This window comes from Pteropus medius, unplaced genomic scaffold, assembly GCF_902729225.1.
Source record: "Pteropus medius unplaced genomic scaffold, Ma_sr-lr_union100, whole genome shotgun sequence".
NCBI classification, from domain to species: Eukaryota; Metazoa; Chordata; class Mammalia; order Chiroptera; family Pteropodidae; genus Pteropus; species Pteropus medius.
In genome coordinates, this window is record NW_024340696.1 from 10,094,956 (window position 1) to 10,239,134 (window position 144,179).

A 144,179-nucleotide genomic window follows, 5' to 3' on the forward strand; every position below is an offset into this window, starting at 1 on the left:
AGCTCCCGGTAACCATCATTCTACTTTCTGCTGGACCCACCTACTTTGGGGCAGTTAAGAGAGAGAGAGAAACAAACCTCTAATTTATTTAGGCCGCCATGTTTGGGGGTAGACTGCTCAGAATCCTCTTCTTTAGGACTAAAACACTCATTTTCTCAATGGCTAAGATTTTTGGCAGATGACAGCCTTTGCCGAGCCTCTCTTCAGAAACTGCCCTTGGCTGAAGAGAGGTACCTCATCCAAAGTCTTCCCAGGGTCAGCCATTCCACATTCCAATGGATGGAGAGGTCAATGTAAGTACCAACCCCCTTACCCCAATTTGGGATAACTCTAAAGAATCATTCTAACTAACAAGCTTTCCTTGAGATACTGTGATTGCATCACAGTTCAAGTTTTCCTTCTGCCTAATTCTGCCTCCTTTACTCCTCCACGGGGTTAATCTCTTGACTACTCCTCAATAAACCCTCATTTGGTATTGTCCTTCTAGGTATAAAAGCTATCATAGTAGAGAAGGCCTTGCCTCTAAAACTACCAGTCAAGATGGTAAATGACAAACACTATCACATTCTGGGGATAATGACAGAGATTGTTGGCCTCATAAGGCCACTGTTATGAGACCTAAGGGTGCAGTTGTCATGGTCCCCACTATATCTCCATTTCTAAGAGCTGCCAAAATATCTTCCAAAGTGACCGTGCCATTTTTCATTCTCACAGGCAATATTGAAGAGTTCCAGCTTATCATGTGTTTTTGTTTTTTAGCTATTCTAATAGGTGTATAATTGTATCTCATTGTGGTTTTAAATTGCATTTCCTTAATAACTAATGATGTTGAGCATCTTTTCATACGCTTATTTTCTATCTGTATATCTTCTTTGGTAAAGTGTCTATTCAACTCTTTTGCCTTTTTTAAAAATCGAATTTTTTTTTTGTTACGTTTTAAAAGTTCTTTGTGTCTTTTGGATACAAGTTTGTTATCAGCTTTATGGTTTGCAAATATTTCCTCCAAATCTGTGACCTGTCTTGGTAGTTAGAATATGTGTCTTTTGCAGAGCAGAAGTTTTTAATTTTAATAAAATCCAACTTTATTTCTTTCATGGATCGTGCTTTTGGTATCTAAAAACTCATTGCCAAACCAAGGTCACCTAGAAAATAAGAATGTTTTCTTCTGGAACTTATACAGTTTTGTATTTTACATTTAGTTCTGTGGTCCATTTTGAGTTAATTTTTATGAAATGTGTAAGGTCCGTGTCTATATTCATTTTTTTTTTCTGCATATGGACAGCCAGTTGCCTCAGCACAATTTGTTGAAAAGACAATTCTTTCTCTATTGAACTGTTTTTGCTCCTTTGCCAATGATCAGTTGGCTATGTTTGTGTGGGCCTATTTCTTTGTTCTCTATTCTGTTCCATTGACCTATGTTTCACTGGGCCTCTTGTTAGTTAGCCAACCCTACAATTAACATTGTAGCTAATTTTAAATGTTTACAACATGGTTGAAACTTTTCTATAATCTGTATATCACAAATGAGGAAACTGAGGCACAGAATGATTGATAAGTTGTCCAAGTTTACACAGCAAGTGACAGAGCTGAGCTTCGAACCCATACAGCCTGCTTTCTAGAGCTCACACTCATAACTCATTGTGTAATATTGCCTCTCAATATCCAAGTTCAAGTCAGTGGCATAAGCCAAGCCTGAGACTTGGGTTTCCTGAATGCCATTTTAGTGCTCTTTTCACTTCTCTCTCGTCACTGCATTTCCCTAGTTCTGGGTAAAGTTTTTCTTATTCTCCTATTTAGGTAGTGTTCTCCATTTAATGTAGTGGTTAGGAGCTTAGGCTGTGATATCAGATAGGACTGGGTCTCTACCACTTAGTTGTGTGCCACTAAGGGTATTGCACTCTTTGAATTTTAATTTCTTTACATGTAAATAGGAGTAATAATACTACCTGTTTCATGAGATTGATATAAAGATTAAATGATATAACATTTAAAATGTGAGGTAAAACCTAACAAGCCTTAATAATGTTAACTGGCGTTATCATTATTTTTGCCTGGCTTCTGTATATCTCAGAAGTCTTCCTCTTTGCCTCACCTTATCCTTAGCTTTGGCTTCCTATTCAGAGTGAGGAACCCTGATTCTTGAGAGTTAATTCTAATCTGATTACTTAAGCTCAAAATATTGACTGGCAAATGGTAGGAAGAATACCGGGATTTCCTTGAATCTCTTAAATATTCAGCATGTATACACAGCAACTACAGACGTGACTACATAAAATGAAGGACTGTTCACTTGTACCTTAAGTATCGTTATTACTATGTTTTTGAAAAGACAGCTTTTCTTTGAAGGCAGTAGTTCCAAATACAAATACTTCATAACATCTCCTTTATTATCCTGCAATAAAATTCATTGATATAATAACCGATTCACACATATAATAATAATTAAAAAGAAAACTATGAAGGTCCTAACTTGAATATAAAAGACAAATGAAGGGAGAGTATTTTATAATAAAATTTGCATTTCAACATGTTGGTGTTCAGGCATAACTATCGTGAGACAATAAAGTAGTTGGATATTTGTGACTGTGTCTAGAATTGTACATGGAATAGCAAATGCAGACTGCTACAATTGTGTTGAAGTAGTGAGTTGATGTCATGAGAACTGTGGCTGTCAGGGATTTTTCCTTCTGAGGTGGTGAAAAATTCTTTGTAAAATTCCATATAAAACAAAATACAGCCTTCCCTCAGTTTACCTAAAAGGTGTGTTTCTAGAATATCCAATGTGTATTAGAATTTGTGTTTATGTGAAAAATGAAGGTAGGTTGTAGGCTCAAGTAATTATAAACAGGTTTTTCACTGATATGTCTGGAGAGACATCAAAAGTTGTGAGGGACTCAGGATAATTCTTTGGAGTGAATAGCATCTCTGGCAACCATCCATTAAATCCCTGCAGTTTTTCTAATCACGTGACATCTAAAAATGCTCCCACAGAAGCCAAAATGCCCCTAGAGAAATTCCACCTGCTTTGAGAACCACAGCTTTAAAGAAAATGTTATGTATGATTTTTATTATATCAGGGCAGGGGCACTTAAAACCTCCCAGAAATATTTTTTCAATATAATAATTATGTTATACCATCTATCATTATTTTACAAATTAAAAAACAGGCTTATTGAGATTAAGCCCCTTGTTTTAGGTCACAGAACCGTAAGTGTCATATTTGAACTGTACCAGCTCTTGGCCTTACCCAACCCTGTGCATTGGTTCTGCATTGCTTAAGGGCAATTTGGCAACATGTGCCAATAATATTCTCATGCTCTCTACTCAACAATTTATCCTAGTGAAATTATGAGATATATGTAAAAAGCTTTGTTGATGACAACATTATTTATAATGAGGAAACAGAAATAATCGAGTATGCAAAGTATGGTACTGGTTCAATTAATTATGGCATATCCACACAATCGGTTATTAAAGAATCATAAAATAATATCTTCAAAGAATATTTAATAACATGGAAAAATTCCATAATTGTGAAATAAGATAGTAACTACAAAACATTGCTGAGAGAAAATTTAAAAGACAGAAGTAAGTAGAAAAACATTCCATATTCCTGGATTTGAAGACGTAATATTGTTAAGATGTCAATACTACCAAAATTGATCTACAGATTTAACGCGATCTCTATCAAAATCTCAATGCCATTTTTCTTGCAGAAATAGAAAAGTCACTCCAAAATTTATATAGAATTTCAAGGGACTCCAAGCTAAAATAATCTTGAAAAAAGAAAAAAAAGTTGGAGGTCTCACATTTCTTGACTTCAAAATGTATTATGAAGCTACAGTAATCAAAACAGTGTGGTACTGGCATAAAGGCAGACATGTAGACCAATGAAATAGAATTAATTGAGAGCCCAGAAATAAACCCTATTATTTATGGTCAAATAATTTTCAACAAGGGTACTAACACCATTAAATGAGGAAAAGACAGTTTTTTCAACAGATGGCCTGGGAAAACTGGACATGCAAAAAAAAAAAAAATGAAGTTAGATCTATACCTTGCACCATATACAAAAATCAACCCCCAAAGAATCAAAGACCTGAATGAAGAGCTAAAACTATTAAACTTTTAGAAGAAAACATAAGTGAAAAGCTTCATAACATTGGATTTGACAATGATTTATTAAAACCAAAAGTACAGGCAATGAAAATAAAAATAGATAAATTGGATTACATCAAAATTAAAAACTTCTACGCATCAAAGGACACAGTCAACAAAGTATACTGTGTGTATGTGTGTGTGTATCTCCTACAACTCAACAAGAACCAGAAAACCAAATAACCCAATTAAAAAATGGGCAAAAGACCTGAATAGACATTTCTCCAAAGAAGATATGCAAATAGCCAGCAAGCACATGAACAGATGTGTAACATCACTAATAATTAAGAAAATGCAAATCAAAGCCCCAGTGAGCTAGCACCTTGCACTTACAGGCATGGGTATATACACAGAAGAATTGAAAGCAAGATCTTGAAGAAATATATGCACACTCATGTTCATAGCTGCATTATTTGCAACAGCCAAAAGGTGGAAGCAATCCTGGTGTCCACCATTGGAAGAATGAATAAAGAAAAAATGTTGTATATATATATGATAAAATATTATTCAGCTTTATAAAGGAAGGAAATTCTGATACACTGATGAAGTTTAAAGATATTATAAATGAAATACAACAGTCACATAAAGGACAAATACTGTACGATATCACTTATAGAGATACCCAGAGTAGCAAATTCATTGAATAAATGGAAAGTATGATGAGAAATGAGACATTTACACAGTATCCACAAAATACATTGGTATTCTAATGTCTTCAGACCTCCTGACTGAAGAGAAAGACAGAATTGTCTTCCTCGTCAAGGAAGTCTTTGTGGTCTGGAAAAGACTGATGTTCCAATGACTTACTGCTTTTTCTCTTATACTCCATTTCCATTTTTTAATAATTAATTGTGTTCAACAAGAACTTCAGAAGGAAACAGCGTGCAGACTAAATGACTGAGACCCCCGCAGGCCACACTCTAGACAGAAAAGATTAATGTCTGCGGCTCATGCTTGTTATATCTGTCCTTGCTTTACTTTTTCCCCCGGGGGACCTGAGCTGGAGTAGTTGTAGTAGTGTGCATAGTGGCTCTGAATTATGCCTTCTGGAAAATCCCCAGCTCTGCCAAATGGCAGCCATGTGGTTCAGTTTCTTCATTTATAGGTACTAAAATAACCAAATTATCTCTGCCCTCATGGAGCTTACATTTTAACAGAGGGATATAAGCAATATACAACAGTCTTAACGTATGTAGCATACTAAAAGGTGATTGCTACAGAAAAAATAGAGTAGGGTGGATCTGGTATATTGGGAGGGTAAGGGCAGGCTGTGGTATTGCAGGATGATTGGGGTAGTCATATTGAGAATGTGACATGTGAGCAAAGATTTGAAGGAAGTGAAAGAATGAGCCATGTGGACCTATCGGTGAAGAGTATTCCAAGCAGAGGAACAGCTGGGTCTTAAGGCAAAGGTAGTAAGTAGGGCAGGAGAATGACTGGTACTTGCATGAACATCAAGAATGTTAATGTGCTGTGGCTGGGTGAAGTGAGGGGAAAGAAGATTAGTAGACGATAAGGTCAGAAAGTGATAGGAGTATAGATGGTATTGAGAGCCTTCTTGGCCATTGTTAGGACGTTGGCTTTTATTTTGAGTGTGATGGGGAGACACTGGAGGGTTTTGAGCAGAGAAAAGGCATGGTCGGACAGGTTTTAAAAGGGTGCCTCTGAATGTTTCCCACTTTTGAGAATAGACTGGAGGAGGGGCAAGAGTGGAAGCAGCAAGGCAAGTTAGGTGCCTCCTGTCATCATCTGGAAATGACAAGTCAGTTTGAACCAGGTGCTAGCAGTGGAGTCGGTGAGAAGTGGTCAAACAAAGAACGTATTTTGAAGGTAAAATTGTCAGGATGTCCTGATAGACCGCATGTATAACTCCCAGGGTTTTGTTCTAAGCAATTGAAGGGATGGAGTTGCTATCGACAGACAGGTAAGACTGTGGATAGAGCAGGTTTGGGAAGGAATGTCAAGTTTCATTTTAGACATGTTAAGTTTGAGATGAGAGGTTCAAGAAGACATATCAACTAGGTCGTTGGCTATATGATTCTATAGTTTTACAGATCTTGACTAGGGATACAAACTGCATATAAAAGCCTTTAATTCAATGCCTGGAAAATGGTGAATGCTCAATAATGGTAGTTACAATGACGACGATGATAATTTTAATTACTTACCACGGAGGGCATTTTATTTAACCATCCTATCCCTTTAATTCAGCTAAAATAAAGATTGGTTTTCCACTACTTCTCCTTGATTTTTATGTATAGCACAAACAAAATAGTATAACAGCAGAGCAAAATTTAGAAAGAAATAAAAGCCTTGTAATTTCATCATCTAATCATATTGTTTTTATTTTTCCATGTGTTTCTCTTTTGTCTCATTTTGAACACGTAATTTAAAATAGTTGAATCATGGTGTATATATACATACATATCCTGGTTACTTCAAGTAACATTATCCCATAAACTGTTTCCCAAGGTGCTACATAAGTTTCCAGACTTATAATATTTAGTGGTTACAAAATAATCCATATTTACTTGTGCCTTTTGCTATTGTTACTCATTTACACTGTTTATTATGCTAGCACTCTTTTAAATAGGGCTGCAATCTCATGCATTTATGATTTTTTTCTTCTAGGTTACATTGCCAAGAGCAGAATCACTGGGTCAAAGGGTATGGACATTTAAAAAACTCTCCACATATAATGCCAAATTGTAAAAGGGTTGTACCAATTTACAGTGCCAAAGGTTGAATTTTTTCAAAAGAAAAAAGAAAACAGAATAAAATCAAACACATGAAATTAGAGTCATTTACAAAATAGATTTCCCAATTCCATTTTAATAAAACTCTACCTATTGATGTTTTTAGCTAGGCTACACAGCCTCAGCACAGTTTTCTAGCCTATCTGATCTCTATGGTGCACTTACATTTTACCCTGAGTTAGGACTTGCTTACTGCTAAATATGGTGAATGCTCTGATATACTCGTTATTTATATTGAAAATTGATTTTCAAAATTAAAAATTATAATTAAAGGGCTCATATTTTCCTCTTTATATTATTATATCTTTACTCTCTTATTTAGATGTTCTATTTTCAGATATGACTCCAGCCCTTTTAACGCACCAGGGGGATAATCAATGATTTAATTCGGCCCCACCCCCATTCTTAGATTAGCTATTCAAAGACATTTAAGAGGTAAAATTAACTGACCTTGGAGATTAACTGAATATCTAATCTCCCTCCTCTTTAAGGGTGAAGAGAGGCTGGTCTGAAGTTAAATACTGAAGTAAAAAACCAGACAAGCTGGTTCGGACTGGGTTGGTTATGCCTCAAGGTAAAACTACAAGAACAAGAGCAGTAAAAGCCAGAATATCAGGCTATAATACTGTAACTTAACAAACTACCTCAAAAACTCAGTGGTTAATTCCCCAATCATCACTCTTTCTCCTCCCTTCTCTTCTTTTTCTCTCCTCTTCCTAAAGCTATGAGGTAGGGCTGAGCAAGGTGGCACATGTGCCTGGCTGAGCTGGGAAGCCATGCTACAAGAACAGGGTCTGACCAAGGTGAGTGAAGAAGCCTGAGTAGGGTGAAAAAGATGATTGCTTGATGTGTGGCCTAGCTGGGGAGTCAAAGCCTGAACAGGGTAAGAGAGTTTCTGCATGGAGGAGGGGGTCAGTGGCAGAGATGGGGGATAAATTACATACAGGGGGTTTATAGAATAATGACAGTAAAAATAATGGGAGACTAGTTTGTTGCTGTTGGAAAGGAGAGGTACAAATATAGAAAGGAAGGAAACTAGAATAAATCCCCAGTTATTGGACTGGAGTTAGAAGTATCAATATGAACTCATGGTTTTTAATATATTACCTATTATATACATAATTGAATTATATTCTGTTTTTTATATATGTTATACATATAGAAATACAAATGATATTGAAATATATATCCATATACATATATATGTATATATGTTCTAGAATTAGATTAGATACTGGTAATTGTACCACTGAACTATATACTTTAAAAAGGTAAATTTTGTTATATGTTTTATGTCTCAATAAAATATGTTACAGATATATATGAGATAAATAAATATAGATGTAAATGTATATATATACATACACACATATATTCATGCATACATATATTACCCAGCTCTGTCCACTGAGAGAACCCAGGAGCAGTGATACCCAATAGCAATGAGCATACCTAGTGACCAGATGTTGATTTTTAAATACCATTCTCCATTAAAAAGAATCAGGGCTCCTTATAGAAATGGCTTTTTCTATGTCTAGCACAAGGAAAGTATAAGATGATCTCGGGATATCTTACTGTGTCTGAAAGTAAGGAAGTAGTCTAAGAATGCTGAGGATATGTCAAAGGAGTAGAGGCCAGCTTGAGGGGCTCCCGTTGGTGAAGTTTGGAGGGAATCGAGCATCAAAATGATGAACATTAACAGATTACAATCCATTGAATAAAATACAAAACCATAAGTCTATACTGATATAAATCATTGAATAAATTGAATGTTTGATGAGGAATGAGACATTTACATAGCATCCACAAAATACTTAATAATTATTTAGAGAAAAAGAGTAAATTTACGGTGGAGAAGCCTAACAGACACCATTTTAATCAAGCGATCAAGTTAACATGATTGGAAATGGGACAAATGGAAATCAGATGCCACTGGACAAGATGAGGTAGGAAGAAAACAGCATCATGTCTGTGATGTTCCTGCCGGAGGGGAGGAGGGAATCCACATCGAAATGTGGCTGGTGGGGAGTACTGAAGCCCGAGTGTGGTGAAGAAGGTGTCTCAACAGAGGGAGACCTGGTGCAAAGTGTTGGTAGCCAACTGAACACAGAGAGCATCTTATTTTGGGGAGTGGCCTGGTGTGGGGCATCAGAGCTCAATGAAGGTGCAGAGGATCAGCCTGAAGTGGGATGCTGGAGCCCAAGTGGGCTGAGGAGGTTGTCCATACAGGTCAAGCAGCTCAGTGTGGGGAGGCAGGGCTTGACTAGGTGAGGAGGGCTTCAGTATTTAGTAATGACCGAGCACAAGGTGTCAGAGCCCAAGCTGACATTTCCAAAGTGTCTTTGGAGAGGAGGCCTGGTGCCAGGTGTTGGAACCAAATAGGAGAAGCAAAAACCATGCCTAGGCATTTCATATTCAAAATGCAGAAAACCAAAGACAAAGAGAAAATCTTGAAAGAAGCCAGAATGTGGGGAAGGGGGGTAGCAGGGAAATCACCCTACCTACAGAAATACAGTGGACTTTTCATCAGAAACCATGTAAGAAAGAATAGAGTGGAGTGAAATATTTAAAGTGTTGAAATTAAAAAACAAAAACAACCATGAACTTAAGGAATATAATGAAAAATATAGTGATAATATTCAGTGAAATTATTCTTTAAAAGTAATGGATAAGTAGTCATGCCCCAGGCATATAACTTTTTAGTAAAAGGTTTATCTTTGCCTTAAGCAAGCAATGTTTCCTTATTCTGATGTTGAGTTGTGGTTATTTAGGATGTACTTGTTAGTAAAAAAAAACCACATTTGAGTTTTAGGGGCTGACAATGGTGCATTATGTTAGCTTCTTACCCTCTATTGATTTTGGGGAAAACTTGCAAGATTCCCATAAGTTTCCAATTGTTTAAAAGTACAATAACATGTGAAGAAAAAAACAAGTAAAAAAGTTCACATGCATATGTATAAATAGAGAAGGAACTGTAAAGATGCATATTAAAATATTAACTGTAGTTAATTTTGAGGAGGGAATTATGAACTAGAGTAGGAGTGAAGAGGGACCTTAAGATGTTACTCCATAAACTTCTGTATTGTTTGAAACTTAAAAAAAAAAGTCAAGTTGTACCTCTGAAGAAAAGGGACCTAATTCGAAATGGCTGACCTTTAAAGAGCTGCTAGTCATAAACAATACTTATGGCATTCTGAGGCACTCAGATTGCTAGTTTATTTTAAAGAATAATTTTATGTATTAGCTCCCACTGTAGAACTATATTGCTTCTGTCTGTGGAAAGAGTCAGTCAACCTCATCATAGCTAAGCTTAGCTACCAATTTTGTTTTTCTTTTGCATACTTTCTCTAACCTTTCTTTCATAGGTGTTTGGAAATTTTTAAGAACTTAACTGAACAGTACTTTCTTGTAAGTAAGTCCTCAGTTAACTTTGTCAATAGGTTCTGAGACTTTAAACAAAATGTTGCATAATGAAACCAATTTTTCTGTAGGCTAATTGATATAAATGATAGTTAAGTTCTCATGGCATCTTATTGACATTATAGTGAAGGTGAACAAAACTGCTATATTGTGTTTATATAACCAGAGGCATAAAGAAATCAGTAAATATTTAACAAACAAACAAACAAACAAAAGAGTACACTATTAAGAGAAGCTTATGTTGTAAATACTAATTTTAAATAAAAATCTGAACTCTTCTCATAAGTCCACAAGAGCAAAAATTGTTTGAAGGAAGGGTTTTACATTGAACTGTGCAATAATGGTAGAATAGAATTTAAGTTGCCCTCAGTTTTACTGAGTATACATTATAAATGTAAAGAAAGGGGGAAAAAAGGAAGGAAAGAAGAAGAGGGAATTTTAAAACCATGTTTTCTATGAAACCACGAAGTTGTGCAACTATTTTTGTGTTTTTTTGTTTTTGTTTTTGTTTTTGTTTTTTTTCTGGAAAAAGTGTTGAGGACTAAAAGGTAGTATATAGTCACAGTCACCTAAGTTCTTGAGAAACGTATTTAGTGGAATTTGTTCTCTGAAGTGTTTTAAAGTCAAATGCTATTTATATTTAAATTTTAGGTGACTCTCCATACTAGTTAGAATCACAGCTCTCTAAGCCATCGTAGACCTCATTTCTGGCCCCATTTTTTCACTGACCTGTAGTGACTGCCACACAAGGCTACATAACATTACACATTAATAAATACTGTAACCAATATATACATTTAAGGAAACTAGAACATGGGAGGCACCTCTGAAAAAGGAACTTGGGTTTTGGGAACCATTAAGTTTCTGCTTTTTTTTTTTTAAACACAAAATTAGGTTTGGGGATTTTTGTTTTTGTTTTTGTTTTTGCAATGCCTAAAGTGCCTAGCACGGCGCTTGGCTCACAAAAGACTCAGTAAGTATTTGTTGACTTTAGAAAAACTTACTCTGATATATGTCCTTAGAGACATATTTCCCGGTCCTGATTCCCTGAGGTTCGTATAAAAATAGAATGTGGCCGAAATGTGTTGCAGAAACAAACTCCTGGAAATATGCAACACTGGGTCATGCTTCTTTTTTACCCTTTCCACCAATAACCTCAGTATAACTACATACATGGAATTGCAATTTCACCTTATTTAAGTTTTCACTAACACTTGAAACAAAGATCTGATTAGGCATTTTGTTTGACAGTATTTGAGCATAAGAATTATTTCTCTCTCACTTAGTACTACTTTCTCATAAAAATATAGTTAAGAGAGTCCAGGATTTGACTTTTAACCTCTACTAATATTAATTTTCAAAAGACTTATTTAGGTATAGTTTTTTATGTTCTCTCTAATTACATTTTATTTAATAGTCACACATTGATTTAGAGAATTTTTTATTTGTATTCATTTTTCAAAGATCTGATTCTTTAAAGGTTTCTAGTTTGAGCAAACATAATTATCATTTAGAATAGAACTTTAGTTTTCTTTCAAAGCCACTGTTTATTTACTTTTCTTATATTTTTATAGGACTGTAGTTAAGAGACTGTACTCTGGCTTCTGACCGCCCTGTTTGAAGCCCTGGCTCACTACTTGCTTACTGTGTTGTAAATTCAACTCTGTGCCTCAGTTTCCTTATTGCTAAAAAGGGGATAGTTATAGATCCTTAGAAAGTGATTGTGAGGATCATATTATACAATGCTTAGCACAGTGTCTCTGACACAAAGTAAATCCTATGAAAATGTGCTCAACATTGTATTAAGCCTTGACTGAGGAGCAAAGAAAAATGGTTTCAGTTTCCAAAGAGTTTGAAATCTTAAACTGACTTGCAGTAGGGTAGTTAGGTACTAAGCTAAAATGAATGAATTCAGAGGTGGGAGAAATCTTTGCTGTTGAAGTCTGAGGAGGGAATTTTATTGGGGAGTAGAAACTGTACTGGGCTTTGAAGAATGACTGGTGACAATAACTTGGGATCTTTTATAAAATAGAAGCAACTTTGAACAAACATTTTTTTATCTGCGGATTTCTAGGGAGTCATTCATATAAAACTATTTTGATTATTTTGTTCATACAAAGTGTTTGTATTTATTTAAAATGCTTAATTTCTTTGTAAACGATAACACAATCTAATTAGAGAAGATCTAATTAAATGGTTAAGTACTTAACTACAGTTCTTCCAGATCTGAAGAACAAACTAATTTACTACCTACTAATGATTTCTGAGTGTGGATATGCCTTTCTTCATTCATCATTATGGAAAACAGGTATCTCTTATACACCTGAAGAAAGTATAATTGATCTGTTGGTACCAGGCTTCACATCAGAATTACAGATGTTCAAAATCAACGAAGGTGTTGTTAGAAAGTTCTGTTTAGTGTTCAGTAGGCAACGACATACTATGAACCTTCATAATCTGTTGTAATTTCACAGAGACAGAGGAACTCTAAGCTGAAAAAGACTTCTTACAACCATTCTAGCTGACTTCAACCTCTTTTGTGTGTTTAAATCAGGAAATTAAATGAGATTCTCTCAAGGATCTAAGTAATCCAGGAAGGCATTAATTCTTCCAGCCCCCGCCCTGGGGGACCATGTGATGCTGTTGTCTTCTCCATCAACAAATCATGTGTCCTCAATTTGATTCCTAGGATCGGGCCCACACAAGTTGAGAAACAGAGAAAGCATATTGCTACAACCTCTGTCAAAAAAGCTCCAGATTTTTAAAAACACATTTTGCCCTATTTAAGTTCCCTAGTGAGTTCATACAGCTTCCAGAACCATACCACATCCCAAGCTTTTCTGCCACTGTAGGCACTACTCACCCTTGTGACTCCTTCTTCCCTCTCCAAGTGGTGCTCCATGCTTCATACTTTCTGCTCATCAAAACTTACCTGTCCCTTGTCCTATTCCTTTAGCGTCTTGCTACACAACAGTTACCCAATTTAATAAAATAATTATAATAGGGAATCAACAATCGCTTCCCTTCGATATCTTGCTGGAAAAACTGTCCATTGCTAGGGGTATTCAAAACACTGAAAACCAAGAATACTTTGTTGTTCTTGGAAAATTCTTTTCCAAATTTTGACTCTGATAAGTTACTTTAGCCCCAATGAATCATGCGAGTAACAATCACTTTTAAAGCACCTATAATGAGGTGGGGAAAAGAACAACTTAGGCAAAATTTGGATCTTTTAAAATGTATTTTCAGCTTAGAAATTTATTGTTAATTTGTACAACATGTACTGACGGCAGAATGACTTCCTAAATTTGAACTCGAAGTCGACACAGAGAGAAGCAATCTGACACCTGTGTTGCAATCAGCCTATTTTCAACAGTCAGGAAAACAAACTCAAATAAAACTTATCTCTGAGTTTTTGGTAGGGTACCACTGAAAGGATGACATAACTTTTCCTTTCCTGTGCTTTTAAGCCCTGTGAGGCCATTTTCTGGGAGATGTGTACTTTAGTTGTAATAAACATGACAGGCAGATGGATCTCACGGTGATGCCTCAGTGTCAGAAAATTTGCAGTTTCTGATAAGAATTGGAAATTTCTATTTTAAGTGGAGGCTTGATAAGCAGTCCTGATAAATGTTTACTAAATTGGTATAATTACTGCTGATTTTCACATTCTGCTTTTGATTTGAATGTTAAATATTTGACAGTTTTAGAATATGGAATTCACAATCAACAAATAAAAAAGCCATCTTTGCAAATTTCTCCAACATTTTAGAAAACAGTAATAAATACTTTGAATTTACAGTAAGCACTTGTTTCAACAAATTGGGCTGTTGTCTCAAATGGGAAGAAGCTTTTTGCTAATTGGATATCTTAGCTGTATCGCTTTTATGATAAAAAATGGTATAATGTTTTAGGTATCTTTTGCCAAGAAAAGAGCTACAGAGTAATGATAAGATGGAATGGACTATTTGAGAAATGATTCTTCAAATTGCAAATGCTTACAGGTAAAATCCTTTTAATAAACCAAGTGGCAAAAAGGGAACAAATATGTCAGTGTGGTTATATAAGTTGTATTATCTGCAAGCGTCAAACAAGAAAATAAAGAGATGAGTGAAGATTATATGTTTGATATTTGTGAATTAAAATGTGTTATAAAGATAGTGAATATATTTTTAACATATATATGTTAGTTTCTGTCCCCTGAGAAGCAGACATCAAGACAGGTTAGAAGTGCAAGAGTGTTATTAAGGATAAGGCTTGTGAAAGATAAAAGGGAGAGAACAGGAGAAGTCAGTCTGTGATGAAGGTCTGACACCTGTAAGAAGGGGAAGGGAAGAACTGAGAATTGAATAGGAAGAGCTTTGGGTAATGATGCAGCTCCGAGAAAGTCTTGGCCCTTCCAACAGAGAGCTGCAATGCAAAGATTGCCAATACAGGAGTTCTGTGTTGGGCAGAAATGGCCAAGCCTTCAGCCAAAAGCCATCCATGCTCGGTCATTGGCCAAGAGCTGCCTGGGGAGAGTGTGCTCTGGGTTTGGAGGCGGTGACAAATCTTGACAGCACTGCAGCTGAAGACTATCAGCTGCTCAGACTTTTTAGCAAGTTCTCTCGTGAAAGGATCTCTGAGCAGTGTACCTCTATGGGGGACATAATATGCATTATATTAAACATGGTGAAGAAAATAGAATTCCATTTGAGTCAAGTTTCTTCTGTCAACTAATAAGACACCAATATTATTTTGCTAAATTTACAATTTTTCTTTGCCGAAAGATGTGACTTATAAGCCAACAGACTACTCTTTGATTCAGGTGACTTGCTTTGTGCTTTCTGATTCTGGTTCTGGTTTTCCATTTGCATTGGACAAAAATTATTTTGTAATGCATAGCATCAATTGTCATCTCATGATATGTTATTGTAGATTGATTCCATGATTGTAAATTTGGGATGTTTCTCATTTGACTTCTATAAGGTAGAACAATTATTAGGTGTTATTAATGATACCATTTTGAAACAAACTTTTTATCACAAATCTTTGTATTTCTGAATAAGCTTAATTAAAGAGAAACTTGAAGTTCCAAAGTATGCTGTTTTAAAAAAATACCTATTAGTCCTTGTAACTATGTATTTGTGTGATGAGCATTGTGATACTATACAACTAAAACAAAGCATAAAAATGAATTGGAGACAGAAACAGTTATAAGATAGATATTATACATAACTTCTGATTTCTATTTTTCACATTTATCAAAATGGCTTTATTGTTCCCCTTGATTCACTTACAAAAGTGAATATAAATGTTGATGAACTTATAAAACAAATGTATGTTGAAAACCAAATTTATTCTGCATAAAATATGACTTAAAATGGGTTTCACAATTTTAAAATTTAGAAATCCTCTCTTTTATATTACAGACTTAAGAGATACATTTTTCAGGATGGGACAAAAGGTAGAAGCTTTTTTAGGAATTAAAAGATATTGAAAAATAAAAGAGGAGAGCTCCATAAAGGTAAACTAGAAATTGATCAGTTTCTTGAAGATTTGCCTTGTCTCTCCAAGCCATCGGCTGCTGCCACACCCCATCTTTGTGATTCAGTGGGATTCTCACGTCAGTGGGAATCATAGCTGGCAGTCTCCTCTGCAGTCCTTAAGTCAATGCCACCAATCTTTTGGGAAATCAAAGGCATATCCTTCAGAGCAAGTGCTTTGAAAGATGGAGAATATACAGAAAAAGGAAATCATCGTTTTTCCTCTGGTTTCTACTTACTCAGGTCATTTCTTCGGGAGAACATAGTTATTAGTTCCTTATTTATTCTTTCAGAGGTATTTTATGTTTTTGCATATATGCATATATCCATAAATCTTTGTCTTCCACATTAATGGGAGCATGTTAATCATGTTCTAGATCTTGCTTTTTTTTTCACAATATAGTTTGGTGATTGTTCCATATTAATACATAGAAATCTGCTTAATATTTATTTTAATGGCTGCATAGTATTCCATTGTATTGATATACCATAATTTATCTAACTGGGTTCCTACTGACAAACATTTAGATGGTTTTTAATCTTTTGGTATTATAAACGGTGATGCAAATAATATATTTTTATATACATTATTTCACAAATATATGAGCATATCTGTAGGACAAATACCTTTGTCTTTTGTTTTTTTGGATCAAGTTGGTCTTTTTCTTAATTTGTCAGAGTTATATAAAGAAAGCTAACTTTTTATGTATGAGTACTTAATTTTTAAAAGTTTATGTTAAAAGTGGGTTGAAATCTTTCTACATTAGGTTTTAAATTTCTTATCATGAACGTTCATAGTATAAGGGAAAGAAGGTATTGTATAAATCTCAGGTAAGAATTCAGTTGAAGATTCTTTATCTAATGTATTTTCCTTTACAATAGAGTGAATTACTTATCTGTAAAGATGTATTTAAAATTTATGAAATAAAATAATCCTTTTATATTTGTCCACTATAGGCGTCGACTTCTTTTCTACTTGATACTTTGTCATTTTCAGTAATTTATCTTTTTCCTGAATGCCAACCTTAATAGCATGTTACATTAAGTACTTGAAAACTGAGAAACAAAGAGAAACATAAGCAAAGTTGGGCCTTTTGTAACATAATTCCTAAAGACAGATGGAAAGCTATAATACCACCCAGTATTTCAGAAACTAATAGAACTATTCTGTAAAATTTAATAAGAAGTTAAACTCTACTGAACAATATAGATACTTTTGTTGACATTACAGCAGTTGTGGTCTGCAAAACCTTAAAGCAAATTTTTGTTGTAGTGAATTAAATAATACTAAGGAATTAGTTTATTTTTGATCCTATGACTAGGATTAAAAAAATATTAAAACCATACTACACTCAATGTTTACAAATTAATTTCCTTTACTTTTCAAAATATTTTTTATGTTCACAAAAAAAAGAATAACAAAAATGTCATGTATTAAATGGTGCCATCTTTCTATGATGCCAGTTTTGGAGAACTCTTTAAAGTACACTAACGTTCAGAAAGATGTTTATGTACTTGCAAGGAACACAACCCCCCAGAGATTTTCTGAACTCTTCCCTGATTTGTTGGATTTTTATCCAATTTCCTGCATGTGCTCATGTGCTCACACTTAATTAGTCATAATTCTTCTTTAGAAAAGTCTTGTTTTAAAGAGAAGCACACAGTGATTTCTCTGGAACTTAAAAATACCTAGTCTAGGATTTCCTGAAGCTTGTCATCTGTTTCCTCATTTCAAAAGTTGAAATAGTGTTAGGCTGTATTTTAAAAATGTTGCATTTGTTTTGCAAATACAGGAAAAGCAACACTTCCTAATTTGCTTAGATTGGTGCTTACATAATTTGGAATTATGTCAACTCTAGATAAGTACTGTTGTAACAATGGGAATGAACAGGTCCTATTTGTGTACATAAATGTAGATGCCTCTGTGGTTTGAGTATGTGTAAGCAACATGATAGAGGATTTAATTTTTTTTGTCAAATTAGCTGTAGCTCATTCTTTTAAAAAATATTTTTATTAAAATATAACTAATATGAAATATTATATTAGTTTCAGGTATGCACTATAGTTATTCAACATTTATTTACCAAAAGAAGTGATCACCACGATAAGTCCAGCAACCATCTGACACTGTACAATGCTATTACAATTTTATTGACTATGTTTCCGATGCTGTATATTATTTCTCCATGACTGGAAATTCAAACCTCTTATTCTCCTTCACCTTTCCCCCCTTTTTAAATTTCTTTCAATTACAGTTGACATTTAATATTATTTTATATTAGTTCCAGGTATACAGCATAGTGGTTAGATATTTATATAACTTACTAGTCAGTAGGTACTGACTAGTCTAATACCTACCTAGCACTATGTGATAGAGGATTTTAGCAAAACAGTATGAAAGTCAGTTCATTCTTTAAACATTTGTGACCAACAGAGAGAGACTGAACTAAAATGAACATACCTGATTCTACTAAGTATGTTCTACATTTCCTCTTCTTTTAGCCATTGATTAACTTATTTCCCTTAAATGAAAAAGCGATGGTATTTTTCTATTCTTAAAATCTTTGAGTTAGGATACATTACTAAGTATATGTTTAATAAGAGCATGGTATTTCCTAACATGGTGTTTTAAAATGAGTCATACATTAGCATGGTCTTTTAGATACTTAATAGTTGCTTATCATTATGTCACAACGGTACTAAAAATAATTGTATAGATCTAGCTCAAAATTCTATTCTATGTGGGAACTTCCCTTATACTATCTATGATAAATGGGTAATCAATTTTGTTGTTGTTGTTGTTGTTAGGAGAATGTACGGAAAAACACCCAGAACTGTTTCTGGTACAACTAACTTTTTTGCTTAAAAACAGTCTTTAAATGAAGAAATTTTACCAGTGGATAATTATTAACATTACTTAAAGATACTATAAGGTTCTATTTTCCTGATTATTTATATATTTTACTGATTATGTGAGTAAAATCATTAAATCCAAACAAAACAAAGTTAATCCCACTTCTCAGTAATAGTTACTATTAACAATTATATAGATATATTTGAGTATATATAAACATTAATGTATTGTTTTTTATTTTACAGAAGTAAATCATATCTAATTTAACATTCTTAAACAATGTGTCTTAGATACCTTTCTCAGTAAATAAAAATAGATTTTTCTTATTCCTTTTAATCTTGCAATGTATTCCGTTATGTCTATCCTACAGTTGCTTATCCAAACTCTTTAGGACAAACATTTCTTTTTCACATTCTAACATTTCTAGAATCAGTATGCCGCTTATATTTTTTATAATCCATGACATTTTAGAATTACTGTCTGCCAGGCAGCATTTGTGACCTGGTTGTCATTGCCTACTTGTATTCATGAGTTTGATCATAATTGTTCAAATTATCATCGCATTAATTTTTTAAAAAAATTTTTATTAAAGTATAATTGACATACAATGTTATATTAGTTTAAGATGTACAATATAGTGATTCTACATTTATATACCTTACAATATTTTTCACTAAAACAAAAACTTATTGTTTATGCAGAATGGCACAGACAGAGCAGCAGGGCATAAATTTGATATTTCGTGAAGTGAAAATTTGTCATTCTGGAAATAACTAATTCTATATATTTTTGTTGCAAAGGAATGATCAAATCCCTTATGAGGGGAAGAAAGTAGGATACTCACAAATAATGAAGTTATGTTTTAATTTATTACCAAGACATATGCAGAGGATTGCCTATTATAAGCCAAGCAATGCAAGTGAGAGCTAGAGAACATGCCAAATTACTCAAAGTTGGTAAAATATATTTCGAAGCAGTGGGAGGTTGGCATGACCAATTCGTGGTTCTCACAGATCCATTCTTAAGCATTGTGTCATAGTTTAATTGGCAGATTTTCTTTCTTATTGGCCCATAACATGATGATTGTCTTACTATCAATGATGGCTAAGATTAGATAAACTAGAAGATCTACGATGAATAGTAGGTACCATGTTGAAGACTTTCTATAAACTTTCTACATTCATTTTTTAATTGAATTTTTAAAAATAGATTTTATTTTTTAGAACCATTTTAGAGTTACAGAAAAATTAAGAACGCAGTATGGAAAGTTCCCATATATCCTATATCCAGTTTCCCTTATTAATTAATCCTTTATATTAGTATGGTACATTTGTCACAATTAGTGAACCAGTATTAATATATCATTATTAACTAAAGTCCATGGTTTATTCAGATTTCCTTGGTTTTTACCTAAATGTCTTTCCCAGTTCCAGGATCCCATCTAGGATACCACAGTTCATTTACTTATCATGTCGTCTTAGGCTCTTCGTGGTTATGATAATTTCTTAGATGACCTTGAAAGTTCTGAGGAGTACTGGTTTATTTTGTAGGATGCACCTCTATTAGAAATGGTCTGCTGTTTTTCTCATGATTAGTCTGGGGTTATGGATTCGTGGGAGGAAAACCACAGAGGTAAACTGCCATTTTCATCATTATCATATCAAGGTTATGTAGTATCACATGGTTTATCACTGTTGATATTCACCTTGTTCACTTGGCTGAGAGAATGTTTTGTAATTTCTCTACTGTAAAGTTACTCTCCCCCCTACCCTCTACCTTGATTCTGCCCTCTTCGGAAGGAAGTTACTATGTGCAACCCATGCCTGAGCAGTGGGGACTTATTGTCCTCCTTGATGATCTCATATCTACATGTATTATCTTAAATTCTATGTCTCTTCCCTCCTATTTATCTATTTCCTCAATCACTTATCTATGTCCATATAGACTCGTGAGTATTTATTTTATACTTTAGGTTATAGTCCAATACTATTTTGTTGCTTAGAATGTTTCAGATTTGGCCATTGGGAGCTCTCATAGTTGGCTCATGTGTTTCTTGACATACTCTCATCAATATAGGTTTTGTTTGTTTGTTTTTAGCACTTTATTACTTCCTGGCATCTAATTGAATTCTCCCAACAATTCAATGAAGTAGGCATTCTTATCTCCTCATTTACAGATAAAAAAAATTGAGGTTTAATGAAATTAAGTAACTTGCTCAAAGTCACATGGGAAGCAGATGACAGGATTTGAATTTTGCTCTGTCTGAAGCTTTCAATAACTTTTAATATATTATGCCATTATTTAAAATATAACAAATTATATATCCTTTTAAGAAAAATAATTTTGTAATCATAATTTGATGGATTTGTGCATTTCTATCTTTATTTTGGACTAAGAGGGAAAAAATATATCTGCTTAGAGCCAAAAATACATAACTTTTAGAATCCCATGAGTCCATGGATGTCCACTCAAACTGCGAGTTCCAGTTATCTATGGCTCACAGCTGGCCCACCATCCTATAGGAGTTGCTTTGCTCTTCTGTGCCAAGGTTACTTACTGCAAGCCCTTGTAGTAGAGTATGCCAGGCTACAATTGTTGCCAATGTCTTAAAGGAAGACATTCCTTTCTTTCATTCAGCAAGGTTTTAGGAGTCTACTGCTCTGGTGTCGCTTACACTCTAATAGAAAGAGACAAATATAAATATGTAAGCCAATGAACAAGATATTTTTAGAAGGTGATAAATCCTAGCCAAAGGCCAGTGTGACCAGGATGCAGTAATTGAGGGGTACCTAGGGGATGAGGTCAGAGAGGCAGGCCTTGTGGCCCACAGAAGGAGCATGGTGTTTTTCCCATTTCAGTTGTTGGCTTTGGGTGGGTTCAGGCAGGGAAGCTACATGGTGTCCCTGGCTACTCACCGGCCTTACCTCATACCACTCTTTCCCTGGTTCCTCCTCCTTGGCTACACTGGCCTCTGGCTCTTCTTGGAATATGTCAAACTCCTTTCTGCCTTTCTTATTTAATCAGCCTGGAAAAAATATATATATGTGATTTCTCCATTTAATAATGATGTGGCTCCATCCTTCATATCATTCATGTTTCTGCTTAAAGCCATCTCCTTGTATAGCTTATCTAATAACGCTTCTTCTCCCCACCCCCCATCATGTTTCTTCATCAATCCCCAGGGATGCTCTATACCTTTCTTTTGCTTTATTTTTCCTTTAGAGTATTTATTGTTACCTGACTTTATTATTATTATTTTTTACTTGTTTATGTTCTGTCAGCCCCACTAGAATGTAAATGCCACATGAGGACATGGATTTTGTCTACACTGTACATCATTGTCTCCCTAGTGCCTAGGACATTGTCTAGGACATAGTGGGTGATTTTATTATCTATTTCATAGAACATATTATCCCAAACTTAGTGGCTTAAAACAACTTATTATCTCACAGTTTCAATGGATCAGGAATTCAGGAGGGGCTAGGCAGGGTGATTGTGGCTCAGGACCTTTAAAGTGTTGCAGTCATTGTTGGCCAGGGCTGCAGTCATCTGAAAGTTTAACTGAAGCTGGAGAGTCTGCTTCCAAGCTTTTTCATATGGCTGTTGGCCAGAGGCCTCAGTTTCTTCATTTCTCCTAAGGCTGCTCTCAACATAGCAGTTGGAAAATGATGAGAGAGATCAAAGTGGAAGCCACAATACCTTTTTATGACCTAGTGTCTGAAGTTGTACACTATCATTTCTGCTTTATTCTGTTTGTTAAAAACAAGTCACTCAGTTCAGCCCACACTCAAAGGAGGGGAACTGGGTTCCACCTCTTAAAGAGAATAGTATCCAAGAATTCGTCAGCATATTTTAAAAACTAGCACAATGATCAATTAATATTTGTTGAATGGAGAAATCCATAAGTTGGGTTATATCTTTGTACAATCTTTTTGGCTACTGTGTGGAAAATGAACTATAGGGGGCAAGAACAGAAGCAATGAGATTGATGATGATGATGATGATGATGATGATGGTGGTGGTGGTGGTGGTGGTGATAGCCAACATTTATTAATTTATTTTTCTGTGCCAGGAGCTGGTCCAAGTGCTTTATAGCCGTTAACTCATTAATCCTCAGAACAACCATATGAGGTATGTATCATTCTATTGTCTCCATTTTACAGATGAGGAAACCAAGGCATGGGAACTTTCAGGAGCAGCAATATAGGTAAAATATGATCTGATGCTACAGGTAACACCAGCTCTGACTGGGAAGATTGCAAATGCCTCTATGTTCTCTAATTTATGATCCAAACTCATAAAAAACCTGACCACAAGGTATTACGGGAATCTCCAAATTAGTTGAATACCACAGATTCACAAGAAAATAAACTAGTTAATATGTACTATGGATTCTAGGTTTTGCCCCAGTGATACTATAATAGTCCATGATTTATTTCTCTCTTTTTTCAATAATAGAAGTACATTGGTATTATGAGGATAAAACTGAGCAATTTTAAATTTTTATTTCAAATGTTTTTAGAGCAAGATGTATTTATAAACACAAGGACAGTCATGAGTGTGTTTATCCTTTTGTAGATTTTATAGAACAAATTTATTTGGTTTTCTAGATATTCGAATAAGTATATCTTCAGCCTCAGAACTTAGTATATAATTGTCAAGCAACTAAATTGTATTTTTTCCCCAAATCTAGATGGTTCATGTATAGTATATGATTTTCTATGATGTAAATTATGTAAGAACTACATTAATATACCCTTATTTTAGTTCATTATATAATTTATATTTTAAATAAAATAAACTATATATAAATAAATTAGATTTTCCTTTACACAGTTTTGAAATATTCCACTGCTTGTCATGTGAAAATGAACAAATTGTCTTCTTCATTTAAAATGAAATTCTGTAGTCTGATTGCAGAGCAAAAATGACCTTTACACTGTAATTTTCAGTATGTTGATTAAAAAAGAACGCTTGTTTAGGATTTGTTGCACATTTCATTTAGTTTTATTGCAATATGAACTAATTATATTCTATGTAGAGAAATATATCATTTCTATTTTTTGCTTTTACATTTGATTGATGTCTTAATGTCATAAGACCTTTAATAATTCTCCCTTTTTTTCCTTTTTTTTTTCTTTCTACAAATATGTTTTTCCCTACTAGAAAAGAAAAATGTGTGGCTGTATTAATCTCAGCAGCAATTTTAGGATAATATTTCTTCTATTATTTATTTCAAAGATGTGAGCAGGTGCTTCTGCTTATAAAACTATGAAGACTGAAAATACTCGAACAGGGTTCCATGTTTTAAGAAACAAACAAGATGCACCACAGCATTAATCTCATGTATATTTAATAACGTACTTTATCACTGTGCTACCTATAATTTAGACATATAGGTAGTGAGCAGGTGACATAAATAACTATACTTAACGTGTACTGAAGGCAATTCTGGCATTGTGGGGGGTCATTTGGGGATAGGGGAAATGTGAACTAGGTCTGAGCAGAAAATTCAGCTGATATTTGATAACTGACCTAGAGGAATCCATAGGGTTGGGATTTGAAATTTACTGGTTGGGGCATACCCTCAGGGTAGACTTTGGCATTTTGCATTTAGGACAAGACAGTTCTCTTCTTTCAGGAAAAATTGCCCCTTTCAAAGTAGAATAACAACTAAAAGGATAGTCCAGACATAAATTTAATGTAGTAAAAAGTAAGAAGAGAGGTTCAAGTTTGAGAGTGACTGATTCCTCCTCTCAGTATAAAAGGAGAAGAGAAAGGGAAGCAGAGAAGGGAAATCTTGAGGAAAGGCAAATGTTTCCTTTTGTAGCTCAAACCTTCCCCTTCTTTCTCTGTCTTCTGGGGCTGATCTCAAAGGGGGCGTAGACTGAGCAATGTGACCCTAAATATCTTCTCCATTTAGTTTGAAATTTTACTAATTCGACATGTTTAAACATTTAGATTCACCTAATTTACAATGAGGCTACCATATATTGGGTTTGCATCAACTATTTAATTCTCAGCTTCTTTGCAAGGTAGGCATTATATCGAATTCAAAGATGAGGAAAAAGACTTAGGGAGGTATGAAATATGCTCAAAGTCATACTGAGTTAATTGAGCAGTTTCTTGATTTCTTCCTTGTCCTGTCTCCTTTCACCACTTCCTGGGAGAGTCAAAGGACAGAAAATAAAAAAGAAAAGAAGCCTATGACGGTATTAACAGGGCTGCTGCACTAAGGCAGCATGAGTCACACTGTGGACATCACAGATTTCTATGTTTATTATGACATTTTTCAGACATATGGCCGAAAAATGTGTTGACTTAACAAAATTGATATATTAAGACAATATTCTGACAGATGGAAGCAAAGCATCACGAGAAGTGCTTTTTCTAATTCCAACAAAGACTTCGGGCTATTGCCCACTGAGGCTATTTTGAAACATAAAAATGTAAAGTATGTTTGAAAGAGCATGTTTTCATACGATTAAACTTGAATTTACTTGGGGAGTGGGTATTTTGATCAAAGAAAGAAGCAATTTTGAGGTTAAAGATCTCTGGATGTTAGGTGGGAATAGGAGTGTTACAGGGTCGGCACTTTTGGTAGTCAGAGCATAATCTGAAGCAGTTCTAAAGAGTGTCACTGAACAGAGGGAAATGCAATATAAGGGGCATCACAGGTAGTAATAAAACCAAGGAAGAAAGGAATTTTGATGTAAGAAAGGCCAAACCTGTAGAAAAGTTATATGAGTTGATTAGAGTTCATTTACTATTTATTTATTTTTTACATCTACAGCACCCAGTCTTCCTAGGTGGTCTCCCATCCAAGTACTAACCAGGGCCAACCCTACTTAGCTTCCGAGATCAGACAAGATCCGGCATGTTCAGGGTGGCATTGCTATAGACCTAGAATTCATTTGAACCAAACAGAAGACACACCTGGAAGCAAGATTACAACAGACTGGGAAAAATGCTTCCCAGAATGACAGTTTGCAGTTCCTTTTATACATTTGGAATTAAGGAGAGAACATAAGCAAGATTACAGGAAAGTGGGAGAAAGTAAGGCAGGAAAAATCTCAGATTGGATTACAGGACAGTTAACAAAATTATGTGCTCCCTTGGGGGTGGCATTTCAAAGGTGTGCGTGTCAACTTATATGGACAAAAACAATGGACAGGGTTGCTTAAGGTAAAGATAACCTTTACTAAGGAAGTTATAGGCCTGAGGTGTAACTACCCACCATTACCTGCCCAGTTGGGGATTTATGATCAGATCACCCTGGGAAGTAACTTTGGCTAGATTTATTATAGAGCCCCTTTTTGTCCACAGGAGAGTACCAATCCAAACTTCACAACTTTACCTAGACCCACTCTCTTTTCTGTTCTGAAAGTCATAAAAGCACAGCTGTCCTTAGGTCGTTCCCCTGCCTCATCTGCACTAGGACCCTGGGAGCAGTTCCCTATTTCCTGTCCTCTAGAAGAGTGGGATTGACACGTATACAGAGTAGGTTGCAATGTGATAAGAGTACAGAGAATTTTCCCTCAAATGCCTGAGATTTCATTAACCCAGAGGAAGCTATGTTAACAGGCAGGATTTTTGTTATAATTGTTTCATGGCTATGCATGACTGAACATCCCACTTTTGTTAGGTGAGTACAATTTCTCCTGGATAAGCCTTGCATAATTCCTCATACATTCCACTGTGACAGGTGAGCTCAGAGAGGAGGGATGGGTAATTTACTACCTAAAGGCAGGCAGTCAATATTAAATATAGAGGGACTGGGCTGTTTCCCTAACTCAAGTACAAAGAAAGGAAAGGAATTTGAGGATAAATTAGGGAGTTTCTATTTTGGGAATACAGTCATTTTGATGAATCAGGTGGGATGGCTGAGGCAAGAGGAGTAAACCAGTATGGTCTTGGGTAAAGAAAGAAACCTGTCTGAGCTTCTGTTCTCTCTTACTTGGATCTCTATTCCTTCATCCGTAAAAGGAGAAGGTGAGACCTGATGAGCTTGGATTGACTCTTCTCCATATACCATTTTAGAGGATTATAAAATTCTACTTTTCTTGTAGAGCTTAATATTTGTCATATCCATGATTTGACATTGAAAACTGCCAGGAAAACAATCCTCCATTTAAACTCTTCCCAAGGGGAATTATAGTCTCCTTTATGAATACGTTTAATAAAAAACATTTTCGAGAATGCATTTGAAAATCTTCGATTTAGAGGTAGATTCTTAAGGCCATACAATTTGGTCACAGATCCAGCTTCATCATTTACTGTGTAGCCTTGAACAAATTTCTTAATTTCTCTGTGCATCAATCCCCTCACCTCTAAAATAAGGATGGTAATAGTCATCCTTGAGTTATTAAATACAAACATTCAGAGCAGTGCCTGGCATACGCTAGGACCTAAATATCTGTGGGGTGCATGGTATCACTTAGGGATGGTATGTTCAATAAAAACTTTTGGAGGCATGAACATTTACCTTTGACTTTGAAAGAGGGGTGGGATTTCGATGAGGGAGGGCAATATTGATGACAGAAATGGCATGACCATGGGAATATAAAGGTTATCATTGGAGAAAGAGAAAAGCATACTTTAGTGGGTTAATAGGGTTTAAAAGGTTTTATGGAGTCCAACTGTAATGTGCCTTTACAACCAAACTAAGAAAGATAGATATTTTTAATAGGTGAAACAGTCTGAAGTTTTGTGAGCAGGGAAATGTCAAGATGGATAGTTTATTTGCCTGTTTTGCATTTCCTTAAACATTCTTTTTCTAATATAAAAACTATTCTAGTCTGTTCTATTGCATTATAAGTACATTTAACATCTGAGAATTAAAGTCCAGAAGCTCTGGAGGGCGAGAACAACATAAACAGTGAGGGTGCTGGCAGGCCTTTTCACTCCATTAGCCAATGCCTGTGGGCAATGGTTTCAATCAAACCTGAAAGAGCCTTGCATTTTGGCAAAACCTATGGAAATAATGTGGCAAGGATTTTAAGGATTCTTGAATCATGAAGACATTATTTGGGTGTCAGATAGGTGGGTCTTCAACTCCTTGAGGAAGAATTTAAAGATTTAACTGAGGGCTTTAGAAAAACTGTAACAAAGAGAGTGGTTACTAGATTCCATCTTAAGATGATGAATCTGGAAAAGCCGACAAGTTATAATCTCCATACATTTTCCGAAGTGCCCTAAGAGGTGAAACATGTGAAAAATCTACTTTATGACTACCTACAAGTAGCAGATCATTTATATATACATATTATTGTATAAGGTTATATACACAGAACAATGTACACTATACTTTATGGGCAATTTGGATAATTTTCAAGAATGAATTTTACTATATGACATTTTCACTTTCTGCTGAAATCACGAACTCTTAGATTAAGATAAAATTTGTGAATTTCCAGATTAAGATGAGATTATTTTTATCTGTATGAATTTATAGGGAACAATTTCTATTTTTAAAGGAAGAGAAGCAGATCTTTGGGCTGCAAAGAGTTACGTGAGTGGGCCTTTCAGTTATGCAAATATAGGTAAGAGTGAGACACTCCTGAACGTTTTTTCCATTCCAGTTGCCCCTCCCTGAGGCCCAGGTATACAAAGCTGATCTCCAGGGAGAAAGTAAATTATTTGCATAAGGAGGTCAAGACCTCCTGGGAGGAAAGAAACAGAAGCCCCCTGCTGAACCGCTCCTGCTGGTGATTTGTAGGTAGGCAGTTTTTTTTTTGGCTGACTAGGTCCTCCCCAACACCAGCACTCTTTGGCTGGAAAGGATACCTAGGAATTGAAGGAAAACAACAACAAACCTCCAACTTCCTTGAGGAAGGGGAGTGTGGTGTCAGACTCTGTGACAAAATTCTAGGGCCATTTCTCTATATTGACACCTATATGTGGTACAACAAGGAACAATGGCAGAATGAACACAAGGTAAGTGCCAGGAGGACTGATATCCTAGGGACAGAGTCATTTCGGGGTGTGAGGGTTGGGCAAAGACTCGAGAGGTCTTGGATTTCACATCTGGGTGATCTCCAGCAGTCTGAGTTTATGGAAGGTTTTAAAATGCTTACATAGAAAATTCAATCATTTTATAAATATTTATTGAGTTCTTTTGTCTGCTAGGCAGTGATCCAGGCTCTAGGGATAGAGCAGCTAACAGAACAGACAAAAATTTCTGACTTCAGGGAGCTTACCTTCTGGGGGGTAGAGGGTACAGGAAATCTATACCATAGTACCTTAGATGATGCTAAGCCTTAAGGATAAAAAATAAAAATGAACTTATAGGTGGTTATTGCTGAGGAAGTTGTCGCTGAGAAGGTAACATTTGAGTAAAGACCTGCAAAGGAGGAAGGTGGATACTTAGGGGGTGTTTCAGACAGAGAGGGTGTTCGGGGTACCTGAGGACCAAGAGTGTCTGGAGTCTGAGGAAAGGTGTGGAGTAAGGAGACAAAGAGTAGGAAGTGAGTTCTTTTTAGACTAGATCTGTATGGGGTTGCATAGGTCATTTTAACTCCATTGTAAGGCTTTTAGCTTTTACTCTGAATGAAATTGGAAGTTACTGAAAGGAAAAATTTTAAAATACAGAAAAGTGAAAGGAAAAGTAGATAGATAGTTCCCACACCCAAAGCCAAAGGTCCTTTGATCATATCGTGACCCTCCTTAAATCTTTTGATAGCTTTCTGTGCTGGTAGAATAAATTCCTAAATCCCAGTCTGTTCTTTGCATCTCTCTATACTCTCATCTGCTTTGATTTATCCTCTCACTCTGACTAAAAACTGTCTTCCAATTTCTCAAAATTTGTACTCTCTATTGCCTTTTTTCCCCCCTACATGGCTTTTGCATCTTGCATTTTAAAAAATAACGCTATATTTTTCCCTCAATTTTTTTTTTTTTTTACGAACTTCATAAAATGGCTAAATCAGGGGCTTTAAATTTTTTTCTGGATGTTGGTGTTCAGAATGGATTAAGAAGGAAAGAGACTGGAGGTAAAGAGATTAAGTTAGACAATAGGTACAAAGTGGAGTAAGACTTGAATTAATAGTGTTCATTTACTTATTTAGTAACATTTACTAAAGACAACTATACATCAACCCTCATGGAATTTATGGTGTAGTGAGTACCAATGTCAAGGATAAAAAGGAAAAAAATCCTCCCTTTTTCAGCTTCATAGATGTAGCAATGCCACAAAATAGGGGGAATGGAAGCCTTCCTTAGAGGCGATCTAGAAAAATGTTTGGCAAAAATTCTGAAAATTTGAAGTTTCAGTGGAATATTTTTCCGGTTTAACCAATTTTTCTATTATTGTAACTTTCTTCTTTGAGTAATATTTTTATCTATTTTTGGTTCTTTTAACTATTGCTTTAAAAACCATTCAGAGTAGCTAAATACTAAGTAAAAAGGAATGGCTAATATGCTGTTATCTCTCTGAGAGACACTCATTGTTTTTTCTATTTGGAAGACTTTCAACTGGTTATCCTCCCTAATTTGAAGAAAACACCTCATTCAAAAAAATATTTGCAACTGCCTCAGGGCATAGTATCCTTTTCTCTTTTTAAAAATCCTCCAAAATGCTATTCTCCCAGTTTGAAAAGCAGCAGAAAATAAATGTGTAGTATTAAATACGTAGCAATTTGCCACTCCCTTTGACCTGCCCCAGTTACTGCAATAAGAATGTCTGGGGATAAATACAAATGTGGCAGATTCAGTTTTCCTAGTGAAGTTTATGACCGTAGCAGAGACAGGGTATTTCCATTGCTCAGAGAAAGGTGTTGCGCTCTCCAAAAGTTAAACATTAACAAAAGAAAACAAAGTATTAAAAAAAATAACTCAGAATGATAGATACTTAGAAGGTCAGTTGTTTTCTAAGGAAAGGGGAGTGCAGACCAGGGCTTTCCTGTATAACCTTGGGTAGGTTATGTAAACTTCTTTGAAACACTGTCCTAGATCTTTGGACCAAAGATCTCTAAGGTTCTTTCATCTCTAAAATTCTATAGTTCCATGATTACGTTGTTTGACATAGGCCATTCTGTTGATTTCCTAGTCTCCAGGAGAGAGGTTAACTAATCCTTGCGAGTGGAATTGACTAATTTGGCGAATTATCAACGCAGAGGTGGGTGTACTTCACATTTACAAGATTTGGACATTAGAGATGTTTTTAGAAAATTTCCAAGAGAGCCTTTTCCCCGTTCTTTAACCTGGTTTTACAATTCTCTTGACTCTTTGGGATAGGCGAGCAGGAAGGATTTACGTTAGATTGGGTTTGTTTACGTCACTAAACATTTTCCCTCTCCTTATTTTTGGACCAAAAAAAAAAAAAAGCCAAGAAACAAATCCTAAAGGGATGGAAGGGGAAACTATGATTATGGGATCTCAAAAGGCCTGTAAAATCCTGCTTCCGCATTTTCATCCTTTCTTTGGGGGTTAGAATCTTTTTTTAAACATGTATTTTTGGCAGAGTGGACCTAGAGTGAGGCTCACAACAGCAGAGGGGGCGTTGACGGATGCTTCTTTTGCGAGAGGGCTGGCCTGAGGGATCTTCGGGTCGATCTACGCCCGCGCCAGGCGGGCTCCGAGCTCCAAGGGCGCGGCTGCGGGCGGGCGGGCCCGGGGAGGGGCTTCGTGAGGGCGCCGCGGCCCGAGCTGAGCGGGGCCGCCCGGGCTCGGCGCGCTGCGCGGTCGGGCGGGCGGTGGCGCTGCGGAGGCGGCGGCCGAGGCCCGCGAGCGCGGAGGAGGAGCCCGAGACTGGGGCGGCCGGCGGCAGCTGCCTCCGTGACGACTGCTGGCAGCGCGGCGACCCAAGAAGACCGAGCTGCGGGCCCGCCGTCGTCGCCGCGATCGGCTGCCTCCCTTCCCCTCCTCTCCCGGCGGGGGCCGCGGAATGGGCTCCAACCGCCGCGGGCCCCGCACCGCGCGCCGCCCGTAGGCCCCAGCAGTCGGAGGCCGGCCGGCCGGCCTCTCAGCCCTCCTCGCCGCAGCCAAGCCGTCCCCACCCCAGCTCCCCGGGAGGAAGATGAGGGAGACGGGCCCGGCGCTCAGCAGCCAGAGCAGCAGCAGCAGCGGTCGGGGGAGGGTGTCTCGCCGTTTCCTCTCAGCCGCCAGGACAAGATGGCAGCGGCCGCGGAGAGGGGCTGAGCCCGGGCTGGGTGGTGCCGCCTGCTGAAGCGCCTGGCTCCCCGTCCCCCGCACGGCCCCGCACCCCACCCCGGACATGCTCAGGGCTGCGGCCGCCCGAAGAGGGGAGAGCGCAGGCCTCTAGGAAGGTAAGGGAGCAGGGCCAGGGGCGCCCCCACCCCGGGGCGGGGCGACAGCTCCATTCGCGGGGCCTGCGGCCGGGGCCAGTTGGCTCCTCGGGATCCCCGCTTGGGCCGACCTCCCCGGGGCGGCCCGCACCCATCGCGCGTTCTGTACCCCCGTCTGCATCCCCCGCGCCCTCGAGCTCCGAGTGTCCGTCCTGGCCCCCGTCGGGCGACGGGTCCCGGCGTCGCCCCCGAGGCTGGGGCCGCTCCAGGCCCACCGCCGCCGGACGCGGGGCCGCGCGCGCGGGTGTTGCGCGCGGTGGCGCAGCCTCCGGGAAGCCGCGCTTGGGCCGGGCCGCTCCTAGCCGAGGTTGCGCAACGGCTCTTCCCGGCAACCGAAGTTTTGTTTAGTCCCACGGGGTGCCTCTTCCCTACCGCAGTCCTGGGCCGTCACTACGGAGATCTCTTGTCTTTCATTAAAGGGAACAAACACAAACACACGCACGCACGCAACTTGAGCGCCCCAGCCGATGGCTGCGTCCCTGGCTTTGTGGCCCAGTCACCAGCGTCGCCGAGCGGCGGGTTTGGAGGGTGTCAACTCTGGGGACGTGAGTGCGTGTGATTGTTGGGGAGGGGAAATATGATCCACGGCTCGGCGTCCCCTGCCGCGGCCGGAGGAAGGCGTGGCGGCCGCGCGGCGGGGCTGTTGCCGGCTTCTCTCATTACGGTGGCGGCCGCCCGCTTCCCTTCGCCACGCCGGGAGAACTCACGGAAGGACTTGGGATGAGAATGCCTGTTTTGCTGTCGGGAGGGTGAAGGCTGTTTTAAAATGGTATGTGGCTCTCAGCGAAGCCTATTCTTTTCCAGTCTGATTTCTGCTTGAGGAATCGCGCTAAAGGGTGTGTGTGTAAATTACCTTGGACCTGTTACAAAGTGGTCATAACATGTTCAGTCCTTGAACCGTGTTTTCACAACCTCTTGCTACCCTGATAGAATTTATTTTTCCACTTGTCATATTTTGTTGCTTCTAATTATAAAGAGCTCCTATTAGCAACAGTGAAGCTTTTCAGATTATCGTCGTTTACAGGACAATCTCATGGTTAATTCTGTTGTCAACTTTGATGTTTCTCTGGTAACGTTGCCGGAAAAGTAAGCTGGTAAACCAGTATGCGCTTGTGCTTATGTGTACCTTCTGGTTAGTAGTTTGGAGATAGGCTAAATTTTTTTTTTTTTTAATTTTTAGATACTTTCTTGTTATCTGTGGCTTTCGAAGTGGAAGTACTGTCCTTATATTTAAACCAATTTAGATTATTTCGAAGTTGTAATTGCTGGGCGCTTTAAAATTTTAAGGGGCTCCCTTTTTGATCAAATTTTTGATGAAAACTTTTGTGTGGTATCGGTAGGTTTTGTTTGTTCCCAGCTAAAACATTTTCATCCTGCATTCTCGTTTAATTTTTTCAGAAGCTGGGCAAGCCTCACCATATGTTTGATAAGTCTAGATTCTGCTTATGTTTGCAAGTGCAGTGCTAATTTTATACAATGAGCCATGATAAGGTTTTGATAAGTCATGATTAAACTTAGTATTTAAGTAAACAAAATGTGATTGGCCTTTTTAGAAAAATAATTTTTATAGTTTTATGTGTAATCTTATGCCTTCATGCCACTTAACAGTAATTGAAATGTAACCAACCAAATAAAGTTATTTACTTTTAAATAAACAAGGTATTTCTTGGTATATTTATGGATTCATAAAGTGGAGGGAACTCTTATTTATGAAATATAATGCTTAACCTGAGGTTTTTTTTTTAGTTTTTGAAATTTGTTTTTAATTTGTGTTAAGGTAGAGGTGTGTTGAAATATTTGAGATTTTGGATTTTTTTTTTTTTGTCGCTATGGGAAAATTGAATAACAATTTGTTCCTTAATCTTTTTTTACTACTCTAAGGAAAATATTTTCTAAAAAAAATTCTTAGATTAACACTGTTTTAAAAAGGTAAGACGAGCTTGAAATCTAGAACAGAACCAGCCATTAAATGTTTCAAATTTATATTTGGAGATTGCTGACTATAGTAGCTAAACATACATATTAGGCAAGCAGATCATAACATGGTGAGCCAGTCTTAGTTTATTGTCATAATACCTTTTCCATTGAACTAGTCATTATCTTGCTTGTAAACTAGTCATTGGCTTCTGGGCATGTAGTTTTAGAGTCACATAAAAGTGGATGGTTTTTATGAGATAATTCTTCTTGTAAACATGCTTGAAAAGAAGCTTCAGATCAAACTATTTTAATTTTTTGGATGCCCTGTCATGGGATACCATAAAATAAGGTGCAAATTACAGAGGTAGCTGGTATGGTAGGGCACATAAGTGTTTAATGCAAGGTATTGAAAGCCTTTTTTTCCCTCTTGCAACTTAAAATAGCAACAGCTGTCAAATCAACAACTGTCAAGGATTTTTTTTGTTGAGGTTTTGTTTTCAATATTTGATACATGAGCAATGAAGGCTTCTGTATATGGAAGGGAATAAAGGGGAAAAAAATTTCAGAATGCTGAAATACTGTTTCCCAGACCTGTTTCATATTCATGTTTGTTTGCACGTCATTTTCTGTTTGAATGTTAGAATGATTTATTCTGGTAACTTTCGAAGTTAACTTTATTTTGTTAGGTAAGAAGAGTTAACTTAATAATGCTATTCCCATTGCAGCAGTTCATCAAGGGTAATGATATGGTAGGTTAGAATTGCATTATTGGTGGTTAATTCAAAGGCATGAGAAATGTAGTTTCCATTGCAACTTAACATTTGAGTTTGGAGATGAAAGGATGTCATAGCAATATTTAGATTTAAGAGTGTTCTAAGGAACTTTGAAATTCTCTATATTTAAAATAATCCCGCTAGAGTTATTCTTAACTATTAGAGGACACAATAACTTGCTATGTGATTATATTGTTGCCGCCAAAAGAAATGTTCATGTAAGATTTCTGGGTTTGCAGCTGTTGTAGTTTTCTTAGTGTCTGAAGTTGAGACTTTGGCGTGGTATGTTTAAATTCAGTGTGGAAGTTATTTCTAGACAAGCTACTAGAACTTTGTTAAAATGGAGGAATCCATCATTGTGTTTTCTTGCTTTTTTAAAGTTGTCTCTTTTGCCCCACACAACTTGTTGAAAGCTTTGTCATAGGTAACCCTTTCTACATGATATAAATAAGTCTAAAGAAATTATTTTAAATGTCCTTACTTGTTCTGGATCCAGGTGCTTAAAAAGTATATTCTGTTTAGTACCGTTAAGCGCTTAACATAAGTTTAATAGGGGTACGTATGTGGAGTAGAAGATTTGAAACAATAATTTTTAGGATATCCGGAGCACTTATATGTGCCTGACTTAAGAAAATACGGGTCACTTCTCTTGGTTGGCTTGGTGGCATTAAGAGTGATTTGGGGGGAAATACCTTAATATTAGTGTGCAGCTTCTGTAGTTTTGTCATAGCTGTTGTTTTGGACCTCATCTTAGTCACTGTTAGGACCAAGCTAGAGTAGATATGGAGGATGTATGTTATACATTTTACCTAAATGTTTGTCACATTAGACCTTGACCTATTTAGCAGTTCAGCCTATTCTCAGTTGATACTTGGGCCATATGTCACTACACAAAGTCAACATATTGCCTTGATTCTGAGGCACACCACTGTTATGCTAGGGACCTAGAGCCTCTTGTGTGGAAATTAAAAGAATTGGATGAATATTGAAAATACTGTATTTTTAATTTCTAGGGTGGCGTTTGTAGTTTGAGACAGTTAAGTCATTAAAACTGATTTACTTTTTCTTTTATATTTAGTAGTTAATGTGAAATCAGTACTTTAGAAAGCTGTCTTTTTCCAACAGAAAGGTTTGAAATGAAACAAACCAAGGACAATATTTTTTTTCCCTTAAATGTATTTTGGTACTTTGACCCAAACAATGTCTCTAATATTTTTAAAAGTGAGAATTTTTTCTTCCTTCGATAGTGGGTCAAGTAAGGTAGAGGAAGCTGGGTCATAATGGGGGTGGGGAGAGATTGGTTTAATTAAACTTGGGAGGCTTAGAAAACTGTTTTGACTTAAATGTTGCAGGTTGTTAGAGACCAGAACCAAAGTTCACTTAGTTATAAAGTCAATTAAATATTGTGCTAGCTTGGGGAACAGATTAAGAATATGCTGTGATGCCTGCTAAATGATCAGGGTTTTTTTTTCTTATTTTTTCTTTTAATTTAATCTTTTTTTTTTTTAAATGATCAGTCTCGTGAAATATCTATTTATCGTCATTGACCAGTTTTTAAAAGTCCTCTCCTCCCTTGTTTCCCTTCCTCTTTGTGTTTTTTTTTCAATCTAAAGGACTTTTTTTCTTGATGTAGAATTTACGGAAGATAAACTTTCTATCCAATTAAAATAAATCTTATGTTATAGGCCTAACTTGAAATCAGAAGTGTGAAAAGCATAGCACATATTATTGCCATTAAAATGAGTTTGGTTTATAGGAATAATTTTTTTGTTTGTTTTTGGAGATCCTTAATAAAACTAAGGTGAACATAATAAGTCAATCTAGGTTTTTAAAATTGAATTAAATTGAATTAAAACCCGGACTTTTCGGATATTGATCACATAGTCCATTTTTACCTTCTGATATAAACATCTCCTTTTAAAGAGTAGATTTACTTATACACTTACAGTTGCATTTTCTGTGCTGCTTTGTCATTTTTTTAAACAAAAAGATTACACCTAAGAGAAGTAGAGACTTAGAGAAGAATAATAAAGGGAAATGTAGTACTTCATTCCTTTGAGCTGTACTTTTTTCTTTAGGTAAGGATCTAAATTGTGAAAGACCCGATCCTTTAAGTCTTGGGTTACATTGAAAAAGAATTGACAGAGTGGTCGGATAAATTCTTTATTTTGCTTAATTGTTAATGCTGAAGCGCCTTTTCTAATTGGGAAAAAAATTATTTAGATTTGATAGGTATTGAAATAATCAGACGAACAGAATATGAGTCACTCCCACCCTCTTTAAAATTTTGTAGCCATTTATTTTAAATTTTATTTGATTACCTATAGCTTACCAAGAAAATTGTCTTTAAGATTTGATAGAAAATATGAAACTTGGCTATATTTGACTAGCCAATTATTCCAGCTTAGAAGTTTTTAAGAAAGTATTTGATTTACTAAAAACCATTTATATTAAGTTCAAATTCTTCTACTTCCCCTTACTTAGTTGCAGATTATTCATAAAGTACTTTACAGTTGTAAAAAAATAAAGTAGTAACAATTGCAGAAAATAATTGACTTAGAAAATGTTTCCTAACCTATAAAGCAGTTATTTAAAGGCTAAAAACTTCATTTGCATGTATTTTGACTGTGTTATCTGTTTAATAATACAAGAGTCCTGTGGGTTTGGTAAACTATACGACTTTAGATATAATGCTACAGTCTTAAATAGTTAATAAGTTAGATAAAGTGATAACATATTGAAAATTGAACCTGACTTTCTAGAGATACATTTTGTAACATATAATTTAAACTAATACTTCCGAGGGGTTAAATATGTAATTTATTACAACTTCTATTGAGATCATGTAGGTAGGGTATGGTGACAAAGTCACAATGAAAATTACAGGTTATATGCTTATATAACCTATATCTATGATGCTATGCTACTTTACATTCTCAAAACAAAATCATGATTTTGGGGAACTTATAATCGGTTTCAGTGGAGACAATACAAACATCTGTAGCATATTAGTTGTAGTTTTGTATTTTTTAGTCAGATAAGAATAGTATCGGCTTAAAAATAATAGATTTTTAATCTATTTAGCATTTAAAAATTTTTTTGTAGCTGGATCACAGACTGACTAAGTAAATGAAAAAATGTTATAACAGGTAAAACAATGATAAAATATTTATATGAAAACTTTTATCTAATACATATTTGAGTGTCCACCAAGTGCAAAGTTCTGTGCTGTTAATGAAGAGAACCAGACATGGTCTCTGCTTTGAGCAAGTAGTAGGTGAAATTAACTAAGCACTGTAAATGTTCTTTTATATTTGTGTATGTATTTCTGAGTCGGAAAACACTCCTTGAGAAAAAGAATGATTTAAATATAGCACATTCACATTTCTTGAGACTGTTCATTTCATTTTGTCAAATATGACATATTTAAATGATATTAAAACTATCAGAAACAGTTCAGTTTCTTAAGTTGTGTGTTAACATTCCCTGCTCTTTTGAAGCCCCCCAAAATCATTTAAAAATATGAATTACAATTCTATGAATTTTATTTTGGTGATAAGCCTTTCTATCAAGTTTAATAGTCTAATGGCCTTATAAAGACATATGTCGTATGTTTATTTAAATCAAGGAGAAGGTGATATTTCTTATATGTAGTTAATTCAGTTCTCATGGTTTTTCTTTTGGATATGCACAATACTTACATTGAGAAAATCTAAATAGGTTTGCCTTTTTAAACTATATTATTACTTTTCTTCCAAATTTGGGATGCAGAGCTCTCCAAACCCAATTCCTTGAATTTTTTTTTTTTTAATTATATTTGATTGCAGCACCTGGTATTCCCAGTTGGTCTTCCATCCAAGTACTAACCAGGCCTGACCCTTTTTAGCTTTCAAGATCAGATGGGATTGGGCTTATTCAGGGTGGCATGGCCATAGACTCCAAAACTAATTCCTATGCCAACTTGTGGAAAGAAAATAGAAAGGGAAAAAATTGGGTATAGACAGAATTCAATTTTAAGGTACTTTTAAGAATATTGAAATTGCTAGCTGTAACTTATTTGAAACCACTATACAGAAGGGATGTTGTATAGCATCTTTATTGAATAGCATGACAGGTCCCTGACCAAGAAGCACTTGTGAATGTGCCATGTATACATTTGACTTCTCAAAACCTACTCTACCCCTCACCTGTTTTACTTCTAGCAGATGAGTCTGTTTCCTACGTAGAGGTCAGTGAGCATGAACTTCCTTCAGATTTCCAATTCTCTACCTTTTAATATAACTTCTACCAGTACATACTGTTTTCACTGCTCTCAAGGAAAGAAACATCTCCTTCTCTCCAGAATTATTCCCCTGTTCTCTGTTGTGGATTTCATCTTGGAGTGTATATTTTAGTATCTTGAGCCTGTCCAATAACTTTGAGTTCCCTTTTTCTCATGGCCCTTTTTTCCTCCAGCTTTTTAAAATGGTCAAGTATCTGAGATCTTAAGGGACCATCTTTTATTGTGCCTCCTCAAGTCTATGGATCTATCTTTCCTTTTATATTTCTTCCAAACTTTTTTATTTATTTTTTTAATTTTTTTAAGCAGTGTAGATTTTTATTCTGGATCAGTATTCAGCAGAAAGAGTTCACTTATATTGGTGAAGAGACTAAAGTGTAGTCTCGGTTTCCATATGTAGTCTTCCAAACTTAAGTGTGTATTGTAGCCTCTATTTGAATTTCTATTCAGTTCTTAGCCCTTGGCAATATTACTCTGTCCAAGCCACTCTAATGAAATTACTCCTGAGTTCTCCAGTAGTTTTCTTTTATTCAGAGCTTATGTATTTCTCTAGATGATTGCGTCCATAGTATACCCTACTCAATTCTGAGCTTTAGTCCATCTTTTGGACTGTCTATTGATCTCATTATTTTTCCCCCCACAGGTAGCTCAAACTGAATTGATTATCTTATTTCCAAATTTATTCCTTTTTCTGTATTTCCTCTTTGGTATCCTCACTCATTTTTTTTTTTTTTAATTTATTATTTATGCCTACGGCACCTGGGCTTCCTAGGTGGTCTCCAGTCCAAGTACTAACCAGGACTGACCCTGCTTAGCTTCTGAGATCAGTCAGGATCGGGCTCGTTCAGGGTGGCATGGGGCCGTAGACCATGGACCGTGGCTCCACTGGGGCGCGAACCCAGGACCTTCTGTGTGTAAAGCAGATGTGCTAATCACTACACTAGGGAACCAGGTCCTTATCACTCATTTCTATTGCTGTTTGTGTGTGAAACTTTAAATCTTAAAGTATGTTTTATGGAATGTACATTTTAAAAAACAGCTTAGTAAGTTTGACTCCTGCAAGGTTTCTGTGAATAGAATTTTAAGTGTTAACATTGTTATATAACTATTAGCAGATTCATTGTGTAATATGTAATCATTTTATATCTATTTTATATGTTCTATTTAGCTTCTTATGCAAATGCCTGAAAAATGGCATGAGGTCAGTTTTGGCCCACAAGAAGTTTTTAGCTATTATCTGACAATAAATTTCTCATCAGTAAACTGTAATTACTTTGTGGCCATTTTTAGTCAAATGATTTAGTGTACTTTTCTTTATTTGATAGGATCAATAGTTAGCTTTAATTTTGAACTTAAGATGTGTTAGCATTTACTTACTTATGCAGCTTCAAACTGAATTATACTTTCTTAACCACTTTTTAATTTTTTTATTTGTTGATGGCATTTAAAAAAATCTTCAGTCAGATAAAGATAAGTTTTCTTATTATAGTCTGATACAGATAATTTTGTAGTATCACATATGACAGGGTGGCTTTTTACACTAATGTAAATTTTTTTTTTAGTGTTTCAATGAGGCTTGTAGAAGAAAGAAATATATTTATGTAACCCTTGCAAAGTCCACATAAGTCTGCAGTTTTAGTTCACAACTTATTACCAGCAGCCCAACAATGTGTCACTTTAAAAGTTAATGATTAGAGGGAGTCAGAGTCAAACAGAAGCAGTTCTAATAGACTTCTGAGGGTTTGGTGACCTTTCTTTGAGAGTACTCTTGAGAAGTTGCTTGTTTTCTTTCCTCTTTAGGTCTTTATGAATTACATTGCTTTTTAGTTTTTTTCTGGCTTTCTTAAAGATAACTTCTAAATCTCTGCCCTGTCCCCTTCCTCAAATGTACTACGAGAATAAGAAAGAGATCTTTTTTCCTTAATATATTCTCTTCTGTTCCTTATTGTTTTTGACTTGCAACCATGTTTTCCTGAAGCAGGATTTCCTGAAGCTGTGGTGAAAGATCATCTTCAGTTCACAAGATATCTATGACAATTAAGATTTGAAGCTTAAAAAAGTAGAGTTTCTACATTAGAAAGGTTTATGAAGACACTTCACTAAATTCCTAAAATAGAGCATTTCTATAAAATGCCATATCTGGCAACTAAAATGTGAGTAGAGAAAGAACATAATTGTAGGGGAAAAAAACCCCTTTGAATTCAGCAGTATCAGGACCATATAGGATCTTAATAGAATTTGGAAAGAACAAGTAGTTGACTTTTTGGTCCAGTTTATGTTTTCAGGCCCTGAAATGTCTTTCGTAAAGATTTTTCAAAGCTAAAAGTACTGTAATCAATCTTATGCAACTGTAAATGTTTGGCTTCTCATCTCATATGAATGCAGAGCCGTTATTGGTATGAGTGTAGTGTTGGGGGGTAGCTATATTTTCACTTCACTGGTTTTTCAGACTTTGAATTCTTGTCATATACATTACTCTGGAGTGATAGTTCTCATTCAGTTATGAATGTTGAATGTTGTACTGTTGGAAATACAAAATGAGAATCTTGAAGTTGTTTAGGATAGCCTATAATTTTGAAAAGTTTTGTAGAACTTGACCTTTGATTCTATAAATGTTCATTTAGAACTAAATCGTTATCTCACAAAAATCTTATTTGTGTCAGAATATTATTCTTTTATATTGTTTTGTCAAAATGGACATTTGAGCAAGTTATTCTAGGATTGGACTTCCTCTGCTGATTTGTTTCACTTAGGTTAGTAGGTATTCTGGTAAGGATCATTTGACGTTTGCCTTCTTTGTCTTTAATATTTCACATTTATCTTTAATTGTTAGTTACATGATTTCATTAACCAATGTCACCATAAAAATAAATTAATTAGAAAAAGTTAGATGGATTTTTAAAATAAGAAATAAAAATTTCATGGTTTTTTGCAGGGACAGATTTTCAGTAAAGTAGAAAGTAAATCATTTGGCTATAAGGAAGAGAGTGCTTCAGATGAACTTTTTATTTTTAGTCAGCTTTTGTTGTCAGTATTTGTATTTCTGAGTTTTGATTTTATATAGCTTTAAAAAAAAATCTAGAGAATTATATGCTTTAGTAAGAATAGTCCTTAAGTACTGTCTTTAATTAACTCTTCTTTAGCCTTTTAAAAATAAAGATTTGCATTGGCAGGGTGATTTCTAGCAGCTTTGAAATGTCCAACAGGTCATTTTCTGTTCCAAAAGTTAGAATGTTTTGCTAAGTCAGATGAAGCTTGTTATTTAACATGCTGATTTGTGTTACAGTCAACACATTCCTTAGATGCTTTGTTCACAATACAGCTGGAAAATACCCAAGACTTTAGTGTTTTCAAATAAATGTTTTGTAGGCACCTCAGACCCAGGTTTATTTTATGAAGTTTTACAATATGTGGTGGTTCATTTATGTGAAAATGTTTCTTATGTGAAATGTTTTAGTATAAATAATTTCCTGGATAGAATACTGGTAAAACAACCTGTTAATGATACAAGTATTTAAAATATTGAGATTTAAATGGACAGAGAAGAGTTAAACTCATTTACTATTCACACTAAAGTTATTTTATAGTGTGTCCTATTTTTTAGTTCTAAGAAGACCTGTTATTTTTTCTTTTGTACAAATAAAAGTTTGACTAGAGTCTACTTTTTATTGTCTGAATATTGCTAGTTATGTAGTTCCATTTTCTAATTCCTTTTGTAGAGTCTTATAGACTAGTACTGGGGTTCTCTGTCTTTTCAAGAATGAAAAGGCCTTTTTTTGTCAGATTTATCGGACTACATAGTGAAATTCTACTTTTAGTCTCTACTGACTGAAGAAATTACATAATGACTAAAAGCTCTATAAAACTATTGTGAATTAAGTAATACTTTTAAATGAAAAGATTTTCTATCACTGCTTATGAGTACTTTGTTATCAATGCTGGCAGATGATCTCAGGGACTTATTGTATGCCTGATTATTCTAGATTTTAGGTAATCTGGGCCATGCCTAAGATATTTAACAGTCCATTCCCAAATGTGTGACCCTTGAAGAGCAACCTTGCACAAGAAAAACATTGTTTTTTATGCCTGTCACTCATGTTTCTGTTTAACTTGTCACTCACAAAAATTCAGACCCACAGAAAAGACAAAAACAGTACAAAGTATTCCTCTCTTTTACCTAGATTCTTCAGATGTTAACATTTTACTCTATTTGTGTTTGCCTTTTTTCTCTATCACTTTTTCTGAACTTTTTGAGAGTAAGGTGCAGATATATGTCCCTTTACCCCTAATTTTTTTCCTAAAAGTATTCGTCTTTTTAGTTTTCTGTAATCTGAAGTTTCTTAGTCTTTGTGTTGTTTCCTTATGTTGACATTTTGATGAATACTACCAAGTTTTTTTTTTGTTTTGTAGAATGGCCTTCAATTTGGATTTGTTTTCTTGTGCTTTAGAAATATCACAATAAAGTGTATTCATATCAGGAGGCACATTATATTGATATTTCTCATTACTAGTGATTTTTAATGTTGATCATTTGGTTAAGGTAGCATCTGCTGGTTTCCTCCTTTTGATTAATATGTATCTTGTGGGGAGGTACTTTGAAGTTGTGTTAATGTCAAGAACTATGAAAGATCTTGCAAGCTAACAAATTAGCCATGGATGCTGGCAGAATATAGGAGACTCTTGGGTCAGAAATAAAGGACTTTCTCATAGTGATAGCAGTAGTCAATGTGGTTCCCTAACTTAGTTCCCACAGGATGGTGTGAACAGGGCCAGGTGACTCCTGCACAAAAGGAGTTATATTACAAGAGAGGAACCCAGGCTTAGGAAACTCGAATCTTTTATAAGGGGCAGTAAGCCTGCCTGATGTTTGTCCAAGAGGGAATCATTATCTTTATAGTACTGCATATTAAACAACCTGCCCTTTGCTCAGGAGGAAGACACTATTTCTACCTTCCAAGGCTGTTCAATATACAGATATCCTTGAATAGGGACTCCAGAACAAAGGCAGTTAGTGTCCCTGCTTTCAAGACATGGAGAAACATGAGAGACACATGGTGAATTATCTCCCAACAATAATAACCTGTTACTCACCTTTCACTTACTAGATTTTGTATCTATTCATAATTTTCGTTTAAATCAGCAATTATGATTATTGCCAAATGGTGAATTTTAAATCCCATCATTCCTTTATATTAATGGATTTTTTTCTCTTTCCTAACTTATTCTCTAGGTCCCTCACTTCTGCTCTCTGGGATAACTTCCTAAGTAAACTTCCTGAATACAGGCTTTTCTTTAAGATTCCACATTCAAGGGAACTCAGGCTGAGTCACAAGGCACCTCAAACTCAGTATGTCTAAAATTAAGTTCAGTATTTCCTCTAAATTCTCATTCTATGTTTTAAAAATATTTTCCATTATCATTTAATGGTCAGTTTTTCAGGCCAGAAACATGGTTGTGTCAATTCCTTCCTTTACTCCTCACCAAGTTCTGTGGTTCTTAATTCTAGCTACCTATTGGTAATCCAGTACTTTTGACTTCATTCCCTTAGTATGCCTATGCTTATGGCTCTGATCAGGTATTATCTGGATTATTACAGTAATCTTTCAGCTGTTTCTGTTATTATTCTTTTCCAGTTTATCCTTTATGTATTTGCCTGAATAATCTTTTAAAAATACAAATATGATTATTGATTTTTCTATTTAAAACCCATAATGGGCACGCTATCACCTAGATAACTCCTTAACATGGAAGACAAGGTTCTTCATAATTTGTTCTTTGTTTTTAAGATTGTCTTCTCAAGGATCATGTTTTCCTTTAGTTGCCCCCTCCACTAGCAAGTTATGTTCCAGTATGGAGATTGGCAAGCTTTCTTAAAGAGCTACATGGTAAATATTTTTAGGCCTTGCAAGCCACATGTGGTCTGTGTTGCATACTTTTCTTTTTTTGGTAAACAGCCCATTAATAATATAAAAACCATTCTTAGCTCTTGGACCATACCAAAATAGTCTGGGTCAGATTTGGCCAACCATACATAATTTGTGGGCCCCTGTTCTAGCCAAATAAAACTAGTATGTCATATTTTTCATTAGTCTCTGCCCTATATATGCTATTGGTTTGTACTGCATGGACTGTCGTCTTCTACATCGTAGACTTCTTCCCATCCTTCTAAATTTAGCTCATAGATTAACTTACTACTGAATTCTTTTGTGTTCCTTCATGGCATATGTTAATCATCCCTTTTCTTTGCTACCTTCATGCCTCCTATATCCTATGTTACTGTTCTCATTAATAGTGTAGTTATATATATGTACACACACACACGTTAGCCTCTTGCTAGGAGACTCATTAATGAAAAAACATGTTTTATTGATAAATCTTCCTTCTCTTAAATGTCTTTACTTGATTTGAATTAAAAAAAAATTTTAAAAATCGAAAGAAAAGTGGAATGAAATAGGGTATAGTTGATTGAATATGATAATAATATATATCTTCAACGGTTTTCCTAAATTTTAAAAATACAATTAATTAAAGAGGTTGTTCCATTGTTTGGTAGATTTTTTTCCCCTATTCATTTAAAAAATAATATCAATTTAGGCTATGAAAGTAGAGAGAGTAATAGAATCAGTTCCTGTGCAACTGCCATCCTAGGTGCAAAATAAGTTCATATAACTGAAGTCTTTCCTTTTTCCTTTCTTCCCAGCATTTTTATCATTTCCACGCATGTTTTTATACTTTTACTACATACCGAATATATCTAAAGCACAGTATAGGGTTGTCTGCTGTTAACTTTATAATAAATGATACATGCTCTTCTGCAACTTGTTTTTCATTCTACATTGGTGTTTTGAGATTTATCCATGTTGATATATGTAATATCAATTTATTTATTTTGCTGCACATTATTAATTCTAACATGTACAGTTTTTCCCACATTTTAACATCTTGAAATTGTGATATATCTTAAAATCAGTAATGTCTTATCCTTATAATTGGTGTTTTCTTTTTTTTTTTGTGGTACCCATATATATGATGATTGTGGTATAAACTACACTTGTGTGTTGCATGAAAAAGCTGCACTTTATCCATTCCTTTTCTAAAAATTAGGTTATTTCAAAATTTTGTTAGAACATACAGTGTAGCAGTGAACATTATTTTACCTGTTTTATTTTTTTGTACTTAAGTATAAGCGTTTCTCTAGACAGGATATGTAACTTGGAGAAGAATTGCTATATTATTTCCATTTTCAGCTTCTTCACAAAGGTGATTGTGGTTTTTACACTAGTATGTAAGAGTCTTTGTTGCCTTATTCCTCTTCAACATTAGGTATTATAGTTTTTGTCAGTCTGATGGGTATAAAATGGCATTTTACTGTAGTTTTAATTACTATTTTTCTTATTTCTAGTGAGGTTGAGAATTTTTAAAAATGTCTTTTGATCTCTTATTTCCTTTTCTGTAAATTGGCTGTTTATATATCTTTTACCCATTTTTCTACTGAGTTTGCCAAGCAATATGATTTCTATAAATCTTTTGTCAGTTATATGTTTTGCCAATATCTTCTCCATATCTATGGCTTATCTTTATTTCTGGTATCACTTGATAAATGAACAAAAGTTTAAATTTTAATAAAGTCAAACTTTCCAATTGTTTTATAGTTTGTGCTATTTGTATCTTATCAAAAGAAAATCTTTATTTCAGAGATTTATGATTTATTAAAAATGTAACATTAATTTTAAGCTGAAAGAGATTAAAAATATAAATCTTCTTTGTAGGCCGACTAGGGTATGCTTTGTGTAGTGAGACATGTATAGACTGTTCTTTATTTTTTTTAAATCTTCTTTGGAATGGAAAGGTGGGAATATCTGTATTAGGTGAAGATTTTTTCCTCTTGTATTTATTCTGTCAAAGGAAATTCCAGCACTTTAGTTGGAGAATAATTAGAGCATGTGGGAATGAAACCCTTTAAATGTAATGAGGGACAAATAAAGCATTGTAAACTTATGATAAATTCACAGATGGTCATTATATGAAAGAAATTTGGAAAATCGCTAACTGGAGACAGGTTTTTTTTTTTTTTTTTCTTTTCCTAAGATCTCCTTCTTTTGGGATGGGGTAGGGTGAGGTGGGTAACCATACCATAGTGAAGCAGATACAAAATACAAAGATCTCTTCAGCTTATACAAAACATAAAGGAGTTATAAACTGCTTTGTCTTTGTAGTTTGTACATGTTAAAGAAAACATACAGGAGTGATTAAATCTTAGGTAAACTAACTTGATTATTTAAAAAAATAGTACACCAAAATTTGAATTTACAAATGAAAATAATTTATAATAGGCTTAATATAGTTATTAGTAATTCTTTCATTTCTTTCACAAAATATGATCTATTTTTTTGACATTGTCAGGAAAAAAACCTGATAGGTTCACTTGTGTTTTGTTGTTACAAATTAAAGTTTCGGTACTAATGAGGGAACCTAAACTTTGTTTTCTTTTTTCTCAAGTGATGATTGAATTTTCAAACTTCAAACTTTTAACTCTTTGAGAACTAGGCCAGCCATCTTTTGTCAGTGGTAAGTACGGTTAAAGATAGAATTAAAATAATATTAAATATTATTTGATAATATTCACAGTGGATATGCTGTAATACATTTAAAAAGTAATATAACTTTTATAGATTTCTAACTCATTTGTCATTTAAAGAATAAGTTGAAAATTAGGTCAATTAGTAGAAACTTATACTGTAGCCCAAATAATACAGCTTTTGGCTAAAGGTTTTCACTGGTGGTATGACCATAATTATTTCAGAGGCTGTTATTTGATTTTTGGAAAGTAACAAACAGCAAAATATTGACATAATTAAAATACGTATGAAATAATCTGAAGTAAAATGGTCAGAATGGCGTTACAATAACAAATACGCAGTTGTGTAATTCATGGCTTTAATCAGTCACTATATAATTAAAATAGTGATGTGATAATTGTTTTTAACATTCTTCTCTGTATTTAATACCTTTATCTTTCAGTTTTAAAGCTCTGAAGAAAAAATGTCTTTTTTTTCTTCAGAGCTTTAAAATGTTGACAGATTTTCAGTTGAAAAAGAAATGAAGTTCTGATATTGATGGTATCCACTTAACAAATATAAAAATGATTCTGAATGAAACTTTTTTGATTTCTTAATATTCTTTATGCCTGAAGATATTCATGTGCATGGAAATATTTTCAAAATGGAAAAAATATGCTTTCCTTTCTAAATATACCCAGGAAAGCAAAATCTTAAACTCTTTGGATAGACCAAACCGGAATAATCTATTTACATGAAACTAGATTATAGACAATATTGGTACTTTGAAGATTTCATTATATCTCTTTTAATCTCTTTGATCGCTAGTTAGGCCTTGTGAAACCAAGACGTAGTCATTTGTACGTTTGTAGAGTTGTAGTAAGAAAGACTGATGTTTTTCTTATAAAAAATAACTTTGAAAACATGTGAAGCCATAGGATAGCTTGAGGCTTTTTCATTTCACCCTGCTAGACTTTGTGAGGAATGCAAAAGTAGTTTAAGAACAGCATAATTTCTCTGGTTCACTAGCTAGGTGAACTAGTATGCTCTAATTCTCAAAAAGGTATCCTGCAGTGTTGAAAGTCATTGTAGTGATGGGGAAACTCTTCTTGGAATGATTAAGTTAATTATTCATTTTACACGTAAAAAAGCTTTGAAGACCACCTTTCCTAACATTTTTCTCTGAAAAAGTACTGCTCTTGAATACTACCTCCCTTGAAGTGCTTCACTTCTTCCAAGTTCATCATACCTGAGATTTATCAGGAAAAAGATCGACAGCCACCATAGTCAGATTTAGAATTCTGGATTCTTTTGCTGCTAAGCATATTTCAAAATACCTTTTGTGTTACATAAGAGAAGTCTTCCTTTTGAATCTATTTTACTAGAAAGACAGGAACTAGAATTTAGCAAAGAGTATCCCGCATTTGTCTGGTAATCAGAGATAATCAGAAAGTTAGTAGATCAGAGGAAGAGATGAACAATGTTTTGAGGACAGAAAGTGAAGTTCTGTGTTGATATGGGCAGATAAGATCTTGAGATTTAATTTAGACCAGAGAGGAAAAGACAGGGCTCTGGGAGATGACTGGATCTAGGTAAAGACCAGAATAGGATGGGGACCTGGTAGTAGATCAAGGAGCACACGTGGTGTGCAGTGTGGGGAGGGGCGGGTAGTGGTGGTGGTGGTGGTGGTTGGGATGATGGTGATGGTGGTGGTGGTTTCTGTTTTTCAGTCTGCTCACTGATTTTTACAGTGTTTTTTAATCCTTTTATCCTTGGTGCTGATCATAGCATGCTGAAGGAAATTATAGTCTCTAATGTATATTTGTGTAAATTGACTAAAAACATATCATTCCAGTAGTGAACTTAGTACTACTCTAACTGTGGAGAACATGAGATACCATTACTTTTTTTTCACATAGGATGATCCTCTAGCTCTGTTAGCTTTGAAGCTGTCAAATTAAAGATGCATTGGTACATTTTATGTGATAAAGCAATCTTATCTGTATTATTCATTTCCTGTTCCATTCTGTCTCCCTTTAAAAAGTAGTAATAAGTTCAGTTTTGAAAGTGAACTATACTTGTGTCTACTTATTTTAGTATATCCTGGAAGCAGAATGGATAGGTTCAGAAAAGAAATTTGAATGTAGGGTCTTTAAATAGAATCAGACAGAGGTTTACTTTGCCATAATGTAGCTAATTGCTTATTTCCAGTTAAGTGAAAATGTTCCCTAAGGCAGGGGTCACCAACCCCCGGGCCACAGACCAGTACTGGGTACCGGTCAGTGGCCTCTTAGGAACCAGGTTGCAAAGCAGGAGGTGAGCGGCTGGCCGGCAAGCAAAGCATCATCTGTATTTGCAGCTGCTCTCCAGCACTGGCATCACCGCCTCAGCTCCACCTCAGATCATCAGGCATTAGATTCTCATAGGAGCACCAGTCCCTGGTGCCAAAAAGGTTGGAGACCACTGCCCTAAGATACTTTTATTGAGGTGATGTTTTTTGTTTATTGTGTTGCTAGGTTTTTTTTTGTTTTGTTTTGTTTTTTAATTGTGGAGTATTGGCTACAGATTTAATGCTCTGGTCTTTTATCTCTGTTCATTATGAGGTATTGTTTAGTGCCCTGAGCTCCTTCTTAGAAGAAAAGAAAAATCTTTCTTTAAAGGCTTTTCTTTTATTTGTTATTTTTCATGTATTTCTTCTTGTAGATCTTTAGAAATCTTTAGTACTGATCACATTTTCATATTTGTGTCTTAATTTAAAACTTGATGTTTTTATTAATTTAATAATTTCTATACTTGTCATCGATGGCCTGAAAGAACTGGGGATTATTCAGTAATCATTTGGGAATGCCCAGCTAATACATGGATTTTTGTAAGAGCTTAGTCTTAAGTGTAATGTTTAATATTCATTAGTAATTCACTGAAAAAAATAAAGTTTTCTTATTATAGCACTGATGACATGAAGCTGTAGTTAATACAGCCAGTATTGATGAAGAAAGAATTAGTTTTAAAATGGAGATTTGAAAACCACAATGAGAGATAGCTTCATACCCATTAGGATGCCTATTAAAAAAAAAAGAGAGAGAAAGAAATGGTACAGCTGCTATGTAAAACAATATGGTGGTTCCTCAAATTAGACATAGAAGTACCATATAATCTGTAGTTCCACTTCTGGGTATATAAACAAAAGAATTGAAAGCAAGGTCTTAGAGATATTTGTACATCCATGTTCACAGCAGCATTATTTATAATAATCAAAAGCATTATTTATAATTATTTATAATAAGCAACCCAAGTGTCTTTAGGTGGCTGAATAGATAAACAAAATATGGGATATACATATAATGGAATATTACTTAGCCTTAAAAAGGAAGGAAATTCTGATACATGCTACAATGTGGATAAACCTTGAAGACATGCTAAGTGAAATAAGCCATTCACAAAAGGACAAATACTGTATGATTTCATGTATATGATGAGGTACATAGAGTAGTCAAATTCATAGAATCCGAGTGTAGCATGGTAGTTACCAGGGCTTAAGGGGAGGGAGCAAATGGACAGTTCTTTAATGGGTACAGAATTTTAGTTTTGGAAGAGGAAACATGTTATGGCAATGGATGATGGTATGGTAGTTGCACAGCAGTGTTAATGTACTAAATGGTACTAAATGTACTGTACACTCAAAAATGGTAAATTTTATGTATATTTTACTATAATTAAAAAAATGAAAACAGAATAGACAAGTAAAGGAAGAAAGTTGAATAAAGAGAATACAAGACATTATTAACTTATTAAATCTATTAGTGATGTCACAGTACATTTGAAAGAACCTGATTATAAACAGTCTATGTATAAGTTTGGCAGAAAATGGTCCAGAATTGATTCATATTGACTAATGTACATAAAGTAGTAAAGTATTTCTATCTCTGCTTCTTTCTCCCCTTTTCAGAAGACCTGATAATATATATATAATAAAAAAATATTTTATTATGGTTAGTGGTCAGACCCATGCTTGTGGGTGTCAGTATTGGTTACATTGCTGTTTCAGTAATTGAAAGAGGATGTGAAGAATTTGGATAGAGTTCACATGGGTCTTAAAGTTTTTTAGAGGAATAGAAAAATAAAGCCCATTAATCAAAGTTAAAGTACCTGGGATTATTACGCTTGCGGAATGGAAGCTTAATGGTTGCTTTAAAAGGAGTCTTCACCATCCTCTAATTGACATTTTGTATGTAGCCCCAGCTCACAAAGGGGTAATATTTCATAACTTCATTTCTTAGTTGATAAGAACAAATGACAAAATCATTAATAATATAGCAGCAGAGGTATAACATAGGCATAGTATACATTGCAATGAAAAATAATAGAAAATAGTATTGTACTGAATCATTGTTTCAGACTCCATGGACTTCAGAAGCTCCTGGAAATACTGTATTCTAAAATCTATAAATATCAAATATAAGATACTCTTATCAGGTCATGAGTTTACCTGATAGATGGTGGGAGAAGGGAAGGGCTTAATACTTGATGTGGCAGGGAATCACAGTGGTCAAGTTAATTAGTAATTTAGAGTTCTTTTTTTGTGGTTTGTTATAACAATTATCTCCAGCACCATTCCTTTACCCCCTTCTTAATGTGCTTATGTGTATTATGTGACATTCCTATCTGTGTTTTTTTCTAAAGTCACCTTTGAGATTGGTCCCACAGAGCGCAGTAGTTGAGAATTGGGTGGTGTGGGATAATTACTTTTTCTAAGTCTCCTTTAGTTTAGCCTTGGCCCTTGGTTTAATTGTTTGCCTCATAGCTGGTGTGCTGGGAAAGGAAAGGTAGGAACAACAGGATTCTGAAATTGCAGTAGTTTCTTTAATATCTCTAGGGAAGTTGACCTGGATCTCAGCTGCTGTCCACATAACACCTTGATTTAACATGGCATGGATTGGCCTAGAGTAGTATGCATTCTGTTCCCTAAGACTTCACCCTGATTTTTCAGACTTGAAGGCCTTGAATTGGTTAGAACTTGAATTTTCTCAGGGCTTATGTACAGACTAGAATCTAACAGCCTTGGGAGCTTGTACATGTACAGATGTCTGGACCTCACCACAGAATCTTTCTGGGTGGAGTTTTAAGTATATAATTTAACTTTTTATTAAGGAAAAATATAAACATATTAAAAAGTAGACAGGATGGTATAATTAACACCTTTTTATCCACCATCAGGTGCCTATAATGAACAGTTTATGGCCAATCTCATTTAATCCATGTCCCCTTCCACTTTCTCTTCTATTGATTTGAAGCATATCCCAGATATTATTTTATCTCTAAATACAAAGTGTATATATGTTTATAGGTTCCCCAGATGATTCAAGAACTTTCAAACAGGTAGTATATATACATAGTAAAAATTAAAGTGGTAAAAAGGATGTACAGTGGATAGCATATCTTTCTCATTGCCCCCATTATTCTTGTTACTCTCCTCTAAGGCAAAGAAACCTACAATTTCTTTATGTATGTATAGATATTCAATGTATATGCAAATATATACATATATAAATCTCTGTTTTTAAACACGTGGTAATATCTATTGTAAAGTACACATTTTTCTGATTCTTGCTTTTTTCAGATAACAATATTATCTTGGGACTCAGACCATAATAGGGTAAACAGTCTTTTTATTTTTTTTTTAAAGAGTATAGTTGGCATGTTTATCAAGATATATCTAACCAGTGCCTTTGGATGGATGTTTAGGTTATTTCCAATATATGTTGTTTTATATAGTGCTGCATGAATAGCCTTGCATTATATCTGAATTGCATGATTATATGTCAGAGGGCATATCCATTTGCAATTTTGTTAGATACTGCCTAATTGCTTGCTCACTATCTATGTGTGTGATGCAGGCTCACCAGTTCTATTTTAAAAATGGTTTTCAAGTCTCTCCTATTTATGCTGATGCTTTTGTTTAGATTCCCAAGTATATTTATAATAGCTGTTTTAGAAATTCATAGCTATAAGTTTCATCATTTGTCTTTCTGAGTCTATTTCGATGGGTGTGTGTCCTGGAAGTGACTTTATGCAACACTCAAAATAGTTGAAATACTAACTAACCAAAGTAGAGTTATTGAAAATGCTTATCTTCGCAAAGGGAAAAAATTTTGATAGAATTTAATTATTTTTACAAATTATGGATTTGACTCTTAAAAGTTTTTGTTATGAGATTTAAAATTATAAATTTTTTTGTAGTTAATATATCCTTTTTCTCTTTCTTGTGCAGGTATGGCCTCACAAGTCTTGGTCTACCCACCATATGTTTATCAAACTCAGTCAAGTGCCTTTTGTAGTGTGAAGAAACTCAAAGTAGAGCCAAGCAGTTGTATATTCCAGGAAAGAAACTATCCACGGACCTATGTGAATGGTAGAAACGTTGGAAATTCTCATCTTCTCACGAAGGGTAGTGCTTTTCAGACAAAGGTGGCATTTAACAGACCTCGAGGACACAACTTTTCGTTGCAGACAAGTGCTGTTGTTTTAAAAAACACTGCGGGTGCTACAAAGGTCATAGCAACTCAGGCTCAGCAAGTTCAAGTGGAGGCACCTCAGATTGGAGCGTGGCGACACAGATTACATTTCCTAGGAGGCCCCCAGCGATGCGGATTGAAGCGCAAGAGTGAAGAGTTGGATAATCATAGCAGCGCAATGCAGATTGTCGATGAATTGTCCATACTTCCTGCAATGTTGCAAACCAACATGGGAAATCCAGTGACAGTTGTGACAACTACCACAGGAACAAAACAGAATTGTACCACTGGAGAAGGTGACTATCAGTTAGTACAACATGAAGTCTTATGCTCCATGAAAAATACTTATGAAGTCCTTGATTTTCTTGGTCGAGGCACTTTTGGCCAAGTTGTCAAATGCTGGAAAAGAGGGACAAATGAAATTGTAGCAATCAAAATTTTGAAGAATCACCCTTCTTATGCACGTCAAGGTCAAATAGAAGTGAGCATATTAGCAAGACTCAGTACTGAAAATGCTGATGAATATAACTTTGTACGAGCTTATGAGTGCTTTCAGCACCGTAACCATACTTGTTTAGTCTTTGAGATGCTGGAACAAAACTTGTATGACTTTCTGAAACAAAATAAATTCAGTCCCCTGCCACTAAAAGTAATTCGACCTATTCTTCAACAAGTGGCCACTGCACTGAAGAAATTGAAAAGTCTTGGTTTAATTCATGCTGACCTCAAACCAGAGAATATTATGTTGGTGGATCCTGTTCGGCAGCCTTACAGGGTTAAAGTAATAGACTTTGGGTCGGCCAGTCATGTATCAAAGACTGTTTGTTCAACATATCTACAATCTCGGTACTACAGGTAGGTGACACTGTTTGGTTATTTAATAAATGTTGAATTTTTGGTAACTGAAATCTGTGTGTGCATGTGATGAAAAAAGACTACTTCGGATAAATAAAGAAATCAAGGCAAGATCAGTTTAGGTTTGAGGTTTTAAAAAGATTTTTTAAATTTAGGCATAATATCTGCCCAAGCAGAATAGTAATGTCTACTGTAAAGTTCCATGCCAAAGATATTTGGTTATTTTTATTCTTTGAAGATTTGAAGGAATGATTGGTGATTAATGGTGGTCAAGTAGAATTCCCAATATGTTGGGAAAAGGATTTATAGTACTTTTTGTATATATCTTTGGGCATTTCAGCACTTAAGAGAAATAGTTTATTAAAGTCATCAGGTATAACTGAACATTTAGAAAAGTTATAAGAATTCAAAAAGTTTTTTTGATTAATGAGTTTAAGATTCAGACACACTTCCATGGCTGCCACGAATGTTCAGGACACCTTTTTATGAAAAGTTTTATTATGTTCTTTCTACCTATATGCTTTAAGTAATGCTATTTCAGGTTTGCGCTATGAGGGGAATTTAAAGAAGAAAACAATTTCCATGTAAATATTGATAAAGTGCTACAATATCATGTTTAATATAATGCTAGCCTCAAGTACAGAAGAGTCTTAAGGGCTAGCTTACAATTACCAAGTTTCAGAATATCTTCTTGAGTATGCAAATGATTTGAATTTGTAGTTTTATAATTTTGAGAAATTGTTTTCATTTCAGCCTGAACAAATTTATTGTCTTGGTATAATCTAGAACCCCACGAGTCCCAACACAGTGGGCATGTATAGGATCTGCCAATATTGGCCACAGATAAGTTAGTAAGTAGATGATCTCATGCAGTTTATTCTTAGAAATTGTTAGAACATGAGGATTATAAATTTAGGCCTGACAAAGGGTAGTTACTTTTGGGTATTGCATCTGCGTTTGCACTATACCTCTCACCCTGATTAGCTTCTTGCAAATATATGCAGTAGTACCCAGGACTTGATAAAGGAAAAATTTATTAGCTATTACAAAAATCAACTCCAGGAGTGGGTCCAAGATGGCAGTGTAGGTGGACTTAGCTCACCCTCTTCACAAGGATACATCAATTGTACACCTATATTTAGAGCAAATCTTCCTGAGAGTCACCTGTGAGCCAATTGACCGCAGTCTGAATAGGTTCTGTGTTATTAACTCCTTAGAACATGCAAGAGCGGGTGGCCACATAGAGAAGGTCGAGGAACCATGAGAACTATGTGGGAGCTGAGGGAAGAACCCAGGACCAGAGGAACAGTGAACACCATTGTTTCATTTCCCCTGAACTTGGCTACTGGGCAGAGCTTTATCCAGGTTCTCTGGCTGACCTGCAGGGTGCCATAGCACGTCCCCAGCCACCCCAACTGGAGTTAGACCCAGCAGAAATGGGAGTGCCACAGCATGCATACAAGGGCTCGTTCTCTCAGAGATTGATCCAGCAGGTGCAGCAGGCTGCTGCTTTGCACTTCCCCTAGACAGGGCACACAAGGGGCTCCCCTGCCTGAAGAGACTATGGAGCCAACAAACACTGCAGTACTCACCTACAGAGCTACCCTGTCCAGAGAAATTGCAGAGATAGTGGGGTGCTACTGTGTGCTCATGTGGGGCTCCCTCCTAGAAAGAGTGGAGAGCTAACAAAATGCTGCAGTATCTGCATGCAGGACTGCCCAGATCAGAGAAAGTGCAGAGATAGAAAAACTGCAGTACTCACAGGCCGAGCTGCCCCTAGTGGAGTGAGTGTGTTGCTGCTGTGCGAGCACTCAGTGTGGGAGCTCCTTCCCCACCTGGGGAGAGTTCAGAACTACTAGAGTAAGGTGTGGGTGCATGTAAGGCTGCCCCACCTAGAGGAAGTGTGGAGCTATGCAGGCATGCAGAGCAGCTCCACCCAGACCCTACTCTGAATACAGACAATTAAAACAACAGGGCACATAGGCAGGATTGACTCATGTGGAATGAGAGGAGTGCTGCTGATTTTGGGAGTTGCTGCACCACTGGGGGAGGGGCTGAAATAGCAAAGTACAGTTTTGTGCCTACCGCCCCACCCAGGGAAAGTGTGGAGCTAGGAGTGCTTTGTGCCTACCGCCCCACCCAGGGAAAGTGTGGAGCTAGGAGTGCTTTGAGATGTGGGCAGACAGAATGGCCTCTCCCAGGTAATTTAAGCAACAGAGCACTTGGGCAGGGCTGCCTGCGGAGTGAGAGGGGCGAAAGGGAGCAGAACTAGCAAAGTGCTAAGGTGCATGCACGAAGGCTTTCCCCAACAGGAGAGGGGGCAGATCTGGTGGGACCTTCGGATCCACACTTGCAAAGGAACTCTGCCTAGACCCAGCTCAGATCACAGACAGTTAATATAATAAGGAATGCCAAGAGCAACCCCATTTACATCAGGCAGCTCTGGCCAGATTAGAAGGACAAGGAAGCAAACACACACCAGGCTATCCACCCAAAACCCACCCCCTCAGTCCCAGGTGACACACCAGGCACCACATGCACCTGCCCCGACTACAGTCAGCCTAACAAAACTATTCAATGCATGTTGTACTCAGAAGTCACTCTTCAAATACTGGGAAAGATAACTACTCTCTATCCAACTCATACAAAAAACAAACAAACAAAAAAACACAAAGCAAAACTAAATGGAGAAAAAGAAGAATATGCCTCGAATAAAGGAACAAGGAAAAACTCCAGAGAAAAACCCTAATGAAATGGATATCCTTCAGTCATAAGGATACATTACAAACTTGAGAATAAAGCAGAACTCAGAACACTTCAACAAAGAGAAAATATAAAAAAGAAACACATGAAAAATACAGTCACTTAAATGGAAAATACATTAGAAGGAATTAGCAGATTAGTTAATACAGAAGAACAGATTAATGACCTAAAGGACAAAATAGTGGAAATCTCCCAATTGGAACAGTAAAACAGAAAAAGAATTTCAAAAAATGAGGATAGTCTCTTTTAAGAGATCTCTAGGATAACATCAAGTGCTCTACTATTCACAATATAGTAGATTCCAGAAGGAGGAGAGGAAAAGGAGCAGAAAGAATATTTGAAGAAGTGATATCTGAAAATTTTCCTAATCTAGGGAAGGAAACAGACATCCAGGTCCAGGAAGCACAGAGTTCGAAACAGGATGAACCCAAAGAGACCCATACCAAGAGATATCTAATTAAAATGGCAGAAGTTAAGGATAAAGAATCAATCTTCAAGGCGGCAAGAATGGAGAAACAAGTCAAATACAAGGGAAACCCTGTGAGGCTATCAGCTGATTTCTCAGAAGCAACTTTACAGGCCAGAAGGGAGGGCAGGAGATATTCAAAAGTGCTCGAAGAAAGGAATCTTCAACCTAGAATGCTTTATCCAGCAAGGTTATCATTTATATTTGAAGGAGAAATAAAGTTGCCCAGACAAGCAAAAACTAAAGGAGTTAATCACCACTAAACTGGCCTTAAGGAAATGTTGATGTGTCTTTATGCAGAAATGAAAAGACCTTAACCAAAAATAAGAAAATACAGGAAAAGGAAAAAAAGTTTCATTGGTAAAGGCGAATATACAGTAATCACAGTGAATCAACCACTTAAAAAAATAGGAAGATTAAAAGACAATAGTAGCAAAATTAACTATACTTACAATAAGTAATCAGGAGATACACAAAACAAAAAGATACAAAACATGACATCAAGAGCAGAATAGAGTAGAAAATGAAAATGTTCTCTTAGAATGCAGAATGCAATTGAACTTGAATGGTTATCTGCTTAAAATAGTCTGCTATAGATATTGATGGATATATATGAACCTCATGGTAATCATAAAACAAAACCATACAAAAAATACAAAATGAAGAGAAAGGAATCCAATCAAAACCAAAGAAATCAAAAGAAAGAGATCGAGGGAAGAAGAAAAACAGCAAAGGACGACAAAAACAACCAAAAAAACCAATTAACAAAATGCCAGTAAGCCCGTCAATAATGACCTATCATTAATAACCCTAAATGTAAATGGACTAAATGCTTCAATCCAAAGACATAAGGTGGCAGAATGGATAGAAAACCAAACAACAAGCAAAGAAACCCCATGACCCATCAATGTTACTTATAAGAGACTCACTTCAGATTAAAGACATATACAGACTCAAAGTGAAGGGATAGAGAAAGATATCTGTGCAGATTGAAATGAAATGTGGGATAGCAATACTCATTCTAGATGAAATAGACTTCAAAACAAAGAATGTGAAAAGAGACAATGACGTTACATAATTTAAAAGAGTTCAACCCAAGAAGTGGATATAACAATTGTAAATATCTACATATCCAGCATAGGAGCACCCAAGTATATAAAGCAAATGTTAATGGACAGGCAGAAATTAACTGTAACACTATACTAGTAGGGGACTTTAATAATCCACTTCAGTGGATAGATCTAGACAACATTAATAAGGAAATAATGCCCTTAAATACCACATTAGACCTGTTTGACTTGATAGACAGACTGCAGGTTACACATTTTCCTCAAGTACACATGGAACATTCCCCAGGACAGATCACATACTAGACCACAAAACAAGCCTCAATAAACTTGAGAAGATTGAAATTACATCAAACATTTTCTGTTCACAGTGGCATGAAATTAGACATAAGCTGCAGGAAAACCCTGGTTGGGGGCGGGGAAGGGGGGACGGTGGAACAGATACATGGAGATTAAAAAACATGCTTCTAAACAACCAGTGGAACAAAGAAGAAACCAAACAGGAAATCAAAAACTACCTTGAGACAAATGAAAATGAAACACAACTTTACAAAATCTTTGGGATGCAGCAAAAGCTGTTACAATAGGAAAGTTTATAGTTATACAGGCCTACCTCAAGAAGCAGGAAAAGTCACAAACTAAATTTACAACCAAAGAAATTAGAAAAAGGAACAAACAGCCCAGAGTAAGTAGAAGGAAGGAAATAATAAAGATGAAAGCAGAAATAAATGAAATAGAAAAACAATAGAAAAGATTAACGAAACTTAAGAGCTGGGTCTTTGAAAGGGTAAATAAAATCGACAAGCCTCTAGCATGACTCATCAAACATAAGAGAGAACAGAAGTAAATAGAAGTAAAAGAGGAGAGTTGACAGTCAACACCAGATAAATACAAAAGATCATTAAAGAATACTGTGAACAATTATATGCCAACATATTCACCAATCTAGAAGAAATGGATAAATTTTTGGAAAAATACAACCTTCCAAAACTAAACCATTAAGAAATGGAGAATCTTAACAGACCAATTACTAACAATGAATTTGAAGCAGTTATTTAAAAAAAAAAACTGTCAAAAAACAAAAGCCCAGGACCAGATGGCTTCATAGGCGAATTCTGCCAAACCTTTAGAGAATTAAGAGCTATCCTTCTCAAACTATTCCAAAAAAGTGCAGAGGAAGGAACATTTCCAAACTCATTCTGTGAGGCTAGCATTACCCTGATACCAATACCAGATAAATACAGTACACAGAATTACAGGCCAGTATCCCTGATGAACATAGATGCCAAAATTCTTAATGCTAGCAAACTGAATTCACCAGTACATTAAAAGGGTTATTCACCATGATAAAGTGGGATTTGTGAGAGGGATTCAAGTGGTTCAGCATCCATAAAACAGTCTGATGCATCACATTAACAAATTCAAGGACAGAAATTATAGTTATCTCAATACAGACAGAAAAAGCTTTTGACAAAATTCAGCATCCATTTATAATAAAACTCAACAAAGTGGATATAGAAGGAACTCACATCACCTTGATATATGCTGTATATGACAAGCCCACAGCTAACATTATACGTAATGGTGAAAATCTGAAAGCTTTTCCTCCAAAATCAGGAACAAGACAAGGATGCCCACTCTTACCATTATTATTCAACATAGTACTTAAAGATATAGCCACAGTAGTCAGACAAGAAAAAGGAAGAAAAGGCATCCAGATAGGAAAGAAGTAAAACTGTCACTATTTCTAGATGTATATAGAAAACCCTAAAGAATCCCCCAGAAAAATTAATTAATAAAAGAATTCAGTAAAGTAGCAGGATACAAAATTAATATACAGAAATTTGTCACATTCCTATACACTAATAACAATCAGAAGAAGAAATGAAGAAAACAATCCGTTTACAATTGAATTAAAAAGAATGAAATACCTATGAATAAACTTAACCAAGAGTGTGAAAAACCTGTACTCGGAAAACTATAAGACATCGAAGAAAGAAATTGAAGAGGACAAATAAATGGAAGAACATACCATGTTCATGGACTAGAAGGCTTAATATTGTTGAGAGGACCATACTACCCAAAACAATGAACCGATTTCTGTAAAAACCAAGGTCATTCTCAGAACTAGAACAAATAATTCTGAAATTTATGTGGAACCATAAAAGACCCTGAATAACCAGAGCAATCCTGAGAAAGAACAGATTGGAGGCATCACACTCTCTGATCTCAAAATATACTACAAAGCTATAATAATCAAAACAGTATGACACTGGCACAAAAATGGACACATGGATAAATGGAACAGAATAGAGATGCCAGGAATAAACCTTCGCTTCAACTAAGTAATGACAAAGGAGGTAAAAATATACACCGAAGTGATGACAGTCTTGTCAACAAGTGATGTTAGGAAAACTAGACAGATAACATGCATAAAAAATGAAATTGGACTACCCTCTTACACCGTATGCCAAAATAAACTCAAAATGGATTAATGACTTTAAGGCTTGAAATCATAAAACTAGAATAAAACATAGGAATCAAACTATTTGATATCAGTCTATCTTTTTGTATGTTCCCTTGAGCAGGGGAAACAAAAGCAAAAATAAATAAATGGACCTACATCAAACTAAAAAGCTTCTGCACAACAAAGGAAACCTTCAACAAAACAAAAAGGCAATTCTCCAAATGAGAGAATGTATTCACAAATGATATATTTAATAAGGGATTAATGTTTAAAATGTATAAGAAACTCATAAAATTCAATAACAAAAAGATAATCTGATCCAAAAGTGGACAGAGGACATGAAAAGACAGTTCCCCAAAGAAGACATACAGATGACCAACAAAAATATGAAAAGATGCTCAACATCACTAATCATCAGGGAAATGCAAATCAAAACCACAATGAGATAACACCTCACACCAATCAGAATGACCATTATAAAAGTCAACAAGTAACACATGTTGGCAAGGATGTGGAGAAAAGGGAACCCTTATGCACTGTTGAATTACAAAGTGGTGCAGCCCACATGGAAAACAGTATGGAGATTGCTTCAAAAAACTAAAAATAGACCATACTATCCAGCAATTCCACTTCTGAGTACCCAAAGAAAATTAAAACACTAATTTGAAAAGATCTATCCACCTCTATGTTCCCTGCAGCATTATTTACAATAGTCAAGATATGAATGCAACCTAAGTGTCATCGATAGATGAATAGATAATATATATACTATGGAATATTCAGTCATAAAAAAGAATACCCTGCCATTTGCAACATAGATGGATCTAGAAGTTATTATGCTAAGTGAAAGACGTCAGGCAGAGAAATATAAATATGTGAGATAAAAAAAAGAAACAGAACAAAACCAGATTTGTAGAAACAGATCAAAGGTATGATTACCAGAAAGATGGAGGTTGGGGGATGGGTGAAAAGAGGAAGGGGAATATAGTCAATAAATTGTGATAAGTTTACATGGAGACAGATAATTACTAGAATTAGGTGAACACATTGTAAGTTATAAAAATGTTAAATCACTATATGGCACACCTGAAACTATTATAAGATTGTATGCTGACTATATATAAGTAAAAAAATAAAAATAAAAAATCAACTCCAAACACATGCCCTCCCATTACTAGATCATCAGAAGAATCCCACATGTCACTTGATGATTTTTAAGTTTATTAAAATATGTATTAGAAATTACAAATATAGTCTGATTTACCTTTTAGTATATTCCTGATTATATGGTTTTTAGTATTAGAGTGGTAGATACTATTTTAAAAATCTTTTAGGTGGTTTAAAAGTTATAGTTATGGCAGGGTAGTAAGTCTTATTTACTATCTCATAGTTAGATTTACTTGATCCTCTATGCCCCTGACAAACTTTCCCCTTCATTTTAATGGAATATAAGATTAGTTTCAATTATTATTTTTTTTTGAAAACATTATCTTAAACTCTTATTTAACAGCGTGAGAAGAATAGTGTTTTTTGTTCCTTCTCTTCGTACTCTGTTTTAAGAGCTTTTAGTAGTCAGCTAGCATATTATATAAACCCCCAGGCTCCAGCTGCTTGGGCTCTATATTTAGTTCACTTGTTAGTAAATGACTTCATTTTATTTGGGTCCTGTATTATTCTGCATACCAGATTTAGTCCATGTGATACCTAGATTCCTTTTATTTATTTAAAATATTTTAGATGAAAGTAAACAAAATTTTATTTAGTTTTTATACTTGACATTATCTGTTTATTAAATGTTTCAGGAGAGTAAAGGCAATCCTTTAAAAAGCAATCTAACATGCTAAATATTTTTAGATATTGGTTTCTAGCTTTAGACCTTTGCACAAATATTAGCCTCTGTTGAGAATGCAAAAGCTATGAATAATTGCTACGTACAATTAGTAGTTTTTAATTAGTTTTGATATAAAAAATTTTAAGTAAATAACCTTTACCTGAATTTCAGAAGCTATACAATTGCTACGCTAAATTATAGGTTCTGTGAGTAGAATTAGAAAAAATGAGGTTCTGATTTGTAAACAAAGACTAGTGCTAACATTTTGGTTGATGCTGCTTGATGTAAGTTGATAAAATAAAAAATGGACTACGTCAATTAGATTCAAGAGTTGGAAGAATTAGTAAATATTAAGGTAGATAGGTGAAAATGTAGTGTAGCCCTTAATCAGGCACTGTTTTCATGCGTAGTATAGTTTTGCATGAAAATAACAGGTAACTATTACTTTTCAATATTTTTTGCAGTTTATATTTGAAAGTATTTCAAATCTGCTTAGTTTATGACTGAGGTTACTTATAAATCTGGGTAATAAACAAAAGTGTCTTATACTTGATCTACTCTGTTAAAAATATGTTTTATTTAAAAAATGAAAGCAGGAAGTGGAAACAACACAAATTAAATATTTTTTTGAGCTAATCACAGTAGGAACACACATACCTTAGATTCCAAGATAAACAATTTGTGTTTAAACACAGATTCATGTGTTACCTTATTTCTTTGAACCGTGCAACAGAGAAATGTAGTAGGGATATCTTAAAATAGGCATAGGACAGTGGCCAGAAATTGTTGACTACTATAGATGGTGAGGCTGTCTAGCTCTTGTGGTGATACAAGCCAGAAGTACATGCTAAGGGCATTGATTTGCTCAAGGTCAGCATGTTCTAAATTCAGCTGCTTGAGTATGGTTTCTGTCAAGAACACGTAGGGCTCTTGAATGCATTAAAGATTTTAGCAGCAAAAGGTGCTGTATTTATGAGGTGTGGTTGCAACATTCAGGTCATGAATATCTTTTTCTTTCTTTTTTTAAAAATAGAATTTTAGCCTGTGGTTCTGAGTCATTTCAGAACATAGAGACAAGATAGTGGGCTATAAAGTAACCTGTATAGCAGTTGTAGTCTTTGCTACTGTACTGAGTAATTTAGCATTAATTGTGTTCAAGTAAAAAATGCTTTCTGTTCTGCATGTAATAGTGGATAGAAAGGCATGTAATGGACAACAATTAATTTAGGCTTATCAGTTTTTGTTTAGGGCATCCCTACCCCATCAGCCTTTCATAAGACATGAAGTTTCATTAAGACAGAATTAATTCCTATAATAGAATAAAGATACAAAGAATGATTCCAAAAATAATAACTTTTATATAGGGTACTTTATAATAATAGAAGACCATGCATGTATACTGCATCATTTTTTTAAAGTGATATTACATATATTTCCTAGTTTGTTTCTCATGTCTCATCTCTGAGTTAGGTAAGAGAATTTATGGAATTCCTATTTCATAAATAGAAAACTGAGATGTACGTGTCAGGTCCAAATTCACACTCCCAATTTTTATTGAGCCCTTTCTGTGTGCTGGCGCTTTGCTAGGTGCTATGGATACAGAGGTGATCAAAACATGATTTCATCATTTAATGGAGGAGAAAAATAGTTCACCTCAAGAAATGCTAGGGTGTAAAAATGTGTGCAGGGTACTATGAGAACCCAAATGAGGACATTTAGCCTAATCTGAGGGTTCAGAGAATATTTCTGGGGAGAGATGACCCCTGAATTAGCTTCCAGAGTAGTCTTAAAGAGTGTTCTCTCTCACTAACCCACCTTTACCTAGGAAAAGCTCAGTATTGGGCTGAAATTACTGGCCATTTCTTCTCTATCATAACATAATTGGGAATCTATTAGATAAACACGAGGTTGTCAACTGTATTTAATTTTAACAGAAGTTTTAACTGAAGGTTCTGAAAGTTTATAATTATGTGGTTTTCATTGCCATACATTGTGGCTACAGACAATAGATCATATATATCAGGCTTTCCAATAAAAATTTTGGCAGCGCACTTAAAGTTTTTTTTAAAACAGCTTTATTGAGATATGATTCACATATCATGAAATTCCCATTTAAAGTATGCAATTCAGTAGCTTTTAGTATATTCACAGCTGTATGTCATCACCACAATCAATTTTAGAACATTTTCTTTACCCCCAAAAGAACCCCCCCTCCTACTCCTGCACCCTTTAGCATCTTTCCCCAATCTCCCCTCACCCTCAGTCCTAGGCAACCAAAAAATCTATGTAGTTTTGCATATTCTGAACACTTCATAGAAACATTCATACAACATGTGTTCTTTTTTGACTGGCTTTTTTCACCTTGCATGTTTTCAGGGTTCATTCATGTTGTAGAATGTATCAGTACTTCATTTCTTTTTGTTGCCAAATAATGTTCCCTTATAGATGTACTACATTTTATGTATCCATCCATCAGTTGATGGAGGCCTCTTAAAATTGTATCAGTGAAAAAGAATAGAAAACTACAGTACAATCCATGATTAAGTCTTTTATTCAAAATATTTAGTGCCTATAAATATTGTGCTAGGTGCTAGTTATGTACTGAGGAGCAGTAATATAGACCCTATCAATCTAATGGGTAGAAAGCCAAAAAGTAAAGTACTGATTGAAAAGAACAGGGAGAGAGAATAACAGGATAGACTTATAATATTTTTTTTACATTTTACTTTGAAATAATTTTAGACATAAAAAAGTTGTAAAAGTAGTGTGAATTTCTGTATACGTTTCACTTAGATTCTCCAAATGTTTCAAATTTAAACATTTTATCACCCTAGTTTTATCACTTACTTTTTCTCTATGTGTACACACACACACACAGTTTTGTTCTTAACAATATTTGGGAATAAGTTTCAGATGCGAAGCCCCTTTACCTCTAATACTTCAGTGTATATTTCCTAAACATAAGGATGTTCTCTTGCATAACCCTTGTGCAGTGATCTGTATCATCAGTTAACATCAGTTCAATGTTATTGATTTGGTGAACTGCTTGAACTATTCAAAATACTATTTGAGTTGATGAAATTAAAATCAGTTCATTAGTAGCAGCCTATTTACTGACTTCATTCAGATTTTGTCAGTTGTCTCACTAATGACCTTTTTTTCTGACCCAGAATTCAATCCAAGATTACACATTGCATTATTTGCCATGTATATCTCTTAAGTGTCCTCCAAATGGGAGTAGTTCCTTAGTTTTTTCTTTGCTTTTAATGACCCTGACACTTTTGAAGAGTACTGGCCAGTTATTTTGTAGAATGTTCTTAAGTTTGGGTTTGCCTGATATTTTAGGGTATTTTTTTGGAATAACTTCATAGAAGGGATGTCATATCCTCATATATTGGGAGGCACATGATGTTAATTTGTCCCATTACTGATATTGTTAACTTTGATCACTTGGTTGAGGTGGAGACTGCCAGATATTTGCACTGTAAGGTTTTTTTTCCTTTGTAATTAATAAATATTTTATGGAGAGATATTTTGAGACTATTATATACTGTTCTCTTATTTTCAACTACCAGTTTAAGCATACATTCATGAATATAGCCTTAAAACAATTATAAATATGGGTTTGCAAAATGGTGATTTTCCAATTTCATCATTCTTCTACAAAGAAGAGCTTTCATTATTTTCTTTGTTCATTTGTTTGTTTCTGTACGGACTCATGGATTCATATTCAGTGGGTTATAATCTGTTACTTGTCATTATTTGTTTTACTGCAAAGATGTCTTAAACTATCCAGCAAGAGCCTTTTTAAAGCTTGCCCATGGGTCCTTTTGACTTGGCCTCATCTATCCTCTAGTGCTTGCGTTGTGGCTTCACAAGGTGTTCTAGGCTTACTTTGTACTTTTCCTACCATATCCCTGGAATCGGCCATTTCTCTAAGGATTTCTGGCTCCTTTCATTGGAGAATAGTATTTAGAAAACAAGATCTGGATGCTAGTGCCAGATGTGCTCATTAGTACTAGAGTGTTGCTGCTTTTAGGCCCTTTGTGTGGCAGTTATATATATATGTGTGTGTGTGTGTGTATATATATATATATATATATAGAGAGAGAGAGAGAGAGAGAGATTTTGTATCTTATCTGTTTATATAGTAAAACCATCAATTCATATTGGCTTGTCCAGTTCTGACACCTAAGTGTTCATTCTATCCTTTTTCTTTATTTATAATCCCATTTCTGATCCTGAGAAACTTGGCTCTCATTATCCACAATATGTTACTTATTTGGTCATTTCTAGGATACATTTAAAGTAGTTTTGGAATCACTAACCCATACTATTGCTAATTTACCAGCCAGAGTACATCATTTATACTTTGTTTAGTCTTTAGCCTTAGACTTGAAGCATGCAGTCAAAATACTGTGTATCAGAGCTACTTAGGTTAGTTCTTCCCCAAGCTGCCTCTTCTCCACCTTCAGTATAATTATGTTTATTTGAAATATAATTAAGTTCATTTCTTCCTATTCCATTTTGGGTCCCCCATGTCCTTGTTTTTTTTGTTTGTTTGTTTGACAATGTGAAACATTAATATGTGCCTAATAATCAGAACTATACCAAAAGATTATCTCAGAAGTGTCACATCTCTTTACCCCTATCCACTCCACCTCATCCTTACCTAACCTATTGTTGTAACCATTATCATTAGTTTCTGGTTTATTCTTTATGTGTATGCCTTTGTGTTTGATGAGGGGTGCAAATGAGTAGATAAATGTCTATTTTTTTCAATTTCTCTTCTTCCAGGAAAGATAACATACTATACATACCCATTTGCACTTGGCTGTTTTCCCTTCACAGTGTTTCTTGGAAATCACTTCATGTCAGTTCATAGAGCTCTTTCTCATTCTAACTTACTGCTGACTAGTACTTCATTGTGTGGATTACCATCATTTGGTCAGCCACTTACCTAATTATTGACGTAGTGTTTACTATTTACAAACAATTGCAAAGAATAACTTTGTGCATACGTGTTTTTGCATTGTTGGAGTTGTATTTTCAAGGTAAATTTCCATAAGTGGATTTAGTGAAAAGGTAAATGAATATGTAGTTTTGTTAAATATTGTTAAATCCCTCTTAGTAAGGATGTTACCAGTTTCATTCCCACCTGTGGCCTATTTCTCTATAGCCTTGCCAACAGGATATGTTATCATTCTTTAAAAATTTTGCCAATCAAATGGTATATCCATGTAGTTTTAATTTGCATGAGTCTTATTATGAGTGAAATTAAACATCTCATATTTAAGGGTCATTTTAAAATTGTATGTGTGTGTGAATTACCTGTTCATGTCCTATGCCAATTTTTCTATCAAGGGTTTTGTCCTTCATCCCTCAATTTTTACGATTTCTCTATATGGAAGGGATATATTAACCCTTTATTTTGTGATATATGTGGTAAATTTATTCATTTTGTCCGTCATCTTTTGACTTTTTTATGGTGTTTTTTGCCTTGTAAATTGTGTGTGTGTGTGTGTGTGTGTGGAGGGGTTAATTTTATCTTTTATAGCCTTTGGATTTTAAATCATAGTTAGAATGCCTTTCCCTATACAGAGTTAAAAGAGGCATTTATCCAGTTTTCTTCTAGCTCTTATTGAATTATATTTTTAAATTTAGATCTCTAATCCATTTTCAGTTTATTCTTGTAATTGGTGGTAAGATGTGTATCTAATGTTTTTTTCCAAATAGCTCATCAGTTATAGGGACCTACTTTAGATTGAGCGTCCAGGAAATAGCTATAAGGACACGATATATCATGGGTGAAATGAGAGCCCTAGGCAAAGAAGAGCATGTGTGAAGTCTCAGATTGGAAAGAGCTTGGTAATAAAGAATCTGAAAGCCTGCAAATGAAACATAGGCCTCATGAGCGGATAAAGTAGAGGTGTGGTTTTTGGTATCACTCTGGCTGCTACATGGAGGGAGAAAAATGAAAGTAGGAGTAGGAAAACCATTAGGAAGGAAGCATTAAGGTAATCCACAGAGGTGTGGACAGTAGAAAGATGGATTTGAGATACATTTTGGTATTAATGTTGGTACTTTGCTTTTTACTGGGATTAAGGACTTTTTTTTCTGAAGGGAGAGATGCTTTATTATGTTTGATGATATTCATTGACTTAAATTGTGTGTGAATTTAGACAAACACCTGACTTCCACAGCCTCAGTTTTCTTATTTGTTAAGTAGGAATATTATTATGATTCAGTCTATCTATATATCTGTCTGCTTTTAAATATGTATTTAATACTGTGTGTTAAAGCTCTGCATTAAAAAAAAACAAACTTGGAAAACTCCCTGCTAGTTGTATTTTAGACATGACTGAATCAGAGGAAGTGAAATATGGCCTTTTAATTTTTTAAAGCTAAATCACAACATGTTATTTTTAAAGTTAAATTATGTTAGGCTGATTTGTTTTATAATTCCCCCAAATCAGTGGCTGGCGTTTAGCCTGTAGAAATGACCACTTTTTATTATCATGTATTAAGATAAATATTTAAATAAAAATAGGATCACAAAAGACATTCTGTTTTGCAGTTTGCTTTTGATTAACTTGGCATCTGTAGACTTTCAGTATAAGTTTCTGTAGATGAATCTTATTCTGTGAAATGATTTAAATAGAAGTTTCATGCGTGAACTCCATTTATAATTAACTGTAAATTGAACAGATCAACTGTAAAGAGACATTTATATGGTTATAGAGAAAAGTGGATGTCAGATGATATTAGGGAATTATATTTTTATGCATGATAATACCATTGTGGTTATATGTTGAAGCATTTATAAATGAAATTATGTATCTGATATTTTTCCTACTACCAGCATTATGGTAATTTTAGAAAATTTTTTTCTTGTTGATGCAACTGATAATTTTTGGAGCTGGGTGATTGGTTGATGGTTGTTTAGCTGTGTTTATTTAATGTCTTCTATGATAAAAAGTAAATGGAAGAGTCTTATGAGACAAATCAACCAATTGAAATACATGGCCCTCATTTTTTGGACCCTGATTAGAATAAAGAAAATGTAAAAACAAACAAAAAATTGTAGGACAAATGGGGAAATGGTGGATGCTAATTGGATATTGCATGATATTAAGAACTCATCATTAAAAATTTTTAAGTGTGGGGAAAAAAGTAAATGAATATAATTAAGTCTTAAATCTTTTAAATGCCAACAATAGTTATCATAGTTCTTAATGTTTAAAAAACTGAAAAATCCATGGAATATGCTGATAGTTTCATAGACTGTGCTTTTATCAAAAGCAGGGTTTGGGAGAGGATATAAACTTCAAAGTGTAAGATTCAAAATGCTTGTTTAATTAGACTTGAAATGTGATCTTTTATGTCTTTAGTGTATAAGTTTTCATGAAGCCTTTTGATATTAATATATTTAGTTACAATGGTGACTAACTTCCTTCAGGTTCATGATTGAGTAAATTAAATCATTTAAATATTTTCAGGTCAAGGTGACTAGTTAAAATGCTTTCCAGATTTTAATGAACCCCTCTTTTTGTTCTTTGCTTTTTACTTAGACAATCTTATTTCTAGTAGGTGAAAATAGACATCTTGATTATTGATGGGAATTAAAAAAATAACCTTTTACATTTGTTTTAAAAATCACTTCATTAAATTATAAATTTAGACAATGTTAATATTTGTAAAGGAATATTAAACATTTTATCTTTCTAAAAACTGCTGTATAGTATTAGAGCATTTTAATATTTAGTTTACACCTTACATATTTCACTTTGAAAGCATTTTGTCTATATTGCTACCTTTACATTAGAAAAACAAATCGAACTAATTTGTAAACTGTACTAGCATCTTGAGCTAACAATTTGGTGGCCAAAATTATTTTTAATATGGAAATTTTCTTCATTTTTTAATTGTGAAAAAACAATGTTTACCATCTTAATGATTTTTAAGTGTGCAGTAGTGTTAAATATGGTCACATTGTTATGCAACTAGAACGTTTTCCTCTTGCAAATCTGAAATTCTATACTCATTAAACAACTTCCTTTTTCTTCCTCTCTCCAGCCCCCTGTTAACCACCAATGTTTTCTGTTTCTATGAATTTGACTATTTTAAATACCACAAGTAGAATCATACAGGACTTGTGTTTTTGTGACTGGCATATTTCACTTAGCATAATGTCCTCAAGGTTCATTTATGTTGTAGCATGTTACAGGATTTCCTTTTTTTTTTTTTTTAAGGTTGAATATATTCCATTGTATGTATATCCCTTCTCTTGGTGGATATTTGGGTTGTTTCCACCTTTTGACTCTTGTGAATAGTGGTCCTATCAACCTGAGTGTATTGAAAAAATATCTCTTCAAGATCCTGCTTTCATTCTTTGGATATATACCCAGAACTAGGACTGCTAGATCACGTGGTAGTTCTTTGTTGGAAGAAACGTCTGTACTCTTTTTCATAGATGTTGCACCATTTTACAGTTCCACCAGCAGTACATCAGGATTCCAGTTTTTCCCCTATCTTCTCCAGCACGTGTTATTTTATTTTTGATAGTAGCCATCTTGAGTGTGAGGTGGTATCTCATCATTGTTTTTGATTTTCATTTCTCTAATTAGTGATGTTGAGCACCTTTTCATATGCTCGTTGGCCATTTGATATCATCTTTGGAGAAATATTCAAGTTCTTGCCCATTTTTTATTTTTTATTTTTTTATTATTATTATTTTTTTAGGTGAGGCAACCCTTGGTTGACCTCACAGATTGCAAGGACCTTGTCAGCTTACAATCCCTTAATTTTTTTTATTTTTTAAATTTTTTTACACCTACAGCACCTGGTCTTCTTAGGTGGTCTCCCATCCAAGTACTAACCAGGTCTGACCCTGCTTAGCTTCTGAGATTAGAGGAGATTGGACTTGTTCAGGGTGACATGGCCGTATACGCTCATTTTTAAAATTGTGTTATTTGATTTTTTTGTTATGAGTTGTAGAAGTTCTTTATACATTTGGATATTAACTCTTTATCAGATATATGATTTGTAAATATTTTTTTCCCATTCTGTAGGTTGCCTTTTCACTCTGTCGATTATGTCCTTTGGTACACAAAACGTTTTAAGTTTGATGTTGTTCAGTCTGTCTGTTTTTGCTTTTGTTGCTTGTGCTTTTGTTGCTTGTGGTTTGCCAAATCCAATGTTGTTTTTGTTGCTTGTTTGCATTGCCAAATCCAATGTCTTGAAGCTTTCCCCCTGTGTTTTCTTCTAAAAGCTTTATAGTTTTAGGTCTTGATGTTAGCTCTTTAATCCATTTTGATTTAATTTTGGTACGTGGTGTAATATAAGGATCCAACTTTATTCTTTTTTGCATGTGGATATCTGGTCTTTTCAACACTGTTTGTTGAAGAGACTGTCCTTTTCTCCATTGAGTAGTCTTCATACCCTGTTGAAGATCATTTGACCATAGACTTGAGGGTTTATTTCCGGGCTCAGTATTCTATTCTTTTGATCTACTTGCCTGTCTTTATACCAGTACTACATTATATTACTATAGCTGATATATATCTCATCACCATGTGACCAAATCTTATGGTTTTCACCTCTGAAATATCCTTATGTGTAAATTTTGCCATACTTTTCACTCTGCCCTGTCCTGGACTTATGCATTAGATTAGTAATTCATTTTTTAACCCGTAGTCTCTGCCCTTTCCTCTTCTGCATTGTTAGAGATGTGTTACAGGTTGGTTTAAGAGAGCACAGTGTACGTACACGTACATACTGGGAGATTTTTACTACTTTGCTCTTTCTTACCCTTCAGTTCCTAATATGAATGTACTTATCAGCAACTATTACAAACTAATGACTTTTTGGAAACTCAATTGCGGTGGCATCAGGGTTACGGCATGCTTTTAGCCTTGAATTGGAAAAAGCTGACAAAGTTAATCAGGAAAGGAATTAGAATACTTTAAATATGTGAGTAGAATGTTGTGCTTATGAAGCATTTGGTAACTTCAGCAGGTTTTATAGTACATCCTCTGATAGCGTGAGCCCTATGTCTCTTCTTACAGCCAAGAGTGTCTGAATGTCCACTCTCTCTGTAGTGGGGAGCTTCAGATATTGTAGGGAACAAATAAAATGTTCCCTGGTGTTGTAATTTTTTTTTTTTTTTTACTTTCCTCAAGGCTAGACTAGTCACCAGTGGTCCCTAAAGAGGAGATATTTGTAATAAGGATAGTGTGATGTAGAAACTCTCAAATAATTCTGAGAGTTGGAAACACGTGCACATTTAGTCTAACTTTATAGAAGAGGCAGCTGAGGTCTAGTATACTTAAATGAGAATTGGCATATTAACATTTATAAATAACTTAATTTTTACATGTATGTCACATGGTCGTATTTGATTGTAGTAATAGCAAAGTAATAATAAAATTATCCTTTGCATCTGAAGATATAGCTTCTTCTTCATAAACGGTAAAATGTAATTGTAGAAATTGGCAATGAATAACTATAAAAGTCACCTGAAAACAAGATTTCATTTTTAAACAAAATACTTCTAGAAGTATTTAGAAGGAATAAACTCATTGAGAGAATTTATATCTGAGTAATATGGCGGTGAAGCTTTGTAACATGACAGAAGTATGTATTTGAATCTTTTAAAGATTTTGTTTGCTCTAATTTGCTCATTAACATAAAACTCCAGGGAGAATGTCATTGAATTAGTAACAAGATTCTAAACACTATAGTATTTTGAATATGATAGTATTCCTTTTCAGTGTTTGTAAAAACAACTTTATACTTTTCATTGGTTTATATGGGCATTAATTACAAAGTATTTTCAAAGAATTTAAGCATAAAAACAAATGAAACAATATGCTTATGTCAGCTGGTGCTAAATAATGCCAAATAACAAACTAAATTACCGCATTTATTAACAGGTTCATAGTTCCAGTTCTACCACTTATTGTGTCACTTAGAGCAAGTTGTTTAACCTTTCTGAACCTTAGTTTACTCATCTGTAAAATAGTGATGACAATACCTACCTCAGAGGTTCTTGAAGTGAAAGTTAAACTCCATGATGCATGTAAAGCACTTAATGCAGTCTTGGGACATTGTATATACTTTATGAGTAGAAGCTATATATACACTCATATGTGTGTGTGTGTATATAAAAGAGCGGTATGGTTTAAATGAAAATTATACAGTGGTAACAGGATAACAGGAGTCTCCCATAATTGTTCCCTGGTGTACTGCATTGGGTATATGGGCCACTGTTACTCTCCAGATCAGAACCTTTGAAAGCTTACAAAAAGTAGTTGAATATGTGTTGATAAAGGTTAATGCAGCCATTTTGCAGGGATATACTATTTTATTGAACTATAAGATAATAAATATAATTGCACAGATTTTAAGTTTACAGCTTGATAAATTACAATATAAGCTTACGCTTATAATCTCTACCCAAGTCAAGTTTATTGGCTATTTGAATGTTCTATTTTGTAAAGTTTATGCCTAATTTTTTTTTTTTATCTATTTGCTTGGCTATCTTATTGTTCATTGGTGGTTTTTAAAGTGTATATTTTCAGTATGAAAACTTTTGGAGAAATATCTTCTTCCCTTCTCAGGCTTGCTTTTTCACTCTCTTAAAGCTGACTTAGGTGAATGCATGGGCTAATTTAATATGTGGTCTTATTTTAATATTCAATATTTAATATTTTATTTTTCAAAAATTTCCTTTGGTTAACATGATTTATGTCCTATTAAGAAATCTTTACCTATTCTGTTGTCATTAAGATATTTTCCATGTTTTCTTTGTTTCTTGTTTTCTTTAAAAGCTTTATTGTTTTACCTTTCACAATTAGATCTGCCATCATCAGAAACTGATTTTTGTGTGTAGTATGAGATAGAGATTAAGGTATATTTTCCCACACGTAGATATCCCTTAACTGAGCCCCATTTCTTATTCCACTGCATTGTCATAAACCAGGTGACCTTATAAGTGTGGATCTGTAGTTGGACTCTTTCATTAGCTTGTCTAGTTTTTCATCAATATTACCATAATTTATAGTATAAGTCCTTCTGCTTGTTATTTAAAGGACTATTCCTGGTCCTTTGCACTTCTAGATCAATTTTAGAATGTTTCAGTTCTGGGAAAACAACTTTTTTTCTTGTTTTTCTGGCTTTATTAAGATATTGGTATATAATATTGTGTAAGTTTAAGGTGTAAAACATGATGATTATTTAAATTAAAATTATCGAGGTGACATTGGTTAATAAAATCAAATAGGTTTTAAGTGTACAATTTAATAACATGACAGAAGTATGTATTTAATATGTCATATGTGTATTGTATTGTGTGTTTACCACCCAAAGTTAAATTTTCTTCTGTCACCAAATATTTGCCCCCCCCACCCCCCAAAAAAACCTTTGAAGTGTATTGTACTGTTGGTATACTTTGGGAGTTATTTTCTTTTAATACTTTAAGGATATTATTCTATTATATTGTGTCTTCTGTTGTTTCTATAGAATACTGGCTTCTTTGATATTAAGGTGTCCTTTTTCTTCTGACAGCATTTAGAGTATTTTCTTTGTGATTGGTTTAAGCAGTTTGACTCTGATTTGTCTAGGGTGTATGTGTGTGTTTGTGTGTTTGTGTTGTGCTTGGCCTATGTTTGAATTCCATCCCCCTCAATATTTTACTGTGAAACTTTTCAAACTTACAAATAACTTGAAAGGATTGTACAGTGAATGTACATATACCCACAATTAACAATTAACTGTTGCTCCATTGACGTTATCATAGATATCTTCTGTATCCATTTATCACCCTGTCTTTATTTTATGAGGCAATTCAAAGTAAGTTGTAGATCTCAGTACACTGTACCATGAAACACTTAAGCATGTTTTTCATAAAATAGTTCAGTATTTATGGTTCTTTTTTTAGAAGTAAATTTTACATATAGTGAAATGCAAATTCAGTGAGTTTTGACAAATGCCATACATCTGTGTAAGCCAAAGTCCTATCAAGACATAACGTCATTATCACCTTAGAAAATTCCCTCATTTCCCTTCTCACTCAGTCCCCTTCTCTCCCTCTCACTCCTTCCATATGTAACTACTGATCTGAGTTTTTCACAACAAATTATATTTTTTTCTGTTCTAGAACTTCATATAAATGGAAGGATACAACATGTACTCTTTTGTCTGTTTATTTCTCTCAACATAATGATTTTGTGACTTACTGATATTTTGTTTGTATCAATAGATCTCTTTTATTCTTTATTGAATAATTTTTCTGTACAAGATTTCCAGGCTCATCTTATACCTCCCTGCCTCAGCCCTGGAATCAGCCATTTTTCCAAGGAGCCTTAGTGGGGAAAGGATTTGTTGTTTTAAAAAGTATATTCCAGTTTTCTGGTGAAATTTTCTATCATTTCATCCATTTTCTTGAAATTTTTTTATCATTATTTTAAAGTCTCTGTTATAATTTCAACCCAGATAGCTGGGTTGCTTCTATTGATTTTTTTTCTTCCCAAGTTTCTTTGCATTTGATTATTTCCTGTTAAGCTGGTAACTATTTTTGTTTGCTTATTTTCTTATTTCTTTAGCACTGGGCCTTGGGTATGAAAATTTTTAGAGCTGTGCTGGTCAATATGGCAGCTTTAATCAGGGCTGTTTAGGTTTAAATTTAAATTACTTAAAATTAAATGAAGTTAAAAATTCATTTCCTCAGTTGCATTGACTACATCTGAAGTACATAATAGATGTGTGTGACTAGTACAAATAGAGAATAGTTCATCATCACATAAAGTTCTGTTGGACATTGCTCTACAAGGAACTCTGGATAATCATGTCTGCCTCCAGAGGTAATTTTTTTTTTTCTGGAAGCCAGGTAGAGTAAGTAGATCATGTTATTCCAAGTGAACCTGGTCTATTTCACTCTGCCCTTTGTTCCTATGGTGTAACTCTTTGTGGTTTTAGTTGAAAAGCCTGGAGTGTCTGCCAAGGCTCGTCTTCCTTGGCAGGCTCTGAATTCCAGTTTTTGTTTTCCCGGCCCAGTAGGACAGCTGCAGGCTCTTGTCCATCTCATTCTGTTCAGCTTGTATGGCTTGCTGTCAATTGGTGATTATCTCTAGGAAATGTAAGGATCACTTTCACAATAATTTTTCTCTTTGCCCTGGGATTTTGTTCTCTCAAGTCCTAGGTGTCTTGTCTGCTCTCTAATGACTTCACACAGTTTTTTTTTTAACAGACTTTATTTCATATAAGTTTTAGGTTCACAGCACAATTGAGCAGAAACCACAGAATTTTCATATCCCTTCTGCTTCTACACACATAAAATCTACCCCACTATTGACATCCTACACCACAGTGGTAAATTTGTTATAATTAATGAACATACATTGACTTCATCATTATCACCCATAGGCCATACACACAGCTCTCTGTGTGTGTGTGTGTGTGTGTGTGTGTGTGTGTGTGTGTGTGTGTGTGTGTGTGTGTGTGTTTTATCCAGCCTTTATAGTTCTCACTGGAGATATTAGCCTGATACCAGCTAGTTTGTATCCTTCTATTTTCTTTGATTAGGCAGAATATAATCCAATATATTTGAAAGCTTCTCAGTGATTCCTGGCAATTCTTTAGACAGTTATTTTTTGGGATTAATGGTTCTGGTAGAAATTATGCAGGGTTAGGTATGGGAGGGGAAATGTATGTGTGATTGTTTCCTATGTTCATATTTTTTTAAATTCCATTGGTCTAGATATAGAAGGTGCTTAATGTAGTTGGCCATTTTGTAGGTTATCAGATATCTGAGAATTTCATTTAAAATGTATATATTTAAAATGGAATATTTTGGGAGCAGTATGTCTAATTGGATATTTTGTGTTCATTGAATACATCTTTAAGGAGTGACTTAGTTTGTAAAATACTCTGCCAGGGGCTGTATGAAGTATAAAGCCAAGTGAGAGGCAGCTCCTGATTTGAAGGACCTTAGGTTCTTCTTAATAGAGAAAAGGTACATACATAAATATTAACAGGACTGTTTGTAGAAGGCACATTTTCTTACAAGGTTTATAGGTTTAACTTAAGTTTTTGTTTCGGCATCACCATTTATTGACCCTTCAACTTTGGGGAAATCACTCATTCAATTTCAGATGCTTTTTGGGAAAAGGGAGAGATAAATTGTGTCAAGCTCTTGTTTTATTGTAACAATAATCTGAGAAGGCAAGTATAACCCTCATTTGCATATGAATGAATTGAGGTGGCAGTGAGGGACAGTCTATAAAATAGATCTGGTCTGCGTTTTTAAAATATAACAATCTCATGAAAACAACAAAAATGCTGAAGAGCTATTCCAGATAAAGGAAACTAAAGAGACATGGGTCTGGGATTTATTTATTTTGTATAAAATTCTTGTTTGTTATAAAGGAAGGTATTATTGGGACAATTGGAAAATATCTGAATAATAGTATTAATATTAATTTCCTGATTAAAAAAATACACTGTAGCTTTGTAAGTACACATTGAATGAACTAGGAGTAAAAGTATACAGTGTCTGTAACTTAACTCTCAAATGATTCAGAAAAATTATATTTTGTGTGTACATCAAAGAGAGGATAATACAAATGTGATAAAATGCTAACATTTGGGGAATCTGGTTGAGGATATATAAGAATTCGTTGTATAATTTTTCTGTAAGTCTAAAAGTATGTCAGTATAAAAAGTTGTAGGGAAAAACAGTTTGAGAAAAACAGTGATATATTTGCTTAGCTGTTAAATGAGTATTTGCTATTAAGCAATGGTATGCTCCAGAGTGCCACCACGTTGTAAAAAAGAACACTCGATGAATCAATGTCTATCTTTTACTTGCTTGTTAATACATAGATATGTGGTCACATGATTAAATAATGCATTTGTAATAGTTCGTTAAATAGAAATGATTTATCTACACGGTGTTGAGGAGCTTGGACTCTCACTCATACTGCATAGGTTTGTTTACAAGCCCAACCACTAACAGAGATCTTGATAGGTTAACTTCTGGGCTTCAGTTTCTTCATCTCTAAAATAAGATAATACAGTACCTACTTCAGAGGATTTTGTTAGAATTTAATGAGATAATGAACAGAATATGACTTCTAATAAGAGCTCAATAAATATTTTTGTTATTTTAAAGTTGTAAAATTGAATCATTTATTGCAAGATAATTTTTGTTGTCTGACTTAGTTAAAACACACATTATAGATTATGAGCCTCTATTGGCATCTACTGATGATAACACATTATAATTTTAAATATATCTCATAGTCAAATAAATTTAAGAAATCCTGGACTGTTTTGTACTTTCCTCCTAGTCACCTGTAGAATAGGGATAACATGTATCTCGTACCTCATAGAATAAAATATATTTAAAAGAGTGGTAAAATATAAATGCAGTACAATTGTAAGATATTAACATAGTTCATGTATATGATCTATGGTAATCAGACATTGATTTTTCTACATCCATTAGTCTATAAACCAACATATAAAGGAGAGACACATTCAGCCGAAGTTACTGACATCTTTTTCCTTTATTTTCCACAGACACATTTCATATTACCTTACTAATTGAGCTCCTTGGCTTCTCTTGATATATGTTAGTAATAATTTTCTTACAGTTTTTTCTTTCATATCATGAGAAGTTTGAGTGATCTTGTTACTGTTCTTGTTAGATAAAACATGAAATAAATAGTGCTGTCTATAAATGAAATATATTTCTGACTATTACATATTGATTAGATATGCAGAGTATTGATGTGTATCTATCCATCTTTTGGGGGCATTGGGCTCTTAAGCTATATATTTGGCATATTGGTAATGCAAATGAAATCTTTGCTATCTACCATCCTCCACCTCTCAGGTTTAACATTCAATAGGTTTTGAAAATATTTATTGTCGTTTACTGCTGTTCTTTGTACTTGGTGCTTTGATCTGGATCATTGTCCTGCATAGTCAGAAGATTAAGTGGCCTTGCAATAAGGATATTTTTAATTGTGATATTTTTAGCCTCTGACTCAAGCTACATTTGAATGAGTTTCTATTCTAAGAGCCTGCACTTTGATTACATTTCAACATGTTATTGAATAATTGCAGTTACAGTCATAAAAACACAATCTGTGTGAATATCCAGTTATTCTTTAGTGATGTTATTGCCTACAACAATACATTCTTATCACATTAAAAACATCCATAACTTAGAAAAATATGACTAGAAGTGGTTGATTGTCTTTTTTGAAATCTATTTGCCTTTCCAGGAGTGTTGAGGTTTTGTTGGTTGTTTTAAAAAAGCACCATTCTGCAGGATATTGAAAAGAGTGCTGATTAAGCTGGAAATAAACTTGCTAGCATATTTTAATAGTCATCCTTCTGTTAAAGTTCCAGATGTTGAAATGTTTCTTTATGTTATAAATCTGAGTTGCGTTATCATTTGGAAGGATTCCTGGTGGTCTCTCCAGTGTAAGCTCCCGTATTGTTTGTAGAAGAGTCTCCAAGGTTTCACTTATAGACAGTAGTGGAGCCTGTAAGGGGAACTCCTCCAGTATTCCTTCCCTCCTGAGGCTGTATTCCCACATCAAAAATTACCGCTAGAAAGTTGTTTTTTATAATAAGAGGAAATAAAAAAGATTCACCTAATGCTGATTATGTAGTTTAATTAGATGATAATACTTAGAAGAAAACATGAAATTTCCATAAAATATAGATGACTGATGATTTTTTAACATTAATTTATTGCATTGTATGAGATGTTGCTTTAGGAACAGTTAAATATTGTGGCAATATGATTGCCGATAAAACTTGGGCGTGTATCCTTCCAAGATTTGCTGTTCTTGTGCAAGCACATGTTTATCGGTGCCTGCATTTTATAACCACTTCAGCTATTTGCTGTCTTTTGCTAAGTATAGGGTTATGATTTGTAAGAATTTATTGAGTGCATGACGTTGAATTGGTATTTATGAGTAATCACAGCTACCAGCTAGTAGATGGTTATATCTACTGTTGAGCTCATTTCCTAATTGTCTGTGTGAAAGGATGTGACATTCATCTTTAGGAACATGGTAACTGCCAAAATAAGAGCCTTATTTTAACTAAGAGGTATCCAGCAGATATTTGTGTATTTAATGTGAAAGATTACTTATGGTTAAGATGAGTAAATGCTTAAAGATCAAGAAAAGGGCTTAGTAAAATGTCAACTTGAGTTCTTTTACAATAAGTATGTTTATATTTCACATTTCCTGGGTAGTCTTAAAATGAAAGGTCTTATGTTTAAAGAGAAAACACATTGATAAGTATAGCATCTGAGTGGGAAAAATTCCAGTAAGCTAAAAATCTGATAGTTTTAGTAATCCTAGAAATTATTTATTTTAAGGTGTCGTAGTTAAAAGCGTGGATTCTGAAGCCATAAAACTTGGCTTTGAATCCCAGCTGCAGCTTGTACTAGCTGTGTGACTCTTAGGGAAGTTAGTTATTCTTGTGTCTGTGTCTTTATCTATTAAAAGGATTGATATGACTATTAGATGGGTTTATAAAGCATTTAACGGATTGCTTGGTTAATATTTGTGAAGCGTTTAGGGGATGTAACTCTTTGATGCTATTGCTGTTATTATATACATTTTAAAGTTGGTTTAAAAAACGACACCAAAATACTTTCTTCTTTTGATTGTTTTAGAAAGCTAAGGACCAGTTAATCAGAAAAAGCACATACAGTTTCTCATGTTATGGAACTATTAAAAAAAACAGATCAATTAGCATTCTCCGGTTCTATGGAAAATAAAACTAGAGCATAACTTTTGAATAGCCAAAAATGACTGGTTTCAATTTCTAGGTTTTCTGTTAGTTTGACTTTGTTTCTTTAATCGCAAGATTTTATAATTTGAGGTGATATGGTATAGAGAAAGGCTTTTGGAATTAGACAATTGAAATCTCAGTTCCATCACTTTCTGGGTACTTTGGGTAGTATATCAGCTATCTGTTGCTGTGTGACAACTCCAAAACTTAATTGCTTCAAAAATAATGATTATTTTTCATGATTCTGTGAGCTGGCTATACTTAACTGAGTTTTTCTGTTTTACTGGGAACATTTTGTTTACTAGCATTTTTTATCTTGGAGCAGAAGAACAATGCTGAAATTTGTTTTTAGAATATTTTCTTTAAATGAGATAATGCATTAAAAGTTATTTCCATGATGGCTGGCCCATTGTTAAAGCTCAGTAAATTGTGTTTGTTTTTATTATGTAGTCAGAACGTTTCAATTGTCCCAAATGTAAAGTGGCTAGCATGTAAAAAAGTCTCTTGGTTGATACCCATTTGGTTCATGTATTTGATTTAACAAAGATATTCTTATCATTAAGAATATCTTTAGGAACAGTTAAATATTGTGGCAATATGAATGAATTAACGGATGGATGGATGCTAGTATCTTCTGTTAGGAACAGTTAAATATTGTGGCAATATGAATGAATTAACGGATGGATGGATGCTAGTATCTTCTGAACAATTCACTGAAAAATGATGGTCGGGTGTACCTATTATGTGCCGGGCAGTATTCTCATTTAAAGCATTGAAAAATTTCTTATGGAATTTATATTCTAGTCAGGGAGGGAAGAAACACAATAACGAAACATATATATCAGTTGGTGACAAGTGCTGTAGAGAACAATAAAGCAGGGTAAAGGAGGAAAGGTAATTGTATGTGTTGGTGCAGGGGCTTACCCTTCTATTTAAAGTGGTCAGGGAAGGCCTTTCTCATATGATCTTTGAGCGGAAACACAAAGTAAGAGTGAGGGGGTCAAGTCCTGCAGTTCCCTCTGCCTGGAACCTTCTCCTAGATAAATGTAAAGGTTTTAAGGCAGGAATAGGGTTAGAAACAATAAGGAGGCCAGTATAACAAAGGTCTTTTGCAATTTACCCAAAGGGTATTGCACCCATAATCTCTGCTCCTTTATATTGGCGTGCCACTATATGAGCAAGAGGTTGTTATTTTCTTTTAGTGCCCTAAAGGTTTGAGAAAGGGGTAGCACAAGATTGCTTCACTCATAAGCCTGCTTCATTGAACAAAGTAGAAAATCAGTAGTTCCTTTAACACTAGTACCTTCTTTTCCCTTTTGAGAAAAGACAGACATTTTCTTTCTGTCCTGGCTAGTTCTCTCAGAGGCAGTACATACTTGTATTTGGTGTATAGTCTCTCTGCTCTGACCTTCAGCACTAGAGCCTATTCTTGCTCAGTAGCCTGGTAAGCTGACATGGCCTCTCTTGGTTAACTTCTCATTTTTCGTAATAGCCCCAAAGTGGAAACAACTCGAATGTCCATCACTTGATGAAAGGATAAGGAAAGGTGATGTATGCATACAATAGAATACTATTCAGCAAAGAAAGTAAAATGAAGTACTGATAACATGGTACAACACGATTGTGGCATGGGCATGCCGAGTGAAAGAAGCCAGTCACAGAAGACCACATATTATTGTATGATTCCATTTGTGTGAAATGTCCAGAGTAGGCAAATCTAAAGAGACAAAGTAGATTTGTGGTGACCTAGGGATGGAGGACTTGAGGATGAATGAGGAGTGACTGTTAATGTATATAGGGTTTCTTTTGGGGATGATAAAAATGTTCTGAAATTGATTTTGGTGATGGTTGCACAATTCCATGAATATACTAAAAACTTGAATTTTACTATTTAAATGGGTGAATTGAATGTGAATTATATCTAATAAAATCGTTATTTTAAAAAGTGTCTTTATCTCAGAAGACTGCCCTTATTTTAGTATTTTTGTTGAGTTTACTATTTACCTTTTCCAAGTTTGTGCTGCATTTCTCTGGCATCTTCTTACTGTTAAAAGTAAAGAGAAGCATGTAGCTATACATTTGCATAGGAGAATCCTCAAGAGAAGCCTGGATGGCTGCACCTTTCAGTCTTGTTGAGGGACAGTACCCGAGAGAACCATCAACTCTGTCATTTCAGAAATTATTCAGTGTCCTAGACCTGACCAGACCTAGGTTGTCACAGAAGGCTGAAGTATATCAGCATTATGCTGCTATTCATCTTGGCCCAACCTTATATTCTCTATGTGTAGGAAAACTAAGGAGCCATATGAAGATAAACATTTTCTTGGTGGCCATGACATCACCACATGAGCTTGTAGTTTCATAGCATTTGCAGTGATAAGCTAAAGCATCTGTCTCTATTATAAGAATATAGTTGTTTATAAAATTAGACATACTGTGTTCGTGAACTGAGATATCCCTTTTCCTAACAGGGCTGGGTTTCTTCTGTCAGTAAGTAAAATTTCAACTTAAAAAGTAAATGAAAATTAAATAAATCAAATAAAATGTTAATAGTCATCTTTTATGAGTGACAGTATTTCACTGTGTTCTTGTTTGAAGTATCTACTGCCAACATTCTCATCTCGTGTCTAGCAAAAGTCCCACAAACCCATTTTACTCTATTTTATATTAGGTTTCAAGGTTTTAAAGAAGTAGAAAGGATTTGGTCTTCATGCATGTTGATAAATTTGATTAAAAGCACGTGGCAGAAAGGGAGGGAGGGTGGGAGAGAATAAGGAGAGGGGAAAGGGGAGAGAGGAGAGAGAACAGGGGAGAGAAGAGAAAGATAGGATTTAAGGTACAGATTGCCTTTGTTAGCCTACAAATTTATGGCTTTAATACTTCTACTTGTGATACAGTGGTAAACAACAGGTTTAGTTATACCCTTCATTCAACAAACACATTTAATGTGTGCCTTGTCTGTCTACAAAAGTACAAATGATGTCTGTTCTTTACTATATCCTTAGCACTACCACATTTTAGATGCTCTGAAGGGAGTTAAGGTAGATTTAAAAAGAAGTGGAAGAACTTTCTTTAGGAGTAGAACAGAAGATCTATTTTAAGAGTGGTCCACAAATCAGAGTTCTTGCTATGATCATTTTTATACAAAAGTAGCCCAAGGGAAGAATTTGAGAGTCAGTTAAGATGTAACCAAAAAAACAAACTTTATTCATTACTGACAGATGGATATATTATTCTTTCACATGTAATTTAATTTTTAAAGTTTATTAACTCGAACATCTCTGGCAGTTTCATCTAGATTATAAGTACTTTAAGGTATTGCTTCCCAACCTTTTACATGTAATGATACACGTAGGAAATAATATTTTATGGCATACTAGGTAACCTGGAGAGAATTTTGGGCGTATTCGAATGGGACTTGGTGAAGAAATTTATTATATTTATATATTTATATAAATAAAATACAAAAGTTTTTGGTTAGATAGTTATGGCAGCCATGGAATCGTTCCACTCAGATTCCCCTTCAAGAGAACCTCCTTCAAGGAACACAGTTGACTGTGAGCTTCCAGCTGTTGCACCTTCAAATATGTCATTGCTCAAGCAGAGGCCACACTTCTGGGCTGCTCCCAGCCAATGAGCAAACAGTGTGTGTACTAGAGCTGGGCCATTCTTGCTTGATGGAGGAACTCCTCTAACAGATAATTTTTGCTCTGGGACTCTCTACCAACCCAACCAAGACTTTCTCATAGCAGCGCTATAGTTGGAGGTTCTTTCTACCCAATTCTACCTTTGCCTCTCTTTCGCAGGTATCAGAATTGCTCAAGGTCTGGGGGCTCCCTTCACCTACTCCTGCTTTCTCTCCCTGTATCCTTTACAGGCATTTCCCCCAAGAAATTTCTTGCATATTTAATCTTCTCACAGGATCTGAACTGACACAGTAATACAGAATGAATTTGTATAAAACTTCCAGTTGAAATTAATATTTTAAAATGAGAAATTTGAATTAACTTCGATGAATATAACTTTTGTATCTTAGGTTTTATGTTTGAAGTAGCTTTATTGCAGTTTGTCAAGATCTATAGTCAAGATTTTGAAAAGATATCTCCACCTTCCTGTTCCCATCAATTAGAAACTTGGCTCATTCATTAAATGGTAACAAATGGCCGAAGGAACTTATCACTCTTTGTCCAGTTGACAGAAACTCCTTTCTTATTGTTAACCAGATTTCAAATAATTTAAGTCTCTTTAAATTATATATTCTAAATACTATTATTGTTACTTTTCTTTCATTGCCAGATGTGATGTTAAAGTTTTCTAAATAGACAATTTCAAACCTCATGAACTTTTTATATTAAATATTTCAAAATGAAGTATTTATGCACATACCTGTAGCTCTATTAGTCTTAATAATTCTTTAGGATTCAGATACCACTAGTGAATTCCTTTTTACTCCATACTTTTGAAACGATCTTTTTGCTTTGAGTCTTTTTTTAATATAGGTTAATATATACCCTTTATAAAGTCTTGTGCCCATTTTTCTTTCTTTTTGCCTAGACTTCTGTTCTTCAAGACCTAACTTTACTCCGATGTTTTTCTTTGTGTGACCCAACCTGTGTTAGAACAATTTATTTGAGAAATGTTTACTGAGTGCATATTCTTTGCTAGGTTCCGCATATATAATAGTGAACAAAAATAAGATCTTTACTGTCTTTTTGTACCATATTGTGAATATATAAGATTGATAACTTAGTATAACTTATGTTTTTTCCTTTCTACAACACATTTTAGCATTTTATTATATTTGACTATAATTCAGACATGTACACAAACGTTTTGTCAAAAAGAATGAAAACCTTTTATACCTATGTTTTAAAGATCTTTTATGCCTCAAAGAAAGCATCTCCCTGTGACTCTTACTTGTTTTTAATAAATGCTGTGGATTAAGGGTTTACTAAATCTTAAGTATTAGTTATAGCAGAAATATACAAGAGTAGAATAGTCAGTTGCGGGGCAGATCCCAAATCTATGGCAGAAAACGTCTTATCTCTGAACTTATTCTGATCAGAAGCACTGTAGGGAGGAGATGGAATAGTCTTCCCATTGGTCTAACTACTTGAGTCTAGGGCTTTGGTTCCAATACATCTTTGTCCATGTATTGGATTCAACCCTGGAGCTTTAAAAAATACTGATGCCTAAGTCCCATCCCAAAGTTTCTTATTTAATTACTATGAGGTGCATCCAGGACTAAACATGATTGTAATATGCAGCCAAGATTGAGAACCACTGTCTTAGGAGTTAGTGACAGTCAGCAGTCTCAGTTAAAGAAATTAGCAGAAGGTTTATTTTGTGTAACTGTATGTAATGTATATGCTGAGAGAGCCTGGGAACAGTGCCATTCCAGTGGTGGTAACACAGACCCATAGCTCACTGAGGGTATTCGGATTGGTCAAGTCTGGGAAAATTAGAGAATCTAAATAATCATAGTAGTAGATTATAACCTCTTGAATAAAATAGGAATTCATTAATATGTACTCACATGGGAAATAAATGAATAAATTGAAAGTTTGATAAGGAAAGGATTATTTGTATAGTCTCAAATTGAAACCCCACAAAATAATTACAAAAGGAAAAGGAAGAACAAAATAATGGTGATATCTAGCAGATACCACATTAATCAAGTAATCAAAGTGAACATTTACAATAATGGAACAAATCCGAATATTTGACACCTGATAGCGTAAAATAAAATATCAGACAGACCCACACTGAGGGACATTCTACAAATAACTGATCTGCAGTATCTTAGTCAAGGTCATAGAAATCAAGGAAAGACTTGAGGAATTATTCCATATTGAAAAAGATTAAAAGAGATAAGACAATGAAATGTAATGCTTGATTCTAAATTGGATCCTTTTGCCAGAAAGGACATTATTAGTCTGAGGCTTAAATGTAGAGATGTATCATCATTCATTTCCTGGTTTTGATGATTGTATTGTGGTTATACAGGAAAATATTCTTGTTTGTAGAAGATAGAAAGTATACAGTTACTTAGCAAGTTATTCTCAGGTGGTTCAGGAGAATACTCATTGAACTGTTCTTACAACGCTAAGTTTGAGATTGTTTTAAAAATAGAAAAAATAAGTAGCTGGAACAGGAGACACAGGAAAAGAAAATGAGAAAGGTAATAGTCTCAAGGAGGTGGCAAGCCATGACTGCCAGACATGAAAGAATAAGCCCCAGAAAATATTTGACAAGTAAATGGCATGATCAGATCTGTGCTTTAAGAAATCTAACTGCATTATTGTGTAAAAAGAATCGAAGAGAAAAGGCCTAGAGTTAAGGTGGGTCAGTGCTATATTTGACATGCAAAGTGGATCACTTTTTAAACCACCCTTTATTTTAGGTAATAATCATGAATTAAATAAATAATGATAATGGGGAAAAAAGAAAATGTATACTCATGCACACACAAATCTGGTATAACTGATTGTATGACTTACTTTGGAATTACATAACTATATGTAGAACCTCTCAGAATATTAATCTTCTCACGGGATAGTCATGTGAAGTAGTGGCAATTTATCTAGGAATGATATCTTTCATGGAATTCATTTTCCAAATAAAGCTATTTAAGTACTAAAGTGCTTTTTAACTGTTTTGATATATCCTGTACTTTTCTGCCTTTTAAAGCAGGATGACATTGAATTTGGTCTTCTCTCTTTTGGATGACTAATGTCCCTAATAATTGGAATATTTATTATTGTGTTTTGGAATATTGTCTAGTTCTAGATCCACTTTTGTTTTGTTGTGATCATATCTCTCAATGTCTGGTTTTCAGTTCAGTTGATGTCATAGTGTATGTATTTAATAGTTTGCCAGTTCTCTTTCTGCTGTAGTCTCAAAACCGAGGCTATGCTTTTTCCTTTTTTTAATGTTATGTTACTAAAACTCTGAAGATTAAGTGTAGAGATTTTATCATAGTGATGTACTTACGACACCTTTTAAAGTTTAATTCAGCATTATGACTAGGTTTCAAAGAATTCTGAAAAGTGGAGTTACTGTAAATAGAAGGTAATGTCATTTTACTAACTTTTCTTAGAATGTCAGATGAAATCAGATAATTTTAAAGGAAAACCACTTTGATTTCTTATTTTTAAATTTCAGAGCTCCAGAGATTATATTGGGGTTGCCATTTTGTGAAGCCATAGATATGTGGTCATTGGGATGCGTGATTGCAGAATTATTCCTTGGATGGCCGCTCTACCCAGGAGCTTTGGAGTATGACCAGGTAACTGAACCGTCATGATAATCTAGTAGAATTAGTAGGTTGTAAGAAAGAATGCACTTAATCCAGTATCTAATACACGTGAAAATCTTTTTTAAATAAAATGACAAAACCTGAGATCCTGTGGATTTTCAATTCAAGATCTCAAAACTATTTGATTTTTAAAAATTTCTTTTATAATACTAATTTTCATAAACAAAGTTACAATCTGCAAGCCCCCAAAACTGTTTTTTAAAACAATTGGGATAATTTTTTTGTATCATTTTTATATAATAAACATATAAAGGGCTGGACTATGTCCAATTAAATAATAGTGCTTTGCTCAGTTGACAAACTTTGATGATGAATGAAATGTCATCTTCTCCCAAGGAATAAAAGGCATCATTTAAATACTGGTCTTAAACCAACAACCATTATTGGTCTTAAATATCTCAGTCACCTGAACCTTCTTTTGTATTTTTAGCTGTTTTTGAATGGTGCTAAAGTCTAGTTTAACATTATTTAAATGATTCTCAGTAGAATCCAGCAACTTACTTCATTAAACACTTTTCGTGATAATTTCCAGGTATGTTCATTAGCTTCTCTACGCTTTTAGACAATATTGCTTGCTATTTTCCCAATTTTTCTTGATTTTTATTTTATTCTATATTTTTTAATTTTTATAAGAGTTTATTTGAGCCAAACTGACCATACATGCTGGGGTGCAAATTCTCTAAATGCTCCCCTATTTTCTTGATTTTTAATATCAAGATTTATTTTTGGAGTAATCATTACCTTATTCACTACTATTTGAAAGAGTTTCATTACATCTCCCTTATTAGATATATATACTCATTTTAGTGGAAAATATTAGTAAAAATTAACAAAGTTGATACATTAATTTTATCTTTATAGTAAAAATTAACAAAGTTGGTACATTAATTTTATCTTTATAGTAAAAATTAATAAAGTTGATACATTAATTTTATCTTTCTGTAATTGGCTTGTAGTGGACAAATATAACTTTTATTCAAATGATATACTATTTAACTTTGGGGCATGAAAAAATAGAAAATAGAACATTTCAAACACACATGATGTAAATGTAACAATAAAATTTTGTGCCTTATTTTCAGGGCTGAGCTTTCTATATCAAAAGGGATATGAGAGGTAGCTAGTTTGATGACATAAATTTTGCTAAGATGACTCTAAAATTAATCATTTAATATTAATTATTAGATTAGCTATAAGTATTAACATCAGTTTCTTCTTCTAATGACTTTCTATTTATAAACCTCTTTTAGGCCTTGTTTCCTATTCTATACCTATTCCTCTGCATTCAGCATACCTCTTATAACAGACTGTTTCTGTAAAATTTTTCATACATACTGGTTTCCTTCAGCTTTTTATTCGACCACTAATTTTCATGCAAATGCTAAACTATTGCTAGTTTTGAAAGAGTTGGTGATCTAGTTGGAGAGTCCCATAATTCTTAGCTGCTGAAGTACTGAGGTGCCAGTCAAATGCTAGAAATATACCTTTGGCTTTGTGGACTAGTTTATGACATGCATACTACTCTGGAGCAGGACACCATCTGGTGGCAGTTTCAGGTTGATTTGTTATCATACTATGGATTTGGGCTTCACAATTCTAGTCTTGGACAATTGATGTTAGTACTGAAAAAGACCCTACTGATTATCTAGTTACTGCCCTTTCCAGTTTTATAAAGGATAAAACTGAGGCCCAGGAAAAGGAAATGACTATTAAAATTTTGTCACAATAGTAGTTTAAGACAAATACCCGACCAAATACTTAGTTTTTCTAAATTCTGTAATAGAATTTAAACTGTTAATCTGATTCAGATTAATAGTATTTTCAGACTGTATGTCACTTTAATTCTAGAATGGTACAGTAATTTAAAAAAGTTATGATCATTTAGTGTCACTAGTTGCACAGTTATCAATTCAGTGAATTGGTACTGTGCTTGAGTCCTTTCCTGTCTTAATTGTAGATATATTGTCCTATTAGTGTTTTCTATACTGGATTTTAACTTATACTTACCAGGGAAATATCAGAAACATTCTAGGGAGTTAAATAATAATTTTTATGGATAGATAGACAGTATTTAGTTGGTAAATATCAATTGTTCTTACAAAACGTTTGTTGGAGTTTAGATAGAATCTAAACTATCTAAAAGTCTGAATTTAAATTCAAATTTCATACTTGATAATTTCAAATTATATCTTTATAAAGTTCACTGTTTCAATTCCAGGGTGGTAGTGGGAATCTTTAAAGGATTCTGCTTTGTCAAATTGCAAAGAGACCCACTCAAGCTCGAGTAAGAGTCCTTTTATTTCTATGTGGACTATCAAAAAATCCAAGAATAGAGCTATAATATGATTAGATTCTGTGAAATCTAGAGTGGGAGGTACTTTGTATTCAAGGCAGCACTGGAGAAATTAATAGGCATTGGTGGATCACTGAGGTGTGGGATCATACGTGTGACTTCACTGCTCTTCAGTGCTTCTGTCTTCTCTGATTCTAACTTGCTACTCAGAATTTCTGTGCAGTCTTAACTTTGGTTAGGTTAACGTAGCCATCAAACTCCAGCTCTATCTTATCACTCTTTGGCTCATCCCCAAACGGTAATTGGTATTTCTTAGTTTACGTTTCTGGTAATATAAATCTGATTTGGTAAGATTATTTCCAGTTGAGTTCACAGGGCAAATTTATGAGTTAATTGCTTCTGAGTCAGGTTCCCACCCTTTACCCACTGGGCACAGGGGAGGGAAACAGTGTGTCCCTTCATATATTGGCAGTTGTTATACATGGAACAATTTTCCTTCAAAATATTGGGCAGGCATGACCAAAAATAAACCTATAAATTCATTTGATGCTTTTTTGTTGTTGTTGTTGTTGTTGTTTTTCCCCAGTGCCATACCAACTTGCCAGGTATATTAATTGCTGTTTTCTCTTTGCTCTTTTAGCACTTTATTTTCTTTCTCATAATGGTGCTTCCTAGCTTAATTGCAGAGTATGTGCTTAAATATTTATTCTACTGAATTATATGGTTTTTGAATACTGACACCATATTTTATTTATTTGTATATCTTTAGGATCTGACATATAATAAATGCTCTGTGCATGTTTGTTGAAATTGAATTGTTGAACACCTTTCCTACCATCTAAGAGACTCTGTAGCATCTAGGTTCTGAACTCTTAGTACTATTCTATTTTCTGTTTCCGTGAAACAAGGAACTCAGCCACTTTGGATGTGGGGTGAAGGGAAGACATCACACTTCACTTTAAATGAAATGAAACTAGTTTGTAAAGTCGAGATTTCAGTTATATGTCATGTAAAATTGGGTATAAACAAGGATAAACATAGAATCTATTGTCAGGAGGCTCACAGTCTAGTAGGGAAAACAGACATTAAAAAATAAGTGTAATTTAGTATTATTAATGTATTAAATGTATGTTCTAGGTGTGATGGTAACACAGAGGAAAGTGATCACTTCTTTTTGGGATGGTTAAGCATAGCTGTACAGAGGAGAAGTTCTTGAACTAAGTCTTGAAGAAGAAATAGTAAAAGTTTGTCACATGGATTTGGAGAAATGGGAGAGGATACACAGGGATATTGATGAGTAGGAGGAAAGAGAAACTAGCCTATGCAAAGTTTAGCATGGTGCTAGATGGGGCTTGAGTACAGGTGCATGTAAAGAGCAGGGAAGAGACAAAGCTGGAGGAGACTGTATGTCATGATTAGAGGTTTGGAATCGATCCTATAGGCAGTAATTTTATACAGGAGAGTAACAGATTTGCATTTTGCCAAATTCATTGTTAGTATTGTGGATAATGCATTGAGGGTGAGTAGATGGGGTCATTAGGGAAGTGAAATTGTATAACTCAGAATTGTATAACTCATGAAATTGTATAACTCAGAATTGAAGAAGACCTGGAAATAGAGGTGGAGAGGAGGGACAGTTATGAAAAATACTAATGAGGTAAAATTGGTAGGGGTTTGGATGTTGGAGGGAGGGTGATGAGTGAGAGGTGCTTGTTTGGCATAAATTTCAGGTTTCTGATTTAAGTGGTTGGTGTTGCTATTCATCAACGAGGAAAAGGCATGAGAATTAACAGAATTAAGGGAAAGTCAGTTTAGGATATGTTGTTCACTTTGAGATACATAAAGGCCAGCTGGGTGGAAAGTTTCAATAAGCAGCTGGATCTAGAGTTCCAGAGATGGAGATAAATATTTAGATACAGATGTAGAGATAAAACTATGGACACTTGGAGCTTGTAAAGGGAAAGAAGACAGATAAAACTCTGGAATACAATGACATGTAAAGAACAAATGGAGAAGGCAATTAAAGAGTGTCAAGAAGTAGGAAGAGAACCAGAAAGAAACAATGTTCGGAAGTGGAAGGAACAGAGTTTATAAGTGAAAAGATAGTAGCCAAAAATATCCATATAAAATATGGATTAACATTGGACTATTCAACGTGTCAGTTATTAACAGGCCATTACTTATCTTGGCACCATATCATGGGAGTGATAGTAAAATTCATACTGCAGTTTCTTGAGGTACGAATGGGAAGTAAAATATAGGCTATTTTAAGACATTTTGTTAATTTTTGTAAGAGTTTATTTGAGCCATACAGATAACATATGCTGGGGAACAAGATCTCAAGTCCTCACTTAAGACTCTTTAACTTAGAAGAGTTTTAAATAGTTAAGAGCAATTCTTCATTTTGAGGATAGAAGATAATAAATATTTTTGTAGATTGAGGGGAAAGATCTCAAAGAGGAAGAAATAAAAGATGCAGGAGATGGATTAACTGATAATGTAATACCCTTGAGGTTTAACAAAAAAAAACAAACCCTGTGTTCTTAAATACAATTTAGAGGAGTTAAGCCCCTCTTTATTCCCGATGCTGCCCAGTCATTAAGTTGGAGAACAGATATTTGAGGGCCTGCTATGTATCATGGGTGTATGTGTAAGTAAAGAAAACAATCTTTTCCTTTATGAAATTTACATTCTAATAATGGAGAATGGGATAAGAAAATAGAAAGTAAACATATAGAATATCAGTTGTCAAAAAGCATGGCAGAGAAAAATACTACAGAATAAGGAAGATAACGGGTACCAGAGTACCAAAGAGAAGAGAGCTTATTGCTATTTATTGGCAGGCTATGGAAGGCCTCACGAAAAAAGTGACATCTGAACTGAGAGCTGAAGGTAGTGAAAAATGAGCTATACAGATGCCTAGGCAAAGAGTGTTCCAAACAGAAGGATATGAAGTTTTCAGTGGCCCTGAGACTGGACCTTTTCAGTGTTCTGAGAGTGCTCATCTACACTCGTGTCTCTTCCTCTCGTGGCTCAACCATGCCAGTGACAGAGATGTATCCTCTTCAATGCTCCCACAGTAATCTACCAAGTCTTTATAAATTTAAGTCTCTCTTAAATCCACTCCTTCCTTTCTATTTCTACTAAGTCTCTCAGTTCAGTCACCCCCTCCCCGCCATCTCTCCTCTGGCCTTACCCACCCTCTCCTATTCTTAGATATTTTGTTAAAAATGTAATTGGTCAATTTCCTGCCTAGATTTCTCCATGGTTTCCCATTATTACTTCCTGGAGTAATATTCAAACTCCTTAACCAACTGATAAATCCTTTCGCTTTCTAGTTCAGTTTGATCTCTTGTTTTTCCCTTAGTTAACCTCATACTTTAGTCTTCGACTGTGTAGGTGTTTTCTTTTGATTTCCCATATTTACTCATAACCTCAACACAAATCATAATAAGATTTTCCCCACTTCTCAACGGCTAAAAAACTCATTTGTTCTTTAAGAACCAAGTTGAGTATCACATCCTCTGGAACTTTATGTGACAACATTATTTTAGGTATTTCTTCTCTGTCTTTCCATAAAGCATGCATTTATTATGGTACTTATAACACTGCATTATAATTGTTTACTTGTGTGTTCCCCACCAGACTGTGGATTTCTTGAGAGTGCAAATTATATCATTTAATTCTTGACCAAATATCTAGCATAGTCTTTGATGTATAATAGGCATTTAAATAATATCTGTTACATGAAAGAATAAACTCTTCTGTTTTGTAAATTATTTTTCAGATTCGATACATTTCTCAGACTCAAGGTTTACCAGGAGAACAGTTGTTAAATGTGGGTACAAAATCCACAAGATTTTTTTGCAGAGAAACAGATATTTCTCATTCTGGTTGGAGATTAAAGGTAATTCATTAAAAAAATATTTAGAAAAACATATTTCTAAGATGCCTCACGTATATTGGTTATACACTCCATGCTTAGTTTTATTTTATTGTATTTCTTCTTTTGAATTTTCATTTTTGACCCCGTCCCCCCCTCCCTTTTTTTTTTAATGAAGAAAGCCCTTTTACAATAACCTAGCTCACTCTCTAACCTGGGAACATAATTATCAACTCATCTTAAATGATTTTTAAAATTTTATATGTATAATTAGTTTTGTGTTGTGTGTTTGCGTCTCCTCTACCTAGTTCTTCAGCATTAACGTTGATAGGACAGGGACTGAATCTAATCACTTAGTAACCCAAGTACCTAATTTATTCCTGGATTTTTGGGGATCAATATATCATCAATGTTTAACTTTGTAATTAGTTATTTTGTTTAAGGAGGTTGTTATATATGGAATATTTTTTTTTTTACCTGAGCCAAGCTCTTCTAATTTTTTTTGTACTTTTAAAAATTACATTTAGATAACTATTCTTTCAAAACTACTGCTTGCCTTAGAATATTCAGTTATATTAGACTGCTTAAGTATTGAAAGAATAAAAATTTACAAATGGTGGGTAATAATATATATTTTTCCCCTCTTTGATATATTCACTAAGACACTAGAAGAGCATGAGGCAGAGACAGGAATGAAGTCTAAAGAAGCCAGAAAGTACATCTTCAACAATCTGGATGACATAGTGCATGTGAGTACCGCAGTCACATTTGTCAATCTTATATGCTTAAGGCGGTAGACGTGATTGGTAAGGATGCCAAAACATGTTAATCATTTTCTAAAAGAATATAGAATACTCGCTGTTTTTAAGCTTTTCAAACAAAATGATTTTAAGATTTCAACCTTTCAGGAACTAAATTGCATTTGTCTTTGAATATTTAATTTACACTATCCTGTTCTTTAGTCAAAAGCATTTTCCTTAAAAGGGAAAAATCCTAGCAAACAAATTTATTTTCCCTGTATCTCATTAAAGATGGGTATTTGTTCAATCCATCTCTAATGAGATGGGGAAAAAAATTTTTTTCTGCTTTGAATGCCATTTGATACTTTAAAACATTTTAAGGATTTGTTAAACTCAGTTCTTTCCCATTTCAAAATAATTGTAGTTCTCTGTTCTTTCCTTGTTGTATTTTTTTTAAATGTGAAACTTTAATATATGCTATGGCTTATTTTTATTTGATGATTTGAAATTTTGATTTTGCAGGTGAACACAGTGATGGATTTGGAAGGAAGTGATCTTTTGGCTGAGAAAGCTGATAGAAGAGAATTCGTTAGTCTGTTGAAGAAAATGTTGCTAATTGATGCAGATTTAAGAGTTACTCCAGCTGAGACTTTGAACCATCCTTTTGTTAATATGAAACATCTTCTAGATTTCCCTCATAGCAACCAGTATGTTACTTTAAAATCTTTTAAAATGATTCTGAAGAAATAATAATGCTAAGTCCGTAGAAATCAGTGTGTTAGAAAAAATGATTCAATTTCTTCATTATATATAAGTAACTGAGTTAAAAGAGGTTAAGCTAACTTGACCAAGTTCACATAGGTTAGTAAGTGGCGACGTAGAGCTAGAACGCAAATCTGAATTTCATTTCAGTGTTCTTTTTCCAAAATACTATACTGAAAATGACCAAGTGATTTTGTTTTTACATGACATTTCTTACCTTAATAACCAGACATATATATACTAAAAGGAAATGTTAACAGGCCGAAGGAAGTAAATGACTTTAAATAGCTTCTTTTAATATTTTAAAAAGAGTGAAGAAAGTATAGGGATGAACCAATATCCCTTATTGTGGATTACCCTTAAATTTGGTGTTTTTATAAAGTCCAACTGCTATCTTCTCCCCCTACCATCGCCTCTTAAAAATGCCTAATGGTTTCTATATATAAGTCCTTCGAAGATAATATGATAACTCCATACTTGGTACCATTAATTTTGAGATATGTAGATCTTGAAATTTTGGAAAATTTACTTAGAGTAGGAATAAAATTATAGTGTGCTAACCAAAAAATGCTTACTATTGCTTTGATGTCTTAAAATATTGCAGGTATAAGACACACTTTTACTCGCTTTAAAGTTCAATGTTTTCTTGTAGGATTTCCTGATAGAAACAGTATTGGAAATAAGCAGATTTAAGTGCAAGTCATAGAATCTTTTTCTTTTGGAAATAATTTTTAAGTTAATGTACATTAATTTTAAACTACTCTAAACATTTAAAATAATATTACAATCACCCCTCCCCCTTTCTTTTTTTTACAGCGTAAAGTCCTGTTTTCATATTATGGATATTTGTAAGTCCCACCCAAATTCATGTGACACAAATAATCACAATAAAACTTCACTTTTAAGACCAGTTGCTTCAAGCAGTACTGCTAATCTGACAGCAAATTTTACTAAAATTGGCACATTAAGAAGTCAGGTAAGAATTTATTAATTTATGCTCTTTTTTTTTTATGATTGCTCTCTTTGCTTTTGGAGTATACAGAAGTCTCATGTCAGCAATTAGAAGTTACAGTGCTGGTGAGGTCTTACTATTGCCATTCCGTTAAATCTCTTAATATTTCAGGGTAACAATTAGAACATACCCTTCCAAATTCTTTTTTTTCCTTTCATCTTTCCTTCTTTCAATATCCGTTACCTACCCTTCTTTGCCACACCTCTACAAAAAGTAAAGTTCAGTAAAATCAGTTTCTGGACCCATTTTCATCGTACAATTAAGATTTTAAGAAGTATGTTTGAATTCTATTTATAAAGCATGTGTGTAGCAATTAGACTGCTCTGTATAATGCCACCACGTACGTTGATCATTTCAGGCATTAACCACATCTGCTCATTCAGTTGTGCACCATGGGATTCCTCTGCAGGCTGGAACTGCTCATTTTGGTTGTGGTGATGCTTTTCAGCAGACACTGATTATCTGTCCCCCAGCTATTCAAGGTATTCTTTCATTTAAATTGCATTTTGAATTTAGGCATGCATGATTTTATAACAAGCTGAGCATCTTTTCATTAGTATAGTTTTTGTTACATTTGAATTTAATTTAAGCTGGTCGCTAGCCTTTAGACCAGTGATGTTCATTTCTTGACTTGAGCTCCATTGTGATCATCATTAACAAAATGGGTCATACTACAGTTATAGTTCCTGTAGAGTCCAGCACGATAAAATACCTTAGTAGAAATTAATGAGCTTGACAAGCTATGGATTGTCCTATACTGATATCACTGCTCCAGATGGTCAGGTTACTGCACAGCATTTGTGACTGAAAGTCACTGTTTAAGCATTTGTGATGAAAATCCTAACAAAGTACAATCCCACTTTTAAAATTACTGAATCAAAGAAATTCTGCCATTCTCATTGTCTTATTCTTATCACCAAACAGTTTTTTTTTTTTAAGGATTGATTTTGACTAAATTAGATTATGTCCCTTACTTAGATAAAAATAGCAGTTAAATCCTCAAGTGTGTGATAGGTGGCAGAGTACCTTTGAAGAGGCCATGAATTTTCAAGTGGGAATTTCTTAGTGGTTTTTAGAGGGCAATAGCAGCAGACTTTGCAACTGGAATAACCAGATTAAAACCCTACTTCTTAGGTCCTTTCCTATTATTTTGCCCTTGCTAGGCTTTAACATCTAGTTATTTTTTAAAAGCAAGAGGTTAATTACAAATGGGTTCCTAAATGACTCTTTGAAACGTGCTGGTAATACTGTATATATGGTGTAAGTGAAAGAAGTTGGTGCTAAGTCAGAACACTTGGGACATAGCCGTTTCTGCAGTTTGCTGTGTTATCCTAGACAGGTCTGTTAACCTGTTTCAGCCTTAGTCAAAGGAAGCAGACTGAATAGATATGGCCTTGGTCATTTCTAGATGTAATATTTCTGGATTCTGAAGATTATTTGAATTTTTTATTTGATTTAAGGGTTTGAGCAATTTTAAAAAGTTTTTATTTTAATGGCTCCCACAGTACCTAAGAAAGTACCAAGAATATGTTTGTTGACTTGATTAGCTAGTAATAAGAGATGTGGAAACATGTCAACTCTTTAGCCACTTTTGTTCTACCAGGGTAGCTTTCTTTTATCTTTATATATTGGGCTTTCATATAAAGTTTCATTGAGAGAAAGATTTGTGTTGTTAAAAATATAAAAAACAACTGTTTGGATGGTCAAGGTGAAATTTGTCCAATGGTGTTCTAAGTATCTGTGACATAACCCATGGCTGGTCTCTAATAATAAAAAATACCTGTATCATTATATTGTCGGCACTCTTAAAGATGCTGCTGTGTTTGTTTTCCTCAACTGTTTATTATAAAAATTTAAAACATATAGAAAAGTTCACAGAATAATATAATGCCTCGTACCCTAGATTCAACAAGTGTTAACATTTGCCATATTTTTGTGTGTGTGTGGTTTTATTTTATTTTTTATTTTTTTAATTTTTAATTTAATTTTATTTTTAACATTTTATTTTTTTATTTTTCCCTCTCTCCCTTCCCCGTTCCCTTCTGGTAACCATGAGACACATTTCTAAATAGGGTTAAGCATCATTCTTAAAATATTTAATGAAGTTAAACAAATCTTTTATCTTTTTATGTGACTTATAATTGATAAAAGGTTAGTAACCTTTCTGTATATATGTTAGCAACTAAATGAGTGGTTCATAATAGGGTAACAGGAAGAAAAGGAGATACTCTCAGGCTTATCAACTCATTAAATGTCAAAACCAGTACTTTTAAATTAGACTTAATAGTGAGACAAAGCAAAATATTTGTTAGTTTGCATTCCATTTCTTGGAGAATTTGCTGAAGACATGCTTTTTGGTGGGGAGGGTGAGGAGATGAGCTTTCAGAAATAATTACAAGTTCTTTGTGGAACTTAATCTGTATCTGGTCCTTTGGGCGGAGCTCAGAGGGTAGAGCACCCCAGCAGTAGGATGAACACCTCTGTGAAGAAAATAAGCATAACAAAATCAGCGTTCTCCTTAGGATTAGCACTTAAAATATATCTGTACAATAAAAATTGTAAAATTGTTTTTCAATGGGAAAACAATTACATTTTTCTCTTAAGGCTTATTAGAGACACCCAAGATCACTTTTATTTAAAGCTGATTATGTTAGATGATCTGCCAGCCTATATCGAAGTAACTGCTATAATAAACTGGAATTATGAAGGATTGAATTTATTTTAGTAACTGAGCTTTCTGATTTGGGGAATGTCCCTAAAATCTTATTTGTCAAAGCTCTAAGTTGGGATGATACTAATTTATTGTCTCAAAGCTTAATTTCATAAGACAATATTTACAAGATCCTTTTCCAACATGTGACACACATATTAACATTAACAGGATCAACATGACTGATAATCCTGCTTTCTAATTTTCCTAGCAGGTAGGCAAAATGAAACATGTTTGTGCTGGAGTTCCAGCAGCTCTCTACTAGGAATACTAGTAGATTAAGCCTCACTGACCAATGCTTAGTTGTATCATCATATTAGGCAGAAAAGTTTGTTTATTTTTTTGCTTTTCCTTTGGAGGTCGAAATGAATGTGCCATTCTGAATTTTCTTGATTCATGTAAACTATCATGGCCATTGAAGTGTGAAGTTGTGATACCTTCTCTCTTTGGTGCCAAAAGTGTGTGATCTTGTGACAATTTTAAAGAAGAGAATACTAAGCATAGCTAAAAGTTTGTATGAAAAGATGAACCTGCTAGAAGATGAGGATTTTGAGTTAGATTCACTTTGCCATATCTTTATCATAGTGGCAGAACTATTTGAAAAGAAAAATAAAGCTACAAGAGTGAACTTTAAAAGGAATGGGAAGTTTCAAGAAAAATAAATGATTCAACTTTGTAGTATACATTTTAAAACAGTAGAAAGAATAGCTTTAAAACATTTTTTAGAATGATGTACAACAAAGGAGACAGAAAGTACCTCACTTTCCTAATAAGATTGCTTTGTTAGTGTTATGAAATTTTTATGTAGGGGATGGTTTTATAATCCTAATCACAATTTTAGCAGTTCTTTAAATTCAAAAGAGTTTTATAAGTTAACTCAGGGAAATATTTTTTTTCTTTTATTTGATAACTATTCTTTTATATTTCACAGGTATTCCTGCAACGCATGGCAAACCCACTAGTTATTCAATAAGGGTAGATAATACAGTTCCACTTGTAACTCAGGCCCCAGCTGTTCAGCCCCTACAAATCCGACCAGGAGTTCTGTCCCAGGTTGGTAATAATTATTTTTGCATATGTGCTGTCCTCATTATACTCAGGTGGTGGGGGTGCGGGTGCTGATGCATTTATAGCATATCAGCCTTTTATATTGGGAAACAATGAAAATGACCTGGATGGGAATTTGATCTTTTGTAGATTACTGACTTTAACTTTTACAATTATTACATGATTGTTAGTTTAATGTATGTTTTTATTTTAAGATATAGTAATATTAATCACTTGTAACTTGTTTTTTTGTGTGTGTGTTTGTTTTTGGTGCAGCAGACGTGGTCTGGTAGAACACAGCAGGTGCTGGTACCTGCCTGGCAACAGGTAGCACCCATGGCTCCTGCTGCTACTACATTAACTTCTGAGAGTGTGGCTGGTTCACAAAGGCTTGGAGACTGGGGGTAAGTTAAAAACAAAAGTAACTTTTTGTGAATAGTTTGCAAAATAGATCTTGGTAAAGAAAGGGGTTCAATTTTTCTTAATTTTATCCTTAGGAAAATGATTTCACACAGCAATCATTATAGCTCAGTGATGCCGCAACCTCTTCTAACCAGTCAGATAACTTTATCGGCCCCGCAGCCAATCAGTGTGGGCATTGCACATGTTGTCTGGCCTCAGCCTGCTACTACCAAGAAAAATAAACTGTGTCAGAACAGGTTGGTATGGATATTTTAACTTTCCTCTGCATTTTGAGAATTAATCTTTAAGATAAATTTTGCATGTACACTAAAGGGTCACTCTGTTGTATTCAAAATGACCTCTTCGATAGCTTTGTCACAAACACTAAGCCGGCTCCCTTCTCAATTTCTCAGAGGTATTTTGGTAAAACTAATGGAATGGGAGCCAGGAAGAGAGGAAATAAATGCTTTCAGTTGGTAAGATTGTCTTTATTGCCCTTTTGATTTATTCTCTACTTTTAATTTTAGTAAATTTTAGACACATAAATATCACATTTACCCAAAAAATGACTATTTGAATGTATGTAAATGTAATCTACACTGATATTTCTAGAGATAGTATTATATATTTCACAAAACTTATGATCTGTATGTTAGTGTGTTATATACATGATCTTGAACCAAGTGAAGGTTCATATTGTTTATTTTAGCAAGATGTCTTAGAAATATGTATGTACATATTTTGATTGTTGAAATGATACATTATCTCTTTGATTGCAGGAGTAATGCATTGCAGAATACCAATATCCCACATTCAGCATTTATTTCTCCAAAGATAGTAAATGGAAAAGATGTTGAGGAAGTAAGTTGTATAGAAACACAGGACAATCATAACTCAGAAGGAGAGGCAAGAAATTGTTGTGAGACATCTATCAGGCAGGACTCTGATTCATCAGTTTCAGACAAACAGCGGCAAACCATCATCATTGCTGACTCCCCAAGTCCTGCAGTGAGTGTGATCACTATTAGCAGTGACACTGATGAAGAGGAGACATCACAGAGACATTCTCTTAGAGAGTGAGTACCAAAAGCAGTTTCATGTGTTTATGCTGCATTCTTAAATAATAATGTTGACACCCTCTGGTGTAGCCAAAAAAAAAAACAAAAACAACTTTCCGTGACTTATTCCTTGTCTGTCAAAGTCCTTTGGAGTAAACTTTCTGAATGGTATTTAACTATGATTATTATAGCATTTTTCTTGTGTTTATAAGTTTTAGATTTTCGTCCATGTAGGTCACACTTAATTGTTTCATACCCTTAAATAAATTAATTTGGGGCTATTTGGGGAGTATCTTCTCATTTTTGACCCATGTTTTTTCCTTCCCTCTCTTACTAGATGTAAAGGTAGTCTAGATTGTGAAGCTTGCCAGAGCACTTTGAACATCGATCGGATGTGTTCATTAAGCAGTCCTGACAGTACTCTGAGCACCAGCTCCTCAGAGCAGTCCAGCCCATCCCCTTGCAAGAGACCGAACAGGTAAAGGAATTTCAATAGCAGTGTATAATAAATAAATATTTAGTCCATTGAAAAGTGTATGATTTTTGTCGTTGTTTAATAAGTACCTGCCAGTTTACCACAGTGGCTTCTGTCTTGAACATAATTTTTTAACTAGATCACTTTTTATAAACTCAGGCTTTAAATAATAATTTTCTTTATTGTTATAGAACAGATCTAAATGAAATATTAAAGTTCTAATAAATCATTTTTAAAGAATTATTTGTTTTTGAAAGGGTAAAAAAGCCACATTCTCAACTTCAGCTTCACAGCCTACTATTGTGGCTGGAATTTGAACCAAAGGCTATATTTTAACCAAAATAAAAATTTGCATGGCAACCCCACTGTCCAGTAGAATATCTGCTAGATTTTTTTCCACACTGGTGATCGTTGCGTGATTTTTGTCCATGTTTAGCCTACCTTTTTGACAGGGGACATGCTTTGCCACTAGGTAATGAGCTGCTCCTATATAATATAACTTACATTAAGGATGACTTCTAGGCTTTATTAAGATACATTTATTTTAGCTTTTTTTTTTTTTTTTTTTTTAGTGGAAACAAAGCTTGAATAAATTTTAGGTCTTAATTTTATACATTTGTCTTCTCTTTTTCCTTAGGAAATATGGTATTGAATACCTATAACCAAAGCTCTGTGGGAGATAGAAAGAAATTTTAACACATCTTCTTAGAAATTGCTTACAATGTGTTTTGGAAGTTGATATTATACACACACATACATAAATAGTCACATACATATGGAAATACATATATATGTAAATGTATGTCTAAGATATAAATAAAAATATGTAACTAAAAATATACATATAAAAAGAGGTGCTTCAAATTATTAAGTATGAAATGAGTGATTAAAACACACAATAAGTGCTGTAGAAACCCCAAGGAGAGATGTCATCGGGGCCCAAGAGGGTCAGGAGGAGAAGAGGAGTAATGGGACTCTGGGTGGGCCTTCAGAGAAGTAGGGAAGACCTTTCAGAGAACTGGTTGGTTAAAAGGGCCCAAATTACCACTAAAGGGATGTGTCCAAACTTTACAGTTTAATCTGAAATATGAAATCACACATGTATATGTTTATACATTTCATTTAAATTACCCAAACGAGTGCTTCTTTTGTAATGCCTTGATGAAATTATCTGTAATTTATAAAGTGGTATTTTTATGAACTTCTACTAAGGATCAAGTGGGAAAGGAAAATTTAGTGCCAAAAGGATATTCCTAAACAGGACAATTAAGGGTAGCAGTTGTAGCAGTCTGAAGAGAGAATAAATGTGAGAATCTAGAAAATCTGAAAAAAGTGTTATTGGGCAAGGAAGAAGGCATAATTAGATATGAAATAACTGAATAAGACTGTCATCAATTCGCTGGAGCCTAGATATTATTTAACTTTAGATTTAATATTGAAAAATACAAGACTATTTTCTTATTGCAGTATGTCAGATGAAGAGCAGGAAAGTGGTTGTGATACCGTGGATGGCTCTCCAACATCAGACTCTTCGGGACGTGACAGTCCCTTTGCAGAGAACAGTTTTGTGGAGGACACTCACCAAAACACAGAACTGGTAACCTCTGCCAACACAGAAGCCAAACCAGCTGTCTGTACTGTTGTGGTGCCACCAATGGGACTAGAAAATGGATTAAATGCCGATGAGCATATGGCAAACACAGGTATACTGAGTCCTCCTTATTTCTCTGATTATCCCTTCAAAGGTCTTAATTTAGGAACATCAGAGATCAGCATTGCCTAAAGTCATCTCTGAATTTCCAACTCGATCCTGCCAAATCTATCTTCTTTTAAAGATTTCTATAAAAGAAATCTCTTTTTATATCATACAGTGCTTGGATACCATGAGATCTTTCTTTTCATTTAACTTTAAGGTTCTCAAATCACTGTTGTATAAAATACCTAAAGACTTTCCTAATTTTTATATGAGACGGAAAAAGCATCAACTATTTAATATTTTGTTCCTTGCCAGATTCTATATGCCAGCCATTAATAAAAGGACGATCTGCTCCTGGGAGATTAAACCAGCCTTCCACAGTGGGTAATCGTCAGCAAAAATTGACATCAGCATTCCAACAGCATTTGAATTTCAGTCAGGTACGTTTGTGAATTTATAAGAGTCTTTAGGGTTCAAATTCATCAGGTTTTCACTTGGGGGAAAATATTCTGAAACTGTATGCAATCTTAATAAATTTTATCCTTTTCCTTATCCCAAGTGACTAAAGAGTAATTGCCTAATAATAGGATAATTAAACACATTATCTGTAGAACTTGAGTTCTTCAGAAAAATTAAGCTCTTAGATTTTCTTAATTATATTTTTAGTGTTTGTTTTCTTAGATCCTTTAAATCAGAGTGCACATTAATGAATTGATGGCTACAGTTTTTATGTGTTAGTAGTGGTGCTAGTGAGAGACGCCTCATTGAGTACTTTCCATCTGTTCAGCATTGTGCTTGGCAGTTGTTTCACTTGGGGAAAGAAAAGGTCATGGGTATTGGAGTCACACCCGGTTTTGCCAATAATGTGCATATTATCTTGGCCAGGTCTCTTCAGCATATCTGGACCACAGTTGAGAATAATGGCTTGTAGCATGGGGTTATTTTGGAATTAAATAATGTATATATAAAATGTTAGGCTTGCATATGACAAGTGCTCCACAAATGGAAGCTAGTAGTAGTGGTGGGGTAGTTATACTGCTAGCAGTGGTAGTGGCAATGTTAATATTATAATAATATGTAGTAATATTCAAATGTTAATACTAATATATAAAATCATTTTTCTCTTTAAACTTAATACAATCTAAGATTTGAGAGATCTTTGAGTTATCAGTCAGAGTTTATTGTGATTTTCCTTTCTTCCTTTCTTTTTAACTTATAAAGAATATATTTAGTACTTTTTGCTTGCTTGCTTGTTTTGGATAGGTTCATCACTTCGGATCTGGGCATCAAGAGTGGAATGGAAACTTCGGACATCGAAGACAGCAAGCTTATATCCCTACTAGTGTTACCAGTAATCCTTTCACTCTTTCTCATGGAAGTCCCAGTCACACAGCTGTGCATGCCCATCTGGCTGGAAGTACACACCTCGGAGGACAGCCTACTCTACTTCCATACCCATCATCAGCTACCCTCAGTAGTGCTGCACCAGTGGCCCACCTCTTAGCTTCTCCATGTACCTCAAGACCTATGTTACAGCATCCAACTTATAATATCTCCCATCCCAGTGGCATAGTTCACCAGGTCCCAGTGGGCATAAATCCCCGGCTGTTACCATCCCCAACCATTCATCAGACTCAGTACAAACCAATCTTCCCACCACATTCTTATATTGCAGCATCACCTGCGTATACTGGATTTCCATTAAGTCCAACAAAACTCAGCCAGTATCCATATATGTGAAAACTCAAAAAGAGTATATTGAGGAAGCTCAATGATAGAAGCATTTGATTAAAAATAAAAACATGGTATTTAATAAATATTAGCCATGGCACAAGAAAATTATTTTTGAATCATGTAGACTTGGGTGCAATTTAAACAACTTTGAGCTTTAAAAAAAAAACTCACTTTTAATGTGTTTTGCACATTTGGTATAACGTCTTTGGTCATGTTATCTTCTTATGTAGTAACTCTAGACAGGTGACTTACGGGAGCAGAAGTCCAGTTTTGCTCCTGCTATTTTTTATAAAATTGCCTTCTAACTAGTGCAAGACACGTCCACATTTGGGAAGCCATTCTGTGTACAGACTTAGAGTAACAGATGCACATATGTCAGAATTACAGCATACAAGTGAATTGTATTATCTGTGTCTTAGTGTATAAATGTTGGGTCACTTACCTAAGAAATTGAGCTATTGTTCTTTACATTTGCATGTGTCTTTGCATGGGCAAAATGTTGCCTAGACTTTGCTCTTAAATGTTGTTCTTATAATCTCAGCTGCATTGTAAACCGTTCCCACACATAGTGCCTTAAATATTTGAGGTTGTTAATGTTATTACCTATATATAAATGTTGAGGACTGCAGCACTTAAAATTCAGACCTACTCTTTAGTTTTCTTTTGAGAGAGTAACGTTCATTTTTGGTTTTGTGTGGTATGATTTCAGGTCGTAGCTGTTTTTTCCTTACTAAGAGGGCAGCATGTTTGCTATAGCTGAATTCTGCTGTCAGATTTTTCAGAATGATCTAGCTTCAAGGAAAGCAAGCAGTTAGTAGTGCTTAAGAAAAATTGATTCAGTATCTAATGGATAGTTGATATCTGTCACAACACAGCATTTTATATACTGTTAAGTAAAACTGCAATACAATCTAAGTTTATTTTGGGAGTGTTTGCTGTATAATTGGATTTAATAAAATGTTTAGAGGTACAGTAGGCATGACTTTGAGTAGATAATGAAAGAAAATGCAAATTACTCATTGATTCATGATGTGGTTTCATCTTAGCTTGGGCAAACCATGCAGTATTTAATAAGTAGTAGCAGAAAATATTTACTATTGAAGCTTGAAAAGATGTGAGTTCTTTGTGTGCAATTTTTCATTTATGCATGTGAGAGTTTTTTTTTTTTTTTTTTTTAAGTATTTTTACATTGTAGTACTTGTTTCGCTTGTTGGCGGTATTTGCTTATTTAATACATTCCGTCAGGGACAGAAATTACATGCTTTTCTTCCTAGGAAGTGTGTCTTGGGTTTTTTTCTTTCTTATTCTTACTCTTTTTTATTTTTATTTTTTTGATGGTGATGGTGGTGGTGTTTAAATGAAGTTGCTTTTACAGCACCAAAGACTTAATCATCCATTTCCTATATAAAAGGTAGCTACTTTTTGCATAGACCTCAAGTATATTGTAGTGTAGAGGTGGACTTTAAGGAAAGGTATTAAACAGGCTGTGTTTTAGCTTATGGGCAAGTAATACATTGTATCATTTATCTTGAATGTATCATAGATAAGCTGCTATATAACGATTGCCACTTCAGATAGCTGTGAAATTAGGTGATTAACTAGTTGTTATTTAGCCTTCTAATTTCTGTATAAGTCTAATTACATGAAATAGAAGTTGGGGTTTTGATTTTTTACTTTGCTTTTCTGTTTGGAGTGTCATTGTAACTACTGTATTGTAAATGATGGAAAATAATTGCATATGTTATTTTGGGGTGTGTTAATTGCATCAGTATTTTATCTCTATTAATGTTTGTGCTCATCACTGCATATAAAAAACTTGGATGTATCAATGTAACTTAATTTTTTATTTTCATACTGGCATTGTAGACACTTGAGACAGCTGTATCTTGCAGGCTTGACTTAACTTTTTTTCCTTAAAAATCTGGAATATAATCTCACAGCATTTACTGGAATAAACAGTACAAAGCATTTGAGTGTAAAACTCGCCAAATGTTTTGGATTTATAGCATTTCTTTGATAAATGAATTGCATACCACTAGTACAGCTCTAGTACAGCATTGACAATAAGCTAATAATGGATAAACTTTTCTTTACTCCATTAATACAAGCAGTGTTTTATTTAATAATCATCAATGAAATAAATGTGCCTGAAGTTGATTTTAAAAATTACAGTATTAGATCATAAAATAAAAACCAGCAGTACATTTTTAGTCACACTGAAAATGAAGGACTTAATTTTCCCCACAAGTTTCAGTGTTTTTAGTAATCAATTCTATGCATTTTATATAAATAGAAATATATATATATTACACATAAAAAAGGAATAGCCTAAGATTAATTTAAAAGATTATTTACAGATGGCAAATTTATGGAGTCACTATTTAAGTAAACTTGCTGCCCTCCACAGCCTCCTAGTTTTATTTATATGGTTCAGCAGATTACTGGTATCTGCTCACTTCTTGGAAAAGAATCAATGCTGGCAGTGGATGTTTCAGAAACAAGTGCAAAGGACTGATTGATGTTTGTGCCACAACAGGTACAAAACTGGTGCAGTTTGCTTTTTGTTCAGGGCCATGTTTACTACTCTGAAATGTCCTATTTTCTGTATTTCAGCTCCAAGACTGAGATGCTGTTATTTAATGAACAGTAAATGGTAAACTTCGATGTTTTCTTAATATAATAGTCAGGTTTGATAAAGGCGTACCCCAGTTAAGTATGTTTCTCTTAACTGATTCTAATCATGGGCTTTTTATGTGTTAAAAATAAAAAATTTCGAAAAAGTCTAAAGCATATGGACAAAAGAATCCAGACTTATACCCTCTTTAAAGCCATTTTTACCAGTTTTTTTGGTTTTAATGCTTTCTTAAATAAAACACTGCATGAATTTCAAGTTGCATATTTGCATACTATTTTATTTTTTGTTTGCATACTATTTTAATTTGCAAATTATTTTTTATCAAAAATCTTGATATTTAGTTTTCTTTTTTTCAGGGTGTTTAACTATATGTTACTGTAGTAGTAAAACCTTTTCATTTTTAAAATCTCTACTACTAATTTTAAACTTGGTTTGTATTAAGTAAAAGTTAAATCATACACTGCAAGGTGTAGGAGGATTTGTTTTAACGAACTCAATGATAGGTTTGATTACTAAGTTTGAACTGTTAACTGTTTAACAATTTTAGACTTGTGGCTTTCTTTCTTCGGTTTGTTTTTGCTTTTACTTCTATGCTACACTAGTTTGCCATGTAGCAATTGCACTGTGCAATATTACAATAAGGACTGGGAAAATTTTTATGGATGTAATGTCTATTACGGTTTGCGATAGTATTTCTCTCTAGTTCTCAGTGATTTAAATGTGACCAAGCCTTCTGTACTTTGTCACAAAAAGCGGGTTTTCCAGGTGACTATTTTGGTGAGTGTCAAAATAAGAATTTATGGTGTATTACTGTCGATTCACTTTGAATTAAAATATATATATTGCAGCAAACAGCTTGTTGACTTTGTTTCCACACCTGTCCTGCTTACAGGATAGGGAAGGAAAAGGTTGGTAGCATTGAGTACCTAACTTACATCATCTCGTTTAATTCTCAAAACCATCTGTGAGATAGGTATCATTGTCTTCATTATATAAATGAGGAAATAGGCTCAAAATACCTAGGTAAGTTGCCCAAAGTTGCACTGCTAGTGAGGGGCGAATCTGGGATGTGAACCTGGCTATTTAACTGTAACCAATCTACTTTCCACCAGTTCTTTTAAACTGAAGTCAGAGGCAGTGTGCGAGACGGACTGCAACCGGATAACCGTGGCCCATTTCATTTGAATATTATTGTCTTGAATATTTTTGAGGTAAACATTTCTGTTCAGTATGCATGGATGAACAATAGAGAATTCACATGAATTTTTAAGAGATAAAACATGAGACTTCAAAAGAATGTGGTTGTAATAGGCCAATTTAGGTTATGCCCTCAAAAAACCACCTCGTACTTAAACGGTCTGACTTTACAGGAGCATCGATAGGAAAGTTTTGGGGGAGCACTCCAGAACACGCCAAGGAGAATATGTATTCTCAGGTTCTCTCAGTAAACTTTTAATTGAATTATAACATATACACTCTGTTATCTGGCTTCTTTCGTTTGACATTTTATTTGTAAGGTACATCCATGTTGTGTGTGGTTGTGGTTCATTTCTCTTCATTGTTTAATATTTCTTTGCATATATAATTATTTATCTGTTTTGTTGATAAACTTTTGAGTTGTTCCCACTTTTTGGCTATTATAAATATGAACATTTTTGTTCATATCTTGGTGAACACATATGCATTTCTTTGCAGTATATATGCAAGTATAGAATTATTGGGTCATAGGGTATATACTTGTCTCACATTATTAGATAACTACAAATAGGATTCCAAAGTGATGAAAGAATTTACACTCGCTAGCAGTGTATGAGAGTTCCAGTTACCCTACATTCTCATACATATATTTTGTGTTTTATTTTAGTTATTCTTGTTGGGTGTGTTTTTCAAAATATTGTAAACATTTTCATTTAGCCCAAAGCATTGATCCTACATACAAATGAAATGCATATTTTGCAATTTACTTGAAAGTCAAATGGCTTCATAAGAAAACTAAGAAGTATTCACCTATTTAAATGGACTTAGGAATATAAAATATTATTTTTTCTAAAGAGATGAAAGAAACCTTTGAGCAACACATATAAGCCATTCAGCTAATACCTAGCACAGTGCCTGGCACATAGTGGGCATGTCACAAGTCATTCAATGATATTTATGAAGCATCTATCATGTTCCAAGCACTATATGCTGGGCATAATGGACATAACAGAAGGTTCTTTTGCTTTTATGGATCTTTCCTTGTAGAAAGGAAAGATTTAAAGTCAGTTCAATTAGGATAAGTGGAATGAAAATAGAGGATACTGATTAAGTGACTGGAGAGGGCATGTCAGGGAATGGTGACATTTGAGTTGTGACAAAATGCTAGTCAGCTGCGTAAGGGAAAAGTATCTTTGCAGAGGGAGCAGCAAGTTCAAGGGTCCTAACTCAGGAAGGGGCTTTTAACGTGGGCAAACAGGAAAGTGGTCTGTGAGGCCACAGAAGCGTGTGAGTGGGGAGCAGGAGTGGGAGCTAGAAGGTATAATTCGAGGGGTGAGCATGCAGGCCTTTTGCCAAGAGAAGAATTCTGGATTTAATCCCATATATTATAGAAGCCAAGGGAGGATTTTCAAGAGGCAAACAACTGACCTGGCTATCACAGAAAGCAATCAGAGAGCCAGAGGGAAGCTGGAAGACAGGTAGGAGGTTGTTGAAAGTCGTCCAGGTGAGAGATGATGGATGCCAATTCTTTGTCAAGTCATTTATATTACAAATATTTTCTCCCAATTTGTGACTTGTCCTTTTATTTTCTTTACAGTATTTAAAAGAGTGAATTTTGAATTTTAATGGTCTAGTTTATCAGTATTTTCTTCTGTGGTTTGTGCTTTTGTGCCCTAAGAAATTTTTGCTTATCAGTTTCAAAGACTATTCTTTGCTAGTTTTATAGTTTTAGCTTTTATTAGGTCTGTGGTCCATTTCATGTTAATTTATATGTCCACTTTTATTTTTATGACATTTTATCTTATTGAGAACCTATACTTTCCCCTAATTAGAAGTATGATCATTTGAAATAGAAAAATAAGATGTTAATATTTCATATTTTTCCGTCATAAAAATAATGGTTACGATATATTAGAGAAATGCAGAACAACAGATTTTAAGAAACTCACAAAAATGTAAATGTTCAGGTAATTAGAATAATGTAAGCTATTTTAGATCCTAATATTTTCTACCTCAGTTTATAGCGTAAGCATTGCGCAAACTAGTACAAACTTCGGAAACATTTTGAATGCCAAAATGTGAAAGTTAGAGGTGATGTGCTTTATTCTAATCATTGCTTGTTTCCTTAGTGACTATGAAGAATTCAAATAACTCACTTTTTTCTTATCACATCAAATTTTTATACTTTGAATCAACTTTTTATTTTAAAGAATATAGGAAAAAGGTAGTACAACATATATATAATCTTCACCTAGATCACCAGTTAACATTTGCCACATTAACTTTACATTTACATGTAATTTTAAAAAGTGAACCATTTGTTGGATTATCGTGGCACTTGGTCCCTAAATACTTAAGCATATATCTGTAAGAATGACATCTGCAACTAACCACAAAACTTTGTAACACCTAGAGAAATGAAGAATTCTATAACATCTAATTTCCAGTTCATAGATTTTCCTGATTGTTTCAAGAATGTCTTATAGCCATTCTCCCCTCCCCCATCCTCTCTCCAGAAACCAATCAAGATTCACCCATAGCATTTAATTATGTGACTCTTTGACTACTTATTACCTGACATCATTTTTCTATAAAGAAGAATAAAGAAAGGCTTCTGGCTTTCTCCCAGTGCTCACTTGAGTGCATTCCATCCCTCTCATCCTCTGTCTCTCTCCTCTCTATGATGGATTTATGAATCTTGCTAATTCAATAAGTTAAAGTTACTAATTAACGACTCCCGAATCCTTTTGACATCACTACGTTAGTCTCTGAATGTTTCCTTGTTTTCTGGCCCAATAAGGTGTCTTTAGGCTCACCTTACGTTTTTCCTGTTTTGGATCTGGACTTGGCCATTTCTCCAAAAGCCCCAATTTCACAGGACCCAGTTTTAGTAATGTTTATGTCCAATACAAAAGTGATTCCTTTCTCTTTTGTAGTGCTGTCCAATTATGGTGTTATGGGTGTTGCTGACCAAGATTAATACCTACTCTGACTTTAGGTTTACTCCCTTATCCTCATTATTCAAGCTCATATCTGACTTCTCTTTTCTGCAGAGAGATGTCGTTTGCCCAGCAACTACTGCCCACGTCCTTTAACCATCTTGTGACTATTATTGATCTTGACTCCCTCTTAGCCTCACACATTGATTGCAGATGAACAGGGAGGAGGATGAGTGACTATTTAAGAGGGCATGCATGGAAGAAGAATTCATCTAATAAATGCTGTGTTTACTGCTGTTTCCCCACCGTTTAGCACTTGTGCCCAATGAATGTTGAATAAATGTGGACCCTAGGGTTTGAAGACATTTAGTAAATCTTGGAAATATTTTTAATAGATTTACTGTGATGATTAATGAACTGGGTGATGAGGTGAGAAGAAGACTATGCCACTGCATCACTATAGTCCCTGTTTCCTTTATCGCTTTCATCATATTTCTAGTAATTACCTATCTGCTTTTCCCACTAACTAAACTCTGAATTCAAAGACCATTTTTATCTTGTATACTCCATATCTTTGGCACTTACTGTGTGCCTGACTATAGGAGGCACTAAAGCATTTGTTAAATAAATGAAAAATGTTGGAATGGAATTTGGGGGGCCCAAATTTTATTATCTGCTTTGCTTCTAATTAGGCGATATGATTTTGAGCAAGTTTGGGCTTCAGTTTACTCCTTGGTAAATGAGAAAGCTTAGGGTTGCAAACTCAAAAGTAGCAAGCGCTGCAGAGACTGTGTCAGTACGTGAAGGAGATTGAGTGGACACTGTGGCAAAGTGAAGGGTCAAGCCCTGTCCCAAGGGAGCAGGAGATTCATGTGGGATGGCAGACCCAGTATGTACCAACTTACAGTTTTGTTTTGTTTTGAGAAAACAGAAATACGGATGTCAGAAAAATATTGGCAACTAATTAAAAGTTTAAAAATTTTTTGTTTTATATATGGTATAGTCAAGTCATCTGCAGGCCAGGGTTAGTTTGTGGGTGCACAGTTTGCTGGAATATTCTTTGAGTTTCCTTTCAGTTTTGACATCTGATAATTCCGTTCATTATAGCATTGCTATATTGTAGAATGGCCAGCAGAGGGAGAAAGAGTTCTCTAGTACTATTTTTTCTTTCAAATTCGGTCCCATAAGAACTTTAAAGAAAATAACAAAGTAGATATAGGGGCAGTGTAGGCTATGCCCCATAAACATTGGAAATATAATGGGAGAAGTTTCTAACTTTTGTAAATAGATTTTGAAAAAGCAAGAAAGTAAGTATTCCAAGCCTCTGAATCCTTAGAGTACTTGACTGGTTCGTTTCAAAGGAAGACATCCATTCATCCGTCCATTCTTCCTCTGCCGTGTAGACCTGCCATGTGGTCCAAAAGTGTGGATCATTTCCTCTCCTGCAAAGGAAACTTTGCTGTCTGATTAACAGACCAATCAATCACCAACAGTCTTTGAAAGAAGTGATGTGGTTGGTCCCTGATCATGAAGCACATTTATTATTTACATAGTGATTTATGGACTGAAGAGCAACAGTGAAGTTTGTACTTCATGTCATCACTCATGGTAAACACACTGTGGTAACCAAAATTTGAACCACGTTGTTGGTGGACTGGTGTTATTTAACTAAACTGTGGTAACTGAAATTTGTGCATATCAGAACCCTGTAAAGTGAGGGCTGCTTGTATTTATTACCTTTGTGTTTAACACAAATTTAATTGTAACTTTATGTAATTCAATTTTAAATAATCAGTGTGTTTAACAACTGGTTCACATAATTCCTGAAAATTTAATGATTGACTAATAAGCTGATACAAGCCAGATCAAGCAAATCATTACAAAACCCGATAAAGCATTTAGTACTTCCACTTTCCTCATTTATGTGAACAGCAGAGGAGCTGTGACTTGTTTAAGTTCACAGGGAAAATGGTGTACCCAGAACCGTCATTCCAAGGCTGATATCCTTTTACACTCTCTTGATAACTCGCATTCAAATAATCTCAAGGGTTACTATAAGCCAACAACCTCATTCTATATCTTGGTATCCTTTTAGAGAATGTATTAGAAAATTTGGTAGCTTTTAAAAATGCAACATTTATTTTAGCTCTTCCATTTCCTTCTTAGCCTGTTTCTATCATTAATATCCCTAAGAATCTATAAGTCACCTTTTGCTGGGTTATATTGCAGTAATAAATGTCCCATCCCACCCTCCCCAACCCCCGCCACATCTCAGTAGCTAAAACATTACAGCCTTATTTCTTGTTATTTGTTGGTCCCGGGTTGGTGGCAGCTCTGCTTCTGGCTACAGGCCATGTGTAGTCCATGGATTCTCTTCATTTTTGTATCTGGACTGAAGGAGTAATAAATATCGAACATGTCTCCTAATAGAGGAGGGAAAAGATGCAGAGTTGGTCCTTGCAATGATTCCTAAGGCTTATGAATGGAACTGGCACACTGTTACTACTATCACTTTCCATTAGACAAAAAAAGTCACATGGCCAAAACTAGTATCCATGGGGTAGGGAAAATAATCAGGACAGGAAGACATTGCAAGTCAGGCAGTGATGGGTGGGGAAGTATAATCTTACATAAGAGTGAAAGACTTTTGTTTTTCCTTGTGAGGAGACAGGAATAGCTTCTCAAAAACCACCAAAACTTAGGGGTTTGATTCTTTAAAAATTCATTTATTGAGATAAGATATAAGCCTTATGTTCAATGACAATGTCTCGTTACTCCATGTGGTCTATTAATCAGGATCAGCATCACTTAGGAACTTCTTAGAAATGCCGACTCTGAGATGACCTCAGACCTACTTAATTAGAACCTTCATTTTTAAAAGTTCTACAAATTCATGTACACATTAAAATCTGTGAAACTCAGACTAATGGACATCTCTACCTGAAAGCCCTTTCTAGTTCTTGTTTTCCTCCAAACCTCCTTTTTCTGTATTTCCAGATCTCGGATAATGGCATGTTCATTCACCCCAGTCCAAAAGCTGAACGTCGTCCCCAATTTCTCCTCTTATTATTAGTTACCCCTTTCAGATCCACATTAAAATTGTTCCTTTCTCTTCCTTGCTATCATCCCTGCACTGCCTAAGAACTTATCAAAACCGATGCTGTGAGCTGATTTCCTTGCTACCCCTCCACCCACCTCTCCCAACTCCAACCTTCTCCTTATTACTTGCCATGTGGTCTTATTAAAATTCACTTCTGATTAAGCTAGCAGCAGTGGACATGACAAGATGCCTGGGGCAAGAGAGAGTCTAAGTAAACATGCATCTAAGTGGAAGCAGAATTCTACCTATGAAGTTCAGTCTCAGCTCAAATCTTTAACCAGTTTCTCCAAAGCACCTTATGTAGAAATCAATTATGGAGTTACCATTGGATGCTAGATGGCTTGGCTTTAAAATCTTGACTATGTCCAAATCTTTGGGATAATGTCCAAATCTCTTAGGTAGATGTTAAATTCTCTATGATATGTCCCATGTCCGCATTACCAAGAGAATTTCTCATTGCTTTCCTCCTCATACTAAAAAGTCATATCAGCTACTTTGTCTTGTTGAAAGTATCTATTGATTTATAATTCCATACCTCAGTATGGTTCCAATGCTCTCCCTCTCTTGCCCCCATCTTGTCTGCTTATTATGTCCCAGCTCAAGTGTCACCTCTATCAGCCTTTCCTGACCCAGAAGAGACTTAATATCTCTTTCCTTATGTCATTTTAACTCATGGCATAAATAAATGTTTTATAATTTTATTTTTCCATTACTATATCTGGAGACCCTTGATGGCAATGGATTTTGTCTTACACATCCGTAGAGCCCCAGTAAGCACAGTGTTGGGCACATAATAGGTGTTTAGTAAAGGTTTATTGATGAAAGTAAGAGTAAAGATGAAAATCATGGCTTAAATCAGACATTGTGAAGAAATGCTAGGGAAAGATTAATATACAAAAAAAATGTCTACTGTCAGGCACATAACAGGTACTTAAGCAAGGAAGATGCTATTATTATTGTGCATAGTGCCTCTAAATGGGTGATGGTTTCATCTGGTCAGAAGATGCGTTTGATTGGACTAATAAAAGTGTTTTTGGTAAATGAAAAGGGGCATTGGTTGGTTGGGAGATTGGCATTTATTGTTAGTAGGCTAATACCCTTGAAAGAATATGCGTTGTTTATATTACACTTACAGAGCTTTCAAAATTGATAGAACTTTATAATGAAAATTTAAATATGAATATCCTTTCCTTTATGTGCTTAAGAAGACTATATACCATCCAAGATTTATTGAACACTTTGGCTTTATTGAGTTATAATTTACATAACATAAAATTCACTAGCTTTAAGTATACAATGCAATGAATTTTAGCATATTTACAAAGTTATGTATCCATCACCACAGTCTAACTTCAGAACATTTCTGTTACCCTAAAAAAAAACTGCCCACTTACAGTCAGTCACTCCCCATTTTCCCTCCCGCAGCCAAGGGCAACCACTAATGCTACTTTCTACCTCTTTGAGTTTGCCTTTTCTAGACATTTCATATAAATGGAATAATAATATTTGGCCTTTTATGACTGGCTTCTTTCATTTAGCATAATATTTTCAAGGTTCATCCATGTTGCCGCATGTTTCAGAACTCTTTTCCCTTTTATTGGTGAATAGTAAAATGTTGTAGCACATTTTGGTTATCCATCCATCAGTTGATGGGCATTTGGGTTTCACTTTTTGGCTAATGTGAATAATGCTGCTACCTATAAATAAGTATATGCAAATATATTGTTAGTATATATCTCTGGGTTTCTGAAAGAGGAATACTGAGGTTCTGAGATTTAAAAAGATGTTTCCTTAAGGTGATAGAGTTAGGACTGAAACTCAGGTTGTAAATCACTGAGATTTTAATGGCTAATCCTAGTTCCCACCCTGCGGGGCCTGAGAAAAGGGCTTAACAACAGCTAAGCTGGAACTTGAAGGCAAAGAGGTGTAGTAAAAATAAGCTAGTATGCTGCCAAAGCCTGGACCATATTTCCGATCCGCAATTAGATAAGCCCCAGAAGCAATAGAAATAGTAACAAGACAAATTAGCCCTTGGTGATTTAAAAAATCGCCTCCTCCCACTAGAGGATTTGGAGAATAATTGCCAGAACCTGGGGAACTGAAATGTCATCAGCAAAAGACAAGTTCAAACCAACAAACAATGAATAGCTAGGCTGCTATCCCAGCCACAGCAAAAACTGAGATCAGCCTCTCCCACTTGGACACTCAGGGCTGGTCCTAGTGGATGCTAGTGCCACCTTACTGGGCCTTGGAGTGAGTTTGGGAAACTTCTTTTAGGAAAATAGGTTGAGAGATGAAGGAAAGAGGAAACCAAGGTGACCCAGTATTCTGCAACAGCCTTTTGTTGGTCTCCTCTCTCTAGTCTCATCCCTCTTCTAGTCCATTCTATGAGGTAGCCAGCGTGATCTTCCCGAAATATACATTCGATGGCGCCACTCACCCTGCTTTGAAACTCTCCCATAGCTCCCTACTGCCCCCTGGCATTGTTAATTCAACTTTATCTCCTTGCCCTCCAGGGCAGTTAGTTCTATCTGCTGGGCGCTCACATGGCTTCATTAAGCATTCTTCTCAGAGTCCAGACAGTGAGATGCAGTAAATATTCCATCCTATGTAACACTGGAAAGTGTTTTCTGAAGGGCATGGAAAGCAAGGAAATCATGTTTAGTTTTATTTTAAATTTCCGCCTTTTATTTATTCATTCATTCATTTATCTATCTATCTATCTATCTATCTATTTATTTATTTATCGACTCTAAGATGTCTGAAATATATACCATGACACTTTAGGGGCCACCGCGGTTTATAAAGATACATTTTAATTCCTCCGCACGGCATACGGCCCTTGCTTGCCTCTCCAGCTCCTCTCTCAGCTACGTGTGCCCACAGCACCCGCCACCGTATCTCCAACAGCACTTGCCAGGCGTGGCATAATTGTGTGTTTACTCTCCTCCGTCACATGACTCTAAGTGCTGAGCTCAGTGAGGGTAGGAGCAGGGCCTTGTGCATTGTAGAAACCCCAGGACCTAGCACCGTTCCGAAACACAAAAGACCTTCAGTGTAGATTTGGACTTTGTAGAGCAAGAGGGGCGTTACAGGGATTAGGATTCTCTTGCTTATTGCAAAATGAATGAAAGAGAGGCCCAGGTATTTCCCCACTAAAGCAATGTCAGAAATTTCAGTTCAGGACCTAAAACTATTGCCCTGAGATTGATCTTTCCCTACTAAGCACTTTTGTGCTTTGCACGAAAGACACTTTTTTTTTTTTTTACTTTTACCAGCATTTATTTGATGCTGAATGTACTTCCAGTACACAAATTTTTGTTTCTTCAGTTTCTCCTGGGATATTTTTTTTCTTCTGTGCAACATCCTCTCCTGGTTTAGGAACAATCTGCTCTTGTTCAGTGAGGATCATCTCTGTGTGGCAGGGAGAGATTGCGACCGGGTTCATCCGCCCATGAGCTCTGTCAGTTCTGTGCTGCATGTTGGGAGTTTTGTTCACCCGGATGTGCTCAGTGACCAGAGAGTCTATATCTAAATCCTTAAGTCCACCGCTACTCTGTGCATTTTTAAGCATGTGCAGCATAGATTCAGCACTCTTTTTGGCCCCTGGTCCTGCATCTAGCCCCATTGTCTGGCCTGGGCACACCTACCAACATATTGCTTCTGTAAAGTGACATCCTTCAGATAGTTGGCGGCTTTTCGGATATGCATACCCTTGATGGTCTGGGAGTTTCACGCGTGCTCTTAAAGTGAACGTGAAGATTTGAACCTCCTGATTTGCATGATTTTGGGGGGTTTTCTGGACCAAGTGAATCGTGAACCATTTTCAGGTCACCTTATGGGAAGAGGCTGCTTATGGGAAGAAGTCACACTGACTTTTAAAGCTATACTCATAAATTCACACTTAAGGAAAGTCTCGAAACTATAGTTTTATTAGACTAATACTAACAAAAGTGTTTATGGTTTAAAAAGGTGGCAACTGTCACAATTTATAAGATTGATTGAGTGCTTACTGTATATCAAGTATACTTCTAAAAGCTTGACATGTATCATCCCAGTCCTTAAAACAACCCAGTGAGGTAGGTACTCTTATCATTTCGTGTTATAGATGAGAGATAGAGAGAACTGATTTTCCCAAAGTTATGTGGCCAGCAAATGGGAGAGCCTGAATTTAAATCTAAGTAATCAAGTTTCAGAGTCTGTGCACAGACTCATCAATCAGGGACTGAAATCTCATCAGGCTTCCTGCTCTGACAGAAAAATTTTTTGCAGTTGTTCCTATTGGATGAGAATAAGGCACAAACTCAGTCTCTCCACATCTGCCTCCAACTTAGGTCTCCTGCTTTGAAGCAGAATCTCCCCAAGTTCGTGCTGTGCCACTCTCATCAGGTACCTTACCCATCCTCGCAAAATGCTGCAAACTTCCATGCCTTTCTGCCTTGCCATTTGCTGTGCCTAGCAAACCAATGTCACCTTTCACCTCGCTTCCTTCTCCAGTCTGAAATAGCCGCCTCTCACTCACATTTCCATGATGATGGGCCATCTGCACATGCCTCTAATGAATACTCACCATGTTGTCACTCTTAGTTGCCACCGTATGTGTCTGCTCCCCTCACTTGACTGTGGGCTTCTTGAGGAAAGGGCTTGTGTCTGGGCTTGAGGCCAGTCTCATCCAGGAGAAAAATTAAATGAAATACCAGTTTAATGACCAAAATCACTGAAAAGCAATTTATATCGTGTCTAAGTCTGGCAAATAACATTGAAGGGAAGATTCCATTTGCCATACAGCGGAAACCTTTTAAAGATACTCGTTTGCTATGTCTCAGCTCCATGGTAGTTGCCCCGAAAATCTTTCTCCATTCTAAATGCTCATGGAGAACCCAGCGGTGGTGGAATCTCATCTTCCTTTCTTCGCAGCCCTTTCCCCTTCTGGATCTTTCTATCTCATAGGTCAGCAACGTTCTGTCCTTGCCATATGATTCCAGCTAGCCTCTCCAGTTTCTTGTTTTGGGCTCACCTCTCCATCCTATCGACAACACATGGTCTAAGTACAGGAAAGAATGGGTGCAGGGTGGAGTAGGGGGAGGTTATGACTATGAAAGGGTTTCTATTTCCTCTGATCACACCCACCTTGGTGTTGTCAGCTGCTAACTCAGAGCCTGGCACATGATTAGTGCTCCTGAGAGTGTCTTTTCTTTCCCTCTCCCTCCTCCTCCTTTTGAGGAAAAGCCCAAATATGTCCAAAGCCTTCCCTAAGTGGGTCCCAACGTTCTGTCTCCTTTTTACCTTTTACTTCTCCCTAACAGAGTTCAAGGCTTCAAACAAGCAGCCATAGGGCTCCAAGCATGCATTTTACCGTCTCCCTTCCCGGCTTTGCTCAGCGCTCTTCTCTCTCACAGCTCCCTGCTCCTCAAGTAAACTGCTCCAGACCTTGCCTTTCTTTCAGTTCCACTTTGCCTGGACAGCCTGCCACCATCATCCCCACCTCCCTTTCCCTGGGATCACCACTGGCTGCCAGGACCAGTCCTCTTGTCTTGTGATGTTGCCTGAATCATGGCCATGGGCCGACTTTCTCATCAGTGTCTCAAATTGACTTTTCAAGTTGTTTTATTACCCCATCTAGACTACAAGTTTCTTATAAACAGTAGAATTAATTCGATTGAACTGCAACTTTAAATAATAATAACTCCAACGAGGCACTACTATAGTTCAAGTTGTAGACATATCTGACTTCTGAAAAGTTATGTGAAAAATGTGTGTTAGATGAAATGTGGTGTTACTTCTACCCCACATTGCTGTGCCTTGAGCACACCAGGCAAGCTCTGCCTTTGGGTTTTGCCCTTGCCGTTCCCTTTATCTGGAATGCTCTTCCTGTGAGGCTTGTTCCTCACCTCCTTCCGGTCTTTGCTCAGATGTCACCTTCTTGGTGAGGCCTTCCTTTACCCTATTGAACATTGCAAAACCTCATCCATGATTTCTATTTTTTTACACTGATTTTTCTCCATAGAATTTATCATTAGCTGGCATATCTATTATCTGTTTATTGCCAGTGTTACTTCCACTAGAACGTCAGCTCTAGGAGGGCAGGGGTTTTGTTTATGGCTGTTGTCTTTAGTGTCTAGAACAGGGCCTGACACATAATAGGTAGTCAATGATATTGTTGAATAAGAGTTTAAGTTTCATCAGGTTGGATGTGTGTTTTTGCTTACCACTTATAACCCCAGTGCCCAGCATAGTAGTTGGCAAACTCAATATCCACTGAGGGATAGATGAAGCTCCCATGAACTAGATGACTTGCTTAATACCATCTAGCCTGGCAAGGGAAGAGTAAGGAAGCCATTTGGCTGACTCAGGGGTCTTTTGTCCCACTGGGTAGTGACTGCTTAATTCTTTTTGAGAGAGGGACTTTTATGGGAAGATATTCTTCTGGTTTCCCCAGTGCCTGATGCAGCGCTTTCCACATAGTGTGGTTGCAATAAATATTTACATAACGTTTTTTAATCTAGGGTGTTACCGTAAAATGCTGTAGCCCACAGCCGCTTCGTTTCTTCAGGGGCTAATTTGGGCGTGCCAGTGTCTGTCCGCTGGCCCTTCAGAGAAGTAAGGAACAAACAGCACAAAGTCCGCTCTGCCCATCTGCAAAGGGCTTTTTCAAGTCCAGGCTGAGGCGCTTTCTGGCCTCTTAAGCACGTTGACCATGACCATTTACACCCCTGCCCCAACCTTTTTGGGGCCCAACGACCTAGAGGACGATCTCCCCTCCTCTAGATGGGGGACTGGCAGGGAAATGGGGGGGAGGGACGCCCATCCCCCACTCCCTATCCGGACCTTCGCGGCGCGGGAACGACCGCGAGGGGTCCCTCTCCCCGGCCCGCGGCCAGCGGGGCGCGCGGGAGCGGGGGGCGCGCGGCGGCTCCGCGCGGGGATGCGCGCGCGCGCGCCTGCCTCGCCTCCCTCGCGGGCTCCGGTGGCTACGTGCTTTCTTTGTCAATGAGGCGCTGCTTTGAGCTGCAGTAGCACTCTCGGCCCGTGAGCCGGACCCGGAGCCGGAACCCGAGCCCACGCGAGCCAGCGGCGAGGAGAGCGGGGCGGGGAGGCCGGAGCCGGCGGTAGGAGGGAGGGTTCCGAGTGCGCCCCGAGGCCGCCAGCCTCGGCTCCTCGCAGCCTCGCCCCCTCAGTCTGCACGAGCGGCTCCGGGGAGGGGGCTCCGGGCGGCGCCCGTCGCACCCTCGCTGCCCCGGGCGCGCGGCGACAGCACCGTGGGAATCCCGGCCCGCTCCCGCCGCGGCTCCGTGCGGCCCCGGCCCCTGCGCGGGTGAAGCCGCGGCTCCCGGAGCCCGCCCCGGCACGGCAGGACGAGCGAGCAGGTCGCGCCGCCCCGCGCCCTCCGGCGCCCGGGCCATGGCCGGAGATGCCCGGTGAGGACCAGGGCGCCGAAGGTTGGGCTCCCCGGCGCGGTGCGGAGCGAGGCAGCGGCCTGGATGTGTGAAGCGTCCCCATGGCTCGGCAGGAGGCGAAGCCCCAGGGCCCGCGGGAAGCTGGGCTGGCGGCGCAGGGGCGCAGGGGCCGGCCCGGGACGCGCTGGCTCGGCGGGGCCGGCGGGGAAGCCGCGTGCTGCCCGGGCGTGAAGGGCTCCGGGCCCGCGCGGGACCCGCGGGCCGCCGCGTCCCAGGAAGCGCCGCCGCTGTTGCCGCCGCTGCTGCTGGGACTCCTGCTGCTGGCCGCCCTGCCTGGGCGCTGCCTGGCCGACCCGGGTAAGCACTTGGCGGCCGCCGTGCGCTCGCGGAGGTTTCTGGAGGAGCAGGGCCGCCCGTCGGGGCCGGCACCTGGCGGGGTGGCGGTGGAGGGAGAGGTCTTTGCATCGCCGGCGCTAGGATTTTCTCCGCCCTTTGCTGCTGCAACAGCAGGCGAACTGTTGGAAATCGGTCTCCCGGGAAGGCAGCACTGGGCGGGGAAGTAAAAAGGTGCTTTCGCATCTTCTTTCCGGACAAGTTGCAGATCTTTCCTAGTGGTCCCCGCAGGCACGCTTCGTTTAGATAAAGACATGATGTGTTTAGGACACCTTAAAAGGGATATGTTTTAGTAGGACACATTTCAGGGTGGGGACGTCCACTATGTTTTGGGCTCCCCGTTGGGTGTCTACTTTAGCTGCACGAAATGGCCTGAATTTTAGGCAGTTGACCACTGGGCTCCCTGTCTTCCCAAATAGCGTTTTCTCCTCTGTGTCGAGAAGAGACTCCTTTTTGGGGGAAAAGGGGACAGAGGTACCTAATTGCTTGCATCAAAGCGAATTGATCAATTGCTTGCATCTTGCAAAGGGATTCAAGCACTGATCAAGTATGTAAACCTGTTTGCAGGTGAGTTAAAAATAGTCATGCTTGGCTTTTACATTCTTTTACAAGAATCCTCAGGAAATATGTTTTGGTAATCCCTTGGACGATTTTGAGAAATCTGTTATAACTATTTGGGGGAGATTATTTTCCTAATGTGTTTCAAAACTTACACTGTGCAGTCAGCAATTGTCTTTGAAATAAGAATGATTACTATGGCACTTGTAAAGGGCAGGCTTTTGTATGTGATGAAATTCTGGGCTCTTGGTATATTTCATTTATCAAGGAATAAAACTCTTACTTCAGCTAATATGATCCTGTAGTTTTGCGTTTCATAGCAAGGACTAATGAGGACTACTTTTTTCCCAGTGTGCCCCTTTCCCCAAATTAGATTGAATTTCCTAATTATGAAGGCGCTCACACTGTTTTAAATAAGAGAGTTTCAGGTTAAAAATATTTCCTTTCCTCAGCAGCTTAATACAAAGCCCATTTTCCTTTAATTTACTTAAAGGGTCACTGATATGAGGTGTCTGTGTGTACAAGTGACTATCCAGGAATTTTCTATTGTGATTATAGTGGTTATAAAGTTTGGTAATATTTGGCCGTGTGCCTGAGACCCAAGAAAAGCCTCTGAAGAATTTTAACCCTTGGTTTTTATGCTTCTACCAGTTTTCCTTGATGAGTATTGGATATCATGATTAAAAAGGTAAGTCCTGAGTCAGACACATGTAAACACACCTTAGTATTTACTGGCTCAGAAAGACACTTTGAGTTTTTATTTATAATGAATCAGACCCTTGATCGTTTTGTAAACTGTTTATGAGACATTAAATTTTGGGTGTTGTTCATTTGAGTGCAGATACCAAAAACTGTCCAAGCATCTGTAATATGTGAAATTTGGATGTATGTAGTGTTCCTATTCAGCCCGATGTCAGATGATTTCCTCTCATTGGTTTTGAATTTCTGATGTCCCTTCCGGCCTCTGTGTATTGATCTTCTGAACCACTGTGACTTTACTTGGCTCTTCTTTCAGACTGACAGAGCCTGACTTAGGGGACTTCTGATCTATATCTTTCGGGTTTTGCCCAGGTATTCCTTTTCTTTTTTTCTCTTAGCATGATGATAATGGGGAATCACTAGGAAAGATACTTTGATTAAAATGGTGGTAAAAATTATTAAAGTTGATGTTGTTTCCCAGAGTCCTGTGTCTCCCCCTCTCATTGGTGTGACTTGTTGCTTCCTCTGTGCTTTTTGGGTGCTCTTTGTGCTGTAACCCTTGATGAACAATTTCTGGTGGTCCAGCTCACCTGTCGATCCAAAGTCTACCTCTGGACTCCATGGTTTCCTGTGTGTTTGCCGCTGATTCAGTTTTCATGACTTGTTTCTCTCTCAATGGAAGAGTTAATCACTGGGCTCCCTGTTTTGCCTCCTACCTGCTTTCATTTGTTCTCTGATTTCCACTTGAGGCAGCTTCACCACAGGATGGGTGAGTCCTGGACCTAATGCAGGGCGTCCCAAGGGGTTTGTGTGAGGGAGCAGTGTCAGGAGGGAGGCAGGAGAATGGATAATGCTTTTCTGGGACCTTTGGCTTTCAACAGACAACCTAGCTTTGAAATTTTCCTGAGAAGTGGCTGCAATTTGGTGCTGCCACTCACTGCAGAATGTGACGGATGCATGAAAAGCCAAACTCATGCTGTCAAGATCCTGCTACAGGTGCTAGCTGGCTCCAGTCTTGTCATTTGCATCATTGCCAGTACTTGTTTTCTAAGCAAGGCTTAAACGTTGGCCTTGGTTGAAAAATAGGTAAAAATGTATTTGTTTCTAAAAAATGCTGTAGCTGTTGTTCAGAACCTTCGTGTCCCGGAGCCCCTACAGTATGTTCCCAGCCCACCTGCACACCCTCCACCCCAGGTTCCTTTTCTTTAACATTCCTGAGGAATCGGGGTTCCTTCTCTTTCTCACATTAGAGAAAGCCTGCTGCCTTGAGTATCTTCCCTCAGACCTCCTCTCTTACCTTCCATCTCCACAAAAACCTTGCTTCCAGACAATAACTTCTGTTTTGGATGTGAGAGATTGGTGTGGGAAAGATGGTTCTTTATAGCAGCGAGCTCTGACACCCTCTAATTGTCTTCTGCCCTCTGGGGCTCCAGGCAGAATGGTAAATTTCCTGCTCTTCCTAACTACGGACCATCCATTCGGTTCACGTCAGGAAACATTTACAGTCTGCCCATAGGTACAGGTACAGAACTCATTCCTTTATGTGGCCTTGCCTTTCTGGGCCTCAGTTCTCTGATCTATAAAATGAGGATAATAATAGCTCCAATCTAATTGGATCGTTGTGAGGATTAAATGAGTTAATACATCTAAAGTGCTTGGTACATATTAACTGCATTCTCGGTACATAGTCAATAAATTCTAGTTGTTCTGTGAAATGGCAGAAATTGACTGAACATTTACTGTGTCCATTGCCATGCTGGGACAGGGATAGGGAGGTGAATGAGGGTAAGGCAGTTTGTAGAAGCCCCTCATGAAAATGGTGGTACTTGCCCTTGAACTCTGATATGTGCGATCAGAGCTAATAAAACGAGAGAACAGTTAATTCTCGAAGAGAGGGGGGTTTTCAAGGATGAGTAGGTGTTGGCCGAGTTGATGGTAACATTTCAGGCAGAAGAAAAAAAGTAAAAAGTTCTTTGTGGCCAGAGCACAGGATGCTAAAGGAAGGAGTACCCTGAACTCTCACTGTCCTGGGGCTCCCCCAGACCCTCCCCACAGAGTACTCTACCCTCTTGTCTCTCCCCTGAAGGGTCCTCTGCTTCTCCTCCTGAGTCATAAGGTCCTGATTTATCCTTGTTTCCCTCTTGCCTGTTACAATGCCCAGCATAGGGTAGGCGTTTATTAAATTTTCAGCCTTCTTTCACTCCTACTTCCTTAGTTAGGCTGACTCTGTTAGATGGTAGAATAATTATCTCATTCAAATAATCTACAGTAAATTGTGAATGACTGCTTTATGTGGGGAATATATTTGCATTTTGAAAGAAGGATTTGCTGATACTAGTGAATCTTTAACTTAGCACAATATATAGGGTAGATAATCTTGACCTAAGATGTCTTTCTTGCCTTTCTCCAACCTTGTACGCATCATCACCTTGTAGTCCCATTTGATACAGGTGCATAGTACATTTGTTCACTCATTCGTTCAATATATCTTGAGTGCCTCAGCTTTCTGATGTTATATAATAAATGAAAACAAGCCTCCATTACCATGGGACTTAGGAGCTAGCCCAGTGCTTTCCAAACTTTACTGTACATGTGAATCACTTGAAGATCCTGTTAACATGCAGATGCTGATTCAGTAGGTCTGGGAAAAGCTTGGGGTTCTGCATTTCTAACAAGCTGATGCTGATGCTGTTGGTTCATTGACCCCACTTTGAGTAGCAAGTGACAATAAATAAATGTAGGTTGGATGGTGATAATAAAATTATCTTACTTCAGTGGGTTCAAGAGAGAAAGGAAGAAGAGAAATCAGACAGTAAAAAATCAACTCTTGTAAAGTCTTTTCTATAAAGGAAAGAAGAGTAATAGGATAGGTGGGTCAAAAGAGGGTTAAGATGGGATATAATTACTTTATGTTTGTACTTTCTCATTTTTTTTTTAACATTAAAGATGTACATCAAGATTGTTTGATTTGGTGGGTTTTTTTTCCCCCAAATATAGACAATCCAATAAAATACATTTGGACTTTTTACCCTCAATATTAATTATTAATGTTTTAAGTTATTTGCAAGATGTCCCAACATCTTGCCCCTACTTCCTTCTTCATCCTACACAAGAAGTAAAGAAGAACGTTTTGGGAACAGGAACCAGTACTTTTAATATTGACATCAAACCGAAGTCAACATCCTCCTGTTCCTCGACAAGATCCTTCTTTAGGGAACTAGATATTTATTTATTGAATTGATGAGATGATTGAATTTGATGATTAACTGATGAGATTTTCTTTTAGAGGTGTTTACGCGCGATCTTGTCTTTAATTATTTAGATTATGATCTGAATATCTAGCAACGATCAGACGGGCTTTGAGTCATTTTATTGACTCCTCAACCCATATTAGGAGCGCGCGCGCGCGCGCGCGCCGATGTTTTGCGCGGAAGAAAACAAACAAACAACAACTCTACTCTTCTCTAGACAAAAATGAATAGTTGGAATGACCCTAAAACATTTTCGTTGCTTGACAACATATTACCAGGGATTTCTAAACACACAGAAGGACACATTATTCTAGATCACGGGATGGCTGCCTTGGTTGGCAACTGTCTTTGGGGACTCCGGGACCAAAGGATCAGTTAGCAATCTGGGTGTTGTAAATGTCAGTTACTGTAGCTGGTGGGAAAGTGGCAAAGGAGTCATATTTATTTGGCAGTGTTTATCAGGCACCTGGCACATGCCAACCAAACTCTTCCCTAGATACTGGATGTTTAGTGGAGAACAAGTCCACTGCATGAAGCAGCATGTAGCGCAGGACACGAAACCCTTACGCAGTGGGTAGAACGGCAGGGTGGTCCAGTACCTCTGTGAATTAGGTCAGGTGGAGGATGTGGCAAGACAGAAAGTACCTGCCTCGTCCAAAGAGGCAGTCACCACTCAGCTGCAGCCTGCGAGGGAGTGAAGCTCAGGGTACCAATAATACTGTAATAAGTATGTATGGTGCCAGGTGGGTACTAGACTTGTTGGGGGATCACTTCATAAATTATATAAATATCTAACCACTATTCCGTAGACCTGAAACTTACCTAAAATAATATCGAATGTCAACTGGAATTGAGAAAAAAAGAAAAGACGGGGGTCTTTATTTAAAATCTTGTTTTCAAATGTCACCAACCAATTCAGATTTTTGAAAGGTCACGCTTTACAGAGAGAACACACCCATGAACCACCAACTTTTTTCTTTTTTAAAGTGAAGTTTATCAAAGTGTAATTTACATACAGTGAAATTCACGCTTTTTAGGTGTACTGCATGATGAGTTTTGACAGAAGGGTAAGTCATGGATCTACTACCACAATCCAGATGTAGAACATTTCTGTCACCTCCTGCCCCTTTGCAATCATTCTGCTCGCCCACATACCCACTCCCTGACAAGCACCAGTCTATTCTCTGTCCCTATAATTTTGCCTTTAACCAAGGATCATATAAATGGAAGCATATAGTGTGTGACATTTTGTGTCCACCTTTTTTTGTTTAGCATAATGCTCTTGAGAATTATACATTTTATTGCACATATTTATCTCTAAGTTTGTCCTTTTTATTGCATTGTATTCATTACAACACAGTTTGCTTATTCATTCACTACCAGTTGATAGACATTTGAGTTGTTTTCAGTGTTAGCATAAAAGTCTTTGTGTGGGGTTGTTTTCATTGTTTTGGGTAAATACCAAGGAGTGGGAATGCTGAATCATATGTTAGGTATGTCTTTCACCTTTTAAAAACTACCAATTTTTTTTTCCAAGGTGACTGTACAATTTTGCATTCCCATTAGCAATATATGGGAGTCCTAGTTGCTCCTGTGTATCCCACTGGCACTTGGTTTTGTCAGTTCAAAAAATTGGTTTTAGGTATGCCAATAATTTTTAGTGATGTCTTGTAATTTTAATTTGCATTTCTTTAATTACTAATGATGTTATTGTTGCATCTTTTCATCTTCTTGTTTGCCATCTATAGCTCTACTTTGACATGTCTGTTAAAATCTTTTGCCCATTTAAAAAACTAGATGGTTTGTTTTCTTATTAGTGAGTTTTGATCTTTTAAAAATATATATATTCTGGATAAAGTCCTTTATCAGATATGCTTTTTTGCAGATATTTTTCTCCTAGTATGTGGCTTGTCTTTTAATTTTATTAACAGTGTTTTCCAAAGAATAGAAGTTTTAAATTTTAACTCTAGTTTATCAGCTTTTAAATATAAGGTTTGTGTTTTTTGCATCCTACAATAGATATATTCACCTATCCCAAGGTCACAAACATCTATGATTCCTTCTAGAAGTTTTATAGTTTTATTTTTACTTTTAGGCCTGTGGTCCCTTTAATGTTAGTTTTTGTATATGGTACAGGGTAAGAGTTGAGGTTAGTGTTGTTTGCATGTGGATGTTTAATTGTTCCAGCATAATTTATTGAAAAGACTATCCTTGCTCCATTGAAGTGGTACCAAATACGTGTGGGTTTATTTCTGGACTCATCTATTTCACTGATCTATACTTCTTTCCTTATGCCAGTGCAGCACTGTGCTGATATCTCTAGCTTAGTTTCTTATCCTTGGCACTGTTGACCTTTGGGGCTGGATAATTCTTTGTTGTTGCGGACTTTCCTGTGCATGGTAGGATGTTTAGCAGCATTTCTGGCCTCTGCCCAGTGGATGCTAGTAGCTACACCCCTCCCCAGTTGAGACAACCAAAATGTCTCTAGACCTTTCTAAAAGTCCCCTTGGGGATAAAATTGCCCCAGTTGAGTTCCACTGGTCTAGCTTTATAGTGAGTCTTGAAATCAGGTAGTGTGAATCCTTTTTTTTTTCTTTTTCAAAATCTTTTTGGATATTCTAGATGTTATGCTTTTCCATATAAATCTTAGTATCTTGTCAATCTCTATAAAAAAAACTTGCTGGAATTTTGTTTAGGATTTCATTGAATCTAGATCAATTGGAGAAGATTGATATCTTTACAATATTGAATTTTTTTGATCCATGAACATATCTTTCTCCATTTATTTAGGTATTATTTCCTTTCTTTCATCAATATTTTATAGTTTTTAGCATATGAATTTTATATACATGTATTTCATGTTTTTCGATGCTTTGGTAAATACTACTTTAAAATTTTCTTTGATAGTATAGAGAAATATGATTGTTAAAATATTAATCTTATTTCGTATGACTTCTAAACTCACTTTAATTCTAATAGCTTTTTGTAGAATCTTTGGGCTTTTTCTAAATAGAAAATCATGTTATCTATGAATAGACAGTTTTATTTCAAATCTGTATACTTTTTTTTTTCTTTTTCTTGCCTTATTGCACTGGCTGGAACTTCAAGTACATAGTTGAATAGGAATGGGGACAGTAGACATCCTTGCCTTGATATTAGTTTTTTGGAAAAATATTTAGTCTTTCGCTTTTAAGTATAATGTTAGCTATAGTTTTGTTTTTGTTTTTGTAGAGGCTCTTTATCAGTTTGAGGAAGTTCTCTTCTATATCTAGTTTGCTGTGACTTTTTATCATGAATAGGTACTGAAGTTTATCAAATGTTTTTTCTCTTGAAATAATCACAAGATTTTCCTTATTTTAGCCTGTAAAAAGACATTAGTTGATTTTAGAATGTTGAACCAACCTTGTATTCCTGGGATAAACTCCAGCTTAATCATGATGTATGTTCCAGCTGGGTCTGATTTTTTAAATCTTTTTGTTAGGAATTTTTAAAGTCTTATGTTTATGAAGGATATTGGTCTATAGCTTTGTTTTTCTGAACTGTTTTGTCAGGTTTTGGAATAATGGTAATGCTTGTCTAAAAAATAGTAGGGAAGTATTCTTCTGTTTCATGGAAGTGTTTGTATAGAATTAGTATTATTTCTCCCTTTAGGCCTATGGTCTTGCAGATGAGATCGAAGTTTGCTTAAGGGTTTCTTTAGCAAAAAAAGTATCAGGTACCTCTACATTTTCTCATTCTCAGGGCTTCCAGTGAATATTTCATAGACATTAGGACAGAGGTTTGGTTCAGGTCTAGGAGAATGGCCAGGGGAGAGGAAGTTGAGTTGAATGCATTCAGGCGACAGGTCACCCCACTTCACTTTTCAGTGTCTTAGTTTTCTCATCTGTGAATAAAATCCTCAAGATATTCCCTTCTTTTCCCACTCCCATGGTTGTGTGTTTATGAGCTCTAAGCAGGTGTTTTGATGGGTTAGACCAACTGCCTTTCTTACCTCTACCTACATTGATGGGTAAGTCCAGTCAAGGACTCTCACTGTGAAAAGGAAATAGTTTTTCCATATTTTGCTGTCATGGTTCCAACTGGAAGCCCAGATCAATAATGGCTTATCTTTAATCTTCATTGGCTTTTAAAAGATTGTAGAAGTAATATATACTGTATTAAAATCAAATAATACACGGTATATGCAGTAAAATGTAAAAGGCCCCGCTGACTCCATTGCTGTTTCCTAGAGTTGTGCCGTCAGGCAGGTATGATGGATCCTTCCAGATCTTTTTTCATACAAATATTTATAGCCATATCTTTACTAAATTTTCTTTTTTTTTTAAGAGGTAAAGGGTACAATATTTAGTACCTTGCTTTTTTCACTTAGCACTATATGGTAACCCTCTTTCCATGCTAAATAAATTCTGTCATAAGAGAATCTTAACTTCTCCCTGAAACACAGAAAAACCTTACCTTTAAAAGAAAACAGTTTTAATACCACCGATGGAATTCAAACCTATAGAGTTAAAATATATCCTTAGACCATTCCACCTCTTTGCTCTCCTTCTTGGCTTCCTTTCCTGGAAAATACTCCCACAGATGTTGAAGGAAGATCATGGACCCTTTTAAACACCAACTAGAATGGGGATAAATACTGTGTATAAACCAACTAATATAGATATAAATAAGGCCAAGTAGCTGCCTTAAGCATTTAGCCCAAGGTCATTGCTGCACCTGCCATCTGTCACTCAGGCGAGACTTTGCCTAATGCATCCTAACCACGAGAGGGAATTTGATTTCGATTTTGATTTATATATGTTAAATCTATTCTTAGCTTGAAATAAAATCTCCTGACGTCAGAAACACAAAATCGCTTTGGTATTTATGCAGTACCAGTAAATGGGAAAGTCTCGAATATTTCGAACTTTACTCTTTTGATACGAAATGTGGAATTAAGTGCCAGGACTCCCAGACCAACTGCTCTACCTCTGTTCCTGCTACTGAATGCTGCTCCTGTCACTTGTCTATTTCCCAAATGTCAAGAATGAACCAAGGAAGGCTGAAAACTGTGAAGTCTGAGAAGAAAATGTGTTGAAATTAATAGTGCAGCTTTTAAGTCCTTGTTGAAAAGAGCTGAGCAAAAATATCTCTAAACCTACAGACTTCAGTATCAAATAATGAGTCTTTGTTTGGAAAAGAATAAGAGAATCTGGATTATGAGCATTATTTTGAATATAATTAAATTGGATGGAAGTGTATTAAAAATCAGCACCATAGAGTTGTCTTTGGCAGTTTCCTGTTATCATCTTATTAATATTGGAAGTATCGTCCTACAGAAGCTAAACTTTTTTTTTTTTTTCCAGTGAGATGGAGAATTTCTTGTCTAGACCAGCAATAAAAATGACATTTTAAACAAGTGTTTTTTCATTGTTATGGCTAATGAAATATATTTACTTTTCCCTACAAGCATGCTTGTCCCGAGTTTGGTATTGCACTTCACAGTTGTTGAAGTTTTCACTCTCTTTTCTTATTTGAATCTCAATTCATTCCTAAGAGAGCATTGAGGAAATAATTTGCTAAAGGTCACACAGGAGTCTAGGAATTTTTACATTATTCTGTGATTCAGGGGACAGATTACCTAGCTACTCAACTAAAACTAGCTCAAGTATGGGGCCCCAGGTCACAGGGGAATCTCATGTGACATATTTATTATAGGAATGAAATATAACTGGGCCATGTGGACACTATAATTAATTGATAGAAATCATAGCTAATATTTCTGAGCATTTACTACTTGTGTCAGCTCATTTGATTTTTGCAACAACCCTATGAAGTGGGTTCTTTTATGACCCCCATGTTTCACATGAGGAAACTGAGGTACACAGTAGCTTAACAATAACTCATTCAGTGTCACGTGGTACAGGGTCAGAGGTGGAATTTGAACCCAGGCAGTTTGATTCCGCAGCCCTCAACCTGATTCAACAGTAAGAGGCTGGGGTTACTGGCTTTGCATCTCATGGACCTGGTGGCCTCTTGCCTCTCTCTTCCAGCAGGCTGGGTCCATCCTTCTACTTTTTTCTGCAGACTGGCTTTCTCTGCCTACCTGTAACTTCTTGGTTCCCCCATAAGTAAATGTTGCATGGGGCTTTTGCTTATTGTGGTGCTCACTGCAGCCAGAGTTGTTAAGACTTTTCAGTTTAAGTGTCCACCATCCAGTTCTATGTCTGTCCCAGTTCTCTATTTCCCAGAAAGGAAGATCAGGCTGCCATAGTCTGGCCAATGGTGTGAGGAGTCTTTTCCTCATCTGATCAGCAGAGACCCGAGGAGAAGGGGCATGTGATACAAAACGACTTTCTAGGCTGACCCTTCCTTCAGCCACGGCCTTAAGGAGAGGGCAGTTTTAAATGAGATGGTGTGGGTAGGGCAAGCTTCCCCAAATTTGTCTCCTCCCTCATAGCAGTGAAAAACAGTTTTATGTGCTGGTAAGCTGTCTCTATGAAAAAACACTAATGGCAAGAGGTCTGGTTTATAGTGTTGGCCAATTTCCATGGTATAAACACTGCCACCATGGCTGATTTCAAGCTACCATTGTGACAATAGAGCTGGAAAGAGATGTGTGCTGTTGGCTCTATCCTATGGACTAGATGCAAGGCAGCGGACACAGTAAGTGCAGGATGTCTTCAAGGAGTTTGAAGTTTAGGCTTAATAGGCCAACCAGCTAGGTTTATAATTATGTAAAAGGGAGCAAGATTTCAAGAGGGAGAGGGTAGAAGTTAGATTTGGGACACGCAGCCTAAAATGCTTGAGGTATGTTGTCCCACGTGTACCATCTACTAGGCACACAGAAATGCTTTCTAAAATAATGTAGTTTCTCTTGCCTGTGGGGTCTCACTTGTGACCTCATTTTCTTGGCGGGGGGGCTCTGTCTTCTTGTCTGGCTGAACGGTATAATTTTTCTTTGCTTCTAGATGTTAGTACCTCCTCCTCATTTGGTGTTGTCACTTATTCCACCTTATAGATCTAGAGATGTGAAGTCCACGTCGCGGCCTGTTCGACCTCTTTCACTTGAACACACACTATTAGTCTTGATTGGAGGCTTTTATTTATGATCACAAGGCCGCCCTCGGTTCATGTAATTATGCTAAAAGCCGAGACAGTCTCACGATTACCACCTCTGTCAGCTTGTCAGATCCCTTCACAGATCTCAAGGCCCATCTGGTTGGCGCTTTTCCCTTGCACATCTGGAAAGGGGACTGGGAGTCTTGGCTTCAGTGTATTACTCAATTCTGCCAACATTCCCCATTTTTCCGCCTGATGTGACTATGTCACTAACCCTGGCCAGCTTTCACGAAGGGTGGTGCTGGCCACTGGAGGGGGGAGTGTTGACAGTGTAGATCTCTCCTTAGAGATGGAGTTCCAACTGTCCTACTGATGAAAGGTCAGTGTCATTACCTATAAAAATAGCACAATTAATTTATTCTTTTAATTTCCCTGGGGATGTAGCAATAGAAAAATTTTACAAGATTCTTCTTTTTTGTTTCATTGGAGATTCGTCCTAGTTTGTGGATATGTTGACTTCCGAATAAGAGGACTAACATTTATGAAACAGCTACTGTTGTGTTTGTTATTGGATCGAGAGTTTTATGTAAGCCCCATGATAACACTGTGAGGTAGTTCTTGTCTATTTTGCTTGGAAGAAGGTAGGATGAGAGAACATTTATGAAACTGACTTGCCTAAGGGCACATAGCTTGTGAGTGGTGACGATGGGATTTGAAACCAGATTTGACTACAAAGTAAATATATTTCCATCTATATTGTGTAGGTCTCCCCCCCAATTATTAAATTTTCTAACATACAGAAAAGTTGACAGTACTATACAGTGAATAGCCATATACCTACCACCTAGATGATACAATGAACATTTTGTTATATTTGTTTTGTCATCTATGTGTTCCTCTGTCCATCCATCAATTCTTCTTATTTTTGTTGCATTCAGAGTAAGTTGCAGACATCATCAGTACACTTCACCCCTGAACTCTTCAGCATACAACCATTGATTAGAGCTCAATATTTGTTTATGGTTCTTTTTTTTTTTTTGAAGTAAATTTTTTACAGAGAAATACAGAAATTCTAAGTATATATTCTCAAGTTTTGACAAACGCATATACCTATGTAACCCAAATCCCTGTCAAGACTTAAAACATGACTATTGTGCCAGAAAGTAAGTTTCTTCTAGAGATTCTCTCCAGATATCCCTCTCCCTACTCACCCCCACCCCTCCCTACCCTCCAGGCATCACAGTTTGATTTTTTTTCACCATGGTTTAGTTTTTATACCATGAAGTCTTAAATAATTATGCTTGTTGTTTTAAAATAGACTTTTCATTATATATGTTAATTCAGACAATTTACTGAGCACCTGGTATGTGGCAGGCACTGTGCTGCGAGCAGGGCGTGTAGTGGCGAGGAATCACATTGACACCTGTGTGAGAGAGAAACATTAGTCAGCTCCTCATAGCAATAAGTATATCATTACCAATGAAGATTAGTGATGAAAGGGACACCTGGGGTGCTGAGAGGAGCTTGAGGAGGAGAATGGTCAGGAAAGGCTTTCATGAGGAAGTGACATTTGAGCCAACATCAGAAGAATGAATAGGAGATAACCAGGCTGGAATCTGGGGCAAAGGGAGAATTGTGAACTGTCCTCTGTGGTGGAAACGAGTGTGGTTTCTTCCAGAACTAGGGAGAAGTCATGTGCTTGGTGGTCAGGAATCAAGAGGAAGGTGAGTGATAGACTAGGCAGAAGAGGTAGCAGGGGCCAGGTCACACAGGAAACAGGCTGTGGTCCCTAGCCTTCATCCTAAGAACGATGGGAAGCCATTGCATGGTTTTAAGTCAAAGAGCGACCTTGACATTCAGTCATCCAACCATTTGAGTTGGAGGAAGAGAAGACATGGACTGTATGTTCTAGAATCATAGCTAAAATTAAATATTATTAGCATGAAGTTTCCAGATTTTAGGAGAACTCGTTTGCATTATGAATCCTATACAGATCTTCAGATTCCTTATGATTTTGCTACCTCACCTGTCTGCCTGCCTGGGCAATATAGTTACTAAATAAAGATCCTCTGTACCTCCAGCTCTTGCCTGCTCTTTCCTCACATTCTCTCTGCCTCCATTTTATTTCTCTTTTCGTCCTTAATTAACCCCACTTTCACCACCCTCTCCTCCCTGAAGGGGATCCTGCTAAAGTCATCAGTGAGAACTCGATTGCTTGATCTTGGGGTGGTTGTCTAATCTCCTTGCTGTCATTTTAGAAACCCTCCCACAATAGCCTCATCCAAACTCCTAGATTTAACAATCACCGATGTAAGGATGGTGCAAAAAACTCCTGCCTCTCTCCTGAAGATGGGACTCATATACTCAACTCCTTATTGGACATCTCTACCCATAGCTACTGACAACTCCACATTTCTCCCTCAAAGTTAACTCATCTTCACTGAGTCTTGTTCCCCATTCTGTATTTTCTTTTTCAGTGAGTGTGACCACCACCCATTTGTTGGAGACAGAAATGTAAGAATCATTTTAGATTGTTTTCTTTTTCTCCTTCCTTTCGTCTAGTTCACCACTAAATCTTGTTAATTGTATTTCTGAGCACTCTTACTATTTTGTCCCTTTTCTATCTCTGCTCCCTTATTCCAGACCCTCCCTCTTTCTGTTCTGTGTTCTTGTCAAAGCCACACCTTGTAATTGACCACCCTGCCTCTAGTCTTGGTCACCTTCTACCCAATCTCATCCTTTAGCCACAGATTTTTATAAAACATAAACCTACCCAAACCCTTCAGTGGCTTCCATAACTCAGTTTAGCAATCTGGGTTCTTTATGAATGAACCACCTCTACCTCACACCTGCCATCACAGCCATATTGGCAGTTCCTCAAAAGCCCCCTTACATTTTATTCTTTCTGCTTGGGAAGCCCTTCCTCACCCTGTCTACTTGCTTAGCATCTGTACTTTCTTCAAAGCTCAGTTCAAGTATTGTCTCCTTCCAGTAGCCTTTCTTGGCACCCACTCTGCCCGGCACTCCAGGAGTTGGGTGAGTTGGGTGCTGTCCTCTCTGTTTCTACCCTCTGTACTATCTGCAGTGGCCTAGTGCTCTGTTACCTCCATCAGACTGTGAACTTCTTAGAGCAGTGGTTCTCCAAAGGTTACCCCAGGTACACAAGGATCATGAAACTCTTCTGCAACATCTATGATCCATGTGTAAGAACTATTTTAATTATAACCGAGGACACATATTGTTACTCTGATGTCTTTTAGAAAAGAACTGAGCTAAGTGGCTAGTGAGACAACTTGCTCAGAGCAAGAGGGAAGAATATACTGTAAAGTCAAAGCAGCACTAGGGGACAACTGAGATACTGCTTCTTGAGCACAGTAGACAGTGGACAGTGCCATCAGGGCAGGAAGCAGTGCTACTTAAACTGCTAAAAGGTGGGATAATTGTGGAATCAGTTTAAGTTCTATGGAATGAAAGTGTGCAGACAACCCCTAAAGTTTGAGAGACCCTATCTTAAAGGCTAAGATCATATCTTGTTTGCTTTAGCACAGGGTCTTACAAATACATAATAGATATGAGACGATTGTGGTATGTATAAAGGAAGGGAGAGAATTTCTTGGTATGTTCTGACCATATTTATAAAATCCTGTCATTTTATAATGACAATGAATATTTATGCATAGCATAGCACTAGCGAATGGAGTTCAGGGATCACAACCCAGAGGAGTGACTTCTGCCCACAGATGTGTTTTCAAAAATTAGACACTTGTCAAACAAAAATGAAAATCATTTAAAAATCAGGAGCTTTTCCATAAAAATCAGAATTTTTGGGTTCTCTTGAAACAATCAAAAGATTGACCACATTGGTCCACTCCAGTCATGTATTGGCTGGGATGGGTTTACTGTGGTAACAATCCAACCCCCAATTCTGTAATGGCTCAAAGCAGTAAGATTTTATTGCTCACTTGCAGAAAGACCGAATGGGTATTCCTGATTGACAGTGGTGATTCAGGGACCCAGGAACCTTCTTTTGTAGTTATCCTATCTTTAGTCTGTGACTTCCAAGGCTGCTGTGCTTGTCTACATCCAGCAGTTGGGGAAAAAGAAAGGAGAACAGGTCTGAAAGGACAGTGCATCAGTCTGCCCACATTCCATGGATTAATGTGGTGCCATCACTTGACCACACCTACTTTTAGAGAGTCTGAGAAATGTGGAGTGGGCCTGAAAGCAGAGAGAACAGGCAGCTGGTATCTGATGCTTGGCCCTTTGAGGCATTTAAATTTGCAATCCATGGTTTAACAGCATCAGGTATTGGGGATAAGGAAACTTGAGTTCAGATCTCTGTACTGTCAGCTCCAGTCACCCAGGGACTTAATCTCTTTTGGTTACTGCTGTGTACTCCATGCTTGACACACGATGGGTGTCCAACAAGCCTTTTTGATTATATGAATAAATTCCCTTCTGCCCTGGGCAATGATAATAGCTACCATTTACTTAATGCTTATTATGTCATTAATTCTGCTAGTAGTTTGGGCGATGTCTCAGGAAAAATGTGCTAAGATTTGGACAGTGATGGGGGCCACGAGATTGAAGAAGGGTAAATGTAAAAAATGTTTTCTTTTTCTTTTTTCTCCCATTTTCAGTATTTTTCTGGAACTCCCTTCCATCTATATATTCATGCGAAAATTTAATACATTTTCTTATTGGATGACTGCTAGGGTAAAAAAAAAAAATAGTTGTTTTCAATCTCTAGAATTTTGGGAGACAACTGGTTGCCACTTAAAGTAAGATTTTCCTTCCTGTGTGTAACACATTCGATTATATTGCTCTCAGTTGTACTTCAAATGACTTGTAATTTGTTCTCTTTGATTGTCAGAAAAGTTAGTGTCACTTTTTAAAGTCATATGACATCTATCAGTACACAACGTACACAACATGGAAGGCAGTAGGTCTGATGGTTTTCCTACTGTTTGAGATTTTGTTTGTGGTATATTTGAAGCAATTTTTTTTTATTGTCGAGATTCTGATTTATTTGGGGGTAGATTTGAGGCTAACTGGAAGGAATTGATTGTACATTTTTCTTTCCCTATAGGAATACAAGTAAAATCTTTCATACCTTGTTATCCTTGACACAATATCTTTGCTAGTTGTTATGGGACCATACAGCCCAAAGACCTCACCTAGAGCAATTTAAGGTGTTAGCACAGCGTCTAGGCAACAGGAAGTGTAATACTTCTTCTGCATTTTTGCATGAAATACCCTATTCCATGACCATCAGGCCATGTAATTTGTTGAAAGGGGCTGCTCATGGGGCAGTAGCTTAGCTGCAAGTCCCTCTGTTTCTCCCAGACTTTACTTCAATTCTTCCATCTTTTGCCAGATGGAAGAATATACTAAAAATAGAGATGTATAAACACATAGCCAAAAGAAATAGATCATTAACATATTTACAGAAGTATTGTGAGAGGAAAGAATTAATGTGGGTTGTGCTGGTAGAATTTCTGATGAGTTGAGTTTATCTGAGGAAAGAATTCAAATGAGTGTTATAAGAAGTTTGACTCGAATGACTTCGAGTCCCAGTGGGTAACTCGGACAAAGCTGACAAAACCAAACGCAGGTAAGTGAGGGAGAGTGAAGGAGACTCAGTTAATCTCACTCATTCTCTTTGCTCTGTTTAAGTTTTCAGTAGAACTCACTTTCTTTTTCCTTTCTTTCTTTTAAAAGTTTCAAGTACTGTAATGAATTAATGTGTGTTTTAGGCCTTACCCCTTTTCCTAATTTTCACCATAATTTCTTTAAAAAGTAGAACATTTTTCTCCTACTTAAAAATATATCACAAGACAAATCAATAACAGTAAAGGAAACTTTTCAAAGGAGGAAAAATTACTCACAGGTTCCCCACATTAGTGCCTCAACCATACAGATTTTCATCCGGTGGGAACACTGAACTTCCAATTTGGTGGTTAGCTATTATATAGTAGTATCAGCGATGCCCTCATCCTCCCTATACCGGTGTTACTGGTCCAAACTACTTTTTACCAGTCTGTGGCAAAATAAGTAAAGAGACTAAAAGCGTAGAAACTATAGCAGTTAGACATTGTGGGACATCCAGGTGTGTGTGATTTTGTCCCGCAGAACAGGAATTAGACCAGTTTGAGTGTGATTGAACCCATACGGTGAGTCACAGATGGCATGAGCTGTAGAATCATGAATTGGTAGGTGATAGATTGAGGGATAATAACAAACAAACAAATATGCAAACAAACCAACCGCTAGTTCTTCGCCATGGATAGTGCCCTACAACTGCTGCTATTGTGTTATCATTTTTCCATTCATTAAGTTAGGAAAAAAACAAATCAATCTAATGCAACCATTTTTAGGATTGGCCTTCTCTTCATACTTTTTTTTGTGTACCTTTTACAAATATGATTGTAATCATAATCCATCATGGTTTCTGAATTTTTAGATTCAGGTTCGTAGTTGACATACTATGGGCAATGTTTGTAGATCATCTATAGTCTGAGTTAAAGATTTAGTAATCAGTTATACCTCCTAATTGTCTCTTCTTTTAGGAAATTTTCTGCTTCTTCAACTCCAGTTAGTGTTTATAATATCCTAAGATACTTTTTGAGGGGGGAAGTGAGGAAGAACTTTTCTTTTCTATTCTAAATTTTGTTGGTTTATTGTCATGAAGCCAACGAAGAACTGCTAGAAAATAATTAAAACATCTCAGGATTCTATTCTCATTAGGCCCAAGAATTACAGAAGATGCAGTTTTTATCCTCTGTTAGTATTTTCTGTTTAGGTGAGATAAAATTCTCACAAGTCACCAAGCTTACCTGGTGGCTGAGACTCCAGGTGGTGAGCTGGCCATCTGGTGAAATGGACATTACCTCCTACAAATAGGCATCTCCCATGGTGGAATGCCATCCAGAGGGCCATCGTTCCGAATCCCCCAGCTCTATCCACTGCCCCCTGGCCATCTGTTCTCTCCGACCCCAAGGTTTATTTTGGCTTTGCATGCTGACAGATGAGACCTCTTCTGAGTCACCTGTGCTCACCTTGGTCTAATTATTAAGCCTTGGAAATAGTTCCAGATCATACTCATTCAATTTTTGTGAATTCAGAATGACAAAGATAAAGAACGAAGGAGAACGTGGCCATGTTTTGGTCACAGGCTGTGGCACTCCTGTTCCTCTTTGTTATGGCTTACCTTGCCTGTGGGCTCAGCTTTCTGGTTGATAGCATCATAACGTCAGCTCTTGCTGCAAAGAGCTCACCTTGCTCATGCTGACAGGAGACTGACTTTTGATTCTTCGTGTTAGTTGCTTATCTCAAGCCATCATTAATAAGGATGTTTAATAATCTGTTCTGAATTTATAATAGAAAAATAATTTCTAATAGTTTGACATAATGTCATATATTTCAACAATAATTTTGACAGTCTTGCTTAGTGTTTGGCCTTTCAGGTACAGCACATCTTCAAGAGTCGGTGATACTTGCAAATATGTAGAA

General features: G+C 36.0%; 2 protein-coding genes and 2 pseudogenes across 10 annotated transcripts in view; 2 read left to right on the forward strand and 2 right to left on the reverse strand.

The window, feature by feature from the left end:
* Positions 1–25,497: 25,497 nt before the first annotated feature.
* LOC120609941 (uncharacterized) lies at positions 25,498–25,616 on the reverse strand (annotated as a pseudogene).
* A 5,855-nt stretch (positions 25,617–31,471) lies between these two features.
* HIPK3 (homeodomain interacting protein kinase 3) lies at positions 31,472–110,944 on the forward strand. Of its 6 annotated transcripts, none has more exons than XM_039866580.1 (17): positions 31,472–31,978; positions 53,813–54,911; positions 89,492–89,615; positions 95,726–95,845; positions 96,484–96,570; positions 97,084–97,268; positions 98,140–98,299; positions 98,694–98,817; positions 101,977–102,098; positions 102,372–102,496; positions 102,590–102,751; positions 102,908–102,970; positions 103,274–103,570; positions 103,890–104,030; positions 105,495–105,730; positions 106,039–106,163; positions 106,987–110,944. In XM_039866580.1, the coding sequence occupies exons 2-17, from the start codon at positions 53,815–53,817 to the stop codon at positions 107,461–107,463; spliced, it is 3,645 nt and encodes a 1,214-aa protein (XP_039722514.1). In that variant the 5' UTR covers positions 31,472–31,978; positions 53,813–53,814; the 3' UTR covers positions 107,464–110,944. The 6 variants fall into 6 exon arrangements, with proteins under 6 accessions (XP_039722514.1, XP_039722516.1, XP_039722512.1 ...); XM_039866578.1 differs by having other exon boundaries at positions 31,845–31,978; positions 102,369–102,496; XM_039866579.1 differs by lacking the exon at positions 31,472–31,978 and adding an exon at positions 47,486–47,554 and having other exon boundaries at positions 102,369–102,496.
* On the reverse strand, positions 38,526–38,644 carry LOC120610280 (uncharacterized; annotated as a pseudogene).
* A 13,318-nt stretch (positions 110,945–124,262) lies between the features above and the next one.
* Positions 124,263–144,179, forward strand: part of KIAA1549L (KIAA1549 like) — a 230,885-nt gene continuing 210,968 nt past the window's right edge. For 2 of the 4 annotated variants that reach the window (XM_039866602.1, XM_039866611.1), the window contains exon 1: positions 124,263–125,082. In XM_039866602.1, coding sequence (XP_039722536.1) covers positions 124,827–125,082 — 256 coding nt within the window. In that variant the 5' untranslated portion in view covers positions 124,263–124,826. The remainder of the gene's footprint in view (positions 125,083–144,179) is intronic. The other 2 variants (XM_039866630.1, XM_039866620.1) reach the window with 2 other exon arrangements.

Bases quoted from the DNA above. Each gene is read 5' to 3' on its own strand.
- HIPK3 (XM_039866578.1), top strand. From the start codon at position 53,815: ATGGCCTCACAAGTCTTGGTCTACCCACCATATGTTTATCAAACTCAG. The intron at 104,031-105,494 runs GTAAAGGAATTT...TTCTTATTGCAG, and splicing joins CCTTGCAAGAGACCGAACAG to TATGTCAGATGAAGAGCAGG. The intron at 106,164-106,986 runs GTACGTTTGTGA...TGTTTTGGATAG, and splicing joins AGCATTTGAATTTCAGTCAG to GTTCATCACTTCGGATCTGG.